The sequence below is a fragment of the Brachypodium distachyon genome, chromosome 2, assembly GCF_000005505.3.
Source record: "Brachypodium distachyon strain Bd21 chromosome 2, Brachypodium_distachyon_v3.0, whole genome shotgun sequence".
Lineage (NCBI taxonomy): Eukaryota > Viridiplantae > Streptophyta > Magnoliopsida > Poales > Poaceae > Brachypodium > Brachypodium distachyon.
In genome coordinates, this window is record NC_016132.3 from 1163331 (window position 1) to 1278828 (window position 115498).

The window sequence follows — 115498 nt, forward strand, 5'->3', positions numbered from 1 at the left end:
GCTCTTCATCATGCTTCGAGCCATTGCTACCACGGTTTGGTTCCTTCTTTCAACAACACCGTTTTGCTGCGGTGTGTATGGGGCTGTCAGAAAACGCTTGATGCCATGTTCCTCACAATATGCAGCAAACTCATGTGAGATGAATTCTCCTCCTCGGTCAGTCCGGAAAGCCTTCAACTTTGCCTCTGCTTCTACTTCAACAGCAATCTTGATCGTCTTGAATGCTTGAAACGCTTGAGCTTTCGTTTTAAGCAGCACAACCCACATGTACCGACTGTAGTCATCTACCACAAGTAGAAAATAGCGATTGCCGGCTGGGGTTGCAGGTGAAACTGGGCCACACAGATCACCGTGAAACAAATCTAGTACCTTCTCTGCCCGGTACTTTGCTTCTCTGGGAAACGGCGCTCGCCGTTGCTTCCCTACTAGGCATCCATCGCACACTTGTTCAACATGATCCACCGTCGGCATCCCAACCACCATGTCCTTCTGGCCGAGTTGTCGAAGCGAGTGAAAATTCAAGTGCCCATAGCGAGCGTGCCACCTCCATGCTGGATCATCAAGACCAGCTAGCAAACAGATCGGTTCTGTTCTGTCTAGGTCAAGAATATACAAGCGATTCTTTGCCCTCTTGACCTTCATCAGTAGCTTGCGTTGTCGGTCGTAGCCCCACAGGTACCCATCCTCTAACACGATTTTACATCCCCTTTCCTCGAGTTGACCAAGACTGATTATATTGCTTTTCAGCTTGGGGATATAATATACGTCGGTTAGTACCTTGTGATCGCCAAATCTTGTCTCGAAAAGAACTGTGCCTCGCCCTTGTATCGCCACCGTGGAACCATCTCCAAAACGCACCGAGCCACCCACGGCTAGGTTAAGCTCTGCGAATTGGGTTTTGTCGCCAGTCATGTGATTGCTAGCGCCCGTGTCAAGGTACCACACATTGCCCGCCTTCACTCTTGCTTTATCATGTAGGTAGACTTTCTTTTCAACAAGGGTTACGGACTCAGACTTCTCCTCGATGACTTCCTCTTGACCTTCTTCCATCAGCTCGCACATCTCTACCATCAGCAGCGCCGGATCATCATCTTCTTCCCTGGCCATATATGCTTTCTCTTTCTGTGGCTTTCGGCACTCTGACTTGAAGTGCCCGTATATTCCACAGTTGTGGCACCTAACCTTCTTGCGATCAAACTTTTTCTTGGGGGCCGCACCTTTCTCCTTGGTACCTTGAGGAGCTTTCTTTGCTTGTGCTCGACCTCCTCCTTTAGCTTGATCTCTTCTTCCACTGGACGATGACGAATCGCCAGTTTTCCTTGCAGCCATAGCAGACCACTGCGCACGGGTCATCATCAGATGCTCGTCATCTTTGCCGTCTCCAAACACCATCCGGAGTCGTTCATCGTGCGCCTTGTAGCGCCCCACCAAGTCCTCCACCGTGAGGGTCTTCAGATCGACACACTGCTCGATTGAGGTTACGATCTGGATATACTTTGGTGATGCCGCGCGTAGGAACCGCCTAACCACGGAGATCTCGGAGAGTGTCTCGCCTAGGTCGCGGATCCCGTTAACGAGCGTCCTTACACGCGCTGCGAACGCGTCGACCGCCTCGTCTTCTCCCATCTTCAAACTCTCATAATTCTTCAGCAAGGTTTGAAGGTTTGCCTCCCGGACACGCTCGTGTCCTTGATGTAGGGTCTTGATCGTATCCCATGCATCCTTCGCAGATTTCTTTCCCTTCAGGTGTTGTAGCACATCGTTCGGCACAGCCGCATGGATGGCCGCCAACGCCAGGCGATCAATGCGATAGTTCGCCGCTCCTTTGGCGTACGTGTTGCCGCCAGGGTCGACTGCGTCCCAGATCTCTTGAGATTCCATAGCCACCTCCATCTTCATTGCCCACATGCTGTAGTCGCTGCGATCGAGCCTTGGAAACGTCGCCGGTGCTGAGTTCCTTCCAGCCGCGGCTCCCGACGTCCCCGCATCCGTCGGCATAGCTCCCGTGTACTAGGGACCGTTTTGCCGGATTAACCTTGGCTCTGATACCAAATGTTGGAAATCAGCCCAAAATCTCTGTCACGCAGTAACAACAAGCAACGCACACGTCGAGTACTTTCCGGCCAGCCGATGAACTCTGGCGAGACGCACACGTACAAAACTGCCCAGCAAGCAAATCGATTAGCAAGCTAGTACCAGTACTACTCGCGTCACGCACACACAGGAGAATATTGATTTTGGTATGGCTACAGGCCCGTGTCGAGCCTGCTTTATTTTTCTTATTTTCTGGGATTAGGATAACAAGGCACCGTATGCCCGTACTTATACACGGCCAGAGGCCAGTCCGACTCAACATCTAACAGCCTAACTGAATACGACTAGGAGACCAACTCGTTGATTCCCCTGTACAACTCCTAAACCGACTAGAACTAGGTATGAACCAGAAATAAACCTATTCGAATTTGACCTTATGCTTACACCACGTGATATCCGTTCTCCGGCGCCAGACATTGGGCATAGATCTGTAAGCTCTAGTATTATACGTCTTAGATTCTGCAATGTCGGGAGTCACTCTGTCGTGTGCGAGCATTCATCCGAAAATTCAGACCTTGACTGTGACAGGGTCTTCCAGATTTGGTTATGGATCTGCCTCTCACCGTCTGGAGCAGTGCCTCATCTTCCACAACGCCTCGACATATCTCTCGTGGAGCAAGTGTCATATTAATTGTTCATCCGACAGGCTCTCCAGGGTGATTAGGTGTACATATGTTTGCATATTCCAGGGTTTCTTCGCAATCGGTGCTATATTCCCTCCAAGCGCTACCAACTGGTGTCTCCAAATTTTCACCGATATGAGCTATCTCCTATCCTCCATATGATCCCTTCAACTTCTCCGGGACGTACATAAATCTTTTCCATGGTGTAGACGTATCAGTCGTGAATGCCGAGTCTAACAATGAACCATTTTGGTAATACCTTGCCTTCATCGTTCTCGCACATAGACTGTCCAAAAAGATCAGTACGTAGACCCCACGCCTGGCGGGCAAGCAAATTGATAATACTTTTTATTAGTAATTCTTTCCTTGATTAGCTATAACTTGTCTTCCTTCACGCTCCTGTTTGGCGGGAGTAACCCTAGATATTTTACTTCAAAGTGGGACTGCTGGACCTTCATTTCTTGTTTGATGCGATGTCGGGCTCCCGAACAGAACTCACTGGACAACATTTTGTAGAATTAATAATAAGTTTCCCCGTGTACTGCGGCTTGTTGAGGTGGACTGCCTCCTTGATTGGCTTCGCTCGCTCCACCGAAGCTTTAAAAAAAATTAAGAGACTGTCATCCATGAATAGGAGGTGTGAGTGTGACAACCCCCGCGCCCACCGGGACACCCTAATTTAGTTGATAATTCCTTTGTCCCTGTACCGTCGCAAGAAGTTCAAGAGACCATCAACAATGAAGAGAAATAAATATGGAGGGAGGGGTTCACCTTGCCGAAACACCTGAAAATTTATGAAGAGTTCCGCCACATTTCACCACTGAACCCCACATGAAAAGGTATGTATCGTACCGAGGTCACACATCCCATGAACCATTGAATCCTTATTTCACAGAAACCCACCTTCCTCAACACTGTATCCCAAAAGCTCCAATCCACCATGCCGTATGCTTTAGATAGGACAAGTTTCCAAGCACAAAGTTTTGGTTTCCCTGCTTTTGCACTTATAAATGTAGTGTAAGCATTCAAAGGCGATTAGTGCATTATGTGTGATCATCCTCCCCAGGAAGGCACTTTGGCCCCCGGGATCAACTCCTCAAGCAAGGGGCGTAGTCGGTTGACAATGCACTTGGAGACTACTTTATACACCATGTTGCTGACTCATCGATCGGTCTGAAATTGTGCTTCTCTTCCACCACACTTTTCTTCGGGATCATTACGATAGTAGCAGGGTCATTAACACCCGGTTGAAGCACCTTATCAGCAAATCCCGATCATTCATCCATTCGCTACTTCACTTGGGTCACCTACCAATCCCGATCATTAAATTAGAACCTGCTCGCGCAACAGGCGCCCATTTTCTTCCTTAATGATCTCAGTGCCTTCGATGTTGCCTACCTTCTCCTTGCTCCACAATACCCCTGCAGTTTTTTCATGGTGAATTTGAGCTTCTCCTTAGTAAAGTTCCACCTAGGCCACGAGCCACTGGTTCTGCTTCCCAACTAAATCCTTCACCACTTATGGTAATGTTTCCTCTATATCGCATCTATCGGTCTTCCCTTCCTTCCCCTTCAATCTTTTTGCTTCCCCATTCCAGCAACAAGGAGACCAGGTGTGTCACGTGGGCTAGCGGGAACCCCACCCCATCCACGCGCACACACTCCCACCTGTATCCCAAATGTCTGCTTATATATTACTCACACCAACCGTCCTCTCCAGCCGTCCCAAATTAGAAGAAACGCTCTCATCGAAAACCCCTAACACCATTCACGGTTCGACGGGACTTTTGCCAGATCCAGACCATGGGCAACAACAAGGTACTCCCTAGTTTTTTCTTTTGAGTAATCTGGATCCATAGTTTACCTCGCAGCAACCGTCTCTGTAGAGTCTAGTGTATGTAGAAAATTGGTAGCGTCGTAGATCCGTAGGTTTCTCTGTCAGATCTCCGTAGATCTTGCTTCCATTAGTTTGTTGGCTAAGCATCGAGATTTAGATGGGACACTGTCGTTGTTGCTAGCGCGCGTGCGTGGAGATCTTGCTTCCTCGCCGCTATGGCGGCGGCTGATTTGCCCTAGGAGGGTGGGAGGGGATGAGGAAGAAGAGGAGGAATCTGCGGCGGAGGAGGAGGAGGAGGAGAGGGAGGATCTAGGTCGGCGGAGATATTAGGGTTAATTTTGTTGGAAATCAGACCGATCTGGGCTTCTCTTTCTTCTCGCCTAGCGTTGCCTTGCCTGCAGCGAATTAGAACTAGCATAGCTTGCCGAAGGGAAAAACAGGAAACACGATATGCCGCCGTAAACTTTGCTGCTTTGTCTGCCTTTATTCCCTTTGCTTATACAGCAGACGACCGCGTCCAACACAACTGGCCGAAACCAAGTCCAACTCGACGCCAACCTATACAAGAACGTACAGGTTTACAACTGACTCCTTCTACAACTCAATCTCAACAGCCACAAAAACGGCCGCTGGCTCTACGACTCAAGAAAGAAATGGATTCCTCCTAGCTATGACGCTGAATCTAAACAGAAAAGACTCAAACAAAAAATTAATTACAAGCAGCTTAAAGTTATCATCCCCCCCCCCCCCCCCCCTAAGCTGATTGCACTTCTCCCTTTGCTCGCATGCCGATCCTTCCTCTCATCTCCAAGAACTTGACCCGACCAAGTGGCTTGGTTAATATGTCGGCGAGCTGATTATCGGTACTGATGTACTCGACTTCTACCTTTCCTTCTTCCACGCTTTCTCTGATGAAGTGAAACCGGGTTCAATATGCTTGCTTCTATCATGATGTACTGGGTTCTTGCACAAAGAAATTGTGGACTTGTTATCAATCTTGAGAACGATCTTCTCTGGTTCACGGTTCGTCAAATCACTGAGGAAACGCTCCAGCCAAATGCCTTGACATGCTGCGGCTGCTGCTGCTATATACTCTGCTTCACACGATGAGAGTGCTACGACCTTCTGTTTTTGAGAAAACCAAATGACAATATTTCCACAGAAGAAAAACATCACCCCGGTCGTACTCTTTCTATCATCAACATCTCCTGCCATATCACTATCACTGAAGCCTTCCATGTGCACTGAACTGTGCTCCTTCTTCTTCTCATAGTAGCAGCCATGGTCCTTTGAACCTTGTACATACCGTAGTATATGCTTCACGGCATTCAAGTGTTCCAGCTTGCTTCTCTCAAACCCAAGTGACAGATGTCTAATTTTGCGTTCCATGCTCTTGGGGCTTGACGAAGTCCATACAATGCTTTATGGAGTTTGAACACCTTTTCCTCTTTACCTTCTTGCACAAAACCGGGTGGTTGGCTCACATACACTTCCTCTTCCAAGTCACCGTTTAGAAACACTGATTTTACATCCATGTGATGTAGCTTCCATCCTTCCTGTGCCGCTAGAGCTATGAGTAATCTCACAGTTTCCATCCTAGCGACAGGTGCAAACACTTCGTCAAAGTCTATCCCCTGTTTTTGCACGTAGCCCTTAGCTACTAACTGCACCTTGTGCTTCACAATGTCGCCTTCTGAGTCTTTTTTAACTTTAAAGACCCACTTCAAACCGATGGCTCGCTGGCCAACCGGAAGATCTACCAAGCTCCATGTTTTATTTTCTTCAATGGAACTCATCTCCGCTTCCATAGCAGCCTGCCACTCCCTCTGATCTTGAGCGTCTTCATATGTTGCTGGTTCTTCGGCTCCAAGGAGACACCTAGCCGAGCGTTGGCAAGGGGCTCTCACTGGTTTCGCTTTGACAATCGGCTTTTTCTTCTTGTACATATCTTTCAACGGTCAAAGTCGCTCCGGAGTCCGCCGGGGGGGGGGGGGGGGGGGGCGGTGGCGCCTCATCAGCAGAGGAATCATCATCAGAGTGTTCTGTCGCTGAGGCAGATCCTCCATCCGCTGCTGTTGTGATAACACTGGCACCCGCTGCTGCAGCCTGTTTTCCTGCCGCGGCAGACAGATTTCGTGCCGCGGCAGAAGTCTGTCCAGAATTTCCTGCCGCGGTAGCCACTTTCTCTGTTGCGGTAGCCGTTTTCTCTGCTACGGCAGCATCACCTCCTCCTGAGTCGCCTTCCGAGGATGTGTACCTTCCATCCTCGTCCAGGTCCGGGGTGCCGTCCGGTGCAGCGCCTTGCACCGAGGGAGTGGTGGAGGCCTCACCATCAACATCGTGGCCATAATTGTGACCTGCATCATGACTTGCAACATTGGTTTCGTCATAAACCACCGTAAATGTATCACCTGAGGTCGATGTCGCTGCAGTAGATTTTGGTTCGCTGGTCCATGCCTTGTCTTCCTCAAAGATTGCATCACGTGTGACATGCACCTTTCTTGTCTTTGGATCATACACACGATACGCCTTCGAGCCTTCTTCATATCCGATAAAAATCATCGGAGTGCTTCTATCCTCAAGTTTTCCGGCATGGCCAGCTACTTTCTTCACATGGGCAATGCACCCGAAGGTGCACAGGTGTCCCACTGCAGGTTTTTGCCCATACCATGCTTCATAGGGCGTCATCCCGACAACACTCTTTGTCGGTGCTCTATTCAAAAAATATACTGATGTGTTTACGGCTTCTCCCTAAAATTTTCCGGGCAACCTCTTGCTCGTAAGCATGCTTCGAGCCATGGCGACCACCGTCTGGTTCCGTCTGTCAACAACGCCGTTCTGCTGAGGTGTATATGGTGCTGTCAAGTACCTTCTGACACCATGTTCTTCACAATATGCATTGAATATTGTGAAGCGAACTCTCCTCCTCTATCTGTAGAAAAGGCTTTGAGCTTTGCCTCCACACTCACCTCAGCGGCCACCTTGAATTATTTTCTTGAAGGCTTGGAGCACTTCAGCCTTGGAACTCAGTAAGGTTACCCACATAAACCTGTTGTAGTCATCTACAACAAGCAAAAAATACTTCTTCCCGGTTGGAGTAGCCGGGGTAACTGGTCCACACAAATCACCATGAACCAAATCTAACACCTTCTTGCTCGGTACGATGCTTCTCGAGGAAATGGTGCCCTATGTTTCTTCCCAACTAGGCACCCGTCCCATAACTGCTTTGTGTGGCTGATGCATGGCATGCCGCGCACCATCTCTTTCTGACCGAGCATCCGCAGAGCTTGGAAGTTCAGGTGACCAAACCTCGCATGCCACCTCCAAGCTTCATCTTCAAAATTGGTCAGTAAACAAATTGGTTCAGCGAGATTGACGTTCAAAATATAGAGACGATTCTTTGCCCTCTTCACCCGAACGAGCAAGTTTCGCTGCCGATCATAGCCCCACAAGTACCCGTCCTCGAGTACGATTTTGCAGCCACGTTCCTCCAGTTGTCTGAGACTAATAATATTACTCTTCAATCTCGGTATGTAGTACACATGTGCAAGTGGCTTGTGTTCACCGGTACGAGCTTGAAACAGGATGGTGCCTCGACCGTGTATCCTGACGGTCGACCCATCCCCGAAGCGAACAGTGCCTCCTATCTCTTCATCAATTTCAGAGAATAAGCTTCTGTCCCCGGTCATGTGATTGCTTGTGCCTGTGTCCAGATACCACACGCTACTGTCACATTCCTTCCTCCTTTTATCATGGAGAGATACCTTCTCTTCCACTAGTGCCAGTTCTTCGGCACAAGGAGTTTGAGGAGCTTGCTGTTCTTCCATCAACTCGCACGTCTCGAGCATCAGCAAAGCTGGTTCCTTGTCATGTTCTCTGGCGACAAGTGCTTGTTCCTTCGGTGGATTGCGACACTCGGACTTGAAGTGCCCATATACTCCACAGGTGAAACACCTTATCTTCTTTGGTTTTTCCTCAGTATTATTCTGAGTGTTTTGAGCTTTCTTTCCGGGTGCAGCTGGGCGAGTTTCCTTCCTAGTTTCGCTGCTTGATCCGTCCGACGAGCCCTTTCTTCGCGTTCAAACTCATCCACTGAGCTCTTGTCAACATCAGTTGTTCCGTCTCCTTCACGTCACCCAAACAGAAGCGGATGCGCTCGTCATGGGCTTTGAAGCGCCCTACGAGATCTGATATTGTCAACGTCGAAATCGACACACTGATCAATAGATGTTACAATCTGAATGTAGCGCGAAGGAGCGGCACGCAGAAATCGGCGTACCACCGACTTTTCTGTTAGTTTCTCGCCGAGATCACGAATTGCTGTGACAAGCGTCGCCACCCGTGCAGCGAAATCATCAACAGTCTCGCTATCGTCCATCCTCAAGCTCTCATAATTCCGCAGATGCGTCTGCAGATTCGCCTCCTTGACACGTTCGGATCCCTGATGCAGGGTCTTGATTGTGTCCCACACTTCCTTCGCCGGTCCCTTGCCGGCGAGATGTCCTAGCACATCTCTCGGTACCGCTGAGTAGATGGCCGAGAGCGCTTGCCAATCCTTCCTGTACAGCTTGCCTCCTTTAGCATACGCTGTACCTCCAGGGTCCACGGGCTCCCATAACTCATGTGCCTCCAACGCGACGGTCATCTTCATGACCCACATGGCGTAGTCGCTGCGATCGAGATGAGGGTACGTCGCCGTAGAGGACGATTCCCTCGACGCGCTTGATGCTTCTGTTTCCGTCGACATGATCTTCCGGTAGCTTTGGAAAATCTAAAACGCGGCTCTGATACCACTAGTTGGAAATCAGACCGATCTGGGATGCTCCTTCTTCTCGCCTAGCGTTGCCTTGCCTGCAGCGAATTAGAACTAGCCTAGCTCGCCGATGGGAAAAACAGGAAACACGATATGCCGCTGTAAACTTCGCTGCTTTGTCTGCCTTTATTCCCTTTGTTTGTATAGAAGTACAGCAGACAACCGCATCCAACATGACTGGCCAAAACCAAGTCCAACTCGACGCCACCCTATACGAGAACGTACATGTTTACAACCGACTCCTTCTACAACTCAATCTCAACAGCCACAAAAACGGCCGCTGGCTCTACGACTCAAGAAAGAAATGGATTCCTCCTAGCTATGACGCTGAATCTAAACAGAAAAGACTCAAACAAAAAATTAATTACAAGCAGCTTAAAGTTAACAAATTTGGTGGGGAAATTAGGTTGACTTGGTAGATCTATTCTCAGTAACTTGGATCAATTATTCTGCAGAAGCAGGCTGCGGCGGAGGCGGCGGGGAGCTCGGGGAAGAAGGCTAAGCAGGCCGAGGTGGTTAAGACTGTTTCTCCCAAGACCATGGTCGCCATAGACCCCAAGTTGCTGCAGTGCGGAGTCTGTTCCGGCCTATTGGTTCCACCCATTTTCCAGGTACAGGAAACATGCCGTATTGATCAAAGGACTGGCCTTCCCTTTCGTTTATTATTACTATGATCCATGGCACTAACGTAACATTCATACCCCCCTGCAAGGAATTTAGTTCTGTGTGTTATCTATTGAGTTGCTCGATCTATTGCTGTTTCTCATCGCTAGGTCACTTTTATCATTTCATACATCACTATGTATATGCTGTTATATACACTCTGTTGTTCTTCTAATTTCAGTACTAGCACTGGCTGGCTGAGTGCTGGACTGCTAGCTGACATGTAAATTAAATTGAGATGTTGGGATGTTTGTGCACCAACAGCTAGTTTGATTTTTTGTGCCATGACAAAATATATATCTCTGTCCTTGCATTGTCAATGTGTACAACTGAACCCTCTGCATCACTTATTCTCTATGCGTAGTGGCGTAGTCTGATCGAGCCAGTTTAGAAAAGGCCATATATATATTAGGCAATGTAATGGTCTGGTTAGATGAATTTCTGCGTCATATTCTACTGTAGCTAGTACGGCAACAATGTTTCTCCCTAACCCAATGCATTCTTTTGTTTCCATCTTCTGTTTACCAGTGCACCAAGGGCCACATCACATGCTCAAAGTGCTGCCCCGTGGTCAACAACGGCTGCAGCTTGTGCAAAGGTCTTGAGGATGCCACCCGCTGCCACGCCATGGAGCGCCTCCTTGGTGACCTGACCGTGCCGTGTTCATTCAGAGCACGCGGCTGCACCGAGATGATCTTGTACTCGGAGACGCTGGCCCATGCACAGTCCTGCCTCTATGCCCCTTGCTACTGCCCCATCGCCGGCTGTGGGATCTACGCCGGCAGACCATCACTGCATGACCACATCATGCAGGATCACCCGATGCTCCGGTATATGGTCGTGCCCGGCGTTGCTAGTGCACTGACCATGTATCACGGCGATCCGGCCTGCCTGGTGTCCCTTAGCTCAGACGGGGAGATGTTCCTCATCGTCGTTACCGACGATCGTAGCGCACTGGCGCCGGGGCAGTCGCTGTCTGTGATCCACCTCGCGCGCAAGGTGGTCACCCGTTATTACAGGATCGAGGTGCGCACCAAGGCAGGCCTCCTCTTGCTGTACAGCGAGGCACAGGACGTCAGGCGGCTGATGAGGGCTTACGAGCCAACCTCATCCCTCTTCGTGTCAGATGCCATGTGGGGCCCCAAGGACTCTCCCGTTCGTGTCGACATTAATATCCATCCGGTATAGAAGAAGTATGAAACTTGGTACCATTCTGTTACTATTGTCAGGTGCGTACACATCTTGTATCGGTCTGCCCTGTTTGTTTGTCAGGTGTGTACACATCTTGTATCAGCAACAGTTGTTCGTCGAAGTTAACTGGGCAACAATAATATGAAATACTGTACTTTGATTATGGATTGCTGTGTTGCGTCATGGGTGAAGTGTCTTATGATTGCATGCAACCGGGTGCCCTTGATTTCTGGAGCTTTAGAAAAACTTCATATAAAAGTGAGGACCTAGAATTTAATTGCTTTTCTTGGAACTAATTAAAAGCTTAATTGGAGATCTCATCAACCAATTAACTTTAATATGAAATAAGATTGTGTCTTGAACTTGTACTTGTATATGTCCCATTTGATTTATTTGTTTGTTGGCTTTAATCTTATGCACAATTTCGAACCCGGCCATTGACACACCAGCTTGATCGAGTCATTCAAGTGTTCATAGTCTATACCACAGATACCAGACGACTCAACCAACATTGGCATGATGATGGAATTCATTATAGGATTCTTTATGCGTCCATCATTTTCTAGAACTGATTGTAACTATTGAGGTGGTGTTGCTAAAAAAAGTAGCTCATCCATGCCAATAAGATAAAGATGTTTCTAGCTAGCTAGAAATTCACTTGTAATTATGACTTTTCACACGATAATTGATAACTAAGATAGATTTGTGTTAGTTGAAAGCACTACTATTCTATACTCTTCTTAATTTGCAGATTTATAATAAAAAGGATTCTTTAAAAAAAATTCTAGCTATTCACACTTAAATTGAGCTTGGAAACTGGAACAAATTGACCTTGGAAACTGGAACAGTAATCTCTAGGGAGTTGATTTGAAAAATTCATGGAAGAGACGATAATTACCTTATGACCCTCTTACCTCATATTTGCTGTATGCATAACTCCACTGGTGCTTTCCTTTGTAAAACATGCAACATAATGCAGGGATTGAGCAAGAAATACCACAAATCATGAAATCAAAATGAATTAAGAGAAACAAAGTTTTTCACATAAATCTTATTCTAACCCCTTTCCCTCTGTTTTTTCGTTGGATCTGCACGCATCACATTAATTCAATGAAATATCTGAGAACTAAGTTTCAGAAACAAGAATGGTGCAATCAGTTAGCATATACGTTCATTTAATTTGGTTAAATGGTTTTCATCACATGCATGGACCTTCAATAGCATTAGAAACTGAATGTACACCTGCACCTTTAAGGTAAAATAATTTTATGCTGCCAGCATGAGAAAATTGATATTTCACTTTTGGTGAACCAATAGAAAATATGCCCATTTTAATGGACTTCGACATTTATTGATATCGTCATAAGTTCTGAAAGATAAACATCATTAGAAAATAAATATATCAATTATAGCCACACACACACACACACACACACTCCCCATGTTCAAAAGGAAGATGGCATGTTTAAATTAACATAACGGTAGTACTATAACATAATAACATTTAAAACTGACCAATTAACCTGTAAAAATATGTACAACAGTACGTACAAGGGTCTGAGGTCATAATTCTATAGCTCATTACTGTGCTATATATGTATGCTTGTCAGTGCATGAAGCACTGTATTGGTTTCATGACGAGAATGATTTCCTTGTAAGCACTGCATCTGCAGATTCTTCGTCTCTAATTAATGAAAGCTGTCACCCCACTTCAAGGAAAAAAATATGGTCGGAGCCAGAACGACAAAAACTAAAATAAATATAAAAAACATCCATACAAAGCATCGATGGAACCGGTACGGCAGATACACGATCCACACATACATCTATAGCCAATATATCATGTATGCAAGCATCATCAGTAAGGAAAAAAAAATATAGGAGGCGACGGTGACGCACCGGTTTCTCTAGCAAGTGGCGAGGAGGTTCGGGAGGCAGAGCAGCATGAAGGCGGACGGCATTGCTGGCAGGCTCCTCATGGAGGAGGTTGGCGGTAGGACAAGGTTTTTGATTCAGTTTAATATCTTTTTATAGCTTTCAGTTTTATTAGCTTATCTTCTACATAGTTTTTCTCCTTCAATTGATTTGTTACAGCACAAACCGTGTATGTTGTGCGTGCCGTGAAGTTAGGACCGCTTGCCGATCGATCTGGACTCATTCGTCATCATAAGATGGCATCACTGGAAATGGATTATTATTGTTGATCTGCTAGGCATTGATGTTGATTGTTTAATCGCTAATAAAAAGGAAACAGAAAAGCAGCAAGCAATTTACGCTGCACAAAACTACCATTGTCCAATTCATCGAGTTCTTGACCCTGTGCTAACAGAGGGTTTTTTAAATGGTGCAAGGGCCAACAATGAGGGTGGAAGGGATGACTGTGAGGGTTGTAAGAGGGACGCTGGCGGGCAACCGGCCAGAGTTGATGGAGTAGATGGAGGCGGTTCGGCATAGTTTCTTTGGCCTACTTCGCCGAACAAGGTGAAGAAGGGGAAGCGGTGGAAACCCTAGCGCTGCCACATCTCCTCCTCTATTTGGGGCGAGAGAAAAATGGAGTGGTGAATGGGGTAGGTGCCTAGGTGGCCATCTCGATCTATCTCAACCTTTTTCTTTATTCGCAGCTTGTCGGGGGCATCCCCCCATGGTAGGCCCACAACGGTGATTTGGCCCACCAGGGCCAGGATGGCCAACGCCCATCCTAAGAAGCCCACCGGGCTGAGTCACATTCGCATCCATCACTTGTAGCTGTCTCTCATACCAGCAATCCCATATAATTAACCTGCTAGTGCGGACCACAATCTGTCGATCTTGATTATCCATGTGCACCAACCCCTCCTTAATCGTAGCACGGTGACTCCGTGTGCAAAGTGTCACACAATCCAACTCCAAGTTCCGGTTTATCAAACGTTGCTTATTGATTCATTTTCGAAAGAAAAAATCATGACTGCTTATCTTCTCTTTCAGATGGTTCTAAACGAGTGCATCAACAGATTCAAACTGCAGCAGGCCAAGCAAGTCTATCCCACATGGCAGCTAGCCAAACAATTAGGCCCCAACAATTCACTAAACCAGTAGCGAATGCGCCAATCTGCGAATAATCTGCAGGTCAGATTATTATTCTCAGAAGTCAGAAGATGCAGAGTGAGGCTACAAATCCACTGCACAGAATTGCCGACTGTCATTGGTCGGGAAAAGTGTACATATGGTGTCGGACGGTTGGTCGGAATTTGTATGTAGGGTGACGGGCCGTTGGTCCGGAATGAAAAATACGAAGGAGTCGAACTGTCGGTCGGCAATTGCAGTGTTAGTGTCAAACGGTCGGATGTGACAGTCTTCTTTGGGATAAGAACAAACTTTTATGGATTTGCAGAAAAGGGAGGCTTTAACAGAAACAAAGCAAATAAAAGAGACTTATGTTGCAATTGAAGGACCCAACAACGTTGTCCTTGAGAGCCTGAGAATTTCTCTTACACGGTAAAGTAGTTAAGATAAAGGTTTAAAATTTTGTTGTTCAAACTTTCGGTACCCACCGAAATGACCAAAATTTTGGTAATTCCGGAAGTATTGCAGGTTTTGGTGTTTGAAATTTCAACAAAAATTAACCAAATTTTATAAAAATTGTAGCAAAACATAAGTTTGTCTAGCACAAGTTATGCAATATATAGCTATCAGTCAAAACATAAGTTTGTTGAGCTCAAGTTGTAGTCAAACTTAAATTCTTAACCGAAAGGCTAAATTTTGAAACCCACTGAAATTATCCAAAACTTTGCCGAAATTTCATCAAAATTTAAAACTTTGATTAAGATATAACAGTTGCATCATATGCATGATTGAACTGAACTACCTTTTGTTTTGGACTCAAGTTATATTAGTGAAACTGAAATTTTTAACCGAATCTAAAGCCTAAAATTTTCAGACCACGAAATTATCAAAATTTAAAACCTTGGTTAAGAGATTACAGTTGCATGTATTGAACTGGTCAGCGATCATTTTCGATCCATGGCGATGAATTAACTGCATACCATTTGTGCAGCCCAAGCATCATCTCAAGGGGAAACACGCTTTGCTCGAGCTGATTACAAGCTTCCCCGACAGCCTTCCGGTTGCCGAGGTCGTTGATCGATGCTTATCTATCTGTACTGCTTATCTATCTGTACACCATGTCTAGCCGGGCGCTAGCTCCGCCCACCATATATATATTTTTTTTCTCTTTTAGCTCCAGAGAACTCAGCTGACATCTACAACTCCCTCCGATCCTAAATTTTGGCGTTGTTTTAGTGCAAATTTGAATTAAAACAACGACAAGAATTTAGAATCGGAAGGAGTAGATGACATCTACTGGCTGTCAGGCCAGCAAGACATGGTGCACAAGAACGGCAGACCCTAGATCGAGGATAACAGCGAACAAGGTGTTGAAGAAGCTGTTCCACGAGATGAAGCAGCCGAAGGATATGGCAGACATAGAGAAGGAGCTCCGGAGGGAACGGCCAGCCACCGATATGGCGAAGCGGAGCTGGTCTGCGATGGCCTGTCACTGAAGCCGGAGGAAGAAGAAGACGAAGCAGCGCATGTGGGATCACGGGCAGGACTGGAAAGCTCACCAACGCACATCTTCCTGAGCTACTCGACCTGCCCGGTAGATTTCGAAGAATTTTTTTCTGATCTGATACAATTTGGTGCAATTAGTGCACGTGAAAATTAGTGACTAATAATGCTCGGTTGATATATTCTTGTGCTTCGATTGCGCGATGCACCTGGTAATGAAATATCAAGCTTAGAACTGTTAATTTTCTACTCTCCCGTCCCATATTAAGTGTCGAAATATTACATGTATCTAGACGCTTTTTAGGTATAGATACATGCATATTTAGAGAAATTTAAGTCACTTAATTTGGGACGGATGGAGTATTTCTTCTGAAGATCGTTTCAGATCATAAAGCTCTGACCGATGTGATCATCTATGAATCCAGTGTATTGCATGCATGCAAAGCGTCTTAGCTCTATAAGGGGACTACATGCATGGTAGGGTAACTTAGCATTTTAGCAAAGAAGCCTTTCCGGAACAAACCCACACAAGTAGGGATGCTATGCATGCAACGACATTCAGACAGATTAAACTGCATGCATTTCTATATATCGATCGATCGAGAGCGACAACGAGAAGTCAAGAATCAAGACATGCATGCATGCAAAGATTGACCAGGTTATTTCCCTCGCGTTGCCGTGAAAAATTGTGTATGCACATCTGGATATGATGTTAGGAGCAAATATCAAACGAAGCAGTAACATCTCTGGGTTTCAATGATCCTTACTTAATGTGATGCCTGTGCAGGCTAGGTGTTTGTTAGATTGATTGCTTGGCATCCATGCTCATTGTGCCGTGTGTGTTAACTGAATCCTATTACTCCAGTGTCTACACGTTGCTTCCAATCTGATGTTACTCCTATGGGTGTATTATCTCCTTTACCTGATTTGCTAATACATTCGCATGCTCTAGATCACTGCTGGGTCCAACGAAAATGGTTTATTCTTTGTTTCGAGTTAAGGAAAATGCAAGTGCTCTGCCCATAACAAATGTTTATTTTCCGTTTCCAGCTTAGGAATGTGCCAATATGTTCTTCCAAGACTGGTAGCATGTTGTGTTTATTACTAGACCAGAAATTCCATAGTTAGACTGTTCAGTTCATTTGTTGTAGGCAAATTTTGTGTGTCATCCGTATTTCAGGTTTGTTAATGAATCTAGAGAAGGAACTCCTATTTTCTTAATCCAATCACTTTTGGAGTCTCAAGATTCATCGAAGTTAACATTGTCAATCGGTTTTTGTCGCATTGTCGAGTAGCAGTATTAACAGATACATGCAAGATCATCTACAAGTCTCGGCCTTTGTGTGTCTTTGGTTTGGAGGGGTATGTTAAGACCTGTTGTGATAACATTTCAGGAGAGATTACCCACTTCTGTGTGCGAAATCAGTAGAAAAAATAATACCTATAAATAAACCATAAACTTGTGATTAAGCGAATCGGCTATGTGATATCTATCAAACATGGAAACCATAGGAAGACTTATTAAGTAGGACCTTCGAATCTCAAAGCATCGTACAGGTTGATTAAGATGGGTTTCTCTACTTGTGTCTTCTATACATTTTTCATTACCAGCTCCAACTACTTTTGAAAATTGTATTTTGAATAGTGTAATGCTCTGGTCTCACTTGTGGCATCATAGGTAGCACCTTAAATTGCTTCCTTTTTTTCCAAATGTTCTTGGCTGCTGGAAATTGAAGTGCACTCTCTCCGTATACGGAGTACACAAGTAGGGGTTTAGATACCTAATATACAGATGGAAAAGTAGGGAATCGAACGATTCGTTCGATCGGAAAAAACGAAAACGTGTCTCGTGCTGGGCGCTGTCTTATCCAAGCCCAAGGCCCATTCGTTAAGTGCTAACAGTTTATGTAAATAGGCCTAGGTGGGCTGGGCTGCTGGGAATAGAACATGGAGATCTATTAGGAGGCTGGACTGCTGGAGGCCCATCGTTGGGCAAAAACTGGTTTCACGCTTTTGTCGCAGTGAGGCAGAATGAGAATTCGAGAGGGCCTCTCAAAAAAAAAAAGGGAATTCGAGAGGAGGGCGCCGGTCGGCGTAGATCGAGGCTCGAGCCACGCTGGACGAACAGAGAACTGGCAATGATGGGAAATGGTGGGAAAGGGGTTTTTTTTTTTGCCGATGTTAGGCTCGTACTTCGGTAGTTTGGTGACTGGATAGGTTGCATGTGAAGAGTTGAGATTAATTCCCTAGAGATTAAGATTATAGATACGGTTATGAGAATTTATATACTATTTTATTTTGTTAGAAACACACATGCTGTTAACTAGTTTTAACAAAAAAAAAGCAATGATATGAAAATTTCAGTACGTAATATGTTGCTAAGAAATATCAATGGCATAATGGTATGTCGATGAAACAACATTTCAAAATAATTCAACTGATACGAAATTGATATCATAATAAAAATCTCTTGGACTGAATTTGGCTCAGGTAGCTACCGGAGCAGATATATCGATAACATGCAGAAGAACAAAGGCAACAAATTGTTCGATTCAAAATTCAATTAATGGAGTGTCTTCTTCGTCCCGGCCGGCATGTGGTGCTCTCTTGGCCACTAGAGTGCCAGCGGCAGCAAACTAAAGCTGATCAATTTGGAGGCTGACAGCCAGCGTTCCGTCGGGCAGCATCAGCTCCCAAGGCACCTCCAAGTACATCCCCTGCCCGGCCTGGCCCTTCCACGGCGTCGGCGCGCCGCCGGCAAGCGCGCTGCTTCTCACCCGGGACGTCATCATAGGCCCCATGTTGTTGTCCACGCCGGGTAAACCCACGACGACGAGCTTGCACCGGTATTGCGGCCCCGCGGCACCCTGACGCAGACCAGGGACACTCCCATGGCCGAGCTGCTGCCGTTGAGCGTGCCCAGTGACACAAGGAAGACGCTGCGGTCGTCCTGCCCGAGGACGAAGTGCCATGGCTGAGACAGCGGCAGGGTGAGTTTCAAGGGGTGGCCGTAGCTGACGGTGGATATGGCCCGCGCGTGGGCGGCGTCGAAGTGGCCGAGCAGCGCCAGCGGGGTGCCCAGGAACGAGCAGCCGGGCTCAGGGCACAGGCAGGGCGCGTGAAGGCATGTGCGCAGGTGGTTCATGGCGTCGTGGTAGACGATGTGGAGGCCGCAGCCGAACTCTCTGTACACGCACGAAACCTTGGCGGCGGTGAGGATGGCGTTCAGCGCAGGGCGGGAGGGTTCCGTGCGGCTGCAGAGTTCGCCGTGCATGTGACGGCAGTAGTCGCGGCAGCACACCACGTGCCCCTCCGCCTCGCACTGCAACACAAAGAAAGAAACCCATTCAAACGTAAGAGATCAAACAAATTTTATCTTTTTCTCTCGCTACCCCAAAACGACAAATTCCTGACAGGGCTAAACCGTCAGCAAAGGCCAAAAAACCGTCAGGAACACTTATTCCTAATATAGAAACAAATATCTTTGCATCGATCGACAACTTGGTTGGGGAGACTCACCTCGAAGAGTGGGGGCTTGAGGGGGCGGCAGCAGCTCTTGCAGTGGAACAAAGCCACGTCGATCCTCGCGTCAATCTGTGGCAGCGGTGGTGACGGCGGAGGCGGAGGCGCGGCCAAGGACCCATCTTCGGCACCAACTTCTCCTTCCTCACGTTCGTTCTCTTCTCCTTGCTGCTGCAGTCGTTCTTGCTCGTTTTTCATCACCTGTGCCACCGCTTTCACCTTCTTGCCACCGTCACGGTCCACCGGCGACGGTGCGCCCCTCTTGTTCCGCTCACTCATGTCAGCCAGGCCAAGAATAGATTTTTGTGATTTTTTTGTTTTCCCTTGGGGATTCTTTTATAGACTCGTTCTGTACATATATGGAGAGTCATTGTTATTTTCTTGTATTGGAAGAAAACACGTGTTCTGCACCGTATAATGGTATGGAGTCGTTATTCTTTTCTTGTATTGTAAAAACCACGCGCTCTGTACCATGTATTGTAAACCGACGCGTTCTCATGTATGTTAGAGAACACACATGGTTTATACAATACAAGAAAATAATAATGACTCCATATATGATACAGAGCATGTGGTTTTTACAATACACGAAAAAAATAATGACTCTCCATATACTGTACAGAACAGGTGTTTTCTTTCAATACAAGAAAATAATAACGACTCTGAGGGGCGGAGCCAGGATTTGGAACATGGATATACACGTTTTTTTTATTAGAGATGATCTAAAGGACGGTAGGTATAGCACCTATGTTTTTTTATTAGAGATGATCTAAAGGACGGTAGGTATAGCATCTACGGCGCATTGAACAAACATACTACACATGTACTTGGCAAACTAATCTTTTACCACATACAATTTCTTAACGTATACGATGGAGTATAAATCACACACCTCAACACACCCGACGCCAAATGAACACGAACACATGTAAAACAATGGTCATACATTTGGCGACTAAACAAGACACAAACTCTACAAAACTAGCTAGCTAATTAAATCAATCGACATTGAGCTAAACAATATGTAAATAGGACATAAACTCTACAGGAGTTAATAATTAAACACTACACAAATTCTAAATTTTGCCTACAAATATACAAGCAGTACTCTGCCAAAATACCTGGGTATGCATTGCATACCCAGGCATTAGGCTGGCTCCGCCAAAGTGACATGGTGGACTTACACAACGGGGACAACAACAGGGTGCATCAGACTACATCCACAGTACCCTTGAACTTGCTGGTGCCTCGGGAGCTTATATCGTCCAGCGAAACGCTGACGCTCAGCGTCCAAATTGATCAGCTTTAGTGCTGCTGCTGCTGAACTCTGGTGGCCGGCCCAGACGACACCACATGCCGGGACGAAGAAGAGACTTCACTGAATTTTGAATACAACAATTTTGTAGCCTTGATCTCCTTCATGTTTTGTGTTATATGGCTTATCGATATGTGGTCGTTATTATCTGCTGTGGTCGTTACCAGAGCCCAAAATTTCAATCCAATAAAATTTCGCTATGATATCATTTTCATGTCAGTTGAATTATTTTTGCGACATTCATAACTGACACTAATCGCTGGCTGCATTAGCATGGGATCATTAGAGAAGACTAATGGACACCCATCTTGTCGATGCGAACGCTGAGCAGCAGCACTTACGACGCTCCAGATCCGACCAAGAACTTCCTCAAGATGGTCAGCTACTCAGCTCCTCCAAGTCGAACAAGGCCTCGGGCGCCGCGCTGCAGGCCGCTTCAATGTCCACATGATGAGCATGGATGCCAAGCAATCAATTTATCAAACACCTAGCCTGCACAGGCATCACATTAAGGATCATTGTAACCCAAGAGATGTTACTTCCAGCTAACCATCAGGCGCTAAGAAAAGTGACACCTACAGACACTAATAACAATCGCAGGCTGCATTAGCATACAAGGTCAGCTCATCTTGTCGACGCGAACGCTGACGGGCAGCACCATGTCCGCCGCTCCAGCAGCTCCTCCGACCAAGAAGTTCCTCGGCACCGTCAGCACGGGCAGCGCCTTCACGTCGACGGCCCCGGGCGCCGCGCCGCAGACCGCCACGATCTCCACCAACACGGCGTGCGCCCTGCTGTCCGTCTTCATCCCCGGCGCCGGGGGCGGCCCGTTGGCCCACATCTTGACCGCGTACCACGGCGGGCCGCCGGCCCGAATGTACACGGCCGACACGGCCGTGATGCCGGCCTGGCCGCGGCCCACAGTGAGGAGGAACCCGCTGTCGTCGTTCCCTTCCACGAGCATCAGGTGCCGCGGCGGCCCCATGGCCGGCAGCCGGAGCATGCCGACCCTGGCGTGCCGGACCTTGTGGACCGGCATGGCGTGCGCGGCCACGAGGTGCACGAGCAGAGCCTTTGGGGCCCATCTTCAAGGTACTCCATACCTCACCTCCTTCAACCTCCGTGGATCGATTTCGCCTGAAACAAATTAGCAATCAGTCAATCTATTTGTGTTGTGCTTGTGCAGTGCAAAGGCGGGCACACGGCGTGCGAGAGCTGCCTGGCGGAGATCCCGGACAAGCGGTGCCAGAAATGCGAGCACGGCGGCGGCGGCTTCGCGGTGCCCGGCGCTGGACAAGGTGGTCTCCTCGACCCAGATCGAGTGCCCGCACGCCGGCTGCCCGAGCTTCGTCACCTACCACGAGGCCGGCGAGCACCAGAGCGTCTGCCCGCACGCGCCCTGCTCGTGCCCGGAGCCCGGCTGCTTCTTCCAGGCCGGAGGCTTGAAGGGACGGGAGCAGATGGGGCAGTGGAGCACGCTCGAGTCCATCATCTTCACCGTGACCTCCACCCGAGATCCGCCGGTGCCGGAGCCAGCCTCCGCCGCCACCATTGCTCCGCCGCCTTCGTGCACGACGATTTCCTGCTTCACCTCGCCGATGGGTGGTGGCTCTAGCCTTGGCTTCTTCATGGCGCTCTGACTCTTCCCCGTCGCCGTCGACGGCGAGCCGCTGTTATTCCCCACGGCGCCTGCTGCCCCCTGCATCCTCTCTCTTGAAACTGCAAAAATGTCTTGTAAAAAAGACAAAAGCCACCTCTGCTCTTTGTGGTGAAGATGAAGACGGAGGCAGCTCCGGGTAAAGATAGGAAGAAGCAGCTACAGTAGCTCCCAAAGAATTACTGCTGCAGGCTGCTCTATTGGATTGATTCGGGTCTGCTCCTGCAGGATTTCTAGTACGAAAATAAAATAAAATGTTAATGCGATTGATTGATTGGTTGATTTCCCATTGGCACATGTTGACGCAGTAGGTCGCACGGCTCCCTAGGCGCTGCTGTTGAACAAACCGTGTGGTCTTTGGAACGAGATCCTCTGACGTACTGGTCAATACTGCAGAGGGACATAAGTTAAATCTGTTCGTTCATAGTCCATCGGACGGCAGCACATCAAAACTCAACGCGAGTCGGCCCAAAGCCCAGCTCAACGACGGGGAAACAGAAATCGGCGCACTACAGCTGACAAAAGGAAGACCAGCGGCGGCGGCGCCCCCTCCTCCCGGCCGTCTCTGCTTCCACCGTGGCGGTGCGGCGCGGCGCGACGCTGGTGGCCCAGGTGAAGTGCGGCTTGCCGCAGAGGTCTACAGTTCGGCTCATATTGTAGAGGAGGATGGTGGCGTTGATGGCGAAGGCGAGCTGGAGGCCGTCCTCGTCGCCGGCCGCTGCCCAGGCTCACGCTGGTCCTCCCGGCCGTATCGTCCTCGTCGCCGCGCTCAACCGCTGCCCAGACACACAAGCTGGTCGCGTTCTCGAAGAGAAGGAGCAGGAGCGCAGGAGCCCGTCCTGGTCGCATTTGACCTGTGCACTGCTGCTATCCTGTTGTTAATTGAATTTGGAGACGCAAAGTGCAGGAAGCATCCTCGCTGTTAAACTGAATTTGGAATTGCAAGAAAGATTGAGACGTAGTTGTGATTAGATGTTATGACTAAAAATAACTACGACAGTACTCTTGCACAAAATGGCAATTGTTGATGCTAACTGAATTGCACATTGCTCGTAACTGAACTGAAGTAAATCGGAGCACATGATTGTCAAAAACAGAAATATTTCACCACAGCCCAATAAAATCTTCATCTGTGATTGGTCCCTATAAATTTAATAAACAAGTAAGATTTTATAAACAACTATGATCTCTATGTTTGTTTTATAACTATATGAACAAGATTACCGTCAATAATTGAGTGAACCTAAGATTGGTCTCGTAGACTTCAGATTCTTTCCCTTTGCCACTATAAACACCATCATTTGCAACTTGTACTTGTGCATCTGCTTGTGATTGTGTTGGTGCACTGCCACTACCTGCCTCTTCCCCAACCTCTTCTATCTGTGGTGAAATAAAATAGAACGGTTATGAGAATTGAAGGACAGAATGATAACACTGAAATTGCACTTTTATTTAGCAACATACATTTTCCCTCTTTTTTCTGAACTTGTGCTTTTTATCGAGCCAAGTTCTTTTTCGTTTTGAAGTTTTTGTTTCAACCTCCTTTTTCTTTAGGCGCGCGTTAGTCAACAAGTCATCTGGTGGGCTAGCATCTGTGGGAATCGTAGATGGATACCAAGGAGTGCTTGTGCATGCATTGAGTTTTTCTTGAATTTGCTTACCAAGGATGTCAAGTGTGCTATCCACCAAAGCAACACATTTTGGGAAGTTGGATGCTCGATCCGCCAAATTATGAAATTGATGGGACATATATCTGTAGCTAAGCATGGCATCCATATATGGGTTTTCAATTATATTTCTTCCCTCCTTGTCTTGTACAGCTCCACTTCGTGCTTCTCGTGTCCATCGCTTTAACACATAATGTGATGGCAATGACTTGATGTTCATTAAATCAAGAACTTTAAGAGCATGGCCACACAATATCCCAATTCTCTCATATTGCTGGCAGCTGCACACAACTATTTGTCTCAAAGGATCACCGGTAACTTTATACTCTTCTTCGATGGTAAAATCTCCTACAATATATTCATTACAGCCATCCAATTGCTTGGTGCAAGCTGATAAGGATCTTTCATATTCACCTTGGAAAACTTCAAATATACAAGGTGTATATACTTTACTAGCTTGCACCAACATAGGTGGTGGTCTCCTCATAAATAATTTTGGTAACTTTTTCCTTGAGTCAAATTCTGAATTCAGTTCGTTATTCCTTTTTCCTTGCACCACCCTTTCAAAATGCTTAAAGAAACGGATGATATCGAAATCAGATTTGAAATGGATTTTCAAATCATTGTTCAGACTCTCACTCAATTGTGTACTTCTCATTCCTAGTGTGAAGACATCCTTCATATAACATTCAGCCCATTTTTCTTTGAACTTATATATGCTATCCAACCAAGTTTGCTTGCTCACCTTTTTCCTCATGAGGTCAAACTTTTGTTCAAATTCTGCCTTGTCTTCATACTCAAACATGCACGCACTAAAATCTGCCAGAATACTAGTTTCTTCATTCTCCTCTCTTTTCTTCTCTTCATTTTTTTCTTTCTTCTTCTCTTTTTTCTTCTTTTCCTTTTTCTGATCTTCATCCTTCTCTTCATGTAGATGCTTGACAGCATTTTGCATAATGTGAAAGGTGCATAATCCATGCCATGCTTCTACAAACACTTCTCCAACTGCCTTTCCCATTGCGGCATCTTGATCTGTATATAATGTTTTAGGCACCTTTCCTTTATGAGCATTTAGAAAGGCCTCAAACAACCACTTGAAAGATGCAAAGGTCTCATCATACATGAGAGCAGCACCAAAAACTACAGTTTCTCTAAAGTGATTGAATCCGACAAAAACACCGAAGGGCCTACTCTCTTTGTTTGTTCCAAAAGTAGTGTCAAAACTAACCACATCGCCAAAATGTGCATAGTCCATGATCATTTTAGCATCAGCCCAAAATATGTTTGCTATTTGTTCTTCACGATCCATTTGCAATGCATATTGGAATGATGGGTTTTCAACAATCTTGTCTTGAAAAATACTTAAGCATGCTACCTGCTTGGCCATATGCCATTTCTCGTTGGCGCTTGGTCCGCAAATAATTCTTGTGATCACGGAGGGTATAGCTAAGATTGAGTCCTCCACCAACTTGGTGACTTGCAAACTCATGTGAGGCTTTTGGCCCAATACCTGGATCATCTGCCATTTCAATTTCAAAAGCTTGTAACTCTGAAATTTTCTTCTGTGACACCATTAAATGTAAAGTTTCTGGCAGGTGCAGTGTGTGATTGTGTTCCAAAATCAGCTTAGTCACTTTGAGATTTTCCTTTTTCCGGTCCACATTAACACTCATGTGCACTTGGCAATCGGTTCTAGTTTCAGCTCGAGGCAACTTTGTTAAATGGTCCCTTTTGTCTTGTGATCGATGACCCTCATTTGCACAAACAAATTTACATGATGTAACTTTCCCATCAGATGCTCTTTTGTTTGTATACCTTTTTCTGACCTCAAAGCCTTGCTGCCCACAATAGCTCAGCCAAAATGCCCAAGCTTCATCTGAATTTGTAAATTCCATGCCAACATGAGGTACCAAACCTGGCAGTACAACTCTATAGTGTAAAAATTGAGTTAGTGTTGGAGTTATGAGTGGCGCAAGTGTGGAGAAAATATTGGAACCAATAGTATTGAAAAAGAAGTTGTGGAAATAAGCAAACACTAGCAGTACGTAAGGATACAAAAATCATATAGCCTTTTCCTGTTTAAATTACCGATTTCATGCCAAAGTACTTGAGATAAGGAAAGTACCTATTTAAATGAGGATCATTGCTTGATCTGTTAATCTCCTCTGCCACCTCTGTTTCTTTCATAGTTTCTTCTTCCGTGGACAAATAGAGAAATTGATCAAATTCAACCATTTAATTCCATGAGAAATAGGGGAGTTGATCAAACCAAAGTAGAGCAGCGCTTGAGCTCCAGGTCCTGGCACAAATTCGAATTCAGGTGATTGTCGTCATGTGGGAGACAGAACGAGAAAGGGAGAAAATCGGGCAACTGAGATCTACCTGGGAATGACGAAGTAGATCAGCACGTGAGCTCCTCCAGGTCCTGGCGGGAAATCTCTTTCTCTCCCGCCGTACTTGTCTAACACCCTGTCCTCTGGCGCCTTTTTCTGAGACAGCGCTCTTCTTTTCCCTCTTGGTCCTTGGACTGGGCTTTGGGCCAACCCATCAGTGCGTTTCCAGGGGATCTGATGTGCTGCCGTCCGATGGACCACGAACGAATCGATTTAACTTACGTCCCTCTGCAGTATTGACTAGTACGTAAGAGGATCTCGTTCCATGGTCTTTGGTCCAACTAAAATTTTGTAACCTTGGTCGATTTTATTACCAGGTGTGAATTAACATTTTCGGAAGAAAAACATAGTATAGGCTAGTCATCGGATCGGAGAATAACATATGTTACTAGTTTATATTACTATTTCAATAGTGCGTAGTAACATATTTGTGCTAATATAAAAATCTCATTATTAGTTTTATAGACTCATTCTATCTTGAGAAGTGTGATGGTAACACATCTAGTTACCCCAACATTCTCTTTCCTCGTTAATAACATGACACATCATCAACGTTGTTATTCCCCACGGCGCCTACCCCACCCCACCCCCCCCCCCCCCCAATCCTCTCTCTTGAAACTGCAAACAAAAGCCACCTCTGCTCTTTGTGGTGAAGATGGTGTTGGTTACACTGCTTTATGTGTTGTGTTGGATGGTCTTTTTTTTTATTGTGTCGGGTGGTCTTCGACTCACACGTTCTCCAAAAGATTCGGTTAGGATGAAAACACAAGAAACATAAAAAAAAAAGGTGTTACAAATATGGAACATAAAAAAAATGAACGATTTCTTTTTCAAAAGACAAAAAAAGGAAAATGAACGAAATGTTTGCTATGGACTCGATTGTACCAGCATGCCCATGTGTCGGGCCAGAACCTTGCATTTTCCTTACGGTTTTGCTATTTCTTAATTAGGCGACTGAGAAATAACTATTTTTTCTTAGTCGATGATAACGACCTTTTGATTCAATCATTGAGATTCTTATAAGATTAATATAAGTCTGATGGATAAAATAATCTTGATTAGATGGCTACGATTGTTGATTGAGAAATAAATATTTCTTAGACGACTGAGAAATAGACACTCGTGTTTCCTTGAGTACAGACAAAGAATAAACATACTACGCGATGAACATGGATGCCAAGCAAAACAAGTTATCAAACACCTAACCTGCAAGCACAACAAATTATGCAGCACCAGAAACAAAATAGACAGAGATCGACGTGGGAAGAAAGGGGAAAAGGAAGGACGCGCGATGGACAATCGGACCAGGCGGCGGGTTTCGGGAGCGACCACGTGTCATCCTGCCGGCGGTGCCTTTCCATCCCGCCGAGCAAGAAGAGCGCAGCGATTCCGCGAGGTTTACTGAGCAGCGCCCGACATGTCCTCCTTGAAGAGCACCTCTCATTTCTTGATATATTGTTTTGAGTATCGATCGATCGCTAAATCTGCTTGATCGATATTGCACTTTGACAAATTGTCTCGTTCAATCTGACCGGCATGTGTGGTCTAGGGCCTTTTTGACAGAAATTCCCATGCTATATTATACAGGGCACGAACTTAAGGAAAAAAACTGTGCGTCAAGCGCTTATCTTCTCATAATCTCGTGAGACGGGACGGAAGAGCGAGGCCGGCCGGGTGCTGCACGACTATATTTGCATCCATGCGTGTACAGAATCTCTTAATTAATCCCACCGCGGTGATCGATCCTGACCTAGCTAGCAGCTAGCGATCTCGTTCAACTCTCGAGAAACTAGATCGATCAATGGCCGCGGCCGCAGCAGCAGCGTTGCCTGACGACCTCCTCCTCGACATCTTCTCGCGGCTCCCGGACCCCGTCGACCTCCTCCGCTGCGCCGCCACCTGCGCGCCCTGGTTCCGCGTACCACCGCCGCCGGCAACCTTAGCCCTCTCCCACGCCACGGCTCCTCCTTCGTCCTCGGCGTCTTCTACCAGAGCGTGGAACCATCATCGGTGTCCAAGAACATGAACAATGAACCTTATTCGTACTGGCCGCCGCAGTTCGTGAGGCTCCACGTACCGCCGCTTCCCGGCGTCTCCTTCTCCTACTTCTTCCCCAACTCCGACGGGCTCTTCAGCAGCGGGGGCAGCTACTACGCCAAGCCCCTAGCCTCGCGCCGCGGGCTGCTCCTCGCCCGCATCACGCCCACGCGGGCCGCCGATCACCACCGGCGGAGGCTCCACCAACTCGCCGTCTGCCACCCGCGCCTCCTCCCGCCGCCTCCCTTCGACCAACTCGACCTCGCTGGCTACGCGCTGCTGCCCGATGCCGACGATCCGACTTTCTTCAGGGTGCTCGTCACCGCCATCGTCGTAGTCTCCGACTCCGGCGACCGCGGCCGCCGCCTCGTGCACCACGCCTACTCCTTCTCCTCCGCCACGAGCCTCTGGAGCGTGCCCATCGAGTGCACGACCAGCGGGCTCGCCATGCCCGGGCCGCGCGCGGCCACCGTGGACGCACACGGCACGGCGCACTGGCTCTACCTTGACACCTCATCCTTCTTCATCCTCGCCGTCGTCACGGGCGACGCGACACACGCGGCGCTAACCAAGCTCCCCTTCATCGAGGTCTTCCAACGGGAGCACTTCCACCTCCAGCAGCCATTGTTCCCACGCCGACCTCGCGCTCGTCCACAACCGGCGGGACGACGCCGGCGTCGGCGTGCTAGAGCTCTGGAAGAAGGCCGATCACGGCGGTGCCGGAAGCTGGGTGCGATCGGAGCAGGCCAGGTTCGAATGGTGGAAGGCGTTGGGGTTGGCGGAGAGTGCAGCTGGCAAGCTGCTGGTGGTGCAACGTCGTGGCGCCGTTTGGCCCATCTTCAGCTAGCTAGCTTGATGTCGAGAGCGGTTAAGCGGAGACGGTGGATTGCAGCCATGGCAGGCTCGAGTGGTACTACCCGACACAGGTCTGTGACGCCTTTGGGAGATGCCATGGGTGTGATAGTTGCAACGAGTGCACGTATAATTGCCGTGTGCTCTACGAGCTGCATTGGCCCTTCTTCCTCCGTCACATCTCAGCTTGGAGCTAGCCTGCCCTGTAAATGAACATCATCGAGCATTAATTGGTCGAGTTGCAATTATACATGTACAGTACTAGAACAACATGTTTGTTCTTGCACGAATGGTACGTAGTATATAATCAGGCATTCTGTTTTCTTAATGACATGGTTGAACTTTTTGTTTGAAAATGTTTGAAGTAAGTGATTCCCGATTCATATATTTTTTGACAGAGAAAGTAACATATGGTATTAGTAGCATCAGGAACGACGATAGAGGTTGCCAGGCTAGAATACACAGTGTGCTACGTACTGTAGGAAGTAGTACTACATACTAGTTCGGAGCATGACTGAATTAGTAAAAAGCAGAACCTACTTCATGGAAACTGCAATGCAGTAAACATCCCACCTTGTACAGTCTCAAGGGCTTAGTACATTCCTCACACCATCGCAGCAACAAATAGACCATGATCATCTCATATTATCGCTCCCGTACGTCCTGCCCCCTTCTCTATCGCATAAGCCGCATCCACATTAAGCTTGACATAATTTTCTTTCGGCTTCTTCAAGGGGTGCCTAGCAATCCTCGCCCCACCCTTCTTCATTGCACGGGAATAATTCAAGGCAAGGACCGAGGTCGCTTGCGCCGATCGGACTGGCAGTTTTATCTATGGGTAGCTTGCCGCCAGGGGCGGAGGCAGGGATCAGGCCAGCCCTGGCCCTGGCCCCGCTAAGATTTCGGTTTTCTACTCGAGTCTCTACATAACTTTGCGATTTTATCATGTGAGTTTCATATTTTTATGTTTTGGTCCTCCCTAATAAATAATCCCTTCTATTTTGTCCCTTTCTATAAATTTTTTCTGCCTCCACCCCTGCTTGCCGCTATTCCCACCAAAGGTACCATATAGTAGTAGCAATACGGTCATTCCGCATGACATGAGGAAGTAGTAGCGCCTTGGCTTCCTGTTGGAGAGAGAGAGAGAGAGGCCTTAGTCGTATTGTTTGTTACATGAGGTTGGTATCGATAGGTGTAATCCCAATCTTATCTCTTGATTGGTTACACGACAACAGATCTTAGATCCCTATCGATATCTCTAACAACTCTAACACCCTCCCTTAATCTAAACCGTGTGACAAGTTTTGGTTATGCCGAAATTCCTCCAAAGCTTTGAATGGAAGAGATTTGGTGAATCAATCCGCCACTTGATCATGTGTAGACACAAACTGTATGCTCAACATTTTGTTGGTATCTCTCTCTCACGGACAAAATGATGATGTATGTCAATATGCTTCGTTCTTGCATATATACATGCATGGAAGACAACAGATAGATAAGTTGCACCCATATTGTCACACCATAGAATTGGAACTTCTTTCAATGTAACTCCAAGTTCCTTGAGCAAAGATTCCATCCAAATTAATTATGCATGATGTTGCATTGGCTACTGCTTTGTATTTTGCTTCAGTGCTTGAGCGAGAGACTATTGCTTGTTTCTTTGAACTCCAAGATATCAGATTCGGTCCAAAAAAATACAGCAAAGCACCTGTTGATTTTCTGTCATGTAGACATCATTGCCCAATTTGCATCTGAGAAAGCACTAGTCAAGTAGAGAGTGGGATTTCCTGAAAGTGAGTCCCATTCCCAATGTGTGCTTTATATATCTCAAAATAAATGTGACAGCAGTCCAGTGTAGTGTAGCGGGAGCATGCAAAAATTGACAAACCTTATTTACCGAGAACGATAAATCTGGACGAGTCAATGTCAAATATTGAAGTGCACCTACTATGCTTCTATACCTTGTTCTATCTTCGGTACCAAGAAGACTACCTTCATGTGCATAAATTTTCTGGATGATAGGGGTGTAGGTGACGCCTTGCAGTTTTGCATGACCGCTTTTGTCAGCAGATCTGAAGAATACTTCTCTTGAGTTAGCAACAGCCCATCAGCATGCAGTTTCCTTCACTTCCATGCCCAAGAAGAAGTGCAAGTAAGATCCTTGAGTGCAAACTGCTCACTCAGATCATGAAGCGGTGCTATAACAGCTAGCCTGGCTTGTTGAGCTTGTTATATTACTGTAATATCATCAACATAGATTAGTACAAAAACAATAATGCCCAACTTATTGAAGATGAATAGTGATGTATCAGATTTGGATGGAACAAAAACCAAGATCATGTAGTTTAGTGCTCAACCAGGAGAACCATGCTGGAGGGGCTTGTTTGAGACCATACAATGCCTTGCGTTTGCAAAGGTGATATGGTGCATGAGATCTTCATATCCAGGTGGGTTGCTTCATGTAGACTTCCTCTTCCAGAACAACATAAAGAAACACATTCTTTACGTCTAGTTGTCGTCGACACCATCCCCTGGAGACAGAATAGACAACACAGTCTCATAGTAGCAGGTTTAACTACAGGACTAAATGTGTCCTCATAATCTATGCCATAGGGTTGCTTGAAGCCTTTTGCTACTAAGACTATTGGTTGTTTTCGTAGGTTATAGCCCATGGTTTTTGGTTTTCAGGCGAGTTTTGTATATCATTTTGTGCCGGTGTAGAAATATAACTGTTTTGGCCGTTTTGGGGGTCATCGCCTGATTTTCTGATAACGTGAACCCCGATGCACGGTTTTGGAAAAATTTGGGCCGGTGTGAAAACAACACTATTTTTTCCATTTTCGTGGGATATAGTCCATGTTTTTTTAGGGTTTAGCCGATATTCCAATATCGTGACACCGTTACGTGGTTTTCGTGCTGCTTTGGTAGGTAGGAGAAAAATCACCGTTTCACCATTTTTGTGGGCTCAATTTTTTGCGTTTTGGTGGCAGATGCAAACAAACACCGTTTTTTCATGGCTATAGCCCACGTGTTTTTGGTTTTCGGCTGATTTTTCGATATCATGACCCGCAGTACATACTTTCAGGTCATGTTAGGCCGGTGCAGAAAATCACTATTTAACTTTTTTGTGGGCTATAGCTCACATGTTTTGGGTTTTGGACAATTTTCATATATCGTGACACCCCCTCCCCTACATAGTTTTGGACCATGTTGGCTCAGTGCTGAAAAATCAATGTTTGGGGCATTTTCATGGGCTCAAGCCCACATTTTTGGGGTTTTCTTTCCGATAACGTGACCCCGGTACATGGTTTCAAGCCATTTTTTACAGTGCTTTTTATGGCCGTTTTCGTGGGTTATGACCCATGTTTTTGGGATTTTTGGCCGATTTTTGCAAGTGCAACCTTGATATGAATCCGGGTTTTGCTACACCCGGACGCACCGTGCGTTCTATTGTCACTGCACGTTTCACTTGATGTGGACTGTCCACGTGCCTTCCCATCACATGGGCCTGCCCTTTCTTTCCCTCTCCATGGGCCTCCCCCTTCTCACCATGCACATGCCCTCTCTCTAACACCCCCCCCCCCTCTACCATATGCGTCGGGCCGCCCCCCCCCCCCCTCTCTACGCACATATGCGGGGCTGCCATGCCAGCGATGGGGAACACATATGTGCGGCAGCGGGAAACATATATGTGTGGCGCATGTGGCGGCGACGGCATGGCGGTCCAGCATATGTGCAATGCGGCGGTGAGCATGTGCGCTAGCCATTTGCTCTGACTCCTCGCTATCTTCTGCACAAAACTCAAGTAAAGTAAGAGTGGGGATTGCTAGCGCAATGCGCTCGGGTATAGCCAAATCTTTTCAGCCTTATTTGGTTGAGAGTGCTGCTTAATCTGGTGTCAAAACGGAAGGAGGGTCTCTCCAGCTCGCATTTGCAAGAGCTAGCTGATCGAATCATCGAACCACGTTGGTTGTTTTGAATATAAATAAAAGGTACCCCATCCGATGATCGATCAGGAAAGTAGTAATCAACCTAACTGTGATGTCTAGCATTTACCCAAACTATTCGGTTTCCACGGTAATGCTATTTCCCTAGGAGAAGAGCATAATTTTGATCCTTCAATCGCCACGGAAGTCTAGGTTTAGACCCCTGATCGACGGAGCTGTGGAGCACACATAAAAGTGAACACCGAAAGAGAAAGAAAAAAACAGGAATTTAGAAAACACATGAATAAGGGGGAAATATAGGATTTGTAAAACGTGGGAAACAGAGATGAGTTGGTGTTTCGAATGCAGGAATGAAAACACATGGAATCATCGAATATTTTTCTTAATTAGGAGTTAACCAACATGGAAATGAGTAAAGAATCAATACTCGGCATGAAATAAATTGAAGTCGATCCATTTGGCGCCGTTCATTTCTGTAGCTTCTACTCGGCCCAACTTTTGCCCCGCCTGTAGCTTCTACTCTTCTTCCTCCTTCAAATTTCGAAATTCTCCCCACAGCTGCCGCCATTCGAAATTTCGAAACCTTGAGAGAGACAAAGAGGGCGGGAAAGAGCCAAAGGAGATACTACTATATAAGAGGGCAGGACCGCGGGAGAGAGCCAAAAATTGAGGGGAGAGCCAGAGAGAGAGATCGACCTAGAGACTATAGAGAGGCAGATCAAGGGCGGGAGCGATCGAGAATCCACTCGATTTCCTTGGATCGATCTCCTGCCGCCAGGTTCCGGCTCTCATGGCATCTAGAGCCATGAAGAACGAAGCCGAGTGCAGCGCCGCCAAGAAGACGGAGGTGGCCCTGGCGGCGGCGGCGCCCGCCGGTTTCACTTTCACCATGGACGACCACGACATCCTTGAGTGCCCCATCTGCTCCCACCCGCTGCGCCCTCCCGTTTTCAAGGTATACCCTCCCTCCGTTCATCTGTTCCCAAACCCTACAAGCTCCTCCTCCTCCTCCTCAATGATGTCAGTGCATGCATATATATGTCCAAGAAACATTTTTTCGTATGCTATAGTATGCAACGAGTCTGTTACTTTGATTTGGTTGCCCAACTGTAGGTAGGATAGATGTTCCCCACTGAGCTTACTTCAAAATTACTAGCAAATAAATCCTGAAATGGAACTTTTTTTTTGCGGGGACCTGAAATGGAACTTGGATGCCAGGCTCTCTGGGTTTTGCTGTCTGTTTTCTAAAATTAAATGTCGTTCAATCAGTAAAGGCTAAAGAGTTTCCGTGTCTTAAAGTTTCTCATTGTACGCAAACCCAAATCACAGAGAACTGTGTTATAGCAAATTAGCAATCACTAGTACTTGATCGAATTAAAAATTAATTAATCAGGGTTGAAAATTGTAGCGTCAAAGCTTATTTGATGGTGCAACTATGACTCTATGAGTCTGCTATGCTACTCCGGCGAGATATGAATAGGATGGTGCGCCTTTCCACTATACTCCTCCGAAAATGTGGTGACCATCAATCTCCTTCTTTGGTCTAACTTTGAGGAGATCACTGTTATATATGACTGCTAGAATATAATGTTCTATCGATCATTAGCACCTTCACATATTTCAATATCCGTAAGTTTCTAATGCGAAAGTAAAAAACGGTTGTAACCTGAACTCTAAGTGTACCGATTGGCTCAAATTGTTCTGATGGCATACTGCTGGCTTAGACAATTCATCAGGTATGGCCAGAATAGCCACAACTACATATGATGCCAACATAGTTAAACTCTCAAATAACAGTTGCACATGATGAACTTGGGCATTCTAATTGGTAGGCTATTTAGCTTATTTAATTGGGATCCCTATTTAATTACATGCAAGGAACTCCATTTTGCTCCATTCACTTTTCTGCTTTGTGCATTTTTTAACTGGAACTATTTTACGGGAATTCCTCAATGCAATGCATACTTCCAAATTCTCATGTTTGTTCACCATTTCAGTTGCACTTCATTTAGCTAAAGTTGTTACCTTTTTTTACCCAATTTTTTCCGGGAAACAGTAGGCCAAATGACGACCTACTGCAAATTTTATTGATAAATATGTTACAATGAAAGAAAAATAAGTTACAAACTTACAATGCCGGTTATCAGGGAAGGTTTATCATTCATATATCATTACTGATTCATTTTCTCTTCCTCAGTGCACTGTGGGGCATCTCATATGTTCATCTTGCCATGACAAGCTCCTAGACAAAGACATGTGCCACTTCTGCTGCCTCTCCACAGTTTACAAGCGCTGCTACACGGCAGAACGTCTCGTCCAATCCATCAAAGTTGCATGCTCCAATGGCAACCATGGATGCGCTGCAAAGATAAAGTACTACCAGAAAGAAGACCATGAGAAAACTTGCCCACATGCGCCATGCTTCTGTCCGGAAACCGGCTGCGGCTTCAGCGGGACAACCGTGGCGCTTCTGGACCATCTTTGTGGCCAGCACAAGTGGCACTCGTCCAATCTCAAAGTACAACCGTGAGCTCAGCATCACATCAAACCGGGATCAACCATTCTCGCGGGCGAAGATGGAAACCTTTTCCTGGTTAGCATGCTATTGGATCTCCGCGGCGCTATCATCATTTCAGTTTGCTGCATCCAGCCTCACGATGCTGGATCCAAGTTCAAATGCACTCTGAATATGGAGACATGCTTTGTAGGACAATATGTGATGAAGGCATTCTACACAAGGAGCACTAATCTGCATGATGGGCTGCCTACTGATTGTGATAAATTCCGTGTGCCAAGCAATTTGCTTCGTGGTGGAACCACCATGCTGGGTGTGACACTGATCAGGCCAGAATAGGATCCATGTTTTGTGTAGCTTTTTCTTGAGATAAATTCTTTTATGTACTGTACTAGCTCTTTTTAGACCAATTCTTTTATGTAGCTAGCTCTCAGTTTCAGTAAAAGCTCCTCTTTTTTTTCTTTTTCTTTTTTTTGAGAATCAGTACAAGCTCCTAGCAGGTGTACGTTTGTGTTTTCGAGCTGTTCGTGGGCCGGTTATGCTGTTCCTGTTGGGCCCATTACCCCGCCCGACTTCTACCGCGTCTTCCGTTTTCTGTTCGAAATTTCGAAATTTGAGCCAGAGACAGAGGGCGGGAGTGAGAGGCGGCTCGATTCCCCAATCGGGCGACGAGGCAGCCGGCGGCGCCGCCGTGCCCTGCAGCCAGGTTCCCGCGCTTCCGCCCGACGGAGGGAAGGGATGGGAACGCAGCAGCAGCAGCAGAAGGAGGAGGGAGAGGAGGGCAGCGCCGTCAAGAGGAGGAAGGTCGCGGCGGCCGCCGACGTCACCATGGACCTCGAGCTCCTCGACTGCCCCGTCTGCTTCCACCCCCTGCGCCCCCCCGTTTTCCAGGTACCCATGGATCTGTTGATCTGCGCCGATGCTACTGAAACCCTACAAGCTCCTCACTCCTCAGGGACGATGCCGATTTAACTCTGTTGTTTTGGGCAGAAATAGCGTCAGTAGAATCTGTACGAACTTTTTGGGAGTCTCAATACTGCGAAGTTCATATGTTATTATTACTTGTACTTCGTGATTCATCTGTTACCTAGTTTGAGTTTGTTGCCGAACTGCAGGGTGTTGCCGCGAGATTATTTTGTTAGAATTCAGTAACTGATCCTGAAATGGAACTGTTGGATGCCCGGTTTTGGTTTTGCAGTGGTGAATTGTAAGTGAAGGTCGACATCTCTGAAGAATTAGAACGAAATTAATAGCCCAAACAGAACACCCAATAGTTGAATGTAGATTGATGGGCAATTGCGCCATTACCCATTAAGTTCATTTAATGTTGCAGCGTGCAAGTAGAGTATGAGTTTGTTACTCAAGTTTTTGTAACCTAAATAAGTAGAACACACTCAGATGGAAATTACGGTTGAAGATGTGTGCGCTCTAAAAAATAGTTGGCACATTTTCTTCAATGTACGCCAATTCCAATTACCTTGTCGGAAAGTAAGTTACTACATTTGGGTCGGGATAGTTTGTGCATCTTATGCTAATAGGGATTCATAAGGTCTGTGTATCATCATTGTGGAGAAACCATGAAGTAGGAAAAGTATACTATCTTCATTGAAGACATGTCATTTTAAGAATTTGCAGTAGGATGGCTTGGTGTATCTTAGTATAAGAACAACTTCTGTCATACTAGTAGGAGTGAACTGAATGTGTGAAAACAGCATCACACACAAAACTAGTTATTAGTTACCTTATGCAATAAATTCGCGTCGAAGGGAAACTCATGTGCATTTCTTTCCTTGTGCACGCGAAGCCAGCCACCCGTGTTCGATCCCAGTTCTCCGCCATGTGTGTCTGTGGCCTTGGTTGTTACTTCTTATTAAAAAAGCCACAAGGCCTAGTCCGTGTTGGTCGAGTTTTTTTAGGAACTGGGTGTCGACCAGCTGGCTACTGGGTCATGCACCCAGCTTTCCACCCGCGTTGAGCCCTGTGCTTCACAGGGTTTGTGTGTCTTGGTTGTTTAATTCTTACTACTAATTAAATAAGGCACAGGTGTAAGTCCTTGTTGGTTGAGTTTTTTTTTTTTGCAAAAGTATGGATGCCATTCTGTGAGTTGATATTGTAATCTATTTTCGTAGCATGACGGGAAATCCTGGATCCACCCTGCTTGTATGAAAATATTCTGAAGTTTAACCATGTTGTTGGCATATACAACTCATCATGTAATATCAACATAGTATTAACTTTCAGATAACAGTTGTGTTTGATGAATTTAAGCTATTCAAACAGAAATGGTTACTGAGCTCATTTACATGTAGCAAATTCTGGTTTGCTCCAAGCAAAATCTTGAACACACACCTAAGTGTGCTTCATTTTGTATTAGAAGAAGAAGACAAGAAGGCGCAACAGTTACAAAAGTCAGCCAAAAAGAAACGAAAGCGACAAAGAAAGAACAAGAAGAATGGCCAATGGCCAAACCAAAACAAGAACAGAAACTGAACAGTTAGTCTACAACAATGCAGGTGTTTGATTTTGTCGCCAAACTGCAGGATCTTGCTGACATTATTTAGTTGGAATTCAGTAACTGATCCTGAAACTAAACCTGGATGCTAGGTTTTGGTTTTGCGTTGGCGAACTGTAAGTCAAGATTGACATCTCTGAAGAATTAAAATAAAATTAATATCCCTAACACCCAATAGATTGGTGCAGTGTCTTCAGTTGGTCACTGTATGGAAACCCAAACTGCGAGAGCTATGCTATATTCTCCATCATTCACTAGTTGGTCAAGAAATTGAATTTAGATGGGCAACTGCACCATTAAGCTTATTTAATGTTGCAAGTTGCAACTATGAGTTTGTTACTCATGTTTTTTGTAACCTAAAGAAGTAGAACGTATTCAGATGTAAATTATGGTTGAAGATGTGTGCCAGCTGTCCAGCTCCTATTGTCTTTGTGCAGTTGTACACCAGCCATGCAGCTCCTGTTGTCTTTGTGGAAAGTATTACTACATCAGGGATAGTCTGTGTACCTTATGCAAACTAGGGATTCATAAGGTCTGTGTGTCATCATTGTCTTCATTGAAGAAATGACATTTCAAGAATTTGCAGTAAGTTGGCTTGGTGTATTTCAGTATGAGAACAACTTTCGTCATACTAGTAGGAGTGAAGTGAATGTGTGAAAACAGCTACACATACAGAACTAGTTATTAGTTAACTTGTGCAGTAAATTCATGTGCAAGGGAAATACATGTGCATTTCTTTACGTGTGCGTGCCCAGCCTGCCACCGGTGTTCAAGCCTTGTCATGTCATGCCCGCCAACAAAACTATTTAACTCTCAGATAAAAGTTGCTGCGACAAATCGAAGGCATTCAAATGGGAATGGTTAATGAGCTCATTTACATGCAAGGAATGCTTATTTGCTCCAGTTTTTTTTCCAGTTTCTGGTTATTTTTAACTCGAATCATATAATGGTCATTATAACATGTACTCCATGCAATAAATACTTCCCATGTTTGTTCATCATTCAGCTGTATTTATTTCAGTATAAGTTACTAGTATATTTTTTTGATTGATTTTCTCTTGAACACACCTATTTTCCCTTTCATATATTTACTGATTCATCTCTGTTCGTCAGTGTACTGTGGGGCATGCCATATGCTCATCTTGCCATGACAAGGTCTTAGAGAAGTGCCACTTCTGCGCCGTCCCCACAGTTTACAATCGCTGCTACATGGTAGAACATGTGGTTGAATCCATCAAAGTTTCTTGTTCCAATGGGAACTATGGATGCACTGCAAGGATAACCTATTATCAGAAAGAAGACCACGAGAAAGGTTGCCCATATGCACCATGCTTCTGCCCCGAAACTGGCTGCAGCTTCAGTGGACAGACCGCAATGCTTCTGGACCATTTTTCAGGCAAGCACAAGTGGCACTCCCCAAAAGTTGTGTACAGCAAGGCGATGCGGATACGCATCCACATGGGATCGACCGTTCTGGTGGGCGAGGATGGGCACCTGTTCCTGGTCAACATGATACTGGAATCCCTTGGTGGTGTCATCTCAGTTTGCAACGTCCAGCCTCACATCACAGGATCCAAGTTCAAATGCAAGCTGACATCGTCGTGCTCTGAACCAAGCTTTTCTCAGGCTATGGAGTTTCAAACAAGGAGCACCAATCTGTATGATGGTCTGCCGAAAGATTGCTTCCTCTTCCTTGTGCCGAAGTTGTTGCTTCGAGGCACCGGTGCAAGCACCACAACCATGTTGGGTGTGACGCTCACGCCACAGTAGGATGCATGTCCAAGGGATGGCACAACCATCAACCATGGTGAGTGTATATAATAGTACTCCGGCCTGTGTTGAATTGGGTTTGACAAGTGAGTGCTTATAAATCTCTCAGTAGCTAGCTCTCAGTTTTTGGAGGAGGCACTAGTGTTATTTTGGTACTGTTTGGAACCCGAGTGATATTTGATCGGATTGTCCGGTACGGTTTGTACTCTGGGAATTTTTTTGCTTAAAATTGTAGAAATGATGAACAACTCACGCTACATCGCTGAAGTTGTTCCTTGCCTGACCAGTACTTGAAGTTCTATTAAACTCTCCTGACTAGTATTTGACACAGAAATTGCCTGGGATTTACATGAACGTGCAGCAACTCATCCAGCAAACTGGAAACATGGTGCAAACCTGGCCCTGTAACTCAGGAGACAGCCGAAGCCCTGTTCTTATTCACGATTTGATTTGACATATAATCACATAAAAGCATTGGTTAATGTCATGTAACCTCGAGGCACATAGAGGATCTCCAGGGGTTTGTTCGTTCAGGGAGGCCGGATCCAGTGGAATGAAGCTTTGCCTAATTTGGATTTGGTTTTTGAAATGACAAACTTTGTCGGTTAGTTCTGGAAGCCCATTGAATCTGGTCTGGGCCTCCCATGGACTTTCCGGGCCCTTGTTGGGCCCGAACTGGGGCAACCGGGCTTTCTATTTCCAGGGTAGTACAAGTAGCGTTGTATTCGTCCACTTTACCCTAGTCCGACCGACCAACCGGCGCCGGCGGAACCTAAGCGCCGCTCTACTCCTCATCGACCCCGCCGCATCCGCCGGCCGCCGCCGCGCCTTCATCAAAAGGTCGCATCCGGTGAGTCTCTCGCTTCGTCTTCCTCCTCCCAGTCGGTTCGCTTCGTCGATCGATTCCCACTCCAGCATTAATTTGTTTCTCTACTCCGTAGAGGTTCTGGAGCTGGATCTTTGCACCGATCATCTGTTGATTGAACTGCTCTTCTTGCATCTGCCCCTTTTTTTTAACCTGGTTAGTCTGCAGTCCACGTGTTTGCTGATTTGTGTTTGCATCGATTTTGCTTTCTCTTTTTTGCGTACAAGAAAATCAACGTCGATCCTCTAATTCACATGGCACATTGTGGACCTGCCTTGGATATTATTGTTGATCGCCTACAAATTATGGAGGGATGTCTTGTGTTTTAACCTATTGGTTTTAAATCTCTATAGGCCTTGGTTCTAATCTCATGGAGGTGACTGGTAACGGCAGCAACAAGGACGGGGATGGTCGGCAAGAGGGAAAGGAGGCTGCCAAGAAGCAGAATGTCACCATGGGGATGGAGGTCTTGGACTGCCCTGTCTGCTCTTACCCTCTTCGGCCTCCCATTTTCCAGGTAGTCCAGTGCATTTCTAGTATGCTGACATTTATACAAATCATGAGATTGAAATTCTTGTGTCAGTCTGTTTATGTGATGCTGTCTTCTTTTTAATGTGCAAGTCAATTCTGAGCTTGCCTGGTGAATTATTTGCAGTGTTCCATGGGGCACTTGGTCTGCTCTCCTTGCCGCGACAAGCTCCCGGATAGCAAGTGCCAGGTCTGCTCCGGGGTTGTCCTGCAGAGCAGCTGCTACGGCATGGAGCGTGTGGTTGAATCCATCCTTGTACCCTGCCCCTACGCCGAGCACGGATGCACCGAGAGCATCATCTACTACCTCAAGGAAGAACACAAGAAGGCGTGCCCCCACGCGCCGTGCTTCTGCCCGAACCCTGGCTGCGGCTTCGCTGGCCCAACGGTGGCGCTCCTCGACCACTTCACGGCAGAGCACAAGTGGCCGACGACAGCGTTCAAGTACAACTATCCGTTTTGTCTCGTTGCCAAGCCTGGCGTGCATGTCCTCCGTGGCCAAGACGGAAACATCTTCCTACTCAACGTGGCCTTGCCGATGTCACCCCTGCATGCCGTCTCGCTTGTCTGCATCCAGCCAAACTCCTCCTCGGAGTTGTCCAGTTTCAGATGTTATGTGGATTTCTCGTGCTGGAAGGAGCATCACCAGCACTCTTCGCTGGAAGCGATCAGAAACTCGTCGCTGTCCGATGGGCTGCCCACGGACTGCTTCTGCTTTGTACCCATGGCCTCTGTCAAGCTCAGTATCACCATAAATAACGAGCTGATGCACACCGACGAGGACGGGGATGAGGAGGACGAGGACGAGGAGGAATGCATTATGTTTTAACCAATGCCTCCATTCTCCAATGAGGACGAGGAGGATTTATGAATTCTCTCCATGTGCATGGTACTACCTTCGTTTCATATTTCTTGTCTCAAATTTGCCCAAAAAACAAGAATTACAGAACGGATTGAGTAATTTTTTGATGCAACTCGTTTGAGGATGCGTACATTGAGAGACAACAATCCTTGAAATTTATGAGTACTTACCATGTAGCAGTAGACTATCTGATCAGTATGTATTCTCCAATGCATCAATCAGTTTCTATATCTTCAGCCAGCCCCAATAGGTAGAATAACTACCGCTGCTATTTGCTATAATCTCTATCAAAGAAAAATGAAGCTTGGATGTCTTGGAGACTTGGACATGATCACTTTGGCAATTATTCGTGTGTTATGCATGTTGTGAATTACTGCATCCAATGCTGGTATTCGTTTTTTCAGAATTAGTGCTAATGAGAACAAGACATATAACACGCAGAACAAAAAAAAATGGCAGCACGCAGAACAGAGGCTCAATTGCTTAGGTTCCGAAGGGCCCATGAAAAGAAGCCTAGGTTCCGAATGGCCCATGAAAATATTCACCCAATTCCTGGCAGGGCCATATCCAGCTAGCCAACCCTTTCGTCTCCTGCATAAGAAGTCAAGAACAGAGGCACAGCCTGCCGCCGTCGCTCTTGCCGCACCGCCTCCTTTGCTCTCGTCGGGTTCAGATCATCGAAGCTAGGGGAGAGATCTCGCCGGCAAGAGGGATCGATAGTCGTATCTCCCCTCGGACGAGCAGTGGAGGACGGCGACCAAACCGTTGGTGGCGCCGCCGTCAGCAAGCTACACCCAGGCAGGGCGGCGATGGTGACTAGTCCTCGATTCCTCATAGCGGATGCTCCTTGTGGAGGACTACCAGGTATTTCAGGTACGATCTTGAATCAAAACAGGAATACATTTACCTTTTCCTTCACTGCCTCGTTAGATTTGTTCTCGGTCACTGCAGAATCAGCCAAAAGCCAAACTCCTCTTTTCCTGAACAATAGAACTAAAAGATGTGAAATTTTGGCACTTCCCGTCTCGATTTGTTGGAAATGTTTTCATTGAATACGTGCTCTGTTACTTTTGTTTTTGCTAATTTGTGCCGGCTGCCACGCCATTATCTTTTCAATGACTCTTACACATGTCGTGGAACAGAAGTGTAGAACGGAGTGGGTGGCGAGAGATTGTGTTGATCAACAGGTTTAGAGCTCTCGTACGCCTGCGGTAGCTCTAACAAGCAAGCTGGTACTAGTAGCTTTGGGTTTTGGTGGCGATGGATGGTGATAGCTCTAATAAGAGACAAGGAGAAGCTCAGCCAGAGGGCCAGGACAATGCCAAGAGGCAGAATGTCACCATGGGGATGGATACCCTCGACTGCCGCATCTGCTCTCAGCCCCTCGAGCCTCCCATTTTCCAGGTAAATGCGCACCGTGATTGTACATATCACTAACTGTGATCAAAACCGGGCTTCAATTTTCTCTTGCATATAGTATGATTCCTCATGTGGAAATTTGTGTGCTCTATTCCAGTGTCCTAAGGGCGATTTCATCTGCTCGCCCTGCCATGACAAGCTCCCGGAAAACGAGCGTACTGCTTCTCAGCGCAGCTACGGCATGGAGCGTGTCGTCAACAGCATTTTCGTTCCCTGCAAGCATGGATGCACCACAAAGATCACCTATTACGAGAAGGAAGAACACGAGATGGGGTGCCCGAGAGCGCCATGGCTCTGCCCGGTCTCTGGCTGTGGCTTCGCTGGTTTATCCACGCCGCTCCTGAACCATCTCACCACCTTCCACAAGTTGCCAACTAAAACATTCAAATACTTCACACCGTTTGATATGCAAGTCCAACCGGGATCTCACGTTCTCCGTGGTGGATATGGTCATCTCTTCCTGCTCGAAGTGGCGTCGCTGGAGTCCCTCGGCCATGCAGTCTCACTCGTTTGTGCCGAGCCCAAGACTTCGTTGCTACCTATCAGATGCTCCATCGGTTTCTCGTGCTTCGAAGGCCATTACCAGGTCTCATCGTTGCTTGTTGGACACGTTGGAAGCTCGCCATTGTCTGATGGGTTGCCAGCGCAATGCTTCTGTATTGTTCCCAAGGTTTCTGGTGGACAACAAACCAATGCCGTGCTCCGGATTACCATAGGTTTATTGTACGATCACCATGAAGAGCTGGAGGAGGAAGACAGTGACGATGGTAGCTACAATGTGGATGAGGATGACAACATGACGGCAACGTGGAGGATAGGGATCACAGAGGTGGTGGTGGAGGATGGCGACGGCGCTGGCTATGAGGAGGAGCAGGACCCTGAGAAGTTGGTGGATGATGATACGACGATAACAATAACAGCTAGGACAAGATGGATGATGACAGTGACGAAAGAGGAGGAAAAGGCAGACGAGAAGGATGATGACGTGGACGATCACAATGGTGATTGATGTGTCGGTGCTGCGGCTCAATGAGAATGTCTATGGTGTCTGCGTGCTTTTTGTTAAGAATAATATATGATCAATTAGTTAGTTATTAGTAGGCAGTTACTACAAAAGTTGGAGACACCAATGCATGTATTGGTGCCTCTTCAACCTGTATAAGTATCATCATCAATCAATGGAATAAGACACAGAGATTCATTCTCATTTCATTTTACAACACGTTATCACGCACGTAGTTCTACCATCACGGAGCAAGAAGAGAAGAAAGGTGAGAAACAATGGCAATCTATGATCTGCCTATAGTTCTTGTCGCCCTCCTCGAGTTCTTCGGCCAAGGAGCAAGTCGCCGGGGATCTTACCGTCACCGCCGCCGTTGGGCTCGCCGCCGGTGGACCCCACGCCGCCAGACCCGCTCGGGTGGTCACAATGTCCGTCGCGGCCGCCGGTTCGCCGCCATGGAGACTCTCACCGGCCCTAGCACGGCTGCACCGAACCCCGCAGCGCCGGCCTCGCCGGAATACTTGCCGGCGATGGACTGGATCCTCACGGGCCCGGCGCCGCCCATGATAGGTGAAGACGAAGACTTTGCGGCCGCCCTTGCTCCGCCCCCGCTGCCGCTCTACTGCCCCGTACACGGGTACGGGCCGTGCCCGACGAGGGACGGCACGGCGCCGCTCCTCCCGTCTCCGACTCCTCATGCGCTGGCCGCCGAAGCCGCTCCACCGGTCGCGGACGCCGGGCCTTCGGCCACAGACGCTCCACCTCCAGCCTTCAACCTCGTTCCTCCAGCCGATGAAGATGACGGCGAGGTCGTCGACGACGTCCACCTGGAGGCGAGGCGCCTCCTCCGCAAGTTTGCGGCCGCCATGGCCGCTCACCGCGCAGGGCCGGCCGCCGGTGGCTGGAATGCAGCGGCCCTCGACCTCTCCTCCTCCAATGAGGGGGGGTCCTCCTTCCCCTAGGCGCACCGGCGAGTGGGGTGGGCGGCGGCAGCACGGGCGGTGGCGGCGGCGGGATTTGGGGGAGCAGGGGTGGCGGCGGCGGCGCTGGGGCGAGGTAACCCTAACCCTAACCGCCCGCCCCACCCCCTTTGTAACCACGCCCCTCGGCCCGACCTGGGCCGGCCGAAAGGCCACCAAGGCCCAGGCCCACGCCCCGAGCCGCTTGCACGCGTGCGCCCTCCCCACTGGCTAAGGCCATTTTGCAGAAAAGCCCAGAACTTCTGGCTATTTACGAATTGGTCCTTGTATCTATCTAAATAGTTGTATTTTACATACCTATAGGTCCCTGCACTTATGTTTATTTAGATTCCAGTGGTTTTAGGATATATTCCTACTAAAGACATATTCCTATGTCAATGTCAATGTAAATATTGTCGTGTTCAATGTGTTTGTATGATATACGTCCCTATTACATGTGATATTTACACTTTGCAATTGAGATTTATTTATTTTTCCTTGCATTTTGGAGAGTTTTGCTTCAACAATTAAGTCCTAAAAAGGCACCAAAAATGCCCCAAATTGACTTAATTCAAGAAAAATCTCCATTTATGATAAACAAAATTATCATCACGTGATTACCTCAATTTAATATATGCGAATCACAAGGTACTATAGACTTTCAATAACGGTAAAACGATATAATTGCGTTGAATGTTCCGTGGGAACATACACCTTATTGAAAGCAGCGAATTATTTCACGTAGCACTGAGGGGTCTACATAGTGTAAAAATGCACAATGACTACCTTCACCGTGCTCTTCTAATATTAAATAACACAAGGTGCTACAGCCTTTCAATAACGGTAAAACGATATAATTGCGTTGAATGTTCCGTGGGAACATACACCTTATTGAAAGCAGCGAATTATTTCGCGTAGAACTGAGAGATCTACACCAATAAATCGGTGATTATCTTCAAAGTGTTATTTGAGGTCTATACTATATGAATTTAACATTGATTTGTATCTCAGGATTTTGTATGCACAGCATGTGCACAAGGCAAGCTCATTTTAAGACCTTCTTATCTTAAAATACAAGCGGAACCACTACAGTTCCTTGAACGAATTCAAGGAGATATTTGTGGTCCTATTCAACCATTGTTTGGACCATTTAGATATTTCATGGTATTAATTGACGCATCTACGAGATGGTCTAATGTGTGTCTACTTTCCACACGTAACCATGTCGCAAAGATAATGAGCCAAATAATTAAATTAAAAGCTCATTATCCAGAGCATCGAATTAAAACAATTCGAATGGACAACGCTGCTGAATTCTCCTCACGCGCCTTCAATGATTATTGCATGGCATTAGGAATCGAAGTTCAGCAGTCAGTCCCATACGTCCACACACAAAATGGTTTGGCTGAATCTTTTAATAAGAGAATTAAGTTTATTGCGAGACTTTTATTACAGAATTGTAATCTACCAACAACTTGTTGGGGTCATGCGGTTATACATGCCGCTGATTTAATTCAATTGCGACCAACTGCATATCACACTACTTCTCCTCTTCAATTAGTACATGGAAATCCACCAAGTATTTCCCATCCGCGAAAATTCGGTTGCGCTACATACGTACCGATCTCACCACCACAACGTACATCAATGGGACCACATAAAAAATTGGGGATCTATGTGGGGTACAAATCACCGTCAATTATCAAGTACCTAGAACCTCTGACAGGGAATCTATTCACTGCCCGGTACGCTGATTGTATTTTCAATGAGGACCATTTCCCGGCATTAGGGGGAGATTTAAAGTACCAAAAACAAGAATGCCAGGAAATCAATTTGAATGTCCAAGGCATTTCCGCCTCTGATCTACGTACTCAAGAAACTGAACAACAAGTTCAGAAAATAATAAATTTGCAACATATTGCAAACAATTTACCAGACGCATTTGTTGATTACAAAGGTGTAACTAAATCTTATAATCATGCACAGAACGTACCAGAAAGAGTGGAGGTACCTATAAAAATCACTCAACCTCCTGCACCTACCGTTCAAAGGAAGAGGGGGAGAAGTACGACAACTAAAAAGGATCTAACTTTCAGCAAGCAACAAAAGGAACAAACGAAGGAGCCGCAGAAAAGAAAACAGAAGAATAAACCTTCTGGACCTCCTTCAACAACAACAACAAATATGAGTCAACATTTGATTGACCGAGATCAATTGGGTAATATACACCCTATGGATAACCAACATCCACAACCCAGCTTAATAGTGCACTCAATTACTGATGCTGGTACATCGGAAAACCTAGACTTAACCGCAACGGGAAATCGCGAACAGTCACCAAAGGTAAACGAAATTTCCACAAATTATTTAGATACTGGAGAAACATATAATAGAAAGACTACATTCGTCGACACATATTTCTCAACTAAAATTGCAAACAACCTTCTAAATGATCATGATCCAAAGACCATAGCTGAGTGTGAAAAACGCTCCAACTAGCTCAAATGGAAGGATGCAATTCAAGCAGAAATAGCCTCGCTCAATAAAAGAAAGGTATTTACAGAAGTAATACCTACACCTCCAAGTGTTTTTCCAGTGGGATTCAAATGGGTTTTTGTCCAGAAAAGGAACGAAAACAATGAGGTGGTGAGATATAAAGCAAGGCTAGTAGCACAAGGGTTTACGCAGAGACCCGGCATTGATTTCAATGAAACATACTCTCCGGTTATGAGTGGAATTACTTTCCAATATTTAATCTCATTGTCTGTTCAAAATCGTCTATCTATGCAGTTGATGGACGTCGTGACTGCATATCTTTATGGGTCATTAGATTCGGATATATACATGAAAATTCCAGATGGAATCCAAATTTCGAATGCTAACGCAAGAGGCAACATGTACTGTGTAAAGTTGAATAAATCTTTATACGGTCTAAAACAGTCGGGTAGAATGTGGTACAACCGACTAAGTGAGTTTCTCATTAAAAGGGGTTACTCTAACAATGATGACTGCCCATGTGTATTCATCGAGAAATCCAAAACAGGATTTTGTATTATCTCTGTATATGTTGATGATTTAAACATCATTGGCAACAAACAGGATATTGATGAGGCTCGTAATCATCTAATGACGGAATTTGAAATGAAAGATTTGGGTAAAACCAAGTTCTGCTTAGGTTTACAACTTGAGCACCTTCCTTCGGGAATATTGGTTCACCAAGTTACATATATCCAGAAAATCTTGGAGAAACTTAACATGGACAAATCCTATCCATGCAAAACACCTATGGTAGTTCGATCTCTAGACGTAGAGAAAGATCCATTCAGACCAAAAGTTGATGGAGAGGAAATATTGGGATCTGAATTCCCATATCTTAGTGCCATTGGAGCATTAATGTACTTAGCAAATTGCACCCGGCCGGATATTGCATTTGCGGTAAATTTACTAGCTAGACATAGCGCAGCTCCAACAAAACGCCATTGGGTAGGAGTCAAGCAAATTTTTCGCTACCTACAAGGCACTAAAGATTTAGGTCTATATTTCCAAAAGGAAAACCAAAACTCTGAATTAATCGGATACACTGATGCTGGCTATTTATCTGATCCCCACAATGTCAGATCCTAGACCGGTTTTGTGTTCCTACACGGTGGGACAGCTATATCATGGAAGTCTTCTAAACAGACTCTGGTGGCTACATCCACAAATCATTCGGAAATAATAGTCTTATACGAAGCATCTCGTGAGAGTGTATGGCTACGAAGAATGATTAACCACATACAACAATCATGTGGTATTGGTTCAATTGAATCACCAACGATTATCTATGAGGATAATTCAGCTTGTGTTACTCAGATGCAATCAGGTTATATAAAGAGCAATATGACTAAACATATTGCACCTAAACTATTCTATCCTCATGAATTACAACAAAATGGGGAGATAAATATCTTGCAAACCAAATCATGTGATAATCTCGCGGATTTGTTTACTAAGTCCTTACCTAGCTCCATATTTCAGAAATTTGTATATGGGATCGGTATGTGACAACTTAAAAGTTTGCAAGCATCAGGGGAAATGTTCACCTGAGTTTAACCTGTTTACAACATCATATTGCACTCTTTTCCTATTATGAGTTTTACTCACTAGTTTCTCATAGAAGGTTTTTAATGAGACAATATTAACATAAGATTATATGTCATATTTTCTATTTTCCCCACCGGGGTTTTTACAGATAATATACAAGACATATTTATTGTCCATATAATTCAATATGAATTATCAAGAGGCAATATTCAAAATATGTTATACCATTTTCTCCTTAATTTTTCCATTGGGTTTTTAAAAAGAGTTTTCATAACATATCAATATTATTATTTCCTCAATATTTTTCCCACAGGGTTTTTGGAGGAAATTACTACATTACAAGATTCCATGATGATTCAAGAATATACAAGTCAAAGAAGCAAATTGATCAAGGAGGAGTGTTAAGAATAATATATGATCAATTAGTTAGTTATTAATAGGCAGTTACTATAACCGTTCGTGTCCCAAGTTTTGGAAAACTTGAGACACGAAGGCAAAAGTTTGAGACACCAATGCATGTATTGGTGCCTCTTCAACCTATATAAGTATCATCATCATCACCAATTGATTCTCATTTCATTTTACAACACTTTTGAGCAAGATCTTGGTTATTCAGTCTGCTTACTCGTGTAGTCATGCTCTGAATTATGCAGTACTCTGTTTTTTCTCCTTTTTTTACACAGAAAGCACCTCTTTATTTATCAAAATTATAGTTACTCTGTTAGTAGCGTGGTTAGTCAGTCGTCAACTTGGTCATGTAAGAAGTATTCCATATCTTCATTGCCTGAATCATGATTCTGCTACTACTTCCATATGTTCATTGCGGACTGTAAGAAATATTCTGAGAATTATTCCATATGCAACCGTTAAGGCTTGGAGACGGGGATTGTTCAACCTCTGCGGATGGTTTGGCAGTAATATTTATTACTTTGTTTACTTTCATATGTTCATATATTTATTAATTTGTTTACTTATTGGTCACTTTGAGTACTCGGCCTTGTGCCAGTGTTCTGAGTAATCGAGCTACGGCTCATATAAAAAAACGAATACGTCAGTTTGGAAACAATGTATTGATCAGCACAGTTAATATACGGAGTAGTAGACAAGTCTTACAAATACAACCTACTTTGTCCTGTTTTAAAAACATTGATGATATTGATATAGTGCATCATTTGTACGTGGACAGTAGCTAAAGTCAACACAAATCGCCATTCGCAGCTAATTTTGTCTTCTTTTTCTTTCTGATGTCCGGATCAAATTTAGATTTGTAATTTTATAAGATGGTAGATATATGGTGTATAGTGCTACTGGAAAATCGTCACACTTTAGGATAGCACACACGCACATAACCATCTAAAATGCAGATTTTCCTTTTTTTGATAGGAATCTAAAATGCAGATTGTATACTGGTTTTCTTTAGTGAAAAAAAAAAGCTGTCTCCCAAAATTTATGGATTTGTTCGTCAAACAAAAATTATGGATTTTATGCGGGCCTGCACATTTGGCCCTGGCAGCCCAAGCCGAAGAAGCCCAGAAAGCGTCTTCAAGTTTGAGCGACCTCGGTTCCGCATTTCACACGAGGAAATTCGTGGGTGCTGCTCGTCTCTGCAACCGCCGGCGGCCACCCCAAGTCCCCAACTGCGTCTACACCTCACAACAATCTTGATCGGTGCTCTCGCTTCCTCCTCCTCCTCCTCCTCCTCCTTCAGCCGAGCCGGCACAAGGTGGGCTTCTTTCAAACCCTATCTTATTTATTTCCGTCGAGGTTTGCACGCGCGCTGGTGCGCTGCATCGGGAAAACCCCATATGTGTTCATCTTGCATTCGCCCCTTACGTTCGGTTGCCCGTTGGTGGATTACGTCCGGGTCCTGCTGATTCGCTACCTGCCGTCGCTTCACCTGCAGGCTGCAGTCCATGTGTTTGCTGATTTGCTTCTATGATTTCGGGCTGGTTCATCGGCTATTTGCTTTCTATGCAGCAGACGTGTTTGCGATTTTGCCTGCCTGCATGATTTGAATTCCACCCTTTTGTGCTTCTTTTGTGATTGTGTCGTTGCCCTTGTACAGATACATTCATAAATCATAATCCTCTGATCATTGTTGGAATCTTCAAATTAGAGTGGAAAATTTTGTACTCCGTACCTTCTTTCAAGAAATAAATGTTGATCATCTCCTTTAGTTGGCACATCTGTGGACACGCACTTGTTATTGTTTGAGTACTCTTATTGTTTCCCTATAATTTGTTGAGGAATGTTATGGTTTAACCACTTTGTTTTTAATCTGCAGTACTGGAGGCTGTATAGCTCACATGGAGGTGAAGAGTAACAGCATCAAGAAGGAAGGAAATGATTGGCGAGAAGGAGAGGGCATTGTCAAGAAGCAGAATATTACCATGGGGATGGAGGTGAAGAGCAACGGCATCAACAAGAAAGGAGATGATCAGCATGATGATGAGGGCATTGTCAAGAAGCAGAATGTCACCATGGTGATGGAGGTCTTTGATTGCCCTGTCTGCTCAACCCCCCTCAGGCCTCCCATTTTTCAGGTGAATGAGCTTCACAGTTGTACATATGAGTGCCAAAATCAGCAAAATTGTTTCGGTGTATTAATTATATGATTCTAACAAGGAAGTTTGTTTTGCTTCTTGCAGTGTTCTAAGGGCAGTTTCATCTGCTTGCCTTGCCATGAAAAGCTACCAGAAAGCGAGCGCACTGTTTCCCAGCGCTGCTATGGCATGGAGCGCGTCGTGAAAAACATCTTCATTCCCTGCAAGCATGGATGCACCAATAAGAATAAGATCCCCTACTACCGAAAGGAGGAGCACGAGAGGAGTTGCCCGGAAGGGCCATGCATCTGTCCGGTCTTCGGCTGCGACTTATTTGCTCCGACCACGGTGCTCCTGGACCATCTCACCACCCTTCACGAGTTTCCATCAAAAAGCATTGAATACTTCGTGCCGTTCGAACACCATGTCCAACCGGGTTCTCTTGTTCTCTGCGGCAAGTACAATCACCTCTTCCTGCTCGATGTGGCGCCACTGGAGTCCCTCGGTCATGCAGTCTCTCTCGTCTGCGTCCAGCCGGAAACTCCGAGAGCCACGATTGGATGTTCAGTGTGTTTCTCTTGCTTCAAAGGCCATTACCAGGTTTCATCATTGAATGTCGATAGCTTGTCGATGCCGACGCGGCGCTTCTGCGTCGTGCCCAAGGTTCTGGGTGGAGATACTGATGTCTTGCTCAAGATCACCATAGATTTGGTATATGATCTTGAGGACTACGAGCTGGAGGAGGAGGATGACGATGACGACGACTACAAGGAGGAGGAGGAGGAGGAGGATAGAGCAGGATGGTCACAAATTAATGGTGATTGAGTTGGCATTCAGTTGAGGAATGCGCTAAGCCTGGTAGGATATACAACCTCGGATGTTTAGTTTATTGCTGTTTCCATGAAGTAGGTTCTGCTTGAACTTGGTATTCTAGCCTGTCAGCCAGTCCGTAACGTTGTCCCTGATGCTACTGCTACTACTATATGTTATTTTGCTGTCTTTGTCAAAGAACATATATGGTTCTAGCCTGTCAGCCAGTCTGTAACGTTGTCCCTGATGCTACTTCTAATAATATACGTCACGTTGCTGTCTTTGTCAAAAATAAAGAACATATATGGAGCATCCGGTTCTGGACGTGTCTCATTCGGGAATGGCTGACAGTATAGAGATCACGGTTGTATCGTGAGAACATTTTCAAACAACAAACTCAAATGTGTCATTTTCACCGTCCCGATCTATTTTCCTTAGATATTTCCTCTAAGTACCAGAGTGACTGATTGATTGATCGAGTATGCCAAATCTTATGTATCAAAGCGATGGAATCACAGTAAACGTTAGCACTGAAAAGGAACAACATTCTGTATAAATATATTTTAGACAAAAGACATCGCTGCCCCAGCTTAAATTTAACTGACGGCAGAAACACAAGGTTCAGACTTCAGACTACTAGGGAATAGCAGTTGATTTACACGCCTAGAAGATCGTCTCACTGTATCTCGATAATACAGGCTCTAGCTCCAAGCTGAGATGTGGCGAAGGAAGGAGGGCCAATGCAGCTCGTAAATCACACGGGAATTATACCTGCACTCGCTGCAGCTATCATAGCCTTGGCAGCTCCCCGAGCTCTTCCCACAGGCGTCTGGCGGATAGTAGCACTCATGGCTCACCGGCTCCTCCTCCGTCTCCCCGCTCTCGACATCAAGCCACCACAAGGTCCTTGTCTCCACGCCGCACACCAGCAGCTTGCCCGCGCTCTCCGCGAACCCCAACACCTTCAACGGCTCCAACGGCGCCGCCGCTCGGTAATTCGGCATCTCCGACCGCACCCAGCTGCTGCTTCCGCCATGATCATCGGCGGCCTTCTTCTTCACCCAGAGATCTACCGCGCCGCGTTCGCGCCGCCTGTAGCTGTGGAGCAACGCGAGTTCGCCGCGTCCGGTGAGGCATGGGAACAATGTCTGCTGGTAGAGCTGGAAGTGGCTGCCGACCTGGATCATGGGGATCTTGGTTAGCGCCGCGCGCGTCGCGTCGCCGGTGACGGAGAGGACGTAGAAGGACGAGGCGTTGCGGTAGAGCCAGTGCACCTTGCCGCGCGCGTCGTCCACGGCGCCGGCGCGCGGTCCGGACATGGCGAGGTGTTCGACGGACGGGCAGTCGACGGGCGCGTTCCATTGGCCCGTGGCGGAGGAGTAGGAGTAGGCGCGGTGCACGAGTCGGTGGTGGTCGCCGGAGCCGAAGACGACGGCGGTGATGAGCACCCTGAAGAAGCCGAAGCCGGCGCCGGTCACGGGCAGCAGCAGCGCGTAGCCGGTGAGGTCGCGGTGGAGCGCCGGGTCGAGGTCGAAGGGAGGCGACGGGAGGAGGCGCGCGCGGCCGCGCCCGGAGAGGAGGGGGTGGGAGACGGCGAGGTGGAGCTTCCGCTGGTCGAGCGGCGTCGGCGTCAGGCGGGACAGGAGCAGCCCGCGCCGCGAGGCCAGGGGCTTGCCGTTGCCGTTGAAGAGGAGGAGCCCATCGGAGTTGGGGAGGAAGCAGGAGAAAGAGGGCGGCGCGAGGCCAGGGGGTTCGGCTGGGTAGAAGACGCCGGCGATGAAGGAGGAGCGGTGGGGCTGAGGGAGGTTGAGGTTGCCGGCGGCGGTGGCGGCTAGGACGACGCGGAAACAGGGTGCGCAGGTGGCGGCGCAGCGGAGGACGTCGATGGGGTCCGGGAGCCGCGAGAAGATATCCAGGAGGAGCTCGTCATGGAGCGCGGCAGCGGTGGCGGCGGCGGCCATTTGATCGATCTTGGGGACCTGATTAGATTGATCGGAATTTATAAGACGTGGCTTGGCAGTACAGCCCAATAGGGTGATCCGTGACGGGCTGATAAAATTGGGCCTGTATGCTTTTTCAAAAGGCCCATGTCAGATGGGGAACAGTTGAACTTGCTTGGGGCAACTGTGAGGTGCGATGTTCGCATCTCTCCCGAGAAAACCATGCTCGAGACCTCAAATCTCCCTCAGAAAATAGAGAAATTCAGCTCTGCGATGATGCCACGTAGAAATCAACAAGACTATCGGACTAATTTTCGAATATCATATCGCCTGTGCAACGGGAAGTATGATTTATTTTATGAGGAAATCAACTTAGTACAAATTAAGAACATTGATCTTTATTTCGAAATTCAAGTTGTAAAAAACAGAAAATACTAACAATTTCAGATCTCGGAGAGATTTCTAGAACTTATTTCATTCCATAATTTACATATTTTAAAATTCATTTGAGACTATTGGAAGACATGTTTGGCAGAAACACTCTGCTAACAATTTCCTCATGACCGAACCCACCCAAAAAAATATAATCGTGTCCACTTTGCACAAGAGCACGGCGGACTGCATCATAAGACTGGCGTACACATCAACTTTTACATTCTAACTCTTGTTTTAAGTTTCTGTTAGGGAAAACACTCTTGTTTTAAGTACCCCATGTAACTTTTGTTTCACAAGGACAACATAACCTTTTGCTTAAAAATCACACAACTTCGTTATATCACACCCGAATACTTTTAGACCAAAGACATCGCCGCCCAGCTTAAACAAGGTTCAGATTACTGGCGATACCCGTACATATAATTTACACAACTAGATCACCTCACTGTACCTCGATCATATGCTCTAGCTCCAAGCTGAGATCTGACTCAGAAACGAGGGCCAATGCACCTTGTAAATCACACGGCAATTATACGTGCACTCGCTGCAGCTATCGTACCCTTGGCAGCTCCCCGACCTACACACATCTCTCGGGTAATGGCGGCTACTCGCCATCTCCGTCTTCCCGCTCTCGACATCGAGCCACGACAGCATCCCCACGCTGCACACCAGCAGCTTTCCCGCGCTCTCCGCGAACCCGACCACCTTCAGCAACTCCAATGGAGCCGCTTTGTACTTTGCCAGCTCCTCCGGCCGCCGCACCCAGGTGCTCCCGCCATGATCGCCGGCGCCCTTATTAATCCAGAGATCCAGCTTGCCGTCAGCGGCGTCCGGCCGCCTGTTGTGGACCAGCGCGAGCTCGCCGGCTCCTGTGAGGCAGGGGAATAATGGCTGCAGATGGAGCTGGATTAACCGGTTGCGTTGGACGGCGTGGAGGATGATGGGGAGCTTCGTTAGGGCTGCTTGTGTCGCGTCGCCGGCAACGGCGAGGGTGTACAAGGACGAGTTGCTGTCGCGGTAGAGCCAGTGCGCCGTGCCGTGCGCGTCCACGGTGCCGGCGCGCGGCCCGGACATGGCCAGGTGTTCGACGGATGGGCACTCGGTGGGCGCGCTCCAGAGGCCCGTGCCGGAGTAGTAGCAATAGGCGGCGTGCATGAGGTTGTGGTCGCCGGAGTCGGAGACTACGATGGCGGTGATGAGCACTCTGAACGCCCCCGGATCATCGACATCGGGCAGCAGCGCGTAGCCGGTGAGGTCGAGGTCCAACGGAGGCAGCGGGAGGAGCCGCGTGCGGCCGGCGAGGAGAGGGTGGGAGACGGCGAGGTGGAGCTTCCGGCGGTCTAGCGGCGTGGGCATGACGACTCGGGAGAGGATAAGCCCGCGCCGCGAGGCCAGGGGCATGGCGGGGCTGAAGAACCCGTCGGAGTTGGGCAGGAAGGAGGAGAAGGAGCCGCACGCAGACGCAGGATCCTGACGAACCGCGGTGGGCATGGTGGTTTATTGCCGGGCGCGTTGGCGGCGGATACGACGGCGGCGATCTGGTAGAAGGCGCCGAGGACGAAGGAGGAGCGGTGGAGCTGGGGGAGGTTAAGGTGGCCGGCGGCGATGGCGGCGAGGATGACCCGGAACCAGGGCCCGCAGGTGGCGGCGCAGCGGAGGAGATCGATGGGGTCCGGGAGCCGCGAGAAGATGTCGAGGAGGAGCTCGCCATGGAGCGCGGCGGCCATTGATCGGTCTTGGCGATCTGATCGATTCCCTAGATTGATTTCGTTGCGGTGGTTTTACCGATCGAGACGAGGTAGCGTGGGGTTTTTTTTTTTTTTGGTACAGCCCAATACGGTGATCCGTGACGGGCCGATAAGCCTGCACCTGTCTGCATTTGAGAAAGCCCATGTAAGCTCGGGAACGGTTGATTTTTGTTTTCTGTTTTTGTTATCTCGGGAACAGTTGAACTTGCTTGGCTCAATTTGTGAATTTCAGAGCTGGCATGTTTGTAGTTCAGTATAGTTCATTTCATAACTTACGTAGTTTGAAATTCATTACATGATTTGGTCTTTGAAAATAGGTGCCCGTTAAAGCAATGAAAAAAGAATGGATTCCCATTTTATGCATTCCATTGCAACTAAAACCAAGGTAATGGCTTGGATTCATCAGTCGAAGTGTCAAACCGCTCATATTTAGAGCCCAGGCACTGATGTACCGACTGTTTAATTTGCACGTACATACGTCATCAACAAACAGATACCAATAGCTAAGAAGCACTAGAGCTCGATCGATCATGCACGCCTAATCAAGCTAGACTTCAAAGAGAATCATCCGGCAAATGGATGGAGGCATGCATCCACTCGTGGAGGAGTGTCTTATTATGCGACCAGTCCATCCTGACGTAGGTGCCGATGGCGTCGAGGAGGCCACCGGAGCGGCCATGGAAGCCGACGATCCTGCCGCCAGCGGGCGCCGGGAGCTCGAACGGCACGCCGTGGTCCTCCCCGTACGGCCCGTACGTGCGCCGGTTGCTGACGAACGTCAGCGATTTCACGACGAACCATTGCGCGTGGTTGCCCAGCAGCCCTTTCACGCACGTCAGGTGCTCGTCCCGCTCAAGACAGACCTGCAGGACACAAGAAGAAGAGAAACAAAGAGTATGACACGAAGTATAGGAGCACACCACCTTTTTCAGAAAACATTCAGTGTATGTCCATGCCTGTGAGCGTTTGCCTCCAGGTCCTCCCCACAGCTGGTCCTGCTCCACCTTGCCGTCGTCGTCCCGCTCGTAGGACACGCACAGGGCGTCCACGGCGCTGCCGTGGTAGACGGCCACATTTACGATACGGCGCCGCCGCAAGGACCCATCTCCAAGATGGACGGCTCACGGATGCCATTGCCGGGGCACTTCTTGTCGTGCCCCGCCTTCTCGTGGTACGGCATGCTCTTGGCGGAGCAACCATTGGCGCCGGCGTTGGGGCAGGCGACGCGGATGGAGCGCAGGATGCGCTCCACGGCCAGGCAGCGGGTGTACTTGGTCGGGGCGAAGCAGCGGCTGTAGCCGTAGCCCGTCTTCACGAAGCAGGACTCGCATTTACCCTTGTCCGGGAGATCGCCGTGGCAGGGCGGGCACACGACGTGCCCGGCCGCGCACTGCACACGCCGATTTGCGCAAGTTAGATCTAGGTGAATTTGTTGCGGATTAACACAAGTAGTACTAGCTAGGAACATGCATATGGATCTCGATCCGAACCTGGAAGACCGGAGGAACAAGAGGACCAAGGCATTTGGGGCAGTGGAGGGCCTGGGAATCGACGTCGACGGTGATCATGGACGAGACCTGCTGCTGCGGCTCCGCCTTGATCATCTTCGAGCCGTCATTCTTCTCCATATTCTCGACTTGATCTTCTGCTAGCTTGACCGGCGGATTGATCTTGAAGCAGTAGTAGTACCGGCCGGGTTGAAGGGGATGGATTGAACGTGCCGGCCAGGGAGCTAGCTAGGCCGAATATATATGTAGTGGAAGATGAAGCGAAGAAGAGGCTTGATCTTTGTTGTTTCGTCTTCCAACCAATTAATTAAGGCACCGCCACACTTGCACCTAGGAGACGACGACGCTCACTCGTTGACTTTCCTCCTCAAGGACACCGGGTCAAGTTTGTACACCTTGAGACGATCGACCGAGGTTTCGAGGTACGGCTGCCTCCATCCCCTCTCGATTCGGCACCTTACTCCGAAGCCGGAATCGCATTCACGCTCACAATGCCCTGCGCTAACTTGGAATAAATTTATCCATTTTACTGGCTTTTTTTTTGTCAGATTACCCGCCTATGTGTATTCCCTCTTATTGCCCCTTTGATACTAACTGAATTTGTGAAGAATATAACCCAAAACGACTCAAAGTACTATACGTATTCATGGGCAGCCCGGCCTGACAACCTGGCCGAGCCCGTTCCAACACCTGGCCTGAGCCCAGCCCAGAAATTTGGCTGCGCCAGGCCGGGCTTCCTTTCCGGACCGGGTTCAGGCAGGATTTAAAGACGCGGCAATTTTCTGGCCGGGCTAGGACTTTAATTTACGGCCCCAAAAAATCCGGACCCACCCGGTTATATATATGAGGTTATATATATGAAATAATGCATGGAATAAAGAGAAAGGCCCATTCACCTTGACGCGCTAGCTAGCCAGCCCAGCCCATCACCTTGGGCTTTTCTAACCGCAAGTCCACAATTCACGAACCCTATATCTACCTTCCCAATTGGCCAATCCATTCCCATTTCTCCCTTTCCTCTTCTGCTAGTGGCGGCGCCGCTCCCTCTCCTCCCATAGTGCACGCACCCGTCACAGCCTACGTTCCTCTCATCCGACATGTGCCTTAGCCACAGCCGGCCTTCCCATTTCCCCTTCCTCTTTTGAAGCTTGAGGCTGCTTCCACATCCGGCGCCGCGGCACGACAGACGGCGAGTAACACCGGCGGGCGTCACCTCAAGTTATTCCACATATGGTGTCGCGTCCTGCGGTAGCATGAAACCATCCCCGACCGGCCAACTCTGACTCCCTCGCAGATCTAAAGGTGGCGTCGCCCGCAACCATCATGACGGTAGGAAATGTTGCTGGCCATGTGTGCTTGTACTTGGCAAAATCTGATTTTGATTTTGAGTATTGAGTTTATGACTTGTGACTATTGATCTGTGATCTGTATTGTTTTTATATGCCGATATCTGATATGTGATTTTGTCAGGCTTCGGACCGGGCCTCAGGTTTTGGGGTTTTGCGTCAGGCCAGGCATGAATTTTGGAACAAATTTGGGCCGGGCTCGGGCTTTCAGAAGCCCAGACCGAAACCCGGCCCGGCCCGAGCAATGCCCAAATATACCTCAAGCATTGTCATTTTTTCCCAAACAAGAGATGGGAGCATAATTTAGCTAGCACATCTGTAGATGCGCATGTACTATATTGTCTTTTCCATTGCTAGTTTGGCGGAAAACTCTGTGTTGCCACGCCAGTCATTTTCATGACTCCTGTCAGTATACATTGTGGAACAGGAATGTGAGGCAGTGAGATTGTGTTGATCAATTGGTTTGGAACCCCGTCGCGCTTGTAGTAGCGATATCAAGCAAATTAGTGGCAGTAACTTATTTGAGTTTTGGTGGCGATGGACCACCGTAGATGCAACAAGAGACGACAAGAAGCTTGGCAAAATGGAGATAGCAACGCCAAAAGGCAGAGTGTCTCAGTGGGGTTCGAGACTCTGGACTGCTACGTCTGCTCCGAGCCCCTCAAGCCTCCGATATTCCAGGTAAATACACGACATGTATGCATGTTATTTAACTTCTCTTTAGACTCAACCCATTGACGAAGGTGGAGATTAAATAAAAGCTTTGGTGAATCTACATTGGATGTAGGGGTAGTTCGCTAGAGATGAAACATGATAGCTATGGCAGTAAGTTTGTGCTGGTCCTAGGTCCAGCAATCCATCTATCTTCCAGGGATACGATCGTGTTTGTTTTAATTTGTCTTAGGTTATTTGAAAGGCTGCAGGCCTATCCCATTCATCGTCTCTAAAATGGTGTCCCTTAGCTCACGATAAATACGAAGGGCACGGCAATACATATTGGGTCTAGATAAAAAGCTTGTCGGTACAACAAAAGCAAAATATACGCAATGTGCTAGCCTCTCCTACGGTTGTCAAGCTAAGACTAGTCATGGTGGGAGTAACAAAGGTGATAACTAAAGTGACAACTAAACAATTTTGATGATGTGTCATATTATTAATGAGGAAAGAGAGAGTTGGGATAACTAGATATGTTACCATCACATCACACTTCTTAACATACAATGAATTTATAAAGCTAGTAAATGAGGTTTTTATGTAACTAACCCACTATTGAAGTAGCAACATAGACTAGTAACATATACATGTTACTATCTTATGTTCCTCCCCACTATGACCAGCCTAATCGATCCGTATACTTTTCTACATAGCTTTTAAAATATAAAACCCTAGGTTCAAACATCTAGGCTCTTCTCTCGCTACAGCTTTTTTTACAACAAAGCACACGATTCAATGCGGTTGAACAAAATATAATTTTGGAACAATTTTCTTGTAGTACAAAAAAGAAATGTTCGCTGAAAAATTACGTCATATACACTGAGAAAAAGTAAATTGGGAAGTACTATAGTACAAAATAAAATGCCCTCTCCACTATTCTTTTTTTTTGCGCAAACTGAAACAAAATATCGCATGCATATCTGACATTTTCTGAAAACATTATTAATATTTGGTTCAAAAAAATCATTTTGTCCGGACAATATTTTTTGAATATTAATATGGCTTCTACTGTAGCATCTATGGGTGCATGCGTGCTAATAAAGAAAATGTGCGTACCCCTGTCACTCTCTCTATCATGTCACTATGACTTGTAGGTTTTTTTTTAAAAAAAATGAAAGTTATTCTCACATTAGAAACCTGTTTTTTTTTCTTTCTATTCCACAGTGTTCTTTGGGGCATTTTCTATGCTTGTCTTGCCGCTGCGAGATCCTGGACAATAAGTGCCTCATATGCTCTGTCGACACTTCCTTCGAGCGTTGCTTCGGGATTGAGCAAGTTGTTAAGTCAGTCATAGTTCTTGCTCCAATGCCAAGCATGGATGCACCGAGCAGGTCGCCTACTACCAGAAGGAAGAACATGAGAAGGCATGCTCGAACGTACCATGCTTTTGTCCAGAGTTTGGCTGCAGCTTCGCTGGGCCAACAATGGCGCTCCTACGCCATTTGACTGTGCAGCACAAGTGTCCGATTTCAACCTTCCTTGATTCCGGCATGGTGAATATGCATTTCTACTTGGAACCGGGCTTACGTGTTCTGCGCTGCGGTGAAGGCGGCCAATTTTTTCTGTTCAACATGGCGTCAGAGCCATTTGGACATGCCGTCTCTGTCATTTGTCCAACCTAAGGTCACAGAACCCAAGTTCGCATGTGCTTTGTATTACAACAACTCTGAGGCCGACGGTAACCAGATCAGTTCTTGTTGCGACATACAAAGCTCTTCATTGTCCGAGGGGCTACCAAAGGGCTATGACTTAATTGTGCCCAAGGGCAAAGTTTCTGATGAAGAAGGAGATGGTATCTTCCTCAAGGTGGTCATTCGGGAAAAGCGCAAGGTCTCTTATGATTCTGATTCTGATGATGAACAACCCATAGCTGCAAGACGGACTCCTGATCATTCTGATTATGATGATGATCAACCCTTAGCTGCCAGAGTTATCAAACTTCATTATGAAGGTTGAGGTTTGTGATTAGCATGTCGTTGTTTGGTTGGTTTGGCCGCGGTATTGGTTCCAGGACATATGTTTGACTCTTTTATCGTCTGACACTTTATGGTACCATGGTTGTTTCTGTGACGGAAGTTATTTTTGTTATGTTCTACAAAGTGCTCGAACTCCTGCTGCATTATGTGTGGCATTTCCTGTTTTAACTAGATGATGGTATTTTTTCTATGATATTTCGGATTTGCTAACTCTCGGTCGCCCTGAGAAACTTATTTCTCAGTCAATGGTATGGACTGTTGGATCATGCGCCAAGATTAGTGCTGCAGCTATTGCGGAAACAAACAGAGGATAAGTAAAGAAATAATTGAACGCAGATAGAATCTGCTGGTTGGGATACTCTAAAAAAAAAATCTGCTGGTTGGTTTGGTGGTTGGTGGCCCTCATGCCTGTAGCTCAGCTCCTGTGTTTGAGCATTAGGTTGCTTATTTTATGTTTCTATTTTTTGTTTCTTATTTATAGCTTTTTTTTTAGGTCAATGGGGTATTGGGGTTCTTCTTTGACCGATGCATCGATCGATCGTCGAGAGCTAGCTATAAAACCTGTCTCACTTGTGTCGATCGGATGCGTCTTGGCGCTGCGGTGCATCCTGAGTCCTGACAAGATGGAGAGAAAAAAAACAAATTGACGTCCCCTCCAGCACAATGGATGTAAAAGGTAGTCACTGTTCACTCCGAATGCATTTCTTGTCTGAGGATGGACGGAAGGAAGGAAGGAAGGAAGGAGGGAGGAAGGAAGTCACTGTTTACTGATCACGAAGTTAAAATGTCTGTGGTATTCTATTCACGGAGTGAGCGTCATCATCCTCAAGCTGGTCGTCCGACGCGTCAGTCAGCTGCTATGAGCAGGATCGCCCTGGAGGAGCAGACTCAGCAGTGGGGGAGAGGACGTGGGGGAAAGCGCATGCTGCGCTACCTAAAAAATGTTGCGCAATCCAATTTTCGTACTATGTTCTTTCTTTGATACGATTAATTAAAACAAGGAGCATGAATGTGAAAGTTGGACCCATAAGTGCACCGAGTGATGCTTTGTGTAGGTGTAATTAGTCCGGGGAGACGTAGAGTAATCGATTATTGTGGAGGACAAACAATTACAATTACTAGTACAGACGTACGTGAGGCTAGTGCATTGCTCGTGGAAACTCTAGTTCCGCTAGCTTACATGTCATCGAGAAGTTTGTTTAGGAGTAAAAAGGGGCAGTGTACGTTTGCTTCAAGAGGAGCTTGACGAGTCATGACAGTATGGGTTTATATATAGCTTGGGCTTACAGGCTGTTATGAACGCGACAAGCAAGAACGAAGAACCAAGAAGAAATCACAGCACAAGAACACACGGATTTAACGTGGAAAACTCTCTCAAACAACGAGAGGGAAAACCACGGACGCCAGCCAGTGAAACTTCACTATATGAGGAGTATTTACACAACGCCGGAAAGATTCTATAGATGCAACCCGTCCCCAAAACGACGGCCACAAGGGGTATATATAACAACAGGAAGATTAGGTCAAATCAGATCCGTATCGGGGACCCCAGAAGTTTCAGGACAAACTCTGCAGTTTTCACGCGAAGTTCCAGTAGCATCACGGACGTGAGCCGGAGGTTGGGTGTCTCCTCTGCTCCCCTCAAGCGTTCCGTTTCCATGGTAAACAAAGTGCAGTACTAAAATTCCTTTTTTTTTCTAGCATTGTTAGTTTGTTACTGATTCGCTACTACTGTAACAAATATGCATACGCGTGCTTGATTCGCTAGTGCGATGATGGGCATTTCGTCTGCTCTTGGAACCAGGGCAGGTACTGCGGGGCGTGCAACCGGGCCTCCTCCTTCGTCCAGAGCTCCGGCATGGACGACCTGGTCAAGGGCACCTTGGTGTCTTGCTGCCCGTTCCAGAGGTTCGGTTGCTGTGACAAAAGTCCATCCCTTACTACCAGGTGATGAGACACATGCCCGAGTGCGCGCACGCGCCCTGCTACTGCATCCACCCCGAGGGCAAATTCGCGGTCGTGGGCGATCCGGCGATGCTCCTGCGCCACCTCACGGAGGACTCCGGCCCGCATCGCTGGCCCGTGGAGAAGATAAATTACCAGAAAACAGAGTACGAGACGAGTCACATGCAGTCTCACAGAGTCGTCTTCGTGCAAACGCCGTCGGAGCAGCACCGCCGCTTGCTGGTCGCGGAGGAAGACGGCGCCGTGTTCCTCCTTGCCGTGCGACGACGGCGACTTCTGCCCCGTCGGGCTGGTGTGCGTCAGGGGAAATGCCGATGGCGTGAGGCCGTCCTACGTGTGCAGGCTCTCGGGGTTCGGCCCTTGGACGGCGCCCACAGGGGGCTACCATGACTCCTTTGAGGCGAAAGCTGTGGTTTCGAACTGCTCCGTCCCCGGTGAGGTCGACATGAAGCGATGCCGGGTCCGTACGCATGTCTTTCCGTTGCGCCATGGCCATGGGAAGAACCAGGAGATTCATCTGGACATCAGCATCGTCAAGCACTCCTGAATCCTGATGGGCAGTACCCAGCACCACCGACTGATCATCAATACTATGCTACTATGTTTTGTTGCTGCTGCTGCTGGATTTCGGTTGTCTATACCAGTGGCTTATGTGTGAATCCTGGTAGTATGAACTTGCTGCTAGCTCCTTCACTAGTTAATTAAACTGTAGTGCTAAGGATGAATACTTGCTTTTGCCTATGAAATCTATTTTATGTTGGTCACCGGACTGCATGTCTGCATGTCGAATGCCGTGCTCCCCAGAGGCCGTGGGTTGGCACTGCCACTCCCTGCGACGAGATTGATTGTGACCTCTTTGCGGCAGCCACCCGTGTCTCCGTTGGTGATGGCAAGATGGCGATTTTCTGGCACTCAAACTGGATCGGTGGCCTTCCTCTACGGCTCACCTTTCCCTTGCTCTTTGCTCGCTCGCGCCGCAAGTCCCGGTCGGTCGCCGATGCTCTCCGTGGCCATCTATGGATTCGCGACTTGCGCCATGATCGGTCTGAAGTGTTTCTTCTCGAATTCGTTCTTGCTTGGCGAGAGCTCGCCATGGTCACTCTTCAGCCAGATGCACCCGACTCCATCAAGTGGATTCTGACCACGGACGGCTCCTACTCTGCGCGCTCCACCTACCAGCTCCAATACGCGGGTCGCGTCCCCTCGCCAATGCCCAAGGCGGTCTGGCGCGTCTGGGCTCCGCCGGAGGCCAAGTTCTTCGCCTGGCTGATGCTTCAAGACCATCTCTGGTGCGCCGATCGGCTGCAGCGACGAGGCTGGCCTAACTGCTATTTCTGTCCTCTTTGCCGTCGCAACCTCGAGACATCCACGCACCTCTTCGTCGAATGCCCTTTCTCGAGTCAGCTCTGGTGCGCCGTGGCGCTCTGGCCCAATTGTCGTAGCATCGCCGTTGCTATTCGGGACGCTGCTTCTGTCCTCTCGTTTCGCGACCACCTGATGGCTGCTACTCGCGCTGATCTCAGGAAAGGCATGAGCTCCCTGTTCCTCCTTGTTTGCCATTCCATTTGGCGCGAACGAAACTCCCGAGTCTTCCACGACAAAGCGCTTGCCCGGCCCCAGCTCGCTAGCTTCATCAAAGACGAGGCGCAGGAATGGACCTTTGCCGGCGCCAAGGCCCTGCACAAGCTCCTCTAGGAACCCCCTTGAGTTCTTCCCTTCTTCTCTAGCTCCTCTTTTTGATTTCTCTCTTTTTTCTCTTTCTGCCTAGGGCAGCTTTTGTAATTACTTCTACCTGCTAATACATGGGAAGCCAGCTATTGCTGGGTCTTTCAAAAAAAAAAAAATTAAGTAACTGTTTGATATTAGGGAGTGTCTATTTTTTTAGATGATCAGGGGCTCGCCTTCGGTCCCAACCTTTTTCATTGAGACCCATTGTGGGGCCAAAATCGCAGCTGTAGCATAACAAGTTTGTGTCGCAAAAGCTCAAAAACTATTCCTTCTCTAAACCTATCTTTCTAGCAAAAGCAGCTATGGGGTTCATTACAGCCGACGTCGGCGAATTCAGCGTGCCTCGCAGGGCAACGAGGAAGATCGTGGGAGCATCGCCATCTTCTTCTTCTTCATGGGGGACGGCTGCGGAGAGGAGCCACTAGCGTCCAGTGGGGAGGTTGGGCCCAGGAGGGGTGCCCGGCGAGCAGCCACGCGCGGGGGAGACTGGTGCGTGTCGGAGATCTTCAACTTGGCGTAGTCTCCCAGGAATGTGCCGTCAGGCCTTGACGCCAACTAGCAGACTCTACCTTCAGTAGAGCTGAAATTAGGGAGTGTCTAAGAAATTGTTATTTTTGAGTCAACAGTCGTAGCCATCCAATCAAGATCGATCCATCCATGGAGAAGAAGACCGCAGGTTCGTCGATGGTCAACGGCGACAGCCCTCTATGCCCGGTTCCGGCCGGCCGCTACGAGCTCGTCCGATTTCTCCCCGGGCGCCGGCCACCATCACCGTCACCATCGCTCGGTGAAAACTGACAATAAGATCTCAAAGGCAAGGCCTCTCGACATTAACATGCGAGTGAACTAACTCATCAACGACGCCATACGCATCTCGCCACAGAGCAATCGGGATTTCATTATTTTTGGCAGCTGGAGCAATCGGAATTAGTAGCAGATGGACCTCCATTGCACCATATCCCGTCTCATTCGAACCTCGCCCGTTGGAATGGAGTTGATGGGTTAAAACTACTCGGAGCTTACCCGTAAAAAGAAAAAGAAAACTACTCGGAGCTACTTTAAAAATTCAGGCTGCCCACAAACAGGTCTATTTGACGGTACTCACTTTTTTTTCTAGAGCAAAGACTTGTTTCAAAAGGTGCTCCTAGTTGGCTAGTTCCAAGGAATTATCCAAGTTTGGCAGCCACTGTTCGGACCGTAACACATTCATTCATCAACTGACAGCATAATAAGCAAGACAAGTGCATTACACAAGAGAGAATTAAGTCCAGAAGCAGCAACCAGCAGCTGCATGTTTGGTTAACAGAGTTGAGACGCACTTAATTAGGAGATGGATGGTCAATCCATCTGGACGTAGGTGCCAATGGCATCGAGGTAGAGACCAGAGCTGCCGAAGAAGCCGATGATTCTGCCGCCGGCTACGGCTGCAGGCAGCGCGAACGGCACTCCTTCCTCCTTCCCGTACGGGCCGAAGCTTCGCCGGGCGTTGGTGACGAACGTCAGAGATCTCACGACAAGGCAGTTGTCATAGTGCCCCACGTGGCCTTTCACGCCGGCGAGGTACTCGTCCGGCTGCAGACAGATCTGGATGCCAGAAAATCAAAAGAATTAAACATCAATTCTCATCGCTGCACATCAAAAGAAATTTTGAAGAGTACATATACATATATATAGAGAGAGAGAGACCTCGGAGCGCCTTCCCCCAGGTCCTCCCCACCGCGTGCTCTGCTCCTCCCGGCCGTCGCGCTCGTAGCAGACGGACATGGCATCAATGGCGCTGCCATGGCGGACGACGAGCTTCAGGACGCGGCCGACGCCGTGCAGGTCCATCTCCCAGGGCGCGCCCCCAATGCCACCGCAAGGGCCCATGGCCACGACGGACGACACGCGGACGCCGACGCACGTCCGCTCGTGCTCGGCCTTCTCGTGGTACGGCATGGCGACGGCGGAGCACGCGCTGCCGCTGGCCTTCCGGGCGTTGCGGCAGGCGACGCGGAGCGAGCCCAGGACGCGCTCCATGGCCAGGCAGCGGGTGTACCTGGTGGGGACGAAGAAGCGGGTGTAGCCGCCGGCGGGCTTGACGAAGCAGGAGGCGCATTTGGCCTTGTCCGGGAGATCGCCGTGGCAGGAGGAACACACGACGTGCCCGGCCGCGCACTGGAATCGTGGCAGGAGGGTGCAGGCATTTGGGGCAGTGGAGAGCCTCGGAATTGAGGTCGGCGGTGATCGTGGACGAGAGCTGCTGCTGCGGCTCCGCTTTGACGATGCTGCAGCCACTCTTCTCCATCATCTGCGGCGACACTCGATGTATCTTCTGCGTGACCGGCCTTGAATATTGAAGTTGAAGGGGATCGACGAGCATATAAATGCGTGTGTAGTGATGATCGATGTAGAGGAAGATGGAGAGGCTTTTGTTGTTCCGTCTTCCAAGCCAACGCTCGCTAATTAATTAATTAAAAATAATGGCACCGGCCGCTGCATTTCCATTTCCACCAAGGGGACGGTCACTCGGTCACTTTAATTTACACCCTCATTGTTTTAATTTTAACTTTAAAAATAAAATCACACAACTGATTCGATTTCATGATATGATCTTGAGATCCCGCGTACTAGCCAGGCACTGTCTTTGACTCTGTTCCAGTGTTCCTCGGACTCCGAGCACGTGTATTTCGTCTGCTCGTCCTGCCGCGGTAAGACGGTCGTCCCGTGCAACAAGATCGGGTGCTAACCCCACTTTCAAAAAAAAAGAAAAAAAAAGATCGGCTGCTAACCACAACGAAATCTGCCCACTGGGCCATGCATGCTTCTCTCTCTGATCGATGGTAGCCGGAGTACCTAGTAGTCTATCGCATATCGCATCCGTAGATGTACTGTACAATAAAATTGCAAAAAAGACCACCGTAGTAGTACATCTCCAGATCCTCGGCAAGATCGTCGGTCCCATGCGGCAACACGAAGATCGCCTACAGCCAAGAGGCCGAGCACGGGAACATCTGCCCCAACGGGCCGTGCTTCTGCCCGGGGCCCACGCTGCGGCCCTCACGGGCCACTTGGTCCCCCTGCATAACTGGCCCAAGAAGATGCTGAAAATACTACTACGTGCCGTTACACATCCTAGCACGTGCTCCGGACCGCCTCTTCCTGCTCCACGTGGCGCCCGCGCCCAGCCCGACCCTCTCGGCCCGTTTAACACGCCGTTCCCGAGGTGATTATTGTCAGGTTGCCAAGCTGGACATCGGGACCTCCACGCTGTCCAAAGCAGAACAGGTCTGCCACGATGAGGAAGAGGAGGTGACTGATCATGCATTCTCTTGTTACGTCCAACTATAAGCTAGCGAGCTACTTGGCCTGCAGTTTGAATGCATCTACTTCTCCGTGTGCAGTCGTAATACAGTCAGCGTTCGATCGAGATTCAGGGTATATAGGTTGTGAGCCTCCCTATCATCTCGGGCTTCCCAGTACGGTAGTTGTTTCGATCAAGTACATTTCATCATGGTGTTTTAATTCCTGCTGCAATGTGTGAGTTTTTTTTTTTTACGGGGAATGGCAGGCACACTGCCTTTTGGTACATAGATTTGCCTTGTTGATTGGTTTGGGTGCCAATCAAATTGATTTACCTATTGACATCACACTCCACGATTGGATTTCTACACCGATCATCACTCGAATTGAATTACTAGTTCGTGTTGTATCCAAAGACATGAAAAAACCCAATTGGCCACGGGAAGCTGTATCAGATTGCATTACGACTTGAGCAGCTTATGAAAATTTAGCTATTCCTAGATTTTTATTTTGCCTCTCGCGCTTCCTGCTTCCAAAGTCCAAACCCTGGCCTAAAAGTAAGAAAAGAGAAATCCAAACGCTGCCGCCGTTGAGCTCGCGTCCTCTTCCCCACTCCATCTCTCCCCCTCGCTTCCGTGCTCCCGTCGACGGCCGGGGCCAGCGGAGAGATCGCCGGCAAGGGAGCGCTAGTCTTCCCTGCTCCAGGAGCGCTAATCTTCCCTGCTCGTCCGACTTCTCCGATGCCGCCGCCACCCGGAGCCCATGTCGGCTAGGTCTTGCGGTGGATTCATCTACCTCGAGGCAACCAGGTTGTTCAGGTACCGTTTCTTCCCTGAACCTTCCTACCGTCGTCGGAGGCACACTGCTATGCGATTATGCCATGCCAAACTCTGAAGTCTGAACCAGAATAAGTTTCTTCTTTTTACTCCTTCGTCAGATTACATGCATATGATTCGCCGCTCGTAATTACCCCATTGTAGTACTGTCGCGGGCGCCTCAAACATTATTTTATAGCCATAAGTTCGGAACAAGAAAACTGAAAGATGTGAAACTGCAGCAATAAACCTGTCGGTTAATTAAAGCATCTGTAAATGTTTGCTTGTATTGTTGAACTTCAGTTGCTAATTCTACCCAAAACAAATGCCTTTCTGAGTCATGCCGATCATGCCAGTTCTTAACTTTCAGTTCTATGACTCTTATCAGTATATCTTGTGGAACAGGAGATTTGGGCATTGAGGAGAGGTTCTGTTGATAAATAGGTTCGGATCTCGGTTGCACTTTTAGTACCAGCAGCACACACCAAGGAAGCTAGTGCTGGTACCTTTTGAGATTTGTTGGTGATGGATGGTAGTTACTCCAGAAAGAGAACAGCTGAAGCTCAGCAAGAAGGAGAGCACAGCGCCAAGAGGCTTAATGTTACCGTGGGGATGGAGACCCTTGATTGCCCCATCTGCTATAATCCCCTCGAGCCTCCAATATTTCAGGTAAATGCACTATGCGTATGTACATATCGACTTGTCTTTCAACTCAAGCTTTTATCTCATTTCCGACAAAACTCAAGATACAAGAAAAGCCTTGATGAATCTATCATTGGACATAGTGGTGTAGTACTAAGCTATCCTGTTGTTGTGTATCATTTCTATTTTTATTAATCATATCTACTTTACAGTGCTCCGTGGGGCATTTCATATGCTCGTCTTGCCGTGGCAAGCAACTGGACAAGAAGTGCCCCTCATGCTGTATCAAAACTTCCTTCAAGCGCTACTTTGGGATGGAACATGTCGTTCAGTCAGCCACAGTTCCTTGCTCCAATGCTAAGTATGGATGCGCCGTGAAGGTCGCCTACTACCATAAAGAGGAACATGAGAAGGCATGTCCGAATACCCCATGCTTCTGCCCAGAGTCTGGCTGCGGCTTCGCTGGGACAACAATGGCGCTCCTGGACCATTTGACCAACCAACATAAGTGTCCGTCTACAACCCTCCCAGATTCTGCATTTTCTGCAGATTCTGGCACGGTGAACCTCTGCTTACAACCAGGCTTACATCTCCTGCGATGCGGCAGGAGTGTGACCAGCTATTTTTTCCTGTTCAGCATGGCATCAGAGCCTTTTGGACATGCCATCTCAGTCGTCTGCGTCCAACCTAATGTCACAAAACCAAAGTCATGCAACATGAAGTATGAGTGCTCTACGATCGGCTATTGTGAAATCTCAAGTTGCCAGATAAGGAGCTCTTCACTCTCTGATGGGCTACCGACAGGCTATGACTTAATTCTGCCCAAGGGAAAAGTTTCTGATGACCGGAACGGTATCAGGCTCAGAACCACCATAATTCAACCTCTTAGTTTTAGTCTCGTCACATCCTGTCTCCAAGGAAAGGGTCTGACCCCCACTCTTCAAGAACAGCCCTTCGCTGCCAGGGGGATTCCTGATGATTCTGATTCTGATCCTGATGATGAATGACCCTTAATTATAGCTGCCAGACGGATTCCTGCTGATTCTATGAACGGCCCTTAGCTGCCAGACGGAATCTTTTAATCCTGATTCTGAAGATGGATTCGATGATGAACCGCCTTTAGCTGCCAGATTTACCAAAATTCATTATCCACGGTGATGGTTTTTTTTTTTGACGAAACGTAGCAGCGCTACTTTCATTTCTTAAGAAGAGGAAAAGCAAACGAAGTATAAAGTACAGGCCAAAACTGAAAGAAGGACAACGGAGAAGCTAGAGAATACAGAGACTATAAACACTAAAACAGCTAAACTGTAACTAGCATCAAACAGCTTCAGGTGGTCTAGTTGCATGATACCACTGCCTCTCAATCATGTGAAAAAAATAGCTCCTTTGCAGCCCGCAAACTTCCACGCCTGGAGCTCTTCAGCGGCGATAGAGCACAGTTGAGTGGCAGACCTTTGCTTATTTTGAAAACCCCTGAGATTCCGCTCTAGCCAAGTATGCCACCAACCCAACATGATAATCACCCCTAGTCTGATTTTACCGGCAGTAGATATGCAAACAAGATCCTCATTAATCCACCAATCAATTATACCGTCTTTGAAAGAGCTAGGCCGGGCATTGATTGTCAAATTGTAGCGATGAAAGAGGGCGATCCAGAATTGCAAGGAGAAGGAGCAGTGGCCAAAGATGTGCGCGGCTGTTTCAGGCGGAGTTCTGCAAAGCTGGCAAATTGGGTTGTGCGGAATACCTTTCATTAGCAGCCTGTCAGCCCTGAGACATCTTTTCTGCACAACGATCCAAGCAAAGATATGAATTTTATTGGGAATCCCAATCCTCCAAATGAGTCTGGCAGCGGGAGAGGACACTCTTCCGTGGAACTGAATTTGGTAAGCGAAAGCTGCAGAATAAGAGCCGGAGCTCTCAAATTTCCACCTTAACTGATCAGGAGAGTCATTAAGCTGAACATTCCGCAAGATGTTCCACACCTGAATGAACTGAAGAAGGACCTCATGAGTAGGTTGCCGCTTGATGGAGCAAATCCAATTTGAGTCAACGACAGCCTGTTGCACAGATCTATTTCTAGAAGTGGAATGCTTATGAAGGGCTGGGAAACGGTCAGCCAACGACTGTCCCTCAAGCCACGGATCATACCAAAAGGAGCAACGAGCACCATCTCCAAGATTAACATGTGTGGCCGCTTTGAACAGAGCCAAAGTAAGTTTATCTTTGCATAGGTGCTTGTAAAGCTCGGTATCAATCCCTCCCCATGATGTGAACAGCCATCTTATTCTCAAAGATCTCCCCTGCCTTCCTAAATCTGAAATGCAAAGCTCTCCCCCACGGTGATGGTTTGTGGACATGTTGTTAGATTTTTTTTAGCCGTTTTGGTTCCAGGATATGCATGTCTCAAGTCTTTATGGTCTCAAACTTTCTGGTACCATGGCTGTTTCAGTGATCTTAGTTCCTTTTCTTATGTTTTAGTGGTCGAACTCCTGCCCCGGTATGTGTAGCTGTTCCTGATCTAACAGGAAAATGCTGGGTTAATTATACTGTATGGTATTTTGCTAGTATATGTTTATCTAAGTCAGCTGACCTTTAACCACCCTGCAGCAATTTTGTTTACACTCTGACACTCTGCATCTACCAGATCAGAACAGCTTCAGTAACAGGAACTCCTTGTCCAGCCAAAAAAAGTGCACACAGGAGAGATCCAAGGTTTCAATATCAGCAGGCGGGTGTTAAATATATCAGCAGTTGATGAAAAGATACCCTTATCCATGCATGCGAAGAAAAGAGGAAAATGTCCAAATGGATGAACAACAAATGTTTTGAAAATATATATGGTTGTTGCTAATCAGATGGAACCGTAACATTTAAGTAAGTTGAGCCCGTTGTTTCTGGCAGTGAAGAACTTTATGCGGTCTCAGACTTTTGAATTAATATACTATGTTGTCATGTTTCACCAAGAAGGTTTTGCGTTAGTTTCGTTTTCCGGGCCGCGACGACGATTAAGTCCCACCCTATTTCTTTCTCCTCCCGAGCTTGATGCGCCACTGCCTCGTCCCGATCATCCTGCTGCGTCGCCGTTCCCTCTCGAGCCCCTTGCGCCGCGGCCGTCCCCTCCAGCCCTCAGCCTGCCGCCGCCACTGTTTCCTCCGGAGCGCGTTGCGCCGCCTTCTCCCTGCGTCCCTGCCGCCGTCGCTAATCTCCTCATCTGCGCGCCTGCCGCCGCCACTCGTCAATCCCGCGGCCTCTCCCTCCTCCCTCGCCGGCGCGCGGACCCCGTGAACAGCTGGCCACCGGCCCACGGTGTCCCGTTCATTCGTGTCGGGTATACACACGGGTACCCGAGACCCGTATCGGGGCCGGGTCTGGGGAAATTTTAGACCCGGTATCGGGTCCGGGTCGCGAGGCGGGTGTCCGGGTCCGGGTCTGGTATGGCCTGGATCCGGCCCCGAACCTGCAGGGTGCCATCTATACCTGACCAACGGGCTGGGCTTTCTCAAAAAGCTCGCCAGCTCGACGTGCCGGCCCGGCACGGAAATAAACGGGACGTGCCGGCCCATGACCCGCCTTGGGCCGTGCCTGGGCCTCTGCATCAAGCCCGCGGGCCGGCCCGCCCTAGCCCGTTTAACCATTACACAGGAGGAAATAGGCACAAGCATGACTAGACCACCAAACTGCAATAGCATTTGTGTCCAATATGATTTGGTTGACTTTTTACCCTTGGTGGAAAAAGACAAAAAAAACACAACTGGGCTGCTGCTAGAGATGAGGCCTAACGGGCTAACGGGCCCGGGCCGGCCCGACCGGGCTCAGGCTGGGCCGTGCCGGGCCCGTGCCGGCCAGTTCGCCAGGTATAGTGCCATCCAAAAAAACCCGAGCTTGATCGACCCCCACGCGGCCACAGCGAAGAGCGAACCCTGGCAGCCACCGCCAGGCGCCAATCTCCCGAGGAAGCGACGAGCTGAGGAGTCCGACGTCCCGATCCGGCGACCCCCACCACGCGCCGCCACCGCGCCGGTCCGCCACTGAGAACCCCGGCGACCTCCACCGCGCGCCGCCGCTGGTCCGCCATTGTCGGTTACCCTCCTCTGTCCTCTGTCCTCTCCAGTCCCTCCTCCTCGGTTCTGTTCGGTTATAGCCGGAACCGAACCGATTTTTTCGGTAACCAACTGAAATTGATTGATTGTGACCTATTAGGATGTCAGTAGTTAGTGCTTGGTTTGTCTCTGTGTCAAAAGGCTGGACTTTGCCAGTGCTGTTTCGTTCTCTGCCGCTATTCTGAGTTTTTAATGCTATCTTATTGAACATTTGAACCATGTGTATGTGTTCCTTATTATACTTATCTAGTTCATTATTGGAAGTCTGGAAGATATCATAGTCAATGTGCCGGATTGTGAATCAGAATTACTGTCTTTGCCTGCTTTGTTGTTCTGTACTTCAGTTGGATGCGTTGGCAGACATGCCTATGGGTGACCGGTGGCTGCAGACGACTAGCACGAGTGATGTTCTTTACCGTCGCTGGTGGCGGGTACATCTGTGGGCTTTATTTTACTGTTGGGGATGGGCATTGGCATGGCGACCACTACCTGTGCCCAAGCCATCACTGTTATAGCACAAAAACTGATTGGTTTGTTGTAATTGGCTGCGGTGGATTGATTGGGTAATGTACTTAGTTTTCAGCCCATCAGCAGGCTGCTAATCTCCGGTGCCTACGTATCTATACCTGCTAATGAGTTATGACTCTTATCTCAACTCATCTTAGCTTCTCTCCTCTCGCCTCCTCCTGGCTCTCTGTTTGTGTGAATGATGAGGTGAGCTGAGGGCATTCCTCTCTGTACTTTGGCCCACGCTATAAAACCAAAACTGACTCTGGAAAACCGCTGCAACATTGATCGTGTCATGATGCACCCCATCCCAAATCCATTGTCTTCTCTTCCTCCTCGGGTGAGAATTAAATATATATTTTTCTGGCTGGGACATCCTTCTATTGGATAAGTATTTTTTTGGGTAGGTCGGCGTAGCAAAGATGTCCACAGTGCTGACGTCAATGCATTAGTTATAAACATTGTTTGTTGAGGCGGATGGAACTCTAGAAGGATATGGTAGCGAATTTTTAGCTGATTAGCTCTGCATGGAAGTTGTCTTTTTCTTTCCTAACTCTGCTTCACGTGTTGTAATAAGACCATATTAACTAAGCAACTCGTACGAGAATCTCGAAATCCGTGACCTGCCTCAGTAGATGGGAGGCAGATATTTCACATTAACTAGTTACTCCCCTTGCACTCTTCGGAAGCTTGACGCTTTAGACAAGGGTCTAGTCAAACTCTAGGAACTTTGGTTACGTCTATTTTTGAAAACATTGGACCTTTGGAATGATATGTGTTTGAGTTGTCTTGATAAGTACTTCTACCATACCATAACTTTATTAGGTTTTACATATTCATATTAATAGTAATTAGTGGTCAATGGTATACATTTTATGGACTGTTTAGATGTCCAAAATGCCAAACTTCCGAAGACTGGGGAGAGTGTATTTTGTACTTTTATCATTGGAAACAATTGTTTTCTGATCACTGCAGGATAAACTGTTCAGTTTATTAACATAAAGGGAAGGTTTAAGTTTCTTCAAGTACAGGTTACTTGCATGCAATTTAAGCAAAATTCTTCAATGTACGGGAAAATAATTTCACTTTTTCTTGTGTGGGGACCATAGTTTTGGCAGCGAAGATGCTGAAAGTTAAGCGAATAGCTAGAGGCTCAAAAGGATGGAAAGGAAACCGTAAGCGGGTAAAAGAAGTACCCAGCATCTTCAGTGATCGTGAAGCTGTGGCGGAGAACCCCAGTCAAGAACTTTGTTGTAATGAACTCAGTCAAGAACTTGCTACAAAGTTATCCCCAAGCATTGTCTCACTTGCTTCATTTGATGGTGATTATACTATTATATTCACAGTAGTTTTCTTTGTTTGTGTTTAATCATCATTTTATAATGACTGAAATAATGATGTTTTGTAGGTGACAAGATGCATTATAAAAGCACAGGCATAGTTATTGAGAACAGTGCACTTGATACAGGTATTCTGACCTCGTCTGCTTTGGTGTGCACATCAGATAGTGAGCGCAGGTTCATGTATACACTGAAGGTTTGTGATGTCAATTTTTCTGCACTTGTTTTCTTATTTAAGATACTGGTAGTCATCAGCTAATCCTGTTATATATCTTTTATTCCATTACAGATAAAAGTGTACCTTCCAAATGACCTAGTGGTCGAAGGGTGTATACGACGTTATGATTTGCCGTCCAGTATGGTTATTATATTAATAAATGCATTCTCCCCTGATCTTTCTACAGCATGTTTCAGTAACACCGTGCAAGTCGAGCCACATTCTGAATTATTAGCTGTTAAGCGTTGTTTCGAGTCAGGCAAATTAATGGTAACACGTGTGGTACCAAGCGACAGTCATAGTGAAGTTGGCACGAAATTGTTTCTGTTCTCCACATGCAAAATCACTATGGTGCACTCTTGATTTCTCTGTATATTTTGAATCATTATATGCACTGTATTTTGATACTTCAAAATTCACGATTCTTTATGTACACACCTGATTATTTTTTCTAGGATGGCAGTGGTGGTCCACTTGTTGATTCTGATGGGAACTTTCTTGGGATGAATGACTACCATGATCAGGAAGGGACTCGATATGTGCAAGGAAATATAATTGGTGAATGTTTAAATGGTATTTGGTTTCGGTATGTTATCTAAACTTGGATCATTTAACCATACTTATTTCTGTTATGTTCATGAAAATTCAGTCATATGAATGCTGTATGCATTATGATGAGATCACTACATTCTGCAGTAGGGAGTATCTGCGAAAACATCACATTAAAAATCGTTTGAAGCCCCGTCTAGAAGGTGAGCTAAGAATAACCACTCTTCAGTGCTTTAAATTATGCACCAACGTGCTATTCTTCGCCATTTTCCGATGTAACCTGCATCATATGGAGGTTTTCCATCAGTGGTGCAAGGTTATTTTATGGTCTGCCAATCAGTTCATGCTTAAGCTTATGATATCTTATATGGGATGCTCCAGAATACGATTCCTGAGTGTTCTTCTGTTCGATCTCTTTTTCATTACAGGTAGCTCCAGTGAAAATAGCTCAAGTAGGGCAAGTGCAAGTAAGAACAAGAGACATGGTGTACCTTTTGTCCTTGAGCCACAAGGTGAATCAAGCCCGAGTGACTTTTATGTTAATCCAATGCTAACTTGTGATCATTACTGTAACATAGCCATTAATGTCTTCACATTGTAGCATCAGAACTCACTGAGGATACGCATCTGCGTACTCTACCTCCCTGGCCATCTAATTGTATGTTCTGTTTTCCTGATCATGACTTTTGCTTAGTGAGTTATTTTACTTTCTTGCAACAGCAATCATGTTTAATTTTCCTACCATTACACATTGTCATGATTTCTTCACCTTTTCACACTAGACTTTACGAAGATGATAAATGATGTCTTAAAGTATGATGGTTATCCCTTACCAGCTTATGCTGATGGTGAGTTGCTGCCATTGGTTGTGCTCACTATTTTCCTCTTTTTCTAATCACATTTTGAACTGCTTTACTGCCATCCCATTTGACTGTTGTACCGTGTTTCTTTAACCAGGACGAGGCATGCATCTAGTAGGTGATTTTGAAGAGGAATTTGGCAGAGATATCTTGAGTGAACCCGCTAGTAGAGTTGCCTTAAAGATGTCTCGATGTGTTGTTGCACTTGCTTCATACAATGGTGATTGTACTATTTTTAGCTCGCTATTTTCTATTTCTTCTTTTATATGATTGTTGATTAAGAATTGAAATTACACTCTGCAGACACGGAAAGGCATTTTGCTTGCACGGGTGTATTTATTGACTGCAATGAATCCACCACAAGAGTTCTGACTTCAGCAAGCTTGATTAGAACTTCTGGTGACGAAAACAAGATCGTTGATAACTTGAGGGTTTGTATTGCTAGACTACTAGTCCTTATTTTCTTGTTTATCAAGACACTGGTTAAGTCTCATTTCATCATTGCAGATTGATGTGTGCCTTCCAAGTAACAAGTGTATTCAAGGGAAATTAGAAAAATACGATTTCTGCTATAATGTTGCTGTTATCAGCATTACCAGGTTCCGCAATAATCGTTCAGCGATGTTAGTTGAAGAACCTCAAACTGAGCCTCGCGCAGCAATGTCAGTTGAAGCACCTCAAACTGAGGTAGTAGCTCTTGGGCGTGTCTTTAAATCAGGCAATTTTATGGCCACAGAGGGGTTAGTGACTGGCGAACAATGCAAATTTGATTGCAAAAGGCTTAAGGTCTCCACTTGCAAAATCACCAAGGTAAATTGCATTGATTTCTCTTATATTTGTCTGCATGACGGAAATCACAGTGTGTCAATTTTTTTCTGCTATAGGCTGGAATTGGAGGGCCTCTTTTTGATTTTAAGGGGAACTTTGTTGGCATGAACTTCTATGATACAGAAGGAACTCCTTACCTACGAAGTAACATGATTCTGGAAGTATTGAGGAGTTTCAATGCAGAGCGGTATGCCTTCTATATTTCTGTTGTATATTATGCAAGTGCTCCAGTGCTTTTCATGTACTCCCTCAGTTCCTGTGAATAGGGCGCCTGCCTGCACATTTCAAGACGAACATCGAGTGAAAGAATTGAGCAACAATTTCTCGATTACATAGTACATAATTGATATTGTTAGAATGGAGGGAGTACATAGTATTGTGGTGGTAGTGAAGTGAACTTCAGCGATCAGTTCAATCTTTTCTAGTTCAATTTTAGGGCATACATATTGACAATTACTGAATTTGGATTCAGTTGGTTGTTGGTCTATCTTTATAGGTGCGTTTGGTTGGTGCCCAAAATCGCAATGCCTAAAATATCGGCAGCTCTTCAACCTTTGGTATTTGCGTGGTTGTTGCTAAAATTTAGGTTCGCAATGCATGTCCACCTACTCATCTGACAGTTTCTAGCCAAATAATTGGCCTAAGTGAGGGTAGGGGATTCCCTGGCCCAAACATTGGCGAGCCAATTCTTGCCAACTTCGGTGGGGCTAGTTTGGGCATGAACACCCCATAGTAATTTCAAATTTAATTTCGCACTGATTTGTAAGCTGTTTAGTTGGTTTTACACTTAGTTGAATGTTGAATTGGTTGACACCGTCTTGGTGAAAATATTAGTACAATATTTATGCACTAATAAAGAGTAAAATGCACCCGAGGTCCCTATTCTTTCGCAAAGGTGCCAAGTAGGTCCCTAATCTTTGAAACGTGCATTTTCAAAGATTAGGGACCTACTTGACACCTTCGTGAAAGAAGAGGGACCTCGGGTGCATTTTACTCCACTAATAAATAATCAAATGCTTGCTAGTTACTCAGGGTTAGGCCGTGGCTCTTGGGGTGGCTTAGCTTATCCATTTCTCCCTCTCCCCCACTCCCATGTAACTTGCTAAGCAGCTGAGCTACCATATCTGTTTAGGATTTTGTAGAACACCAGATTAGAAAAAAGAATCAATTATCGTTATATGTTAAAACCATCCTTTGATCTATTGCAGGACTGTTGCTGCCGGTAATGCAGAGATGCCTGATTACAGGTAAATTCTTTGGAGCATGTCTAAGTAAGTTTTGTTCAGTTACTGTTGGTTCAAACAGATTGTTGAATGTTTGATTGTTTTCCAAAAATATTTAATGACAGGTGGCCTGTGCCAAAGCCATATTGGCATTATTCGAGCCATCACGAACCCCGCGAGGAGATTCAGCCAGGAATGGAAGAATTACAGTGAAGCTATTGAAGCAAATGGACTCTTGTATTATGGTGTCGGAGGAAGAGTGGTGTGCTCATATTTTCGTTTGAACAGACGTGTGCTACAGTATTGGCAGGATAGTAGTGGTGGTAAACATTGCTAACGTTGTTATTGCAAATGACAGGATAGTAGTGGTAACATTGTTGATGATGTTAATGCTGTGAAACCGCACAAGTAGAAACGCATTAGGCAACATCTCCTCACGTGTGGAAGCAAACCGTATTCCTCCTCCTCTCCTCGGTACTGCTGTCGCCATTACGTACCTCCTCGGATTTGGAAGTCCGTCGATCCAAATTCAACAATTTACCCTCTCCAGCTTCCATTGCCACATCTCGATCTCTCTCTATATATATACACACATCTACCGGAGTTTGTCTCTGGGCCATTCACAAGTACTCCAAGTCCAACGTACTACTGCTAAGTTGGAGTAGGCTTTAATTTGGTGGCGATGGAGGGATCAAGCAACTCCAACAACAACAACAACAAGAGCGGCGTGAAGATGCAGAGCATCATGGGGATGGAGGTGTTCGACTGCGCCGTCTGCTCCAGCCCCCTCAGCCCTCTAGTCTTCCGGGTAATCATCTCATCTCAATTCTCAAGTTCCTGCATTTCCCTATTTTGTCTCTGCAAATGAAAACGGATGTTAATCTTCTGAATTACGCATCGTTCAGTGCTCAAACGGCGATTGCCTCTGCTCACCCTGCCGCGACAAGCTCCCGGCGGTCGAGCGCCTCGCCACGCAGCGCTGCCTCAGCATGGAGCGCGTCGTGGACAACATCTTCGTCCCCTGCAAGCACGGCTGCGACGCCAAGATCACATACCACCAGCAACGAGGGCACCAATATAGGTGCCCGGAAAGGCCGGGCATGTGCAAGTGCCTGGTCTCCGGCTGCGGCTTCGTCACGGCAACCGAGGAGCTCTTCGACCATCTCACCGCCGGCGCCGGCATCCACCGGCTGCCATGGGAGGACATCAAGTACTTCGTGCCGTTCAAGCACGAGGTCAGGCCGGGCATTCGGCTTCTTCGCGGCAGGAACAAGCTCCTCTTCCTGCTTGAGGTTGCCAGGGAGTCATCCCCCGGCCATGTGGTTTCTCTCACGTTCGTCCGGCCCAACGGTTTGAGAAGCACGGTCGGATGCTCCGTGTTCTTGTGCGGCTTTCACCATTACCAGGTTTCCAAGCTCAACATTGGGCCTGATGTTGCATCCAAGCAGATATTGTGCGTGGTGTCCGATGGAAAATATGGTGTTGATCTCTAGATATGGCGTCCGGTGATGGCCACGAGCTCGAAGATTACCAGGAGTGGGACGATGACGGCGACACCACAGAAGAGGATGATGATGACGACGACGACGATTAATGTCCATGGGAGGTTGCATGCGCATTGTTTATGCAGTCTCAGACTTTTATTTAGTACTATGTTGACATTTGCATCAAAAGGTTTTGCTGTACTCTCGTTCTCCGAGCACTCGATCCACTGTGTAAAACCAGTGTCTATCTTTAGTCCCGATGGTACTGCTACAATGAGACTCTGTAGTTCGTGTCAAGAATTTGGAGCATGGAATGCTAGACGACGTTGCTCTGCTAGATGTTGTGCTTTCGTTTACCTGCCTCTGATCCTCCTCCACGGCTGGGCCGGTGTCTCTTTGCGGTAGAGTTCGTGGCTGGCCAGAAATGGAGAGTTGTCAGAGTGCACTCCGTCCGATCCGTCCATGAGACCGTGAAGAAGAGAGACCAAGCTTCTTTTTTTTCCAAGACTTTGACACCAAGCTTGATTTTTGTGGAGTTCATTCTTGTGGCAATTCCCCATCTAATCGTGTCCCGCGACAGCCGGGCGCCGCGAGAGTTTCATTCTTGTTTCTCGTTTCTTCGGATACATGAAAGAGTTATTGCTTTTCTTCTTTTCTATCAACTGCCGATCGATGTAGAAGACGAGAGAATCAAGAATGCTGCAGGGTGGTTCAAGGTCAGCTGTGACTTATAGAAGTATCATTATTAGCCCAGCATTTCCATGTTAGATCAGGAAATGCCACACGCAATGCAGCAGGAGTTCGAGCACTAGAACATAACAAAAGGGATTTCCATCACAGGAACAGCCATGGTACCACAAACACAAAGTGTCAGACCATAAAAGACTCAAACATATGTCCTGGAACCAATGCGGCAAAACCAACCAAACAACGACATGTCCACAAACCATCAACGTTCATAATGAATTCTGGTAGCTCTGAAAACTAAGGGTTGATAATCATCAGAATCAGAATGATCAGGAATCCGTCTTGCTCTTGCAGCTAAAGGTCTGGCAGATAAGGGCTGATCATCATCAGAATCAGAATGGTCAGGATTCCGTCTTGCTCTTGCAGCTAAAGGTCTGGCAGCCAAGGGCTGATCATCACCAGAATCAGAATGATCAGGCATCCGTCTTGCAGCCAAAGGTCTGGCAGCCAAGGGCTGATCATCATCAGAATCAGAATGATCAGGCATCCGTCTTGCAGCTAAAGGTCTGGCAGCTAAGGGTTGTTCACCATCAGAACCAGAACCAAAAGAAACCTTGCGCTTTTCCCGAATGACCACCCTGAGGAAGATACCATCTCCTTCATTAGAAACCTTGCCCTTGGGCACAATTAAGTCATAGCCCTTTGGTAGCCCCTCAGACAATGAAGAGCTTGGTATGTCACAACAAGAACTCTGGTTACTGTCGGCCACAGAGTTGTTGTAATACAAAGCACATCTGAACTTCGGTTCTGTGACCTTGGGTTGGACACAAATGACAGAGACGGCATGTCCAAATGGCTCTGGCACCATGTTGAACAGAAAAAATTGGCCGTCTTCACGTCAGTGCAGAACACGTAAGCCCGGTTCAAAGTACAGACACATATTCACCATGCCAGAAGCAAGGGAGGTTGAAAATGGACACTTGTGCTGCGCAGTCAAATGGCCCAGGAGTGCCATTGTTGGCCCAGCGAAGCTGCAGCCGGACTCTGGGCAGAAGCATGGGGCTTTCGGGCATGCCTTCTCATGTTCTTCCTTCTGGTAGTAGGTGACCTGCTCGGTGCATCCATACTTGGCATTGGAGCAAAGAACTGTGACTGACCTGACGACATGCTCCATCCCAAAGCAACGCTCAAAGGAAGTTTCGACAACGCATAAGTGGCATTTCTTGTCCAGGATCTCGCAACGGCAAGACAAGCATAGAAAATGCCCCAAAGAACACTGGAATAGAAGAAAAAAAAAGTAGGGTTCTCGTGTGAGAATAACTTCTAACAGAAAAATGAAAAACTATAAAATAACATGATAGGGAGCAGTGACATTGGTAGGCAGATTTTCTATATTGGTTGCACACACCCCTAGATGCTATGGTAGATGCCATACTGATAATTTTTTTTAAATGTCTGAACACAATGATTTTTTTTTGTTCTGCCAAATATTAATAATGTTTTCAGAAAATGTCAGATGCAAGCAATATTTCGTTTCACAAAATAAGTACAGCGGAGAGCACATTGTATTTTGTACTATGGTATTCCCAATTTACTCTTTCTCAGTGCATATGACGTAAATTTGTCATAGCGAACATTTTGTTGGTATTACAAGAAAATTGTTCTAAAATTATTTTTTGTTCAACCGCATTGAATCATGTGCTTCGGTGTAAAAAAAGCTGTAGGGCGACAAGAGCCTAGGGTTTAATATTTTAAAAGTTATGGAGAAGTATACAGATTGATTAGCTTAACAACCATACTAAGTATTGTGGTTAGCCTTCCAAATAACCTAAGACAAAACAAACAGGATCTTATCCCTAGATAGATGGATGGCTGGTACCCTAGGTCCAGCACAAATTTACTGTCATAGCTATTATGCTTCATCTCTAGCCAATTAGCACTACATCCAATGTAGATTCACCAAAGCTCTTATTTTATCTCAACCTTCATCAGTGGGTGGAGTCTAAAAGAATTAAATATAAGCATACATGTTGTGTATTTACCTGAAATATCGGAGGCTTGAGGGGCTCAGAGCAGACGGTGCAGTCCAGAGTCTCCAACCCCAGTGTGACACTCTGCCTTTTGGCGCTGCTATCTCCATCTTGCCAAGCTTCTTCTCGTCTCTTGCTGCATCTACCGCGGTCCATCGCCACCAACACTCAAAAAAGTTTACTGCCACTAATTTGCTTGATATCGCTATTACAACCGTGACGGGGCTCCAAACCAATTGATCAACACAATCTCACTGCACCAAACCGTGACTGGAGTAGCAACACAGTGTTTTCTGCCAAACTAGCAATGGACAAAACAACAGTACATGCATCTACAGATGTGCTAGATAAATAACGCTCCCGTCTCTTGTTTGGGGAAAAATGACAATGTTTGAGCTGTTTTGGGTTATCTTCTTTCACCAATTCAGTTAGTAGTATATCAAAGGGGCAATAAGAGGGACTACGCATATGCAAGTAATCTGACAAAAAAAAAGCAGTAAAATGGAGAAATTTATTGCAGCCGAAAGTTAGGGTAGGGCACCGTGAGCGTGACTGCGATTCCCGCGACAGAGGGAGGTGCCGAGACGAGAGCGAATGGAGGCAGCCGTACCTGAAAACCCAAGGAGGGAGGTGCCGAGACGAGAGGGCGTCGTCGCGAGGTGTTGCTTTGACGGGGCGTGTCGCCGCCTCGCCGGTGACGGGCCCTTCCTTCTCGGCGGCTGCTCCTCCGATAGGCTGGAGAAGGCTGCTGCTCCGTCGCAGGAGAGCTCTCCGAATGAGGCCTCACGCGCGGCGTTGCTCTGAGCGCCGATGTGAGCTGGAGCGACGGCGGCAGAAGCCAGAAGGGTTTGGGAGGAGGAAGCCGCAGGGGTGTGTGTATGGGCTGTATATGGGCCTGGGCTTGGTTTGAGCAAGGCCCATTGAAAAATCTTAAGAGTAAATATCATGAAACCCCTCTCAAAAAAATATCATGAAACCCCTACTTTTGTAATTTAGGTATCAGGAAACCACAATTTTTGGAAAAGAAATTTCACTTAACCACAACCTTTGGACTAATCTGTCAGGGACTCGAGGCTAAAATAACATAGTTTTGTGCCGGTCCGGTCCATAGCCCGGTCGAACCGATTCACCCCACCCATTCTGTATTTGTGTGTAAATGTACTCTAAACAAAACGTATTTTAAAGCATCAAGCAGCAGTCGTTGCAACATTCAACTAAACCAGAGATACAGTTTTCGAGAGGATTTTGCAACATCAAACATCTGATCTGACACCTTTTGAGTTCTGATCCAGCATGGAACGTACTTCATAAAAATAAGTAAATAACTACGATACTCGGAAGTCTGAGATCATCGAGAGATCCTCAACCTATATATACATGTTCTGGAACCAAAACGGCAATACCCACCAAAATAACAACTCCTCACCAAACATTGCACTTTCATACACCATGTTTCGGTTTGAGACATATCGGTTTGCGCACCATCGGTTCTGAATCCCGAATGGTGACTGTAAGCAAGATGCCCTCTCTATCATCCGATATCTCGCCCTTGGGAAGAATGAAGTTGTACCCTGTTGGTAGCCCATCAGACAGTGACGAGCTTCTTATCTTGTATGTTGAACTCTGAAAATATCTGGTCACGGAGCAGTGGTGATCCATTTCACATTCGAACTTGTATTTCACACCTGAGCTGGTCACAGGCTGGATGCAGATGACAGAGATTGCATGTCCAAATGGCTCCAGTGCCATGTTGAGCAGGAAAATGTGTCCATCTTCAGTACAAAGAACATGTAGGCCTGGATGCACGCGGAAGTCAACCTGGTTAGAGTATGTGATGGTTGTAGACGGCCACTTGTGCTGGGAGATCAAATGGTCCAGGAGCGCGGCTGTTGGTCCCCCAAAGCCGCAGGTGGACTCTGGGCAGAAACATGGAACGTACGGGCATGCCTTCTCATGTTCTTCTTTCTGATAGTAGGTCATCTTCTTGGCGCACCCATACATGGCATTGGAGCAAGGAACCGTGAGTGAATCCATGAGACGTTCCATCCCTATGCAGCGCTTGAAGGAAGTTTCGACAGAGCATAAGTGGCACTTTTTGGCCAGGAGCTTGGGGTGGCAAGATGAACATACAAAATGCCCTACGGTACACTGTGTAACAGGAAGGATTAATAAAGTCATCATGCCAGAATAACTTTTAACAGAAAAACAAGTTGAAGTATAATACAGAACATGACAAAGTAGCACCATACAATATTCTGAGACCATTCTTCCCATAAGGGGGGTAGTTCGAGTCCATGCTAGTCGGCAAATTTGAAGTTTTAAGGTTATTATGTGATCGATACACAGGTGGATCTTGTGCAAACTACAAAGGGAGCCATGCCAAACTCCATGCTCTTAGATAGGTCTATGAGGGGTACATCTTTGGAATTTTTTGTCAAATACTGCCCGCCTTGGTCATCACTATCCTACTAGGGAACAGCTGAGTACTGTAAAACGGTGTAGAATGTTGCTAACAGTTTCAATCTCGATCAAAATGTTGGTGTCCTAATACTCTACAAGAACAAAATGATAGAAACCATTGGTATTCTGTCGTTCCATTCTGCCAAAAGAAACTGTTTGCTAGCTAGTAGGATCATATCCAATGGTTGATTAATCACAGTTTTATTTTACCCGAGCTCACGAGGGACAGGTAAATGTTACCTGGTATATCGGAGGTCTGAGGGGCAGATAGCAGATGGGGCAGTCGAGGGTCTCCATCCCCATGGTGACATTCTGCCTCTTGCGGCTGCTCTGTCCATCTCGCCGAGCTTCTACTTGCCTCTTGCTAGAGATACCGCCTTCCATCGCAACAAGAACTCGAAGCTACTAGTATGGGTATTACAATTGCAGGCGTGACAGGGCTCCAGCACCTACTGGTCAACAGCAACCTCACCAATCAATTTTCATGTTCCCACAACGTACGCTGATAAGAGACGCCGTAGTGATACTGGTGTGCGAGGCACAACACAAGCTAGAAAAGGCTTCATATTGTCTTAGCAATGGCAGAGCAACACTGATGTAAAAAAATTGACAGAGCAATACTGATGTAAAAAAAGAAAAACACAATGGCAGAGCAACAATTCAGACTTCAGAGCACAGAACAAGACATGGCTGCAATTTGTTCAGCTTCATCTTTTTCGTGGAAAAGGAATATCTGAGCTAAATTTCTCACAAAAAAAACCTGAGCTAAATTGGGTTGATTTCTAGGTCAATTTCAGTGAAGTAAAATCTGGCACAAAAGGACACTAGAACGAAGGAATTTATGCCGGCGTGAAGGATGTGTAGCCCCTTACCTGAACTACCTGGTCGTCCGTAGCCGAGGTTTAAACCCCTGCTTGACCTAATCACCATGGTTCCCTGACGGGCGGGCCATGAGCAAGCGAGCCCGACGCCTCGCCTCGTCTCGCCGGGAAGAAAGGGGCGGAGAAGGCTGCTGCTCACTTGCCTGGCGAGCTGAGGTCTCCTCCAATGTGCCCTCTGGCTCTCGCGATGGTCTGAGGAGCCCGATGAGAGCAAGGGAGGGTCAGAGAGAGTGAGAGAGGCGAAGGGTTGGCCGGAAGCCCGGAAGTGGAAGAGGAGAGGAGGAGCCGGCGGCCGCGCAGGGTGGTGGGGTCCGACCGTCAGAGAGGAAGAAGGTGGGCCGCTGATTGTTGGCAGATGATTTTCACTCCCTGGCGCACGAATTTTACAGATTCTATGGGCCTCCGTAAACTTGGGCTTCGCATATTCTCTTTATTTGTTTTTTTTTTCACCTCCCGTGATTTTGCCTCTTCATCTTCCGCTCTACGTATAAATCCGGCCTCCCCTGCCCGTTGGTATCCATCGACTCGCCGGTTAGACTACCAGCTACTCCTCCAGTCCAATCAATCAGCCGGCCAAATGGAGAAGATCAAACCGGAGCCGATGCATCACGTCGGGAAAGAGCCCCAAATGCCTCCGTCCTCTCGTACCTCCAGTCTTCCAGGTTCGGAGATCATCATGCATGTCCGTATCCTAGTACTACCTGGATTTAACTTGCACAAATTGATATGTGCCTGCCACGGCACGCCTTGTGTTGGTCCTGCCACGGCGAGCTCCCGGACAAGGGCAAGTGCGAGTCTTGCTTCCTCAAGACGGGCTACGGCTATGCCTACAGCCGCTGCTTCGTCCCGACCAAGTACACCCGCTGCCTCGCCGTGGAGCGCATCCTGCGGTCCATCCGCGTCGCCTGCCCCAACGCCCGGAACGCCGGCGGCAGCTGCTCCGCCAGCAGCATGCCGTACCACGAGAAGGCGGAGCACGAGCAGACGTGCGCCCCTGGGTTGCCAACGTCGTCGTCGTCGCCGTCGGTCGTGAAGATGGGCCCTTGCGGCGGCGGCCCCGACGGCGACGCCTGGGACATGGACGTCCGCGGCGGCGTGAACCGCATCATCAAGGTGGTTGTCCGCCACGAGGACGCTGTCAATTCTATCTCGGCGCTGTGCCTGCGAGACGACGGCCATGAGGAGCAGACCAAGGTGTGGGGAGCAGCTTTTGGGAAGCGCTCGGAGGTACTTCTACGCACAAACCCATCACATCTTCTTCTTGCCAAATGAGAAAAATCTTGAATTCTCGGAGGCACTCGATGAAATTATATGACTTAATTTGGCGGCGATGGCTGAGATTTCAATCGGGTTTTTTTTGGCACGCGCGTCTCCTGTAGATCTGTCTGGACAAGGATGAGTACTTGACGGGCGTGAAAGGCCGCTACGGGCAATTCGATGGCTGGAGCGTGATCAGGGCGCTCACCTTCGTCAGCAACCGGCGCACCATCGGGCCATACGGCACGGACGAAGGAATGGAGTTTGAGCTCCCTGCGGCCGGTGGTGGCAAGATCGTCGGGTTCCATGGCCGCTCCGGTGGGCTCGTCGACGCCATCGGCACTTACGTCAAGATGTGCTGACTGTTAACATATTCTGACGTGGAAGAGGTTGGGGACTCAGGATGTCATATGCAATGTTCAAACTAGCAAGTTGCTGCTTCTGAATGAACTCTGTTAATGTAGTAGTCGCATGGATGCTTGGAACCTTGTTGTGTGGTCTTCTGGCATGGATACAAGGATGAAGGATATTGTGGTGAGCACATGTGGACTCTGTTTTGCTAATGTTTTAAAGCTTCCAGTTCCCGAACGAGTGCAGGCATAAATGGACTTTTGGAGGTGCACAAGATATTTCCTAATCTTCTCACATCTTTTTATTTTATAAACTTACAAAGACTGCTTACAGTGCGAGGTGTGGGCGAAATAGCACAAATACTGCTTGCGGATTATAGTTCCAGGAACTGATGTTGTTCTGAACAAGCAAGCCATGGATAAAGCTTCGTTCTACTCGATTTGTAGGTTCCTAATCTTCTCGCATCTTTTTATGTTTATCTCATCTTCTTTCTCCTTTATACTTTTTGCTTCCCCCAATTCATCCTGGAGCTGGACGATGGATGCAAGATTTTTCGCAAGTTTTTTCTGAAACAACGGGTCTCCCCACCAATTTCCACGAATGAACTCATAAGATTCTTTTGTAATTATATATTGGTGAATCGCTTGCCAGCTGTCATTGATATAAGTTAAAATCCTCCGGAATCGTCGTCTTAACTTTCATCCTTCCATCTCAGTGCTCTTCCATGACTCAGATAAAGAAACTACAGAAGACCAAATATATACAAACTAGAGTAAATGTGCCAAAGACAATGTGATTCTATTCATGTGTTTTAGATATCCTGCGAATCAAAAGATACCGTAAAGTTGTAAACTACAGGCTTGACACTGACCTAGGTTCCCCTTCTCCAAGCGGCTAGGAGGATGGATCCCCTCCATCCTCCGGTCTACGGTCTACCAGGTCTCCTGCTCTTCTCATCTCATCCCCTGCTCGATCACTTCTTCTTCCCCCAAACGAAATCAAACCAAGCCCCGTTTCCAAAATCGATCAAAGATTCAAAGTCATCCCCTTGCTTTCCTTCGTTGATCGATCGATTATATGCAGTGCGCGGTGGGGCACGCGATCTGCTCGAGCTGCCATGGCAGCCTGCCGAGCAAGGACAGGTGCCACGCGTGCTCCGCCGGCGGCGGCTCCAACCGCTGCAACGCTCTAGAGAAGATCCTGGAGTCGTTCCGTGTCCCCTGCCCCAACGCCGCCTTCGGCTGCGCCGCCGCGACTAGCTACCACGAAGCAGAGAACCACCGGGGGTCGTGCCCGCACGCGCCCTGCTTCTGCCCGGAGCCCGGCTGCGAAGCCTTCGCTGGTGACCACGGTTGGCCGTCCACGGAGATGACGATGTACGGCGGCGGCGAGCGATTGACCCTGCCGGTGCCGGAAGGGACGACGACGACGCGGGTGCTCCACCACGGAGGCGGCGGCGAAGGCAGGCCCCTGTTCCTCGTGAGGTTCACGACGGCGCCGCAGTTCGGCACCGTCGTGCCCGTCGTCTGCGTCGACCCTCATGCCGTGCCCGGTGAGCGCAAGTTCAGGTGCCATCTCGTCTCCGGCTTCCCTGCCATGGCCTGGCATCAGGTTTCGGATTTCCAGGTCAGGAGCACCAACCTCTCCGGCGGGATGCCGCCGCCCTACGGCAGCTGCGTGCTCGTCGCGCCCGAAGCCGGCAGCATCACTGTGAGCATTGCCAAGATCATGCGCGACACCCGCGGGAACGAGATCCAACTGAAGCGTATGCGACAGAGTTTGCTCCCATTTGCGATTGCTAGCTAGTTCATCTCATCGCCTGCAAATACAGGCGGCCTTCATCGATCTGCTACTCTACATGATCGATGCAAGATTGTTAGTATTAATCTATATAGATATAGACTATATATAGTACTTCCTCCGATCCACAGTAAGTGTGTCAGACTTAGTATAATTTTGTACTAAGTTCGTACAAAATCCGAGACGCTTATTATGGATCGGAGGGAGTGTTAGTAGAAGAAAATAAAGCTCAGGGTGACTTGCTTTACTGACTAGCCAAATATGTAGTCTTATGTGGAATTAGTTTGAGGGATGAACATGAACAACTTGTCCTGGCACTCCATGGATGAGTGGTCTAGTGAAGTTTGTCATGGTAATAGTTTCTACAGCTTACCATGAAAACACAGTTGTTTTCTTTCTAGGACACCTCCAAAGGGGCACAGAGTTCCTGTATTTCATAATAGAGGAAGAGCATTGTCCAGTTAATTATGAAGAATCATATATAAGCAGGGTCTCGCTTGCATCCTGAAATTCAAGGAACACACATGAACTACTTTGGCCATGGATGGATGAGCGCTTTGGTGAAGTTTGTAAATTGTTCACTATTGTGCGATAAACATTTCCTGCATTCAGGTTTCGAGTGATAAAATAGCAGAACACACAAGATTCTTAAACATAAATCTCTGATCGTACTGAACTTTATTTGTATCCGCTCCATATGGAAAGATTCATTCATTTTGTTTAGCTGTCAAATTTTCGTTACGCAGGAACACACACTCAATGGTACAATGACCCTTCTCTACAATTAGCTGTCAAAATTTTCCAATCACAGATCCTTCTTCGTCCTACCTACTGGTCTATGGTGGAAGTCCAACATCCATTGCTTATAATTGGAGTACAGGGTCAAAATAACAAATTGTGATAAGCAAGTGAACATTATCAGTGCATCGAAGAAGAAGGGGATACCTCTTTGGAGGCTCTATCTGCAAGTATACAATGTCGAATAGGATCGAGCATGACAACGGCTGCTGCTTAATGAGCCCTGTTAAACAGTCTGTAGAGTGTAGACATCCATTCATTCTGCACAAAATGACATCCATTCATTGTGCACAAGATTTCTGTTGTTGTATGCAAGATCGTCGCTCGATTGGCCTCTTCGATCGGCTTGTAGTTCTGGTTTTACGTTTTGAGCTCGATCTATCCATGCATGCTGTATTATCCTGCCATGGATATCATGTCCATGATCTGCCTTTTGTGTTCTTTGGAACCTCTCAACGTTGTTATTCCTGAACTGCTAATGGACATCTTCACGGCTTCACCTGTGGTGCTGCAGTGTTTACCAACTAGCTAAGCCAGGGGCAGCAGTAGCACCACCCAAATCATATACTGGATAGAATTTTCTCTGCAAGTTTCTTGGTAGCATTGACACTATATGTAATGCTGTTATCTATCGTGCTGTACAGTGTTATCCATCAGGTGGTTGTGGACAACCGATGGAATCTATTCGGCCAAATCAGATTATGGTTACCAATTCCAGGGCCTAAATTCTGAACAAGCATCCACAAACCAACCTCGAACACATGTGACTGAATCCCTCGGCACAGTGAGCACAAACACAAATTCCACATGTAGATCCTGGAACTGAAAATTACCATGCTCGAAGGAGTGCAACAGAAGAAATTTTCAGGACAACTCAAAAGAGCACATCGCAAGTTCCGGGCGCCATGGTAGCGGCTGATTTTCAGTTGTTTCTGTACCAACGGATCCCTGAGAGTAGAAACTTGCCTCTGTCCCATCTCTGTTTAAGCTAAACGTCCTTTTGAAAATCTGCAATCAAACCATGTATTCCTGTTCAATGGATCGGCAGCTGAACTCCTGCCGTTACGCCTAATAATAGAGAGACTTGGCAAAAGCTTGCCAGCACTACTGGCGTTGCGCGCTTGTGCGCTGCTTCATGGCTGATTTGACGGCATGAGACAAAATACAGGCTAATAAAGCAGACACCAGCGACACCGGCCGACAGAACCAAGCAGCACAAGCTAGCCAGATAGGGCGCCATTGCCCTATGGCAAACAAGGCAGGACAAAATTGCCACTGCACCTTCCTCCTTCCTTCCATGGCGATTTCTTTTCCTTTTTGAAAAGTTTGTTTCGTCCATGGCGACTTCGGCGTGCATGCATGTACTACAGCTCAGTACAGTTACAGTACATGGCATTGTCGCCTCCCCTGCTGCTACAATACGTAGCTAGCTAGCCTGCCTGATATTCACACCCCTCCATGAGAGGGACATTATTATTGTCCAGGTATGAGATGATGAAACGAGCACGAATTATACGTGTGCTGGAGCCTGGAGAATGCGGACATACAATTCTGCCCAAAAAGACCAGTTCATGCAAGGTTCATACAGATCTTGTGTGATGTGCAGCCTGTGCTGCATATGCAAGACTGCAACTGCATGTGACGTCCGTGGTCTGATCTGTTGCCGGTTCAATTTGCTGTACGATATAGTCCAGGCAGACATGTAACAATATTACTTACTAGCAGTATGGATTACTCTGGAGATTAAGAAACAACCTGAAGCTTGAGCGGCCAACAGGAAGGAGACAACATCATGATGCTCCAACTGAAAACTAACCTTTGTAATCCCATCACGTCGACCGGGGGAATGAATAGAATAGATATCCAAAAATCCAACCCTCCCTCCCTAGAAACTCTTTGTAATCCATTACTACACATCACATCAGATTGAAGTCTTGAACAGCATCAGCATGCATGGACGTGACTGCAGCGATGGACGCCAAAATTTAATCCTGCTGCTACTAGTACGTACCTCCACTGTTTGGTCTTTTCCAACAGGACCCATGGTGCACCTCTCGCTTCAATTCCTTTTCTCTCAGATCTGTTCGGACACTCCACCTCTGCTGCACTCTCTCAAATCAGCCTTGCTTTCCTTCCTTTGCCAGATTGCCGGGCGAGCAAGAAATCCAGTGAAATGAAATGCAGACGCTGCAGTGCAGAATGCCCTGCAATAAATAGCTTAGCTGCTGCAGATGGAAGAACCTATAGCTGCAACAGGCATCACCTCACCTCTGCAATCGGTTAAACCATCTCAAGTTGTTTAGTCTCGGAAGAAGCTTTCATCGATCTGTTTTGTGTAGCCCCTTGTTTTATGCTTCAGCAAAGACATTTGCTTCTTAAGCAGCCTCCCTGGTGTGCGTTTGGTCGGGGAGATGTATGCGTGTCTTCATCCAGACCGTCCATTCCCATCCAATTCGACAAGGAAAAAGCGACAGAGAAAACATAGGCAACGGGCAGATGGATCCAAAAGGCTTGGGTGTGCAGCTGTGGGCACATGGAATAAGACATGTTAATCTCGTCCATTTGTAGGCTTGCAGCTGCAGCCAGCCATGGCCAACAGAGAGATGCCAAAAGCAAGCCCTGAAATCCAGCACAAAAACCCAGTCACTCTTGGGTGTTGTCAAGGGGCCTACGCATTCTCATCTTCTCCCATCTCGCTTTAGTATTTTTTTTCCCACACTTATTACTGTACCTCCTTCATCAGCTTTCAACAGCACAGGATGGTGGTGGTAATAAGTAGCAGTAACATCATCATAATACTGTGCAGAGGACACTCACTCCAAGCAGCCAAACTGTCACTAGGGGACACTGCATCCGTGGATCCCACCCTGTTCCTTTTTTACCCGTTGGAGAGCAGCAGGCCTGCACGCTCGAAAAATTTAATTAGCAGACCAGTAAAGAGTTTGTTTGGATCACCTCACCTCCTGCTGTGGCACCAGTGCTGGAACAGTTCAGCGCAATGCTATCCTCCATATGCCCCAGCCACTGCCCTGTGTTGTGATGCGCACGCATTGAAATGTTTAGCAAAAAAAAAAGACTGCGAAAAATGATCCACATACGTCTAAATGCTTACCAGAGGAGAAAAACTAAATACGCTCCTGGCTTGTTAACCGAAGACGAATTAATGAAGAGCCGGGACTTGGTTCTGCCCTTTAGCTGCCTTCTAAGAATCATGATGTATCATGCGCTTCTGTTTCAACAGATCTTCTGAAACAATGGATTCGAAAAGAAAAGGATCTTCTGAAATCTTGGTAGCAGTAGTAAACCTATCCACTGCTGGGTTCCTAAATGACACACAAACCAACTGAGCATGTTCAGTGCAACATAACTAACAGTGCAAAGAAACTGCATTCGTTTCAGAACATCCAAAAGCATGTTTTTCCACAAACCGGTAAAATAGAGCAATGTAGGTCAGGATCAGATCTCCATGCAGGTAGCACAAGCTCCAAAGTATAGTACATACATCCAGGAGTACGTACGCACTTGCTCGCTGGACTTGACTGGAGGAGTAGCTAGCAGCCATGCAGTAGATGACTAGTGGTATCATATCCTTGAATTCCGGATGCCAGCTACGTACACACCGGTGTAGTATCTTCCATAGCAACCACTGGATAACGTGGAGCGAAAATCAAATCTCCAGCAGCAGCAGCAAGAAGGCAGGAGAGCATCGTGCGATGCTACTGGACTACTGGAGAGTGTAAATCTTGGGAGCAAGAAAGCAAGGCCAGTGTCCAGTGATGAACTGATGATAGGTGAAGGAGGAGGAGTCCGTCGTCAAGTCGCTGTTTCCTTTTTCACCACACCTCTCTCTGCCTTCCATCAATTCCTTCCTCTCCGCTCCTTGCTTGCTGCTGCTACCACCAGCTATGCAACCTATCCAGCAGTATTAAAAGCCTCCATCGCCCACCTGCTCTCTCTGTTCCTCCTTGTGTGTTTGTTCATTGCATGCATGCGTGCATGCAAAAGCTAGCTAGCTCCACTGGGCCCACAGCGAGCTCTGACACTGTTGCAAGACCGACATGTGGGGCCCATGTTAGTATTTCCATCTGGTACGAACATGGCCGTTGTTTTTTTTCATATTGCTTGAAGAAAAACTGTTCCATCGATAGCCCGGCAAGGTGGCGATCATCCTAGATTGTAAGCCAGCAAATGCCCTGAAAAAAGGATGGTAAGATTAGCACACTTTTGTGTTGAGAGCACATTTTCATCAATCAGTGTGTGGTTACACTGTGGTTTGGTTCAGAAAGTACAGTGGTCATTTTTACATTTAAGGATATATAATAATAACTTTTCATTTCCATATGATTTTATGTTTGAGCTAGCACTCTATAGTCTATAAGCAGCAGCAGACATCAAGGTTGTGGACCTTTGTGGCTCTAAAAAGTATGGTTCGTTCACTTAGCCAGATATTTGAAGTCTCTGAATAATAAAAGTGACAACTTTATGGTACCATGAATCTTCCATCCACAGCAAAAGATAGGCTTTTCTTAATGGGACAGCAAAAAGAGAGGCTTACTGTATATTAGTGGCTAATTAAACCGATCTCAGTTTTTAAAGCCTCAAGCAGGTAAGTGTACTCTAATCAAGCCATAATAAGTCTAGTTATGTCGTACTCTAGCTAAGGAATTTAACACACAGTGAGCCTGAGCCACCACCCAAGCAGCAGTTCTTTCTTCAGCAGCTAATACTATTCAGTCAGCTGCTACACGTGTACAACACCCATCCACGTAGAGATATTTAGTTCACTGGACCGCATAGCGTACCTCATATAATTTTATGGCACCGATAGTTTTTTTCTGCCAAGTCCAAACTTCAAAGCACGCAGGCCTTCCCAGTCTCTTTAGCACAGACAATGTCCTGGAGACACTACAAAAGTGATATTTTACCACACTATCCTAACGAGAGAAGAGAGAGGATGTACGTAGTACAAACCTTGCAATATAATTTTACCACGATGGTGGGGCAGGAGAGGGTGAAGAGAAGGCCCCCTCACCCATGTGGGAGGGCCAGTGAGATTATATAGAAGAGGAGAGAGCAGGAGCCTGGAGGTGTAGAAGAGTAGTAGGAAGCACAAGTAGAGAGAGGAGTGAGTAGAAGAGAACCCATTCTTAAATGCAGGGAAGAGGTGGTGGCTTCTCCTGCTGCAACGGTACAAGAAGCACCACCATCACTTCCCCACTCCTCCACTAGCCACTGCTCTGCTCCCGCTCCCTCTTCTCCTCCATCCACCTCTTCCCCCTCCCTCTCTCCCAATCTTGCATAGCTTGCAAACAGTGCTCTGCAGAATGACTAAAGATGAGGATTTCAAGCTGGTCAAGATCCAGGTACCTCTCTCTCCCTCCCTCCCTCTCTGTTTCAGTGTTTCTTTCTCTATAGGGCGAGTTTGTGTTCTGGGTGCTTGAGGGCTCAACTGTTCTTGGGGGGACTTGTTTGCTTTCCTGCAGACCCATGTCCTGAGGGTGAACATACACTGTGATGGGTGCAAGCACAAGGTGAAGAAGTCGCTTCAGAAGATTGAAGGTAACACAGCTTTGTCCAAGTTTCTACCCTCCAATCCTCCATATTACCCTCTGTTGGTTCCTGCGCTTGTGCCGTTCTAGTGGTCTAAGCTGGTACTTGTTATAGACTTATAGCACTCCTTTTTCTTGACACCCACTTTGTTGTAAATAAATACCTTCTGTTCTGCTTGGCTATAAAAGCTTGGAAGCTTTGTCCACTTGCATCTGAAAGCACCCCCCGAGTCTTGCCAAATGCATTTACCGCAAGACAAGAAACCTCTGCTTTTCATGAATGCTAATGTTCAGACTTCAGACCAAATTGATGTAGCAAGTTAGAGGATAAGAGAAACAAGAACACCTAAACTTGTTCACAAGCTTGAGCTGATCTGTATAACACCAAGCTAGTGAATAGGGCCAAACTCGGTCATGTAGTTGAGGTAATTCTTGTGTCAAATCTCACAAACGGCTGAGAGGAATGAGCCCCACTCACTGCACAAGCCTACATCTTGTGATCCATAATTGGTGACCAGTCTTTGTAATTACCATACCATAGTTCACGAGCAGCCTGTGAACTCTCTGCTTTCCTGTTGCAGGCGTCTACTCAGTGGCCATAGATGTGGACAACCATAAGGTCACGGTGACTGGCAATGTGGACTCTGAGACATTGATCAGGAAGCTCACCAGAGGAGGCAAGCATGCAGAGCTGTGGTCACATCAGAAGGGCAGCAGCAACCAGGGCCACAAGGGTAACAACCAGCAGAAGCAGCAGCAGCAGCAGAATCAGAAGCAAGCTGCCAATCCAAGCAAGGATGGCCACAACAAGAACAACAACAACCAGAAGGACCAGGGCAAGCATGGTGGAGTTGGAAGCCTCATGCAGGGCCTCAAGGCCTTCAAGAGCCAGCACAACAAGAACCAGCTCCATGAGCTGAGCTCAGAGGATGATGACATGTACGATGACGATGATGATGAGTTTGAGGATGACTATGAGGACGATGACCTTGGCTTCCTTGGAGACAAGATGAACCAGCTCAGCTTCCTCAGGCAGCATGCTACGGCAGCAGCCAATGCCAAGAACAAGAACGGCAACAGTGCCAATGTAAACAATAACCAAAGCAATGCCAATGGCAAGAAAGGTGGTGGAGGCGGCGCAGGAGCGGGCAACCACCATCAGAACAACCATCACCAGAACCAGAAGAATGCTAATATGATCAACATGGCGGCTGCTGCAAATGCCAAGATGGGGAATGGTGCTCAGAAGAACACTAGTGCCATCAATGGCATGATGGGCCTCAACCATGGCCTGGGGGCAGGCAGTGCAGCTCCTGGCTTACAAGGCTACACTGGCGGCTTCAGCCACCCATCCTATGCTGCGACCGGTTACGGAGGGCTTCAACAGCAACACCTCCAGCAGCAGCAGAACAACAACCTCATGGCAAGCATGCAGGGGTACCATAATAACCCAGCAGCGGCTGCAGCGATGATGAACAATCTGAGAGGCCTGAACAACAACATGATGATGCATCAGCCGCAGCCTCAGCCACAGATGATGTACCACCGATCGCCTCAGATCAGCCCTTACACCGCCTACTACAACCCATACAGCTACTACTACCAACAACCTGGCAGCTCTGGTTACCATCAGGCCGGCAATGGGGAAGTCGAGACCATGTTCAGTGATGAGAATACCAAGGGTTGTGTTGTCATGTAGGATTGTAGTTAGCAGTGTTACAATGTAGAGGTTGGGTAATGAAGAATGGTGATGCAGTCGTACTGCTCTTTTTTTACTAGTATTTTACTGCCCTTATGTTTTCTCCTGTATCAAGAATGAATCGTGGATGTTGACTTAGATGTGGTGTTTGAAAGTAGTGGCACTTCGGAGGATCATCAAACAGTGTAGTGTGATGATATCTTTGACTGCCTAGTGCTTTGCCCTGCCTGGCTTGTCATGCTTTGTATATCTGGTAATTGTGATTGTGGATTTCTATGCTGCGAACGGCGAGCATGGAATCAGACTAAACGGTGAGCTAATACACTGTTAGCTGTCAACCTAGGGGTGCTATACCGCTGGCAGAAGTTGTCCCACGTCTCTAAAGATGATGATGACCTATGAGTGGAGCTAGTGAGCATGCCATGTGAACAGAAAACAAACATTAACTAGATTAAGTACAGCGGACTGGACTGGAAAATTTAAGACATGGCAGTGTATTTGAGACTAAACAATTTTTCAGGGCAGTATGTCCTAGGTGGGGAAATATTGCTTGGTGAATGGGAGAGCAGTTATTTAGTGCAAATAGATTCCAAGAACCAAGAGGAAGCTCGCACACCTGTAAGCAATTCACGAACGATTTGCAAGGGAGGAGGATTCCATTGGAGGTTTGAAAACAACAACAAATCGTGACCTTCTAAAAACCAAAGATGACAATTATGAACAAATTTCATTATGTATGTTTATGCTGGTAAAGGTGGTTGAAAATGAATGCAGACCAGAATGATTGTAGCTCCATTCATGAGCACATTGGTCCCTAACCAAAATAAATTCTGATTTCCTCGTCAGTCCTTTTCGGTTTTGTCAGACTATAGTACAGATGTCATAATGCACCCACCAAATGGACCAAAGAAACACAAGTGCTAAGGAAAACAAATATGAGGTGATAATTCTAAAGCTGCTAGCAGAGGTTTATAAGTTTCATTTTGGCAGTAATACGCTTGCAACTGGTATCTTTGTGACTGGTGATCGTGGTGCAAAAGATGGAATTCACAACCCCAGCTATCCATGATAGATGTTCTTAAGAACCTTTTATGCACAGGTTATCTGTTCTTCAAGTACAATTTTTAAAACTCGTTATTTCAAGTAGTTATGTAACTGTTACGAACCACAAAGGCGAGTAGTACATGGTAGACAAATTGAGTTCCCTTTTTAAGAATGTACAGGGTTCTCGGGAAGAGAAATTGCCATACACATATTTGTTTAAACCTCGATGGATGGGTTAAAATTGAACCGACAATGTGTATAATATTCCAATACTTACACGGGCTTGCAGGCACACATACCTACAGCAATGATGGTCAACTCAACGCAAGATCCAGATGATAGCATAGTAGTAATAGCAACGTGCAAAGCTGCCTGCAGGAGAAGAGATTCCATGAATTGGGCAGGATACAAGGACAAAGCTTAGCATATAGTAGTAACTGTATCGTGCAAAGGTACCTGCAGGAGGAGAAATTCCTTGTATTGAGGATGGAATACAAGGTAAAGCCATTTCTATGATAAGTTACCAGCTAAGTTATCCGAGAATACACGCATTAACAAGCTCACTGATCCCCAGGAGCAAGTTATTAAATTCCCCAGCCCACATTCCCATCTCACCAAACTGATGGTCCTAAATCAAAATGATAGAGGACAAAACGATATGCAGCCACCAAACAAGCCAAATCTAGATCACAAACCCCGCTTTCTTTCCTTTCGAGAAGTAACAAAAGATATGAGACACTTCCCTTATTTGTACCCAGCATACTCACTTTGTGGGAAAGAAGTTTTTCCCAAGCAGAAAAAGATGGAAGGTAGACACTGCCGTGGTACTACCATGCTGGTGAAGTTGAGATAAAGCTTTCTCGTCATTTCAGTCAACATATTCCCTTCCCCCACACACATGTGAGACCCACGTACAGCCGACCTCTCATCAACGAGTATGAGGGACCAGAATACAGAAAGCAGTGGACAAAAGCTGGAACTCAGCTGAGGCCTGAGGCATGGAAAGCCAAGCACAGTAAACTTAAACACAAAAGATCATCTTTAGACTTTAGCATGCAGCCTTGGTATATCAATAGAGTAGGTTATTACTTGCTTTTAGTACAAGGGATTATGATGACAGAGCAGCGGCATGAAAAGGAGAAACTAATGTTCAGGAGGGAGGGGGCTTTGAGACAGTCAGGCCTGCGGAGGAGTACCATGGGGGCATGTCTTTTTGACCTGCAGCTGTGAGGCACAGTGAATTGGTGCTTGCAACTACCGAGAAAATGGCCCCTGCAACTTGAACAAGAAAGCAAAGGTCCATTGGGGCAGGTGATGACGTTTCTTTCTGGAATGCAGCATTCACCTGTTTAGGCACGCTAGAGTTCGTTTCAGAGCTATGATATTTGGGTGATAGCTGTACAGTTATATATTTGTGAAAATTCTAAATTGGGGAATTTTGAAGTACTAAAGCACCAACATTTAAAAACTGCAGTGAGGTTGCTCGTTTCTGGAATTTTGAAGACTGCGGTGAAGAAAAGGTTTGCCTTCAATTAATATTGCCTTAATGAAGTAATAAGCGAACTGAAATCCCAGCTAGGTCAGCAAAACTAGCTCTAATGATTAAGCAGGAACAGAAATCTCAATGACATATATCCTATGATAAGCAACAATAAATAAATGGTTAAGTCATAATTGTGAAAATACAATCTTGACGAAAGCACTCCTGGTCCAAAAATGATTAAAGAGACCTACTTGATTTAAAGCAACATGTCTTTTATAACCTAAAATCCGTAGATGAATCTTCAGTGAATTGTCGCTTTTGCTTTATATCATAAAAGTTAAAAGATAAAACCACGTTTCTCCACAAAAATAGTCTGACAGCTTTAAACAAAGGAAGGATAGGCTGTGAAGCCAGCCGACCACATTACCGATACAGGGGAAACCTCAGAGCAATATGCTTTCCAGGCCCTACTAATAGCATTTGAACAGTAACAGAAGACTCAACAATTTAAATATTGATTCGCCGCTCATGCTTCCAGATAAGAAGCTTAGCACGGTGAATCTTATAATACTGTTTGTGTACAATTTAATATGGATGGAGCTGTAATTGAGGCCAGATGAGTGGATAAAATAAGATTAACTACAAGGAGGGCACGAGCACTCACCTGCATGATTCCACACGAAGCTTCCTTTGCTTTGATCAATTCCTCTTCCTGAAAGTCGGAATTTAACAAATCCATGTAAAATATTTGCATGTTACCCTTCAACAGTCCCATGGTCTTCCAGATCAACCCTATTCCATTTTCGAAAATAAATTAATCAATCAAACCTCGACTATCATTGTCGATTTCACTAATCAAGTATGCTAAGAAGGTAACTTCTTGTATTAACTCTGTACTGGTTGGTACAGAGTAAAGGATATCATACTGAAAGCTCAATAAGTTCAGCTATTGATACTAAATTATGCACACACATAACCTTTCACCACCATGTTATGTGCACTCTTACTATAAGGCAATCTGATTCAGCTGGCAAAGGAAAGCAAGCCAGGTTGAGCAGCTTTGGGCTGTTCTAGCATAAATTTAACTTTTTCTACATGCAAACTGAATATGTCCATGGCCAACCTATCAAACATGGTGTAGGGGAATGACATGTTAGTATGCGTGCCAGCGGTACGCAAATCAAAGAGGTGGCTTTGGAATTTGGATCATACTTTAATTGCCTAAAACAGGTTGTTTCAAGTTTGGACACAGGCCAGATGATAAGCATATAATCTTTCAAGTGCACAGGTGTACCACATTAAAAACAATAGCAAGTTGTACATCTGCATTTCCTCATTCACAGGCATCTCCATATACACACCAAAAAAAGAAAGAAAAGGCAGCCTAAGAAAAGCAATCCATTCCTGCAGAGGCTCCAGTTTAAAACGGTGCAACGCACAAATATCTACTATGTATGGCACGATTATGCAAGTGAAACTGCTGCCCCGAAAGAAGAAAGATAAGTGTTTGAAGCTTCTATTGATGTAGAAATACATGTCTGAGTTGTAAAATCTGTACTCTGTAATCCTCAGCAGCAACACCAGTGACAGTAGAAACTACAGTGGTACTCTATTTCTATTGTTGATCCAACTCATATATCGAATAAGTAATTTAAAGAAAATTGATTGGTTGTCTTAAATAAAAGGAAAGTATGCTAGAACAACAATTTGTGTGCATCATTCCACACCTAGCTCCAAGCCATTGGAAGAAACTTGGGTTACATTTCCTTTGGTATATATTACTACAGCCCTTGGACTCACCATTACAATGTAAAGTGTAAACGGCTAGAATCGTGCTCCCTGGTTGTTGAACTAAGATAGACTACTGAATTCAGAACCTCAATTGATTGCCAAACAGAACATACATCATAATGATATGGACATAGATGCTTTTCTTAGGTACTTATGTTATGTTACAGAAGATACTCATTGTGAATAACACTACAGGTAATGTATCCGTCATTTGGAGGAAGAACAGAAATACATTACTGTGTGTTAGTCAGCTCAACGTTTGTCATTTTTCCTCTTCCTTGCCTGTGCTTTCTGCCACTTTTTCTTAGGCACCAACTTACTCTTTGGCTTTAGCTTTAACTCTGGAGAAAATTTGAAATTTGGGTCTCTCATGCGTGCTTGTATATCCTTAAAGAACTGTATATTGAGCTTCTTTGGTCCACCCTCCCGCAGCTCTGCGTATTCTGGCCCTGAAACAATGTTCTCAAATGCTCCAATCAGGATATCTATATCAGTGACAACATCAAATACGTTAATGTAGCGTCCATCAGGTCCTTTCTTCAACTTCTTGAGAGCATTTTCTACAGCAAGTTTTCTTGCTTGCTTTCCTGGAGACAGCTCTGGCGGTTCCTTCTCAGCTTTTAACAGCTCAGAGATTGTGCGATATTTAGGTGTCTCGTCAAATTCAAACACCTTATCTATGTATGAATCACTGCGCTCGTTGGGGTGTGCCTCAGTAGGGATATCATTATCATCATCCTCTTCACTGCCACTCCAGAGATTCATATCATCTTCATCGCTCTCAGGGCATATACTTCGTAACTCGTCACTGTCATCAGCATCAATAAGATTTGCATTTTCCTTGGCTTGCTTCTTCACTTTCTTAATTTCCCTCTCCATTTTTGTATCATTTTCTTCCCCATCCTCCTCATCCTCACTAGCTGTCCACAGGTAGTCCTCCTCGTCAACATTCTCTTGCCAAGCTTTCCTAAACTCTTCATCACCCGGCCTTCTTTTACCAAACAGATCGTAGTGTGAATGATCATCAGCAAAGAAACGTGTTCCTGGACAAAGATGATGCAGGCAGACAATTGTACTCAGCAAAGATTCCATATGAATTATTCATTGACATGAACAATATCATCCAGTGTGTCTTCTATTAGATCATGTGAGCATTTGGTAAGGTATCAGGCATATCTTTAATATAACAACAAGTGAATAAATGCAAAATCGCTGGACTCATAAAGAGCAACAGCCTAAGCATTGACTAGAAGGAAGGCAACATGGTACTCTTATGATTGTTAATCATCTGTTCCTGGAGTGTCCAGTGGCCAAATATTTTTGGCGAGTGGTGTACTGTTATTTTGGTTTTAATGGATACCCGAAATCTATAGAACATATACAAGAATGGAGAAGAATATTCTCTGATTTTATTCAAAGTTTGGTTGTTGTAGTAGTAGCAGCACCTTGTTGGACTATTTGGAAAGCTAGAAATGCTATTTGCTTTCAAAGAAAGTATCCTGGAGATCCAACTAATGTGATTTTTCTCTATGTGTCATTGGCTTGATTAATGGGCTGGTTTTTATTAACGCAAAGCTCGGGACAATATGGTCCAAGGTTCGCAGAGCCTGAAGAAAGTAGCAGCATAAGCTCTAAGCAAAGCTCGTGGTTGGGGTTTGCTTCGCTTGGACGATGAACAATCTGCGTTCTCCTGGAAGGTGTTGTCGTTTTATATGCTATCTGGTCATTTGTCCTGTACGCTGAAATTTTTGTATCAGGCAGTTTATTTGTTCTGGTGGTAGTTCAGTAGTGGTAACTTGGTTTGTTCTGCTGTATCTGTTCGCTGGGAACCTCTCGAGACAACACTGTGAACTTGTTGATTTCTGGAATGAAACAGGGAGCTGGTGTTCCTTCATCTAAAAGGTACTCTTATGATTCAATGCGATAAAGATACATATTACTTCCAATAAAACACCCTGCTCATATGCAGCAAGTGCCTCGGGTAATTCACAAATGCCCAAAAGTAAAAGAATGTGAAACGGAATAATTTACAAGAACACTTGATTGCTGAAAGATCATATGAGTGATTTTCCATTTCATCAGTAGGTACTCAAAAGTTACGCTTTATCTAATTCGCATCTGCGACTAAGGGAATCATATGTCTCTCATCTGAATTCAAATAAAATAAGTATAACATGATTTAACATGAGACTTATACAGAGATGTATTGACAGAAAGAGTTTCAGCTTACATTATTTCTTCTCAACCCTCAAGTCACACAGCAGAACCAAATTTAGCAAGCATAGGCCATGCAGTTCCTACTGCCTGGGGCTCCGACCAATAGGTTTAACTATACAGATCAACCAACCAACCTGTACACCTACACGACACTAGAACGTGCCAGCACGCATGTCTCACTGCGTGGTAATATCGGAATTCAGAAAGCGCTTGCAGAGTTGCTTGCAGGTGGTAGTGGCACTGCCACAATAAAGCTCACGGTATCCGTCCTATAAGCAGAGGGAAGAGGGGAAGGGGCATATGGAGGGGTCGAATTCGGAGAAGCCGCACCTTGGGGAGCCGCCCAGGCTGGGGGGCGTGATATCGGGCCGCCGGTTCTGAAGCGCATAACGGCGAGGGCCGGCGAGTAGGAAGGGGCCGCGGGACACCGCGCGGTGAGGCGGAGGTGCGGGGCGAGGTGGCGGGCGAGGAGGCGGCGAGCCATGTGGGTGGGAGTGGTGCTAGTGCGCTACTACCATGAGGCGCCCATGGAGGTTGGAAAACAGGAAAAGGGTTTTAGAGGACCCCCGGGAGAAAGGAGAAGAAAACAGAGTGGAGATGGATATGGGCCTGATTGAGTTATAGCTGGTGGGTGGAGAGGCCCTGAGTTATCCAAATACGGCCCAACATAGGAGGAAATGTTTTTCTCCTGTTGTTGTTCTTCTTCTTCTTCCATTATTTCGCACACAGGAAAAATTCTCTGAATGCTCTAAAAAAACTCTGAAAAAACAAATTGTAAATTTTTATTAAAATATATATAGAGAGTTGGTAGTTTATTTTGATATCCCCCGTAAATATATTTTATACCTTCTCCTTGTTAAAAGAGTTACAATTTTTTTATGAGATTTTTTTATCGCTAGTGTTTCTCTTCAAACTCAATAATTGAAGAACTGGGACAATGAAGTTCTTTTTGTTATTTTCATATATTTTACTACTAGCAATCTTTATTTCGATTGTGCTTACAATTGAACTGAATCGCAAGCAACCAGTATACAACAAACACATCTAAACATAACAGAAAACTGGAAGCAGATTTCTACACTGCACAATAACTGAAACACTAGTGTATAATAATTACACAACACGCATGCTACTATCAGAATGCAGTTCTACTCTGATTATTCCCGGAGCTATCAAAGTACTCCATACGTTTACGACGTTGAGTAGAAGCATCAGGAGCTCAGCAACAGACGCCATGGCCTTAGTCAGTTGGGCGGTAATACAAGAAGCGCCTGAGCACCCGCATCAACTCGTCGGCGGCGACGCCGAAGGGGCGGAGGACGGAGAAGCCGTGCTGCTCGTCATCGAACCTGACGACCTCGACGGCCTTCCCCATCTCCCCCAGCCTCGCGGCGTACCCCAGCACGCGGTCGCGGAGCACGTCGCGGCCAGGCGCCACGACGAGCACCGGCGGGAGCTCCACCGCCTCCGGGATCTCCGGGCTGGCCAGCGGGTGGTCCCTGGTGGCCCCCGCCGGCAGCGCCAGGCGCCAGAGCTGGTCGGCCACGTCCACCGTCAGGGACACGTCAGCCGGTGACAGGGCCGTCTCGGCCGGCGTGCGCCGGACCCCGCCGAAGAACGCGGAGAGCAGGACGAGCCCCGCTATCCGCAGCCGCGCTGGGGATGCCGAGGTGGCGGCGTTCTGGACGGTGACGTGGTGGGCCAGGTTGGCGCCGGCGGAGACGCCGGAGACGAAGGTGCGGGCGAAGTCGGCCGACTCGGCGAGCCACGTGTCCTCCGCGGCGCCGCCGGTCTCGGCTTGGGCGCGGAGCCAGGAGAGGAAGTCGGCGCCGTCGTGGACGGCGGCGGGGAGGCGGTGCTCGGGGGCGAGGCGGTACTGGACGGAGAGCACGAGGGCGGGGAGCTCGGCGGCGGCGCGGAGGCAGAAGGCGTGAAACGGCGGCTGCGCGTAGGAGCCGATGCAGTAGCCCCCGCCGTGGAAGTAGACGAGCACCGGGAGCTTCGTCTTCTTCTCCGACGGCCTGTACACGCGGGCCTTGAGGCCGTGCGCCGCGTGGTACGCCACGTCCTTCCACTCCACGCCGGGGACGTCCGGAAACTGCTGCTCCGGCGGCGAGAGCACGGACTCGTCGCCGCGGATCACGGAGCCGTCGCTGAGCAGCTGGACCACGCCCAGCAAATCCTCCACCACGTGCGGCGGCGGTGCCGTGCCGTCGCCGCCGGACATGGTTGGATTAGATTGATGCATTGATTGGTAGAGTAAGTTAGAGATGACACAGTGGGTGAGCCAGGTTTATATATATATAGCAGGCGATCCATGGAGTAGCTAGGATCTGATAAGGAACGCTGCCAACTCCGGCCACCTCGACGTCAGTCAGATGTGCCGCGCTATCGACAAAAATGCCTTCACCAAAATTCCAAGCTGTGTCACCTTTTTCCGGCGCGTGCCGGATTGACGCCGACGTTTGGCCATTAGCTTACTCCGACACGAAACAGTCCAGTCTGATGGATTTCATGGCCGGATTAACCTCGAACGAAGAATGACAGCAAAGTCCAAGTTGTAGTCACCTTTTCCGGCACGTGCCGGATTGACGGCGACAGTCACTGGTTGTTGGCAACGGGTGAGGCGGCTTGGATGCAGACACGCCCGGTGACTCACTGAGCCAAATAATCACTCTGTGGCATCATACAAGTCTAGTTATATTAACGGCAGATTAGGTAGTCAATGCATGTTTAGCAAGAGAGTTGCATTTTGTTAGCATGGCCGGCAATACAAAAGTGTCAAACATTATTAGATCAAAAACTGAGACGGAAAAAACTGCAAATTAAGACGATGATTACTCGTCAAATTTACAAGCTTGGCACAAATTAGTGAAAACCACAAAGTTGAAGAACTAGTGCCGGTTACGGCTTCCGTTTAGGAAACTATTTCTTGATATTTCTGTTCGTTCTGGGAACCAAGAACATGGTTATTGTGATGTTTTCTCAGTGCAGTTTCTACCCTTATTTAATTGCTTCAATAATTGTGGATTGGATACTTACAATATATTTATGCTGGTGACAGTGGTAAAGTTGCTACCCATCAATGTTGACATCCTCATAGAATTAAAATTGCCACCAACACATAACTAAAGTTGTTAACCTCACAGATCGACATCATACGAAAATAAAGTCGTCACGCCACGTAATAAAATTGTCAACATACAATACACGTGACATGATCTGTCTTCCCAAGCCGGCAGATTGTTCAGTCCCAGAGACGAAGAAGTGACCGTTCATTCAATATAAATATTTTATTCATTTTATCATCCACCCCTCCTCCCTCCAGGGCCGGACTCATTGGTTGGCTCTGACTGAATATTGGGTCCCACAGCTTCCGACCCTAGCGGTCAGTGGCACGAGGAAATTGCTACGGAACGCCAACACATGCCGTAAACCGTATAACCACCCCTTTCCTTGCACTCCCATCCCACTCGCCGCGACCTCCCAGATCAAGCCAAGGAGGAGAGAGGGAGAGAGATAAAAATGGCGCAGCTGCAGGAGACGTACGCGTGCTCGCCGGCGACGGAGCGCGGGCGGGGGATCCTCCTGGGGGGCGACCCGAAGACGGACACGATCGCCTACTGCGCCGGCCGGAGCGTCATCATCCGCCGCCTCGACACGCCGCTCGACGCCTGGGCCTACACGGACCACGCCTACCCGACCACCGTCGCCCGCTTCTCCCCCAACGGCGAGTGGGTCGCCTCCGCGGACGCCTCCGGCTGCGTCCGAGTCTGGGGCCGCTACGGCGACCGCGCCCTCAAGGCCGAGTTCCGCCCCATCTCCGGACGCGTCGACGACCTCCGCTGGTCCCCCGATGGCCTCCGCATCGTCGTCTCCGGGGATGGCAAGGGCAAGTCCCTGGTCCGCGCGTTCATGTAAGGGAACCACGCATACTCACCTTCTAATATCGGTAACGTTGAGGGATTTGGGGATTGGGTATGCGAAATTTGTTCTCATGATCTGGCATTAAGGATACATCGAACGAATGGTTTCGGTCTAGATTTTATCTCAATGTATCTGGGGGGTGATTTATGATCGAGATAGTGGGTTAACGTCCTCTCCATTATTATTTTTGCGTGGAAGCTGTAGATTAGAAAGATATGTGTTATATATACTTAACGATCAATTCGCTGAGAAGTATGTGATGATCCACCTTTCCCCCATCTGTAATGATTATGGTCAGAAGGTGGGTAACACAAATTGTTGGTGTAATCTGTTACTAAGAAGTCAATTTATGGATGTATTCTGTGAGAATTTTTTCCTTTAGATAATCAGGGTGATTTGTGATGGTATTAGGGATATGCTCCCTCCCATTTTGATTGGTTAGAAGATGATGATTAGAAAAAAAAATACATGCCATTGGCATTGGGTTTCACTTAAGACGAATTTTCTAATTTGTGATCATAGTGATTTTTGTTAGCATCGGAACTGGACATACACGCCGTGCTTACATGGAAAGCAGTTGTCACTCAGAAGTTCATTGTATCATGAATCTCTTATGTGTTTCCTCACTTCTGGTATATTGTCTTATGCTAAATCCTCTGAAATGTATAGGTGGGACTCTGGCAGCACCGTCGGTGACTTTGATGGACACTCGAAGAGAGTTTTGAGTTGTGACTTTAAGCCAACACGACCATTTCGCATTGTGACATGCGGTGAAGATTTTCTAGCGAATTTCTATGAAGGACCACCATTCAAATTCAAGCATTCAATAAGGTCAGCAGTGATTGCTTCCGTACATACTTCACTACTTTCATGCCTACTGGAAAATGTGTTTTTGGAGTTTTTGAGCTCCCAAGGTTTGTTTTCTTTTATCTTTCTTATCTTTTCCCATACACAAGAGAGATTTACTTGATGCACGTTACGTGCGCATGCATCAACCTCTCATTGGCCTCTATATATATCCAGTCTTAAAAAAGGGACATATGTCACATCTACTGATGTTTAATGTTTATAGATATACTTTCCTTGTCTAGTTTTGCATACAATAATAGTCCTAATTCACCTGTGACTTTTGCAATCACAACCTTACATAACTTTGCTTATTTGAACTGTAATGCTGAACAGTCAAGGTAAAGCATACAGTAGTCGGTGTTAGTATATCTCTAGGTTTATCTGCAGAGCCTATGTTTTGATAAACGCTGTTGTTTTTGGCATCAATGGTGACATTTTTTTCCCGCTGGTTTCCTCTGCGGACTATGTAGAGATAGTGTTTTACTTGTTGCACCTATAAGTTCTGTGACAGCTGAATCCGATGAATTGTGCTTATGCTTGAGTATGGTGGCGGAAAACAATATGCATTGGGGTAATTAGATTCTCCATATTGCTCCCTGCTTCCTCAGGTTCATAGTATAATGTTTCACACTAATGTACAGGCTATGTAGGAATCATGTTGGCTGCATATTTCACAAATACTTAGTTTATCTGCTATGGACCAATACTTCATCTTGTAATTTATTTCCTTTCTTGCACTTATTTGCCTGTTTCGTTAAAATTTCAGGGATCACACTAACTTTGTTAACTGTATCCGCTATGCGCCTGATGGAAGCAAGTTTATCACTGTGAGTTCAGATAAGAAGGGTTTAATATACGATGGGAAAACTGGAGACAAGATTGGAGAGCTATCCAGTGAAGGCATACACTCTGGTAGCATATATGCTGTTAGCTGGAGTCCTGACAGTAAACAAGTAATCTTGATATGAGTTGTTCCCTGTTATCAATTACTGTACCATCCATACTATCTCCAGTTTCTGGTCCATTGAGATTGGGCTTTGTTTATATGTGAAGTAATTTTATATTTTGATATTGTGTATGTATTTCTAATGGCAATCTCTTTGTTGCTCGTCCCGTTAGGTTCTAACAGTTTCTGCTGATAAAACTGCGAAAGTATGGGATATCATGGAGGATGCAAGTGGGAAATTGAATAGAACTCTGGTTTGTAATGGTACAGGTGGTGTTGATGACATGCTTGTGGGTTGCCTCTGGCAGAATGATCATCTTGTTACAGTCTCTCTTGGTGGGACATTTAATATCTTCTCTGCAAGCAATCCAGACAAAGAGCCAGTAACATTTGCAGGACATTTGAAGACTGTCAGTGCTCTGACCTTTTTGCCTCAAAGTAACCCAAGAACTATGCTGACTACAAGCTATGATGGTGTCATCATAAGATGGATACAGGGTTTTGGGTATGGTGGGAGGTTGATTCGTAAGAACAACACCCAGATCAAATGCTTTATTGCAGCAGAAGAGGAGCTGATCACTTCAGGATATGATAACAAGGTCAATACTAAGACTCTAATAATATATATATATATATATATATATATATATATATATATATATATATATATATATATATATATATAAATCTCGTTATTGAATATGGATGGTATCTATCCGTGGGATTTTAGTTATTGAACTTTGAGATTGCTGGATGGAAAATACAAGTTTAGTAGCCCCCATGAAGTTTGTGTTTCCGCCTTGATGCGTAGTAATTGATTCCGGAGATGATAAAAGATTATAATGTAAATGTGTTCTGTTGGTAATGTCCCATGTCATTAATCTTTATCAATTCTGTCAAAATAACAACTGAGTTTAAGCTTTTCAACGCTTTTTTTATGTGTAGACAATGGTTAGGCTTGGTTATGATGAGGAACTTATGTTTTTGTTCTTGAAAGCAGGTCTTCAGGATTCCTCTTAATGGAGATCAGTGTGGGGATGCTGAATCAGTAGATGTTGGAGGTCAACCAAATGCTTTATGTGTTGCAATCCAACAACCTGAATTAGCATTGATTACCACTGATTCTGCGATCGTATTGCTGCACAAGTCAAATATCACTTCCACAACCAAAGTTAATTATACTATCACTTCCTCTACTGTTTCACCAGATGGCACTGAAGCTATCGTGGGTGCGCAAGATGGGAAATTACGTATCTATTCCATCAGTGGGGATACGCTTACAGAAGAGGCAGTACTTGAAAAGCACCGTGGTCCTATTACGACTATACATTATTCGCCAGATGTTTCCATGTTTGCTTCTGCTGATGCCAACAGGGAAGCTGTTGCGTGGGATCGGGCAACTCGAGAGGTACTGTCATTTTAACTTTCACCATTTTCTACTTGCTCAATAATGGATGCTAGACATTCTTGTTATTGGGTCAGAATATGTCCCTAAAATTTAGTCTGGTTCCAGATACAGATATGCCCTCGAAATGTTTCTCGTTAGGAATATAACCCCATTTTTTTGTCCTAGTTCTGGATGTGCCCTTTCTGTCGGTTGACTCTGTGTTATTCGTTACATCTCTGCTGAGAAATCCATGTTGTAGTCATATTTGGGTGATTGAACCTGTTTTGAAATAGAAATTACTTCAGTTCCCTGTTGTTTTTGCCTTTAGGCTTCTGTTGATGTTTTTTGCCTTAAACAAAACTCGTGAATTTACTAACCATGTCTTCTTGACTACTTGAAATGGTGCAAGCCGAATATTTATAGTTACCATTTTATAAGGTTTGTTGGGCACCAGATTACTGAAAATATGCTATTATTTATGCAAGGATTGACGGAAGGTTATATGCCTATTACAATTGAGCAATGTCCAATACCTGCTTTACCTAAATTACTGTTGCCAACTTCAACTTCCTTGCTTTGTAGCCTATCTGGATTATACTGCATCTAACATTGTTTTCTTCAACAGATCAAGCTCAAGAACATGTTGTTCCACACAGCTCGGATAAACTGCCTGGCTTGGTCACCTGACAGTCGTTTGGTAGCCACTGGCTCGATAGACACCTGTGCAATTGTATATGACATAGACAAGCCAGCATCCAGTCGCATCACCATCAAGGGAGCTCATCTTGGTGGAGTCCATGGGCTGACATTTGCTGACAATGATACTCTGGTCACTGCCGGTGAGGATGCATGCGTCCGTGTCTGGAAACTGGTGCAACAATAGGTGCTCTTCTTGTGTTATCATGCCTGGGCTGCGGTATTGGTTTGGGCTAAACGGTGCCTGCACTTGTCCGCATGGTTGCGGTTTTCCACAGGCCGTGGCTGCACTTTTTATTCTTTGCTATTGTTGTCCAAGTTTGCCCACACCATTCGTCTCGGGTTGCATTCTTTCTTGCAATTCAGGAAGAACTCCTCTGTCACTCTTCCCACGTGTCTGATTTTGTGAGGCTCTGGGAATACAGGGATGCTGGTGTGAAGTTATTTTTGTGATGTTGTAGTAGCAGTTAATAATTACTGGCATTTTTGAGCTGCGAGATTTCATGAATCATATGCATTGTGTTTTCCTCTACCCCTTTTGTCTTTTTTAGAAGATACCTTTACCGCTTGTAACATGTATCCCTATGTAATTTTCATAAACCAGCTGCACGATGCTGTTGTTTTTTGTTGTTGAGTGTAACCAATCTGTTCGTCTGAAGACACCCATGTCACGAAGTAAGGTACAAGTTTCAGCTGAGGAAAGAATAATATGATAATCATTTCACATGTTCTTTATCTTGAGAACGTTGCAATGCGGGCTTTAGGGTATCCAGGGCATACAATAAGCTCCGCTGAGAGGGCAAAGGAAAGATCATGTTTTAACTGTCGTCTGCCTCCAAGGAGAGGAAAGAACCTGCCAGTGGGGCAGTGGGCACAAAACAAACGCTGGCACTGCAAGTTAAGTTATGCTTGAATTTGTGTGATGAAACCTTTTTGGTACGATTCAAATTAATACTAGAATCATGCTCCCTCCTATCCATAATAAAGTGTCTTGCATTTAGTACAAATAGTAATACATATTACCACCTAGGATAGTTACGAACACGAGAGAGTATAAACTAAATAAACTTGTTACCAAATAGAATTCTACACCCTCTGCAGGTGACATTTGAGAGGCCACATGGCATCGAGAAAAAGGAAGATCTAGCTATACTTAACTTCGTTGGCCCTGCAGCATCGACCTTAGAAGAATGTGTCGTTCTAGCTCGACATTCCGTCAAAGCAACCTGTAAACACCGTCCACAAAGAGGCAAATTCTGTCTGGTAAAAAAAAAACAGAGAGAGACAAATTCTGTCGCGCATGAACTAGTGTGAAGCGCTCGACAGAATGAGAGAAACCCACCCAGCAGTAGCTATCTCATCCCTCTCTTCGGCCAACGGTACAAGAATAGTCTGATTTAATAAAGAAA

General features: G+C 46.7%; 21 protein-coding genes, 1 long non-coding RNA gene and 4 pseudogenes across 48 annotated transcripts; 15 read left to right on the forward strand and 11 right to left on the reverse strand.

Moving 5' to 3' along the window:
* Window positions 1-9234: 9234 nt before the first annotated feature.
* On the forward strand, window positions 9235-11217 carry LOC104582996 (putative E3 ubiquitin-protein ligase SINA-like 6). The gene is made up of 3 exons (XM_010234637.1): window positions 9235-9240; window positions 9822-9977; window positions 10558-11217. Exons 1-3 carry the CDS (start codon window positions 9235-9237, stop codon window positions 11215-11217), a joined length of 822 nt encoding a protein of 273 aa, XP_010232939.1.
* A 7336-nt stretch (window positions 11218-18553) lies between these two features.
* On the reverse strand, window positions 18554-19566 carry LOC100822730 (E3 ubiquitin-protein ligase SINA-like 10). Its single transcript, XM_010234638.1, has 2 exons — window positions 19285-19566; window positions 18554-19087 (listed from the first exon to the last, which is right to left on the reverse strand). Exons 1-2 carry the CDS (start codon window positions 19564-19566, stop codon window positions 18554-18556), a joined length of 816 nt encoding a protein of 271 aa, XP_010232940.1.
* Window positions 19567-21073: 1507 nt separating this feature from the next.
* On the reverse strand, window positions 21074-21657 carry LOC104582997. The gene has a single exon (XM_024460014.1). It carries the CDS (start codon window positions 21639-21641, stop codon window positions 21222-21224), a length of 420 nt encoding a protein of 139 aa, XP_024315782.1. The 5' UTR covers window positions 21642-21657; the 3' UTR covers window positions 21074-21221.
* A 1706-nt stretch (window positions 21658-23363) lies between these two features.
* Window positions 23364-24395, reverse strand: LOC112271173 (protein FAR-RED ELONGATED HYPOCOTYL 3-like). The gene is made up of 3 exons (XM_024460256.1): window positions 23724-24395; window positions 23484-23639; window positions 23364-23402 (listed from the first exon to the last, which is right to left on the reverse strand). Exons 1-3 carry the CDS (start codon window positions 24393-24395, stop codon window positions 23364-23366), a joined length of 867 nt encoding a protein of 288 aa, XP_024316024.1.
* A 1058-nt stretch (window positions 24396-25453) lies between these two features.
* LOC112271080 lies at window positions 25454-26544 on the reverse strand. Its single transcript, XR_002963891.1, has 3 exons — window positions 26309-26544; window positions 26052-26225; window positions 25454-25855 (listed from the first exon to the last, which is right to left on the reverse strand). It is a non-coding gene; the product is annotated as an uncharacterized LOC112271080 (long non-coding RNA).
* A 7416-nt stretch (window positions 26545-33960) lies between these two features.
* Window positions 33961-36009, forward strand: LOC104582999 (annotated as a pseudogene).
* Window positions 36010-36265: 256 nt separating this feature from the next.
* On the forward strand, window positions 36266-40258 carry LOC100823045 (E3 ubiquitin-protein ligase SINA-like 11). The gene is made up of 2 exons (XM_014898865.2): window positions 36266-36561; window positions 39296-40258. The coding sequence occupies exons 1-2, from the start codon at window positions 36409-36411 to the stop codon at window positions 39950-39952; spliced, it is 810 nt and encodes a 269-aa protein (XP_014754351.1). The 5' UTR covers window positions 36266-36408; the 3' UTR covers window positions 39953-40258.
* Window positions 40259-40708: 450 nt separating this feature from the next.
* On the forward strand, window positions 40709-42425 carry LOC100823362 (annotated as a pseudogene).
* Window positions 42426-42819: 394 nt separating this feature from the next.
* On the forward strand, window positions 42820-50522 carry LOC100823667 (E3 ubiquitin-protein ligase SINA-like 2). Of its 4 annotated transcripts, XM_024460011.1 has the most exons (4): window positions 42820-43080; window positions 43350-43611; window positions 43724-44681; window positions 50261-50522. In XM_024460011.1, the coding sequence occupies exons 2-3, from the start codon at window positions 43468-43470 to the stop codon at window positions 44633-44635; spliced, it is 1056 nt and encodes a 351-aa protein (XP_024315779.1). In that variant the 5' UTR covers window positions 42820-43080; window positions 43350-43467; the 3' UTR covers window positions 44636-44681; window positions 50261-50522. The 4 variants fall into 4 exon arrangements, with proteins under 4 accessions (XP_024315779.1, XP_010230391.1, XP_010230392.1 ...); XM_010232089.3 differs by lacking the exon at window positions 50261-50522 and having other exon boundaries at window positions 43724-44833; XM_010232090.3 differs by lacking the exon at window positions 50261-50522 and having other exon boundaries at window positions 42820-43071; window positions 43724-44833.
* Window positions 45085-45591, forward strand: LOC104583001 (cyclin-dependent kinase inhibitor 1C-like). The gene has a single exon (XM_010234643.1). The coding sequence runs from the start codon at window positions 45085-45087 to the stop codon at window positions 45589-45591; it is 507 nt and encodes a 168-aa protein (XP_010232945.1).
* A 682-nt stretch (window positions 50523-51204) lies between the features above and the next one.
* LOC104582474 (putative E3 ubiquitin-protein ligase SINA-like 6) lies at window positions 51205-53338 on the forward strand. The gene is made up of 3 exons (XM_010232091.3): window positions 51205-51394; window positions 51956-52214; window positions 52320-53338. The coding sequence occupies exons 2-3, from the start codon at window positions 51978-51980 to the stop codon at window positions 53037-53039; spliced, it is 957 nt and encodes a 318-aa protein (XP_010230393.2). The 5' UTR covers window positions 51205-51394; window positions 51956-51977; the 3' UTR covers window positions 53040-53338.
* A 280-nt stretch (window positions 53339-53618) lies between these two features.
* On the reverse strand, window positions 53619-57126 carry LOC106866009. The gene is made up of 3 exons (XM_014898483.2): window positions 56879-57126; window positions 56012-56807; window positions 53619-55003 (listed from the first exon to the last, which is right to left on the reverse strand). Exons 1-3 carry the CDS (start codon window positions 57124-57126, stop codon window positions 53726-53728), a joined length of 2322 nt encoding a protein of 773 aa, XP_014753969.1. The 3' UTR covers window positions 53619-53725.
* A 988-nt stretch (window positions 57127-58114) lies between these two features.
* On the reverse strand, window positions 58115-58770 carry LOC104583002 (putative E3 ubiquitin-protein ligase SINA-like 9). The gene is made up of 2 exons (XM_024460013.1): window positions 58638-58770; window positions 58115-58537 (listed from the first exon to the last, which is right to left on the reverse strand). Exons 1-2 carry the CDS (start codon window positions 58749-58751, stop codon window positions 58223-58225), a joined length of 429 nt encoding a protein of 142 aa, XP_024315781.1. The 5' UTR covers window positions 58752-58770; the 3' UTR covers window positions 58115-58222.
* Window positions 58771-60538: 1768 nt separating this feature from the next.
* On the forward strand, window positions 60539-62671 carry LOC104583004 (annotated as a pseudogene).
* Window positions 62672-67509: 4838 nt separating this feature from the next.
* LOC104583005 (mannose/glucose-specific lectin) lies at window positions 67510-68749 on the reverse strand. Its single transcript, XM_024459873.1, is given in 3 exon segments — window positions 67510-67968; window positions 68071-68557; window positions 68559-68749. Coding segments are annotated over 3 exon segments (921 nt in total). The 5' UTR covers window positions 68747-68749; the 3' UTR covers window positions 67510-67722.
* Window positions 68750-69657: 908 nt separating this feature from the next.
* LOC100823971 (putative E3 ubiquitin-protein ligase SINA-like 6) lies at window positions 69658-72494 on the forward strand. 2 transcript variants are annotated; one of them, XM_024459872.1, is made up of 3 exons: window positions 69658-70484; window positions 70870-71150; window positions 71336-72494. In XM_024459872.1, the coding sequence occupies exons 2-3, from the start codon at window positions 71007-71009 to the stop codon at window positions 72128-72130; spliced, it is 939 nt and encodes a 312-aa protein (XP_024315640.1). In that variant the 5' UTR covers window positions 69658-70484; window positions 70870-71006; the 3' UTR covers window positions 72131-72494. The 2 variants fall into 2 exon arrangements, with proteins under 2 accessions (XP_024315640.1, XP_003565277.1); XM_003565229.4 differs by having other exon boundaries at window positions 70887-71150.
* A 2529-nt stretch (window positions 72495-75023) lies between these two features.
* On the forward strand, window positions 75024-81182 carry LOC100824276. Of its 3 annotated transcripts, none has more exons than XM_010232092.3 (15): window positions 75024-75205; window positions 76846-77058; window positions 77145-77272; window positions 77366-77644; window positions 77749-77879; window positions 77990-78045; window positions 78271-78354; window positions 78444-78500; window positions 78625-78690; window positions 78800-78922; window positions 79006-79133; window positions 79210-79512; window positions 79587-79717; window positions 80739-80777; window positions 80879-81182. In XM_010232092.3, the coding sequence occupies exons 2-15, from the start codon at window positions 76860-76862 to the stop codon at window positions 80964-80966; spliced, it is 1812 nt and encodes a 603-aa protein (XP_010230394.1). In that variant the 5' UTR covers window positions 75024-75205; window positions 76846-76859; the 3' UTR covers window positions 80967-81182. The 3 variants fall into 3 exon arrangements, with proteins under 3 accessions (XP_010230394.1, XP_014754473.1, XP_024315638.1); XM_014898987.2 differs by having other exon boundaries at window positions 75024-75195; XM_024459870.1 differs by having other exon boundaries at window positions 75024-77058; window positions 77993-78045.
* A 253-nt stretch (window positions 81183-81435) lies between these two features.
* On the forward strand, window positions 81436-82246 carry LOC104583006 (putative E3 ubiquitin-protein ligase SINA-like 6). Its single transcript, XM_010234647.2, has 2 exons — window positions 81436-81561; window positions 81659-82246. Exons 1-2 carry the CDS (start codon window positions 81436-81438, stop codon window positions 82244-82246), a joined length of 714 nt encoding a protein of 237 aa, XP_010232949.1.
* A 719-nt stretch (window positions 82247-82965) lies between these two features.
* On the reverse strand, window positions 82966-85817 carry LOC104582475 (annotated as a pseudogene).
* Window positions 85818-86180: 363 nt separating this feature from the next.
* Window positions 86181-88723, reverse strand: LOC100824582 (E3 ubiquitin-protein ligase SINA-like 7). Of its 2 annotated transcripts, none has more exons than XM_010232093.3 (3): window positions 88287-88723; window positions 87655-87863; window positions 86181-87102 (listed from the first exon to the last, which is right to left on the reverse strand). In XM_010232093.3, exons 2-3 carry the CDS (start codon window positions 87796-87798, stop codon window positions 86395-86397), a joined length of 852 nt encoding a protein of 283 aa, XP_010230395.1. In that variant the 5' UTR covers window positions 87799-87863; window positions 88287-88723; the 3' UTR covers window positions 86181-86394. The 2 variants fall into 2 exon arrangements, with proteins under 2 accessions (XP_010230395.1, XP_003565279.1); XM_003565231.4 differs by having other exon boundaries at window positions 87655-87866.
* An 85-nt stretch (window positions 88724-88808) lies between these two features.
* On the forward strand, window positions 88809-92852 carry LOC104582476 (jacalin-related lectin 3). 7 transcript variants are annotated; one of them, XM_024459879.1, is made up of 5 exons: window positions 88809-89522; window positions 89675-89941; window positions 90020-90086; window positions 90237-90345; window positions 92450-92852. In XM_024459879.1, exons 1-2 carry the CDS (start codon window positions 89022-89024, stop codon window positions 89912-89914), a joined length of 741 nt encoding a protein of 246 aa, XP_024315647.1. In that variant the 5' UTR covers window positions 88809-89021; the 3' UTR covers window positions 89915-89941; window positions 90020-90086; window positions 90237-90345; window positions 92450-92852. The 7 variants fall into 7 exon arrangements, with proteins under 7 accessions (XP_024315647.1, XP_024315646.1, XP_024315645.1 ...); XM_024459878.1 differs by having other exon boundaries at window positions 90020-90169; window positions 92450-92840; XM_024459877.1 differs by having other exon boundaries at window positions 88810-89522; window positions 90017-90086.
* Window positions 90659-92213, forward strand: LOC104582477 (E3 ubiquitin-protein ligase SINA-like 3). Its single transcript, XM_024459880.1, has one exon. It carries the CDS (start codon window positions 90981-90983, stop codon window positions 91707-91709), a length of 729 nt encoding a protein of 242 aa, XP_024315648.1. The 5' UTR covers window positions 90659-90980; the 3' UTR covers window positions 91710-92213.
* A 1166-nt stretch (window positions 92853-94018) lies between the features above and the next one.
* On the reverse strand, window positions 94019-106854 carry LOC104582478. Of its 14 annotated transcripts, none has more exons than XR_002963771.1 (7): window positions 106615-106854; window positions 104305-105110; window positions 102941-103068; window positions 101093-101165; window positions 95614-96694; window positions 94770-95530; window positions 94019-94705 (listed from the first exon to the last, which is right to left on the reverse strand). XR_002963771.1 is itself a non-coding variant. In XM_003567810.4 (2 exons), the coding sequence occupies exons 1-2, from the start codon at window positions 106766-106768 to the stop codon at window positions 104320-104322; spliced, it is 945 nt and encodes a 314-aa protein (XP_003567858.1). In that variant the 5' UTR covers window positions 106769-106854; the 3' UTR covers window positions 104018-104319. The 14 variants fall into 14 exon arrangements, 1 of the variants encoding a protein (XP_003567858.1); XR_002963775.1 differs by having other exon boundaries at window positions 101071-101165; XR_002963776.1 differs by having other exon boundaries at window positions 101093-101249.
* LOC100834605 (heavy metal-associated isoprenylated plant protein 37) lies at window positions 97572-99936 on the forward strand. Its single transcript, XM_003567805.4, has 3 exons — window positions 97572-97864; window positions 97985-98060; window positions 98632-99936. The coding sequence occupies exons 1-3, from the start codon at window positions 97826-97828 to the stop codon at window positions 99747-99749; spliced, it is 1233 nt and encodes a 410-aa protein (XP_003567853.1). The 5' UTR covers window positions 97572-97825; the 3' UTR covers window positions 99750-99936.
* Window positions 106855-107205: 351 nt separating the features above from the next.
* Window positions 107206-108567, reverse strand: LOC100824894 (probable carboxylesterase 15). The gene has a single exon (XM_003565232.4). The coding sequence runs from the start codon at window positions 108530-108532 to the stop codon at window positions 107525-107527; it is 1008 nt and encodes a 335-aa protein (XP_003565280.2). The 5' UTR covers window positions 108533-108567; the 3' UTR covers window positions 107206-107524.
* A 1179-nt stretch (window positions 108568-109746) lies between these two features.
* LOC100844672 (actin-interacting protein 1-2) lies at window positions 109747-114747 on the forward strand. Its single transcript, XM_003567837.4, has 6 exons — window positions 109747-110201; window positions 110881-111042; window positions 111827-112013; window positions 112180-112605; window positions 113007-113414; window positions 114019-114747. The coding sequence occupies exons 1-6, from the start codon at window positions 109810-109812 to the stop codon at window positions 114274-114276; spliced, it is 1833 nt and encodes a 610-aa protein (XP_003567885.2). The 5' UTR covers window positions 109747-109809; the 3' UTR covers window positions 114277-114747.
* Window positions 114748-115498: the final 751 nt, after the last annotated feature.

Excerpts from the sequence above, each read along its gene's own strand:
- LOC104583002 (XM_024460013.1), bottom strand. The coding sequence starts at position 58,751 with ATGATCAAGGCGGAGCCGCAGCAGCAGGTCTCGTCCATGATCACCGTC. Across the intron at positions 58,538-58,637 it reads TTGTTCCTCCGGTCTTCCAG|TGCGCGGCCGGGCACGTCGT; the intron begins GTTCGGATCGAG and ends CGGCGTGTGCAG.
- LOC100824894 (XM_003565232.4), bottom strand. The coding sequence starts at position 108,532 with ATGCATCAATCTAATCCAACCATGTCCGGCGGCGACGGCACGGCACCG.
- LOC104582997 (XM_024460014.1), bottom strand. The coding sequence starts at position 21,641 with ATGCCGGTCCACAAGGTCCGGCACGCCAGGGTCGGCATGCTCCGGCTG.
- LOC104582477 (XM_024459880.1), top strand. The coding sequence starts at position 90,981 with ATGCAGTGCGCGGTGGGGCACGCGATCTGCTCGAGCTGCCATGGCAGC.
- LOC100823045 (XM_014898865.2), top strand. The coding sequence starts at position 36,409 with ATGGGAACGCAGCAGCAGCAGCAGAAGGAGGAGGGAGAGGAGGGCAGC. Across the intron at positions 36,562-39,295 it reads TGCGCCCCCCCGTTTTCCAG|TGTACTGTGGGGCATGCCAT; the intron begins GTACCCATGGAT and ends TCTGTTCGTCAG.
- LOC100822730 (XM_010234638.1), bottom strand. The coding sequence starts at position 19,566 with ATGAGTGAGCGGAACAAGAGGGGCGCACCGTCGCCGGTGGACCGTGAC. Across the intron at positions 19,088-19,284 it reads TCAAGCCCCCACTCTTCGAG|TGCGAGGCGGAGGGGCACGT; the intron begins GTGAGTCTCCCC and ends TTTGTGTTGCAG.
- LOC104583001 (XM_010234643.1), top strand. The coding sequence starts at position 45,085 with ATGGAGACTCTCACCGGCCCTAGCACGGCTGCACCGAACCCCGCAGCG.
- LOC104582474 (XM_010232091.3), top strand. The coding sequence starts at position 51,978 with ATGGAGGTGAAGAGTAACAGCATCAAGAAGGAAGGAAATGATTGGCGA. Across the intron at positions 52,215-52,319 it reads TCAGGCCTCCCATTTTTCAG|TGTTCTAAGGGCAGTTTCAT; the intron begins GTGAATGAGCTT and ends TGCTTCTTGCAG.
- LOC104582476 (XM_024459879.1), top strand. The coding sequence starts at position 89,022 with ATGTGCCTGCCACGGCACGCCTTGTGTTGGTCCTGCCACGGCGAGCTC. Across the intron at positions 89,523-89,674 it reads CTTTTGGGAAGCGCTCGGAG|ATCTGTCTGGACAAGGATGA; the intron begins GTACTTCTACGC and ends CGTCTCCTGTAG.
- LOC100823971 (XM_024459872.1), top strand. The coding sequence starts at position 71,007 with ATGGATGGTAGTTACTCCAGAAAGAGAACAGCTGAAGCTCAGCAAGAA. Across the intron at positions 71,151-71,335 it reads TCGAGCCTCCAATATTTCAG|TGCTCCGTGGGGCATTTCAT; the intron begins GTAAATGCACTA and ends TCTACTTTACAG.
- LOC104582996 (XM_010234637.1), top strand. Across the intron at positions 9,978-10,557 it reads TGGTTCCACCCATTTTCCAG|TGCACCAAGGGCCACATCAC; the intron begins GTACAGGAAACA and ends TCTGTTTACCAG.
- LOC100834605 (XM_003567805.4), top strand. The coding sequence starts at position 97,826 with ATGACTAAAGATGAGGATTTCAAGCTGGTCAAGATCCAG. Across the intron at positions 97,865-97,984 it reads TCAAGCTGGTCAAGATCCAG|ACCCATGTCCTGAGGGTGAA; the intron begins GTACCTCTCTCT and ends GCTTTCCTGCAG. Across the intron at positions 98,061-98,631 it reads GTCGCTTCAGAAGATTGAAG|GCGTCTACTCAGTGGCCATA; the intron begins GTAACACAGCTT and ends TTCCTGTTGCAG.
- LOC106866009 (XM_014898483.2), bottom strand. The coding sequence starts at position 57,126 with ATGGCCGCCGCGCTCCATGGCGAGCTCCTCCTCGACATCTTCTCGCGG. Across the intron at positions 56,808-56,878 it reads AAACCACCATGCCCACCGCG|CCCCGCCATGCCCCTGGCCT; the intron begins GTTCGTCAGGAT and ends CGGGTTCTTCAG. Across the intron at positions 55,004-56,011 it reads AGAGCGGGAAGACGGAGATG|GTCCCCAAGATCGATCAAAT; the intron begins GCGAGTAGCCGC and ends CAATCTAATCAG.
- LOC100844672 (XM_003567837.4), top strand. The coding sequence starts at position 109,810 with ATGGCGCAGCTGCAGGAGACGTACGCGTGCTCGCCGGCGACGGAGCGC. Across the intron at positions 111,043-111,826 it reads AAATTCAAGCATTCAATAAG|GGATCACACTAACTTTGTTA; the intron begins GTCAGCAGTGAT and ends TTAAAATTTCAG. Across the intron at positions 112,606-113,006 it reads CTTCAGGATATGATAACAAG|GTCTTCAGGATTCCTCTTAA; the intron begins GTCAATACTAAG and ends TCTTGAAAGCAG.
- LOC100824582 (XM_010232093.3), bottom strand. The coding sequence starts at position 87,798 with ATGGAAGGCGGTATCTCTAGCAAGAGGCAAGTAGAAGCTCGGCGAGAT. Across the intron at positions 87,103-87,654 it reads TCAGACCTCCGATATACCAG|TGTACCGTAGGGCATTTTGT; the intron begins GTAACATTTACC and ends CCTGTTACACAG.
- LOC112271173 (XM_024460256.1), bottom strand. The coding sequence starts at position 24,395 with ATGTTGGTGCAAGCTAGTAAAGTATATACACCTTGTATATTTGAAGTT. Across the intron at positions 23,640-23,723 it reads TCAGAAAAAAGAGGGAAAAT|ATAGAAGAGGTTGGGGAAGA; the intron begins GTATGTTGCTAA and ends ATTTCACCACAG. Across the intron at positions 23,403-23,483 it reads GGTTCACTCAATTATTGACG|GGACCAATCACAGATGAAGA; the intron begins GTAATCTTGTTC and ends TTAAATTTATAG.
- LOC104582478 (XM_003567810.4), bottom strand. The coding sequence starts at position 106,768 with ATGGCTCGCCGCCTCCTCGCCCGCCACCTCGCCCCGCACCTCCGCCTC. Across the intron at positions 105,111-106,614 it reads AGCCTGGGCGGCTCCCCAAG|GAACACGTTTCTTTGCTGAT; the intron begins GTGCGGCTTCTC and ends ATCTTTGTCCAG.
- LOC100824276 (XM_010232092.3), top strand. The coding sequence starts at position 76,860 with ATGCTGAAAGTTAAGCGAATAGCTAGAGGCTCAAAAGGATGGAAAGGA. Across the intron at positions 77,645-77,748 it reads CCACATGCAAAATCACTATG|GATGGCAGTGGTGGTCCACT; the intron begins GTGCACTCTTGA and ends TATTTTTTCTAG. Across the intron at positions 79,134-79,209 it reads AGATCGTTGATAACTTGAGG|ATTGATGTGTGCCTTCCAAG; the intron begins GTTTGTATTGCT and ends TCATCATTGCAG.
- LOC104583006 (XM_010234647.2), top strand. The coding sequence starts at position 81,436 with ATGGAGGGATCAAGCAACTCCAACAACAACAACAACAAGAGCGGCGTG. Across the intron at positions 81,562-81,658 it reads TCAGCCCTCTAGTCTTCCGG|TGCTCAAACGGCGATTGCCT; the intron begins GTAATCATCTCA and ends CGCATCGTTCAG.
- LOC100823667 (XM_024460011.1), top strand. The coding sequence starts at position 43,468 with ATGGATGGTGATAGCTCTAATAAGAGACAAGGAGAAGCTCAGCCAGAG. Across the intron at positions 43,612-43,723 it reads TCGAGCCTCCCATTTTCCAG|TGTCCTAAGGGCGATTTCAT; the intron begins GTAAATGCGCAC and ends GCTCTATTCCAG.